The sequence below is a fragment of the Panthera leo genome, chromosome E2, assembly GCF_018350215.1.
Source record: "Panthera leo isolate Ple1 chromosome E2, P.leo_Ple1_pat1.1, whole genome shotgun sequence".
Classification (NCBI taxonomy): Eukaryota; Metazoa; Chordata; class Mammalia; order Carnivora; family Felidae; genus Panthera; species Panthera leo.
Window position 1 is genome coordinate 6,533,239 of NC_056693.1, and position 121,896 is coordinate 6,655,134.

General features: G+C 43.0%; 4 protein-coding genes, 2 long non-coding RNA genes and 3 pseudogenes across 10 annotated transcripts; 2 read left to right on the top strand and 7 right to left on the bottom strand.

Moving 5' to 3' along the window:
- Positions 1-5,856: 5,856 nt before the first annotated feature.
- LOC122209075 (vomeronasal type-1 receptor 4-like) lies at positions 5,857-6,882 on the bottom strand. Its single transcript, XM_042920700.1, has one exon. The coding sequence runs from the start codon at positions 6,880-6,882 to the stop codon at positions 5,857-5,859; it is 1,026 nt and encodes a 341-aa protein (XP_042776634.1).
- Positions 6,883-17,192: 10,310 nt separating this feature from the next.
- LOC122208862 (vomeronasal type-1 receptor 4-like) lies at positions 17,193-27,897 on the top strand. The gene is made up of 3 exons (XM_042920316.1): positions 17,193-17,201; positions 19,123-20,191; positions 27,719-27,897. Exons 1-3 carry the CDS (start codon positions 17,193-17,195, stop codon positions 27,895-27,897), a joined length of 1,257 nt encoding a protein of 418 aa, XP_042776250.1.
- A 1,220-nt stretch (positions 27,898-29,117) lies between these two features.
- Positions 29,118-30,210, bottom strand: LOC122209073 (annotated as a pseudogene).
- Positions 30,211-37,263: 7,053 nt separating this feature from the next.
- On the top strand, positions 37,264-41,959 carry LOC122208863 (annotated as a pseudogene).
- Positions 41,960-48,301: 6,342 nt separating this feature from the next.
- LOC122209092 lies at positions 48,302-49,321 on the bottom strand. Its single transcript, XR_006197439.1, has 2 exons — positions 48,715-49,321; positions 48,302-48,478 (listed from the first exon to the last, which is right to left on the bottom strand). It is a non-coding gene; the product is annotated as an uncharacterized LOC122209092 (long non-coding RNA).
- Positions 49,322-53,239: 3,918 nt separating this feature from the next.
- On the bottom strand, positions 53,240-56,020 carry LOC122209096. Its single transcript, XR_006197448.1, has 3 exons — positions 55,936-56,020; positions 53,969-54,204; positions 53,240-53,323 (listed from the first exon to the last, which is right to left on the bottom strand). It is a non-coding gene; the product is annotated as an uncharacterized LOC122209096 (long non-coding RNA).
- Positions 56,021-64,057: 8,037 nt separating this feature from the next.
- On the bottom strand, positions 64,058-78,529 carry LOC122208865 (annotated as a pseudogene).
- Positions 78,530-86,869: 8,340 nt separating this feature from the next.
- Positions 86,870-101,354, bottom strand: ZNF350 (zinc finger protein 350). Of its 3 annotated transcripts, none has more exons than XM_042920686.1 (5): positions 101,227-101,354; positions 94,962-95,119; positions 94,455-94,581; positions 93,062-93,157; positions 86,870-89,251 (listed from the first exon to the last, which is right to left on the bottom strand). In XM_042920686.1, exons 2-5 carry the CDS (start codon positions 94,974-94,976, stop codon positions 87,891-87,893), a joined length of 1,599 nt encoding a protein of 532 aa, XP_042776620.1. In that variant the 5' UTR covers positions 94,977-95,119; positions 101,227-101,354; the 3' UTR covers positions 86,870-87,890. The 3 variants fall into 3 exon arrangements, with proteins under 3 accessions (XP_042776620.1, XP_042776619.1, XP_042776621.1); XM_042920685.1 differs by having other exon boundaries at positions 101,092-101,354; XM_042920687.1 differs by lacking the exon at positions 94,455-94,581 and having other exon boundaries at positions 101,092-101,352.
- Positions 101,355-107,200: 5,846 nt separating this feature from the next.
- ZNF615 (zinc finger protein 615) lies at positions 107,201-121,514 on the bottom strand. 3 transcript variants are annotated; one of them, XM_042920672.1, is made up of 5 exons: positions 121,389-121,514; positions 115,884-116,091; positions 113,825-113,951; positions 113,238-113,330; positions 107,201-109,810 (listed from the first exon to the last, which is right to left on the bottom strand). In XM_042920672.1, the coding sequence occupies exons 2-5, from the start codon at positions 115,896-115,898 to the stop codon at positions 107,850-107,852; spliced, it is 2,196 nt and encodes a 731-aa protein (XP_042776606.1). In that variant the 5' UTR covers positions 115,899-116,091; positions 121,389-121,514; the 3' UTR covers positions 107,201-107,849. The 3 variants fall into 3 exon arrangements, with proteins under 3 accessions (XP_042776606.1, XP_042776605.1, XP_042776607.1); XM_042920671.1 differs by having other exon boundaries at positions 121,342-121,514; XM_042920673.1 differs by lacking the exon at positions 121,389-121,514 and having other exon boundaries at positions 115,884-116,178.
- Between the last annotated feature and the right edge of the window lie 382 nt (positions 121,515-121,896).

The window sequence follows — 121,896 nt, forward strand, 5'->3', positions numbered from 1 at the left end:
TCTGACAGAGTCGGGAAATGTTGGGTCTAATCTCTGTTCCAAGTTTCACTCAAAACAACCTCCACCAACATCTTAGGAAGACTGTTACAGTGAGTTTGCCGATAGGGAAGGGAAGGCCTGGGATGCTCTCTCCCCCTTCATCGTGTCAACAGAAGGGCAAGACTCCCAATAAAAAGAGATGTTGAGGCATTGCATTTTTCATTGCTTGCTCTCCGTGTTCTGGGATCTCTCTCCACCCCAACAGCTCTGGGTCTTGTTAGCTGAGGCTGCACATTAAATATCATACAATTTTATTCGTCCCATATACCTCAATAAAACCGTGCAAGGGAGTCACAAGTGCGCTATGCACAGATACCTCTGATCGGAAACAGGCTCAATCAGCAGCTTCATTCTGATCAGTCTCTGTGAGAACAGGCCTCACCAAGGGCACTGAATGAGGGACCCACACAATTATTATAGCAGTGAAATGTGCTTCCGCTGTTCACAGCCCGTTAAGGTTTGCGGTGGGTGGGGGGAAGTGAGGGAAGTCATTCATCTGCCATCCACTGTTTTCCAAGTCGCACACTCAACAGCTAGACCCCTGGCAGCAGCCCAGGAATCTGACATACGACCAGTGAAGGAAGGACTGCCTCTGATTTCGGATTTGCAGAGCCAGCACCGAGACTAACCAGACCCAGTGGCCCAGGGGACACCACGAGAGTTCAGCCTACCTAAACCATCAGCAAAGGGGGCCATGCATTTAGGGGACCCTCAGGATATTGAGGGTTCCTAGTGCCAGTGGCTTTGGCTACACCGTGGAGCTAAAAATTTCTTCGGAAGGGATGGGTATGACTTTTTCTTGTCAACATGGCATGTTGCTGGAAAGAGCGTGCCTTCATTCGTGAATAGGCACTTCCATTTCACACGAGAAACGTGAGGCCCTTCCTTACTCTCTTACCAGTGAGTCCATGTTGACTCATTCCAAAAGTGGAATATGAAGCCACACAGTGAAAGCACTACTAAGGGTCAGTTTTGAGGAGGGCACACTAGCAAGTTAATCAGTGTATTGTTAAAAATTTATTTATTTAGTTTTAAAACTGCTGTTTCAAAACAGTGCACCAGTTAACTGTGTTGCACGAGCCCCCAAATCACATACCATGGGGTGCTTCTGGGTCGAGGCTTCCTCCCTTTGCCAGAGGCTCCAAATGACAGACACGGCACTCACAGAGACCTGTGCTGTCTCCCACACCCGAGGGGTTCAGTAAGACTTGACTTCCTTCTAGGTGACAGGAAGGAAACAAGAGGATTTTTCCTTCCCTGCTGGAGGGACTGAGCACTTTACTAGTGAATTTTATTGGGTTCTGAATTGCTTGGGTTATATCAGCCACCCCTACTGGCAGAGGTGATGGCACATTAGACAGAGCGATTAAGACTGAGGCCTCTAACAGGCCAACAGACAGAATATCACATACGTTATGAAAACTTGGTACATCAGAGGTGGACGGAAACCCCCCAATGATGGCAAACGAAAGGCTGTGTGTCCCAGTAACACTTCTCTACCTGCACCTCACCCTGATTGGGACAATCCTGTCTGGAACTTCTGGAATGGGGAAGCAAAGCCTATAACACAACAATTCCTATTACATTGTGACATAGAAACAAACTGGTTGTTGAACTTGTTCCAAATGGTCCTGCAATGGTCTGTTTGTGTTTCCTAAAAACACATATATTGAAACCTAACCCACAAGGTGATGGCATTTGGAGGTGGGGCCTTTGGGAAGTGACCTGAAGGCTCTGCCCTCATGAAAGTGATGGGTGCCCTTTACAAAGAGACCTGAGAACTCCCTCTTCTATTCTGTCTTATGATGATAGCAGAAGGCTGCAACCCAGAGAAAGGCCCTCAACAACCACACTGGCACCCTGATCTCAGATTTTCAAACTCCATACCTGGGAGATGTGAACTCGTTTCTACACTATACACTTGTGAATTTTCTTGTAGCAGTCCACACAGACTCAGAAAGCACTCAATTACCACATCAACTCAACTTCCCACTGTTACTATGGCAACACACAAAGGTTAGTCCTTGTACTGCTCAATTGCTATCCCATCCACATTGCCAAGACTTCAAGAAATGTAAAGGGTATAAGATTTTACCCCATTTGCAAACCAGTAAGTGAGCCTGCCAGCTGCATGGATGCTGCAAGAAGACATGAGACTCCAGGGACCGAGACAAAAGGCAGTATTATTCACACACAATAGGCAGCAAGAGATTCGTGGTCACATCTGTTCCCCTTGTTTCCACATATAACATCGTGTATTCTGAAAGAATTGAAATTTGTTAGCTTATCAGAAAAAAATAGAATTCACTATCCACACATACAGCAATTCAGTTCTGGAAGGACTGCCAATCTAAAGATTAACGTGATATAAAGATTTTGGGGGCACCTGGGTTGATCAGTCATTTGAGCTGCTGACTCTCGATTTCTGCTAAGTAGGGGGAGATCAAGCCCCATCTTGGGTTCCACCTGAGAGTGGAGCCTGCTAAAGATTCTCTCCCTCTCTCTTTCTCTCGCTCTTTCCATCTGCCCCTCTCCCCCTTCATGCTCTCTCTCTCTCTACAATAAAATTAAAAATAAGTTAAAAAAGGGAAGTATTCTTTTTTTAAAAAAAAATTTTTAACGTTTATTTATTTTTGAGACAGAGAGAGACAGAGCATGAACGGGGGAGGGTCAGAGAGAGAGGGAGACACAGAATCTGAAGCAGGCTCCAGGCTCTGAGCAGTCAGCACAGAGCCCAACGCGGGGCTCGAACCCACATTCCGCGAGATCGTGACCTGAGCCGAAGTCGGCCGCTCAACCGACTGAGCCACCCAGGCGCCCCAAAAAGGGAAGTATTCTTGAACAGAAATAAGCATTATGTATAAAAGAGGAAAGAGTTATATTAACATTAAAACGTTCTTCTTTCTTCTCAGGGCACCTGGGTGGCTCAGTTGGTTAAGTATCTGACTTTGGCTCAGGTCGTGGTCTCACCGTTTGTGAGTTTGTGTCAGCTGTGCTGACAGCTCAGAGCCTAGAGCCTGCTTCATATTCTCTCTCTCTCTCTCTCTCTCTCTGCCCCTCCCCCACTCATACTCTGTGTCTCTCTCTCACAAATAAACATTAGAAAATAAAAAGAATTTAAGGACTTTCTTCTCATCAGCACACACAACGACAGGCAGCATGTGGGTAACTCAGTCAGTTCAGCATCCCACTCTTGAGTTCAGGTCAGGTCAAGATCTCACAGTTCGAGGGTTTGAGCCCATCATCAGGTTCTGCGCTGACAGCATCAAGCCTGCTTGGGATTCTCTCTCCCTCTCTCTCTCTGAGTGTCCCCCAACTCGTGCACATGCTGTCTCTCACTTTCTCTCGCTCAAAATAAATAAATTTCAAGAAAAAAAAATGAACATACAAAGACACAGAGAGAGCATGAGAAAAAAGAGACCAAGAAAGGAAACACGTCTAACAAATATACAGACCTACTACAAAACATTGAGAAAAGGACAACACGAGGGGCGCCTGGGTGGCTCAGTCAGGTGGGCATCCGACTTTGGCTCGCGTCATGATCTCGTGGTTTGTGAGTTCGGCCCCACGTTGGGCTCTGTGCTGACAGCTCAGAGCCTGGAGCCTGCTTTGGATTCTGTGTCTCCCTCTCTCTCTGCCCCTCTCCTGCTCATGCTCTCTCTCTCTCTCTCTGTCTCTCAAAAATAAATGTAAAAAAAAAAATTTTTTTTAAGAAAAGGACAACATGATAGAAAAAAGTGGACAAAATAAAACTAAGGTATACTTGAAAAAGATATTTCCCAATGTCTAAGGAATATGTGAAACAATGCACAACTTCCATAGTAATCAAGGAGAGTATAAGAAAATCACTACTTGATGAGGTGCCTGAGTGGCTCAGTCCGTTAAGCATCTGACTTTGGCTCAGGTCATGATCTCCTGGTTTGTGAGTTCGAGCCCTGTGTCGGGCTCTGTGCTGACAGCTTGGAGCCTGGAGCCTGCTTCTGATTCTGTCTCCCTATCTCTCTGCTCCTCCCCTGTTCACACTCTGTCTCTCTCAAAAATAAACATTTTTTAAGACAAATTAAAAAAAAAAAGAAGTTCACTACTTCATACCAGTGCACACCAACCAGAAGTCAAAAAGAAAAAGGAAAAAAAAATCAACACTGTTGACAAGCACGTCCACAAACCAAAAATCTCCTACACTGCTGGTGGGTGTGAACGTTTGTACAATTTTTCAAACTCCTTGGGCACTGTTTCCTAAAGGTGCAGAGATGTAAACCTGTCACCATTCAACTCCATTGTTACTTCTATGGCCAGCAGAAAGTTTTATGCGTGCTAACAAAGCATGGTAGAAATTTACGTACAGGATTATTCCTAATAGACCCAAACTGAAAACCACCACTATCCTAATTAAAAGTGGAGTGACTGAGTTAATAGTTTCAAATGTATGCAGGAGAACCCTCTCTGCAGCAATGCCAATGAATGATCAATAACAACATGCAGCAGTAAGTTCACAAACAACAGAAAAAATGACAAAAGCCAAATACAAAGAGTTCGTGCTCTATTACTTCCTTTATATCAGTACTAAAGAGCCTAAAGTGACCTATGCTGTTCCATATCACGGCATGTATGACCGTGATGAGGACTGACTGGTAAGGAGCACAAGGGGCTTCTGAGTCTGACAATATTTTATCTATTGAACTAAATACCTGGTACAGAGTGTGATCACTTTGTGAACTTTCCTTGAGCGACACACTTATGACAGGAGAATGTGCCTTTATATATTTTTAAAGCATACTTTTATATATTTTTTTCTTTTAGAAAGAGAGACAGGGCACAAGGCTGGGAGAGGGGCAGAGGGAGAGAGAGAGAATCTCAAGCAGGCTCCACATTTATCATGCAGCTCGATTCTCTCTCTCCTTCTGACCCTCTCTATTCTCACACTCTCTCTCTAAAATAAATTTTTTTTAAATCAGCTAAAATTTTAATCTATGCTCTCCACTATCCGCTCCAGTCCAATCTGACCATTTCTATCTGAAAATGTTTACTCATGCTCACCTCCCATGTTTCCATAACATCATACTTCACCTAACTACCACCTTCCTAAGGATGAAATGTGCCACAATCATAACTGGGTGTCCAAGGCTTTATTCATTTACTGAATTTTTCCTCTGATACCATTCTCTTCAGTGTCAGTGTTGAGCAGCCACAGGCTGATCCATTTCCAGGCTCCTTTTGCTTTAATTCCATGCCTACATCACTTCAGGGATATTTGCTGTAACAAATTTACATGACACTCACAAAAAGTTCTGCATAATATCCAGATTGTTTCAGGATCTGATGATTGAAATTGCATAATTTATGAACTCCTCCACTAAAATCATTAGCAAAACTTTAGGGGCGCCTGGGTGGCGCAGTCGGTTAAGCGTCCGACTTCAGCCAGGTCACGATCTCGCGGTCCGTGAGTTCGAGCCCCGCGTCAGGCTCTGGGCTGATGGCTCGGAGCCTGGAGCCTGTTTCCGATTCTGTGTCTCCCTCTCTCTGCCCCTCCCCCGTTCATGCTCTGTCTCTCTCTGTCCCAAAAATAAATTAAAAAAAAAAAAACGTTGAAAAAAAAAATGAAAAAAAAAAAAAATCATTAGCAAAACTTCAATAAGGATTTACAAGATAATGATATAATATTGCATTATGATTACTATCGTAACTTATTTTTCACTTTAAAGGAGATGTTAAGCATGTTCTGCTTACCATTATTAAGTTAGCCTCTCACAATTATACAGGACTCAGAGGTGAAGAAGGAATAACTGACATGAGGAACATTATGGAAATTCCTACAATTTACACAATTCTCATAAAATGAGGGCATTTTATATTCCTTATACAGGGAAAGCAGACCATGGATACCCTGGGGTCTCGGCTCATGAGCAGAAAGGGACTGACAGCTGGGAAACACAGAGCGATCACTGAACTGGTGTTCACGAGGTACCAGGTGGGACAGTCAAAAACAGACAAAACAATTTGAAAGACAGATGAAAGGGTATTAAAGGAGACAAAGGTACACACCAGGAGGAAAATGGTTTTGGTGGCTGTGGACTCAGGGGATGATGTGGAGGAGACACTGATCCGATGAATGTGTTGGACCCTCTGCTTGTGCTGGTACAGAAGGAAAACCATAGAAACGCTGGCCCAGAGCATGAGCCCCACAAACAACACATCAGGTAATGTTAACAACATTGTATTCAATGAATTTGTGGTTTTCTCATAACGAACAGCTGAACAGTACCCAAAACTTTTTCTGTTTGTGATGTTATTCTTGTTCAAAGTGCTACCCATAACCACAGGATACATGATATTTATCAATATCTGCAAGACCCAGCATAGGACAAGTGAAGGGACAAGGCACTTGAGAGCTTTCTCTTTAAGCGCTGCCCATCTGGAGTTCTGGGGGCTGATCGTGATGGCCTGGAAGACACTCAAGAGGCAGGTCATGCCAATGGACACGCCCCTGCCCACGCCGCAGACATAGGGGAAGAATTTACATCCAAAATCACTGAACATGTTATACCACCCAAAAGTTGACAGTGTATGGTGTATTCCAAAAGAGACCAGGACCAAAATATTGGCTACAATCAGGTTCTTGACAATCAAATCTGTGGGCCTTGGCCTACACCCAGTGAAAGAAAAAAGGACATAATGGTAAAGAAGAGACAAGTTCCCCAGGATTCCAACCACAGTCTGGATTAAGAAGATCACACTTATTGCCAGATCCCTGGTGGCCGTCCTGTCTGTCCTCAGTGACTGATACTTGTCTTCTGGGCTAGAGGATCCTGCGTGGGAATAGGAGGCAGAGGCCAGACAAATCATGTCAACTGAAATCTGATATTCTCCACTCACCAACACTTCTTACTTTCAAATAATTACTTAAAGTTCTTCAGTCATTTGAGGCCTTCCAAGAGTTTCATGAACAACCATTACACAACACTTGCTATGTGTGAAACAACAGTATAACTACCACCCATGAAATAACTTATTTCTCATTAAATACATGAGGCAGGCACTGCTGCCTTCCTTAGAAACATAAGGACCACAGAAGAACAGAGAGGTTAAGTGCTTGTCTACATTCACTCATTAATTAGGGGCAGACAGGTGATGAGAACTTGGCTGCACTGTGCAGAAAGTTAGTGCATTCAATTAATGATATACAAAAACACTGCTTAGCTGTGTTCTATAAATAAACCAGATCTATATATAGCTTTATGTTTACACTTTGCCATTTCAAGATGGATGGCGGTGTTTACATGCAATTTTTGCTAATGAAAATGTTCCATTATCTATGAACACCCTTTCTATAAGCAACTATAAACCGCGAATACCACCCTAGAGATCTCAGAAAACTGTAGATGCACTGATTGCTGTCCAACAAAGCTGAAGGTTCCTGCCTCATGGAAACCTGGTTTTAATGAATGCAAGAAGGGCTCCATATTAGGAAGGCAACAGAAGGAATCATTGTTTTTTTCCAGAAACAAAAGTACTATTCCTAAGACCTTGGAACTCAAGACAGAAAACATTAGTTCCTGCTTAAACGATGTATACTGGAAACAAAATTACTATTTTCACAATCTATAGGTATCAATTTGTTAAAACCTCAGTTAAATAAAATTAGTAAAAGGTAAGCATGATTTGTGAAAGATACTGAAATACAAGGGGCGCCTGGGTCAGTAAGTTAAGGGTCCAAAACTTGATCTCAACTCAGGTCTTGATCTCTGGTCCTGAGTTCAAGCTTGTGCTGAGGTCTGTGCTGGGCATGAAGCCTATTTAAGGAAAAAGAAAAAGAAAAGAGAGACAGGACACATGCATAATGGAATGTCAGGCAAATACCTTGTGTGAGTTGTAAGTGAAATAATCTTGGATTGGTTTTATAATATTTAATAGAGCAGAAATATCATAAGATACATTGGAGGCTAAGAAGCTTGCAAGAAACTTACTAAGTTCTATTTTTCTTATGTGCTGCTTCCCTGTTAACTGGGAAAAGCCTCTCCATGTTTAATTCACAGACACTTCTTATATCTATTAAACACTTCAAATACCTGGAGTTAGAGAAAACCTTTTTTTTTTTTCAATATATGAAATTTATTGTCAAATTGGTTTCCATACAACACCCAGTGCTCATCCCAAAAGGTGCCCTCCTCAATACCCATCCCCCACCCTCCCCTCCCTCCCACCCCCCATCAACCCTCAGTTTGTTCTCAGTTTTTAAGAGTCTCTTATGCTTTGGCTCTCTCCCACTCTAACCTCTTTTTTTTTTTTTTTTTTCCTTCCCCTCTTCCATGGGTTTCTGTTAAGTTTCTCAGGATCCACATAAGAGTGAAAACATATGGTATCTGTCTGTCTCTGTATGGCTTATTTCACTTAGCATCACACTCTCCAGTTCCATCCACGTTGCTACAAAGGGCCATATTTCATTCTTTAGAGAAAACAATTCTAAACCAGCACCTGTGATCAGACAGAATGTTTATAGATTTTTTTTAAGTTTTACTTATTTGAACAATTTCTACATCCCACATGGGGCTTAAACTCATGACCCCAAGATCAAGAGTCCCATGAGCTTCCAACTAAGCCACCCAAGTACCCCTTAGACACACTGTTCCTACACACGATGATATGATACTAGAGATCCATCAAACTCTTTATTTCGAATCAAGGTTCTGAGGGCACCTTAGAAACCTCACAGTAATGTCTGTGGTCCCTGTAACACAGGATCAAGAGCAGACTGTCTCCAGAACTACAGTACTTAAGTACATTAAAAATCACATTCCTTTGGAGCAATTGAATTACTACATTGTACACCTAAACTAATATAACTATATTAACTCTACATTAACCAACTAGAATTAAAATAAAAACTTAAAAAACACAGATTTCATGACCACTTGGGTGAAACCACATAATCACTGTCAGTGAGGATTACACTACACGCCTTAGGAGCCATCAGGGTTGGGTGTAGGTCTAGGACCCCATCTCTCTATACCAGCTCAGCTCCTGGCTCAGGAGGTAATCCAGCTTCCCGTGTGGCTTTGGCACTGAGCCAGATTCAAACGCAGAAAACCCCCTCTGTTCAATCTGGTCACTTACCTGGACTCCTGACACAGTTCCTTCCCTTACAGAGTCCACCTCTCGGATGAACACAGAGAAAACCCATGAACTTCTTCCTACTGCCTGCATGATGGGCTCCGTGTTGACGGTCAGAGAAGTGAGTGCATGTGCAAGATGGGCAACCGGGCCCTGAGATGTGTTTATTACTGTGTGACCGCACCACCCCGCCCCCGCCACCTCACAACAGCAATCGGCATTTCACCTGAAGCAGCACTGGCAGTGACAGGTGTGGGACCTGAGAATATTTTTGCCAACTTTCTCCCCACTGGCCAACTACCAAGAACAACTACAAGTTTCTAGCTAGCACCTCTAGAAACCACTGGTGTGTGGGAAAGGACGCAAAGCCTGAGGGAAAGAAGCCTGGGCAGGAGGGCACCGTGGGCCCTGGACGGAAAACGCTGGAGGGGAGAATGGGTATTCGTGAGACACGGAGCCCAGGTCAAGGGCTGGGGTGACAGGGTTGAGAGAGAGAAGTAAAGGTTTTCAAGTTATAAACAAATGGCCTCTCAGGGGGAAGAAAGGACGCAGCATTTGACCTGGATATCAGTATGAGTCTGAGAAAGACGTTTTCCCCTTTGTTCTTCAATTTGCCACCCCTGTTCTCACTCTCTGGAAAAACATATTTTGTAAATACGCATTTTTTATGGCATCAACATACCCCTTCTTTCATGGTTTGTACTGTGTCCCATCAAACCGAATACGCTGAAGTCTTAAGCTCCAGGACCTCAGAATGTCTCTTTATTTGGAAACAGGGTCATTGCACATGGAATTACTTAAGATGAAGTCATATTAGAGTAGGGAGTCTCTTAATCTAACACGACTGGTGCCCTTACAAAAAAGGGGGGCGTAAATTTGGGGAAAAAATGCACACGGGGTGAACACCACATGAACTTTGCTGCCACAGTTCAAGGACGCAGAAGTTGGATAGTGGCCTGAAAGGATTCCCCGAGGGCCTTCAAAGGAAGCACACCCCCTGAGGACAACTTGATCTTCAACTTTTAGCTTCCAGAACCACCAGACATAAATGTCTGTTGTTTCAGCCAATCCTTGTAGGGTCCTTGTTATGGCAACCCCTGCAACTGTCACACCTTCCTTTTCACCTGCCTCCCTACGGGCAGAAGCACCTTCGAATGCAGAAAAGTCCCCCCTTCTATGTCCTTTTCCACAAGAGGGATTCACGACCAACACAAACAGCTCTGATCTGAAGGTTATCATACTATGAGTTTCCCCTCCCCTGTCTTAGAGACATTGCCCCCCTAGAAACATCTCAAATCCTGCTACAGCACTGGGGACAGGACTGCACCAAGATCCTCCTACAAAACCAGGCACAGCAGACCCCTGTCACCTCCCCATGGGCCAGAGCTTGGGCTCCACTCTCAGAAATGAGTCCTGGAGACACAACAACTCACAGAATGCAGGTGGGGGAGGTGTGAAGCACAAGTAATGGTGTTTCTAAAACCCCCTGCTGATCCTAAGTGTGACACTGACGAAACAGTAATGGTTGGTGCGTTTAGATAAAGAGTCTGCTCTAGGGGCACCTGGGTGACTCAGTCAGTTAAGCATCCGACTTCTGCTCAGGTCATGATCTCGCAGTTTGTGAGTTCAAGCCCCACGTCGGGCTCAGACAGTTCAGAGCCTGGAACCTGCTTCAGATCCTGTGTCTCCCTCACTCTCTGCCCCTCCCCCACTTGCACTCTCTCATGCACACTCTCTCTCAAAAATAAATGTTAAAAAATTTAAAAAAAAAAGAGTCTGCTCTAGGTTTACATTTGCTCTCAGATTACATTTTCTCCTTTACATTTTCTGTTAAATTGTTCAACATGATAAGTAAACATTAAATGAAAAGTTATGGCACGAGGGTACACAGATCCTGGGATATTGCATTTTACAGTCATTGCGAGGGCAATTTCGCAAGTATGCATGCACTGTGAGAACATGCAAAAATGGTGGAGGGATCATCCCGTCTCAAGAACCACTGAGACTATCCTCATGTGCACAAAGCAACTGGACCAACTACTGATGCCCCATGATGTGTGGGATAGCCAACATTTAACCCTTTTTTAAAAATTACAAAATATCATTTTTCTTCCTAATACTATAGGAATGTTGGATATTATTTAAAAAAAAATAGAGAAAGTTGTTTTTTGGTTTTTCTTCTAATTCCAATTAGTCAACATATACTGTTATATTAATTTCAGGTAGACAATATAGTGATTAAACACTTCCATCAAATACACGGTGCACGTAACAACAAGTGCACTCCTTACTCCCCACTGGGTCTTTAAAACATACCCTGCATCCAGCTTCCCTCTTGTAACCACCAGCGTGTTCTCTATACTTAAAGAGTCAGTGAGAAGCACCTCAGTGGTTCTGTCGGTTAAGCATTCAACTTTGGCTCAGGACATGATCTAACAGTTCGTGGGTTCAAGCCCACTGTCAACCTCTGTGCTGACAGCTCAGAGCCTGGAGCCTGCTTCAGATTCTATGTCTCCCTCTCAACATGCCCCTTCCGGGCTTGTGTCCTATTTCTCAAAAATAAACAAACATTAAAATTTTTTTAATTAACAAAAAGAGTCAGAGAAAATTAAAGGTCTTTTCATCTTACCCAGATATTCACTATCAAGAATTTTTTTCAGGGCGCCTGGGTGGCTCGGTCGGTTGAGCGGCCGACTTCGGCTCAGGTCATGATCTTGCGGTCCCTGAGTTCAAGCCCTGCGTTGGGCTCTGTGCTGACAGCTCAGAGCCTGGAGCCTGTTTCGGATTCTGTGTCTCCCTCTCTCTGACCCTCCCCCATTCATGCTCTGTCTCTCTCTGTCTCAAAAATAAATAAACATTAAAAAAAATTTAAAAAAAAAAAGAATTTTTTTCATTTAACTCTTATACGCATAAAAACTTTTGCCTGTGTTTAGATAAAATGACTCATTAATAATCATCAGGGAATAAACTGAAGTTTTTCGGGGAATATTGGAGAGCTATTTCTATTGCATAAAGATATCTCCTTTACAGACTAATGACCAATAAAAACTATTTGATTGTAAAGTATGGCCAGTATAACAATATTTATGTACACACTGAATCAAAACAGAGTATCTTCAAAAGTGTGTATTTATTTTTATGTCATTTCTGAGATAACATCAGATATACTCCAATGCTACGTTGAGAAACAAAATAAATCTAAATATGAAGAAAATCATTACATTTGGAGATGGAAATTGCATCAGTTTTGAGTATCAACACCTCATGTTATTGTTTATCATTACGTATGTTTCCATATTTAAAGGCACACCTTGGAGGTCTGCACATTTGGTTCCAGAGCACATCGAAAAAGCATATATCTCAAAAAGAATTCCAAGGAATTTTTCACCTCCCCATGCACATAAGTCAAGTCCTCCCTGTACTGCAGTCTATCGAGTGTGCACTAGCATTATGTTTAAAAAGCAACATGCATCATGTTTCAACCATACTTAGTTTCAGGAAAATGCTGACCATCATCTGAGCTTTTAGGGAGTCAGAAACTTTTTCCTGGTGGAGGGTCTTGTCGCCATGTTGAAGGCTGCTGACTGGTCAGGGTGGGCATTACTGAGGTTGGGGTGGAGGTGGCAATATCTTTCAAAAAGACAACAATAACGTTTGCTGCCTTGATTGAGGCTTCCTTTCACACCAATTTCTCTGTATCGTGTGATGCTGTCTCGTTGCATTTTAGCCACAGAACTGCTTTCAGAACTGGAGTCAATCCTTTCCAACCCTGCTGCTGCTTTACCAACTAGGACTATGTACCCTTCCACATCCTTTGGTGTCATTTCTACAATCCTCACAGCATCTCCACCAGCAGTCGATTCCATCTCAGTCCTCCAGAAGAAGCAACTCCTCATGCGCTCAAGTTTGATCATGAGATTGCAGCAACTCAGCCCCACTGACAGACTCAACATCTAATTCAGATCTCTTACTTCTTCCACCACATCTGCAGCCCACATTCATTCATTACATTTGCTGTCTTATATGGGCATGGTTCATGGCACCCCAAAACAATTCCAATAGTGACATCAAAGATCACTAAACATAGATAACTAGGAGAAAAAAATGACAGAGGGAAAGTCTGAACTATTGTGACTATTACCAAAATGTGACACAGAGACACAAAGGGAGCAATGGTGTGAAAAACTGGTGCTGATAGACTTGCTCGAGGTAGGGTACCACAAACCTTCCGTTTGCAAAAACCACAGATTCTGCAGCCATAAAGCAAAGTGCAACAAAATGAGGTGTGACCGTGGTAGCTTTCTGTTGTTGCTGGAACAAATTCCCATGAAATCAGCAGCTTCAAGCACCGCTCATTGATTTTCTCACAGGTCAGTAGGTGAGGAAGCCCAAATGTAGATGCCGGCTCTCCTGGGCTCTTACCTGGAGCCTGTGAAGAAGATTCACCTCCACACTGATTCACATTCTTGCCAGAGGTCCTTTCTGTGGACGATCACCTTGAGGCTCCCGCCACCCTGACAGCCAGTAACAGGCATATGAATCCCCTTCCTGTTTCAAATCTCTTCCTCTTGTTCCATCTACAAGACTTCTTCTGATTTCAGGGGCATATGATAATTTGGTCCGCCCAGACAATCCAGGATAATCTCCCTATTTTAAGTCAGATGATGAGTCTCTTAATTACATCTGCAAAATCCCTTTTACCATGTAAGGCAATTAAACGAAGGGATAACACCAGAAATGTGCTACTTCCTTAGGAGAAAAATAAAAATATTCTTAATTATAATTACATCCATAAGCCAGGGATTACTTTCAGATGGTTTCACACAAGAAAGAAACATTACTTATACTTTTTCAATTCTGTTTTATGTTTTATTTCTTCTATATAGCATGCATTACATTTCAGATATATTGCACTAAAGAACAACTTCATCGAATCAGTTTTGGACAATGAATGTTCTTGAAGAGCGCAGTATCGGGAAGGGTCAGGCCTGCCACCTGCTGCCAACAATGAGTGGCTGGTACCAGTGAAGAGGCTCTCCTGCTGGATGCGCCCCGGACACACCCCACCTGAAATTCCCACAAAGGAGTGAAATAGGGATGAGTGCTGATTTCTCAACAGCCTACCTGTGGCCTTACAGTGTGTTAAAAATTGTGTAGGGGCATCTCATACAAGCACAAGTTTTGCTTCATGGGATCAAAGGAAAAACCATCAATGAGTAATGTGTGACTCCATGGAAACGAGAGTATTAACCAGTGGGGAAATGAATCCGTGACCCCCAAGGTGCCACAAACCATCCCCTGAATCTCCATACCGATCCCCTCTGTATCTCTATTGCCCTTGAGAACTTCATCCGATAATTCCTTTCGTCTTGTCCATAGTTCATACCCTATCACCCTCTACTTCCTTAATTTGCATTTTCCCTCCACCTCCACCAGACCCTTCTACCTCCATACCCCACCTCCAACACCCTCACCCACTTAGAATAGCTTCCTTCTGCCCCATGCCACTGCTGTGACTTCAGCCAAACACTCCTGACTTCCACTGCCTCTGCCTTCCTCTGGACCTATATTTCCTCTCCTCCAGTGACCTCAGCCCAACTCCCTATCGTTCTTACCCTTCCCTCAAAATCCCAGCATTCAAATACTGAGTGTCATAACCTCCCTGTATTCCCCGATTCACAACCCTACATATGCTATTCTCCTTTGGGCCCCTTAGTGTACCCAAACACACTACTCCCCCCATTGATTTCATGACCCACAATGATCTTGTCTGCAGGAGCCCATTATCCCCGCTTTAAGGTTCCTGCTCCCCTTCAACACTAACTATCTCGACACTAACTATCCCTAGGAAATTCATATCCCCAAATACATTGTAATAGAGTTTTCAGTTTCCTGTTTTTTGCTACCTTGGCCCAGTTGGGAGTCCCAGCCTGGGGGACAGTAGTCTCTCTTTCCCGAGCAACTGGTCAAGTCCACATAACCACCACCACTTTCATGGAGCTCTACTTCTGGCCACCATGAATCACCTCCAATCAGTCTGGGACCAACTACCAGAAAATGAGGAACCATCCTTATGCCCCAGAACTTAAGGAATTCAATGTGCCAATGATCAGAGAGTCCAGAAACCCAACTAGCCCCACTCTCTTTACCATACATAAGCTGCCCCTCGACCTCCAGGGGAACACATGTGTGGCCTCCCTGTCTTCTGGAGTCAAGCTGCCTTTCATCTGAGTGTCACTGTGTTGTGTCCAAATATCAAAAGAATATTTCAGATTTGAGGGCAATGGGGCTGCTACATCTGCACCCCAGTGATCGCCAGAGTTGATTCTACTCATCTGGCTGGCTACGCGGGTGACCCGTTCCTCCCTTGCCACTGCATGTGCATCCCTCCCAAAGCTGTGTAATGGGTGGAGGAGGATGACCTTCCCTGATAAAGGAGGCCCTCTCTTTGGTCAAGAGGATGCAAGTAGCTGCACTCTTTGCTGGACCCTCAACACAAACCCTCAAGGTCCATTAGTAACAGAATGTACAGAGCGTCAAGGTTCATAGATTCCAGATACATCCAAATGAGGTGCGGCATGGGCAGTCTTCATTTCTTATGAAATAAAATGAAATAAACCATTAATAAAGTAAATAAAATCAGTTAAATAAAACAGAATAAAAGAAAAGAATCTTTCATTCTTATAAATATATTCCCCTTCCTTTGCTATACTCCTTCACCTACTGTGGACAGGAACTCTGTGCCTCTTACCCAGTGATACTCCTCACTCACTTGTGTGCACTTTTCCTCCCAGTTATCTTTTGTTTTCATGAGATCTGTACACCCTTTCCTCACAGACTCCAATAGGTGCTACAAGCTAATCGTTTTGCACACCTTGTCCCATTGTACCATATGGCCCAGCGATGTCCTTAAAACATGCCATATATTTTATCCCTGTGCATATTTATCCCCTGATCTCCCATAACCACATTCCATGCTCTCTGCACCCCATTCTCCTGTACCCCCTTTCCCAGTGCTCTAACACAGCTCACAGACCCCACACAGTGAAAGTTTCTCACCACACTCCACACCTCAAGTGGCAAAGCTCTGAGCACTGTTTAAATGTTGAAGACATTAAATGTTGCCATTGTGGGCTTGGTGACAGGGAGTCTCAAAGGCAATTAGGATCCTCTTGTTTTGGCTCACAGGTCTGGAGATATGCATGAAACTTTTCTCTACAAACATGTTACTGGAATACATATCCACCTGGTGACTTAGTAACTGTGGGCAAGTGAGGGGGACAGTGACATCTGTGTGGGTAGGTGCACTGTGTGTCAGAATGTAGACACGTGCATGAAGTCAGTGCGTGTGTATGAGAAGGACTTATTTCAGTACACGTTTCAGCATGTTTCAGTCAGTGAGTGTGCATACGTGCATTTGTACATATGTCTGAGTCTCCACAGTGTGTGCATTTCTGTGGTTGATGAATGGGTTGTGAGCCATATGGCTGTTTTCCCTGATGTGGCAAGTAGGGTGTGAGTAAAGAAAAATTCGTCTCTTACCAAGGGAGGTCAATGGATCAAAAGGAAAATAAGCAATTTAGTACAAAATTATAAAAATATATGTATTGACTTTTGAGGACAGATTAGCTGTTTCTTTGAAACCATCCCATCTCACCCTGCTTCTTCCAGCGGTGGGCTTCTTCCCAGTTATACTGTTGCAAATGATCATGTACTTTCCATTAGGTAGATGCCCAGACAAGCATGTGTGTTTTGTTGTGAGAGAGTCCTGGGCAGAATCCAGGAAGTGATTTGTGTAGAGAAGAATTAGCCTAACCTAAGGGAGGTCTGGCGTTTGCCCTCTGCTACTGGAGTTGATCTCTAATTGTTTGAATCTCATGCCTGATAGGGGTGTCTTTGTTTGCTTGAAGGTTTGACCACCAGGCTATCTAACAATGAGGTTTAGGATGACCCTTTGGGCCCAAAGTACCATGTCAGTCTCTGGAAGGGCTAGAGGCTAAAGGTATCAGTTCATCTTGGGGACAGAATGGACAGTGAGGTCAGCCATGCAGAAGGTAAATGGTAGAGTTGTAGTAATACCGCTGGGCATCAAGGCTTGTGAGAGCCACCCTTGCTGGCAATACCCTATGAGTGTTATCCCATATGGACCCCAGAAGGTAACACTCCATGACTCCAGACATTGGACAACAAGGGGATCCACACTGGGTACATTTCCTGGACTCTGCCCCATGTATCTCTTCCTTGTCTAATGTTCACCCGTTCACTTTCCCTGTAATAAACCCCAACAGTCAGTAGAACTGCTCTCAGTGAGTTCTATGAGTCCTTCTAGAGAAGTATGGAAACTGAGCATGGTTTTCAGAAGATCCAAACTTACTCTTGGTGTCAGCACTGAGTGTGGTCTTGTGTGCACAGCAGTCCCTTTAACTCCTCTGTTGAGATAAAACTCTCAGGGGGAAAGCAGGGTAGACGTACACAAAATCGTAGATTTCTCTGTTGTGAAATCTGAAGAATCATTTTGACTCTTATACTTTATGTTTCTTCTTTAATTAGAAATTAATTACATGATCAGTGAGTGCCCTTAGGAAATTTCAGCATAAGGAAGTCTAGAGAACTCTGCTAAGCATTCACTATAGTTGAATGAAGAAAGTAGCTTTGGCTTCAATGACACTTCAGAGATGGATACAATCTGCCTGTGAAACCATCTGATCCTGGTGCTTTTACTTGTGGTGGACATTTCTTCAACATTTATTTCTATGGATTTTGTTTGTTTGTTTAGACTTACTAGCACAGCTAGAATTGATATTGTTAAAGTATATTTTCCCAGAAATTTCTAGATCATCATTTCCAAATCCATTAGCATTTAGCTCTATTAATGTGCCCAATAATTTCTGAAGTAAATGAATGATATCAAGTTTTTGCTTTTACTCTTTTCTCATTAGAAAGCTTTTCAATTAGCTTCTCTGATATCACTTATCCTGAATACTTCAATAATGGTTCAACTTAGGGATTGAAAATTAAGAATGGCATATATTTGGTGTAGCACTTCTCAAGGAAGCAGTGAATCCAGTGAGATATACCTGCTTGGCTGCCAGTCCCCCATGAGTCAAACTTCAGTAATTCCTGCTCCTTTCCTAGGAGACCCTGCCTGCCATAGGGATCATCAAAAATGAAGAGGCTCTCTCAAACACTCCAGTGGCCTATTTGAAGATACTCAGAAGGAACTTTTAATTGGTCTTTATAATTGGCAACTGGGAAACAACTTATTCATGAGTGTCCTCAGCTGCATACGGCTGAACTGTCATTGTGTGTACAGGAGAAATGATAATTACACTTCCAGGGGAGGTGAGGTCACAGATTCACAGACCTTTATCTGAGTCTGGCTGCCTCCTGTCCACATGTCCTGGCTGTTGTGATTCACACAGAGCCAACAGTCCTGACAACAGGGAAGAGTCCAGTGAGTACTTCTACTTCAGTCTGAGAGGCACAGTTTACAAGGAAATGTAGTCTGAGTAAGTACCTGTGTGTCCAGAAGGATTCTCTTGTGGTAGAAATAGATCCAATGGCAAAGCTAGAGAAAGGGGAGGAAAACTTCCTCAGTTGTGAGCTGAGCAAGTGAAGACAGATTCCCGATGACTCCTAAAATAATGTAATGATATCCTCACTGAGGATGACTGTTGGTGAGGAATACCAGTGATAATAAAATGGGTTTTCTTAGCCACCGAAAGACTTTAGTTAAGAAACTGATGTTTTGCCCACATGTCCTTACACGAACCGCAGCCGACATTCACTGTATTATGAGTGATGTGCTCATGCCTTTATGCATATAATGAAGAGTCGGATGGAACTTTAAGAATAACTTCACATTGTGCAGAAACCATCTAAGTGACTTTATTTCTAGAATAAACCAAGTGTGTGTAAAAAGTCCAGCTCTGGGTTTGTGATGCTGGTACTTCTAACTGCTCCTGCTTCTTCAAGTCTCTGGCACTCCCACAGAAGCAAACCAACAAACTGGCTGTTGATGTCAAAACCTTCAACGAACCTTTTGTTCACAGGAATGATTGTTGCTGTAATTTAAGGGAAAATGTACTGAATGACACAAGAGCTTCCATGGGTTTGGCAATAGCAATCATCTTCTCATCACAGACGATAGTTGGAATCCTGGGAAACTGCTCTCTTCTTTTCCATTATCTCTTCCTTTACCACACTGAAGGGAGGTTGAGACCTACAGATTTGATTCTCAAGCAACTGATTATAGCCAACTCCCTATCGATGCTCTCAAAAGGAGTCCCCCATACACTGACTGCTTTTGGGCTGGAATATTTCTTCCATAATTTGGGATGCAGACTTCTTTTGTATGTTCAGAGAGTGGGCAGGGGGGTGTCCATTAGCAGCATCTGCCTCTTGAGTGTCTTCCAGACCATCATGATCAGCCCCATGAACTCCTGGTGGAAGGATCTTAAAGTCAAAGCTCCAAAGTATGTTGGTTTCTCCATTACCCTCTGCTGGATCACACACATCATGGTAAATTTTATCATTCCTGTTTATGGGTTGTATGTGTCTGAGAAACACAGCAGCAAAAACATAACAAAGAAAAGGGATTATGGATACTGTTCTACTTCTGATCCTGAGGCAATCACAGGGTTACTTTTTGTAGTACTGATAATATTCCCTGAAGTTTCACTTTCTGGGCTGATGATCTGGGCCAGCGGCTCCATGGTCTTCATCCTGAACAGACACAAGCAGCGCATCCAACACATTCACAGCACTAACGTTTCCCCCAGATCCTCTGCTGAGTCCAGAGCCATCCAGAGCACCCTTGTCCTGGTGAGCACCTTTGTGTCTTTTTACTTCCTCTCCTCCATCTTTCATGTTGGCATTGCTCTGATTTATAATCCCACTCGGTGGTTAGTAAACACCTCTGCCCTAACTTCTATGTGTTTTCCAACTTTCAGTCCCTTTCTGATCATGACACGAGACTCCACAGTACCCAGGCTCTGCTTTCCTCGCAGAAGAAACACAAAATCTCCTAATCTTACCAAAAAATGTAAAGTGTGTGTTTTTGCACAAAACTCAGTTTTTTATTTTCATAAGACCTGAAAAGTCAATATAGTATTGTTTTAAAAATCATTTTCTAGTTTCTCCATTTGCTTTTGAGAGAGAGAGAGAGAGAGAGAGAGAGAGAGCCAGTACAAGTGAGGGAGGGGCAAGGAGAGAGGGAGAGAGAGAATCCCAAGCCAGAAGCAGGCTCTGCACTGTCAGCATAGAGCCTGATCCAGGGCTCAAACTCACAAACCATGAGATCATGACTTGAGGTGAAATCAAGATGCTCAACAGACTGAGTCACCCAGGCACCCCAAAAAGTCAATACAGCATCTTAAAGCATAGCTGCATGTCTTTCTATGGTGGACCCTATGTAGGAACACGTGAATATTATTTGTTCTTCCAATCAATGAGTGTAGAATGTCTTTCCTTTTCTTTGTGCCATCTTCTATTTCTTTCATCAATGTTTTACAGTTTTCAGAGTGAAAGACTTTTGCATCTGGTTAGGTTTATTTGTAGGTGTCTTATTAGTTTGGGTACAATTGTAAATGGGAATGTTTTCATTTTTAAAGTTTGTATTTAATGGGACACATGGGTGGCTCAATCAGTTAAGCCTCCGACTCTTGATTTTGGCTCGGGTCATGATCTCGTGGTTCATTTGATCGAACCCCACATCAGGCTTTGTGCTGTCACCAGGGAAACTGCTTGGGATTCTCTCTCTCATGCTCTCCCTCTCTGCCCCTTCCCCACTTGTGTTTGGTCACATGTGTACACTTGCTCTCTCTCTCTCTCAAAATAAATAAATGAAACTTTAAAGTCTGTATTTAACTTCCAGTTAGTTAACATACAGTGCAATATTAGTTTCAGGTGTACAATATACAATACACTTCCATACAACACCTGGTACTGATCACAAAATTGCACACCTTGCTCCCCATCACCTATTTAACCCATCCCCCTCCCACTTCCCCCTGGTAACCATCAGTTTTTCTCAATAATTAAGAGTCTGTTTCTTGGTGGACTCCTCTCTCTCTTTTTCCCCCTTTTGCTCACTTATTTTGTTTCTTCAATTCCACATACAAGGGGCAGTTGGGTGGCTCAGTCGACTGAGCCTCAGGCTCTTGATATTGACTCAGGACATGATCTCTCAGTTTGTGAATTCAAGGCCCATGTTGGGTTCTGTGCTGATAGAGGGGAGCCTGCTAGAATACTCTCTCTCTCTGACCCTTCCCTACTTACACACTCTGTCCCTCTCTCAAAATAAATTAATAAACTTAAAAAAAAACTATTAAAATTCCACATCAAAGTGAAATAATATGGTATTTGTCTTTCTCTAAATACCTTATTTCATTTAGAACAATACTCTCTAGAGGCATCCATGTTGCGGCAAATGGCAAGATTTCATTCTTTTTTATGGCTAAATAATATACATATCTTTTTTATCCAGGCATCCGATGATGGACATTTTGGCTGTTTCCATAATTTGGTAATTGTTGACAATGCTGTTATAAACATTGAGGTGCATGGAATCCTTTGAATTAATATTTTTATATTCTTTTTTTTTTTTTTTTTTATTCTTTGAGTAAACACCTAGTGGTGCAATTGCGGGGTCGTAGCTAGAGACGAGGGAAATTGTTTGCTTAAGTTCTCTTTCCACTGTTTCGTTATTCATCTATATAAAAAGGCAACAGATTTCTACACATTGATTTTGTAACCTGCAACATTACCAAATTCATTTATCACTTCTAGTAATTTTTTGGTGGAGTCTACCATACGATACACACATATACACACAGAGAATGGAATATGAATAGCCTTCTATAACAACGATATTCTGGTAGAGGCTACAACCTGGATGAGCCTGAAAGACATGCTATATCCAGCAAGTCAGACACAAAAGGATAAATAAGGTATGATTCCACTTAAACAAAGTACCTAGAGATACCAAATTGATAGACACACAGTAAAATCATGCTTGTTGGCAACTGGGGGAGGGAAAATGGGAAATTATTGCTTAAAGGGCATGGAGTTTTAGATGGAGATGATTTAAAAATGCTGGAAATGGATACTGATGATGATGGCACAATACGGGAATACCACTGAAGTATACAATTAAATATGGTGAAAGTGGTACATATATTTTATGTTATGTATATTTTACCATAATAAAAAAGGCACAAAACCACAATGAGATACCCCATTATACCTACTACAATGCGTATTATTTAAAAAAACAACTTGGGGCATCTGGGTGGCTCAGTTGGTTAAGCGTCTGACTTCGGCTCAGGTCATGATCTCGCAGTCCATGAGTTCGAGCCCCGCGTCGGGCTCTGTGCTGACCGCTCAGAGCCTGGAGCCTGTTTCGGATTCTGTGTCTCCCTCTCTCTCTGACCCTCCCCCATTCATGCTCTGTCACTCTCTGTCTCAAAAATAAATAAACGTTAAAAAAAATTCTTTAAAAAAACAACTTAAAGATAACACATGTTGGTGAGGATGTAGAGAAAATGGAACCCTCATATGTTACCAGAAGGATGGAAAATGGTGCAGACACTATGGAAAATGCAGTGGCAGTTACTCTGTAAGTTAAACAAGGACTTACCAGGTGACCCAGAAATTCCACTCCTATGTATGTAAGTCTAAAGAAATGAAGGGGTCAAGGGGGTCAAAGATACAAACTTCCAGGTATAAAATAAATAAGACATTGAAATGTAATGTATCACATGGTGACTATGGTTAACAACACCATATGGCTTATTTTAAAGTGGTTAAGGAGCACCTGGGTGGCTCACTCTGTTGAGCACCCCACTTTGGCTCAGGTCATGATCTTGCAGTTCTTGGGTTCAAGCCCAGCATCAGGCTCTCTGCTATCACCAAGGAGCCCAGTTCGGATCCTCTGTCCCCTCTCTCTCCTCCCTCCCCCACTAACCCTCTCTCTCTCTCTAAAATAAATAAAACATTAAGAAAAATATTAAAGTGGCTAAGAGACTAGATCTTAGAAGTTCTCATCACACACACACACTCACACACACACACACACACACACAAAATCTGAAACTATTATAATGGTATATGTCAATTATTCTTCAGTACAAAAGAGAATTGAAATAAAAGTTCCAAAAGAGATATACAAACATGTTCACAGCTGCACTATTCAGAAAAGCCAAAGGAGGAAACAAAATGTGTAAACATACAATGAGAATATTGTTCAGCCATTAGAAGGACTGAAATACTGACATACAGTACAACATGCATCAACCCTGAAAACACTATGCTAAGGGAAAGACACCAGAAGCTAAAGGCCACATATTATGTGATTCCATTTATAGGAAATATGCAAAAGAGTCAAATTCAAACAGATGGACAACACATCAGTAGTTCCCACAATGTGGGAGGTCGGAATGTGCGTGAATGGCTAATGGGTGGGGGATGTCCTCTTGCAGAGATCAAAATGTCAGGGACGGAGGAGCTTGGGAACTCATGACAGCGTAGGAGGAGATCACCACATCCCACATTTACAACTAGACAACACGCACACCCAGGTCAATATATCAGAGAGCGATCCGAAGACTGGCGGAGCAATCTCCACAAGTAAATATAAAGAAGGTACATTTGAAAGACTAGGAAGCTCACAAAGGCAGAAGGAGGCTGCCGACAGAACAGAGTGAGCTCCGCTCATAGAGAGGACAGAGAAACACTGGCGTGTTCACATCGTTCAGACTAATCCCCATAACGTTTGGCTTTAAAAACCAGAGGGGCTGAATGCTGTGAGTTTGTAAAACCCAGCGGGACTTGAAGGCCGCAGCTTACACAGTCAGCTCACTCAGCCCTGGGTGAGCTGGGGGGTGAGTAATGGCTGAGTCCCAGCCATTAAACAGATAGCAGCCTGCACAGAGAGGCACACGAACATGGCAGTTTACCCATTGCCAGGGGAAAAGGGAGGCAGATCTGTTCATAGTGATTTCAGAGCAGGTCGGGGGACTTCTTTAAACATGAGGTAGCTGGCAGCTGTCACTTCCCTCTCCCGCCCACCAGTTAAACACAGAGCCACCCGCAGGAAGCAGGGCTGCACAGACACTTGTAACCTCAGCCAAGGGCTCAGGGCAAATTTTGTTAAAGTTGCCCACAGACCCACACAGAGACAGCACCCGGTCACACACCCTCAGTCACTGTCCCACACTGGAACCACCCCCCTGTGCCCGACAGTGCTGGTACACAGCCTCCAGCTGTCACGGTGCTCGGTGGGACCTGACATAGGACTGGAGGCCCAGGGCAAATTTGCCAGCACCGGTGCCTGGCTCCCAAATTCCCTGGCAGGCACTTCCCCTCACAACTGGCCTCCAGGGCCCCACTAACAGCACACAGAGCAAGTACAGTCCACGACAGGCAGAGAGTCAGTGCCCACAACCACACGGAAAGGAAAAGTGAACCAGACACAACAGCAGGGGGTCAGCAATGCACATAAGACACTCTCCCAAAGTGCCAGGTTCTGGTTAGGAGAGGACACTGCACCATGGGCAAACTCCAGAATCTCCTCTTCATACGTCACTACTTTCAAGAGCAGAAGACACAGTTGACTTTCCTAACACGCAGAAACAGACACAGAGAGGCAGTAAAATGATGAGACAGAGATAACTATCGCAAACAATATAACAGGACAGGCCACCGCCAGAGATCTAAGCAAAACAGATACAAGTAACATACCTGATAGAGAATTGAAATCAATGGTCATAAGAATACTCACCGGACTTGAGAAAGACCGGAAGACACGAGTGAGACCCTTAATACGTATTGAAAGAACAACACAGCAGGGACAAAGGGCTCAATAAACACATGAGAAGGGCACCTAGGGGCGCCTGGGTGGCGCAGTCGGTTAAGCATCCGACTTCAGCCAGGTCACGATCTCGCGGTCTGTGAGTTCGAGCCCCGCGTCAGGCTCTGGGCTGATGGCTCGGAGCCTGGAGCCTGTTTCCAATTCTGTGTCTCCCTCTCTCTCTGCCCCTCCCCCGTTCATGCTCTGTCTCTCTCTGTCCCAAAAATAAATTAAAAAAAAAAAAAAAAAAAAAAAAACGTTGAAAAAAAAGAAGGGCACCTGGGTGGCTCAGTCGGTTGAGCATCTGACTTCGGCTCAGGGTATGATCTCATCAGTTGATGAGTTCGAGCCCCGCATCAGGCTCTGTGCTGACAGCTTAGAGCCTGGAGCCTGCTTCAGATTCTATGTTTCCCTCTCTCTCTGACCCTCCCCTGTTCATGTTCTGTCTCTCTCTGTCTCAAAAATAAATAAACATTAAAAAAATTTTTTTAATAAAAATAAACACATGAGAAACACATCTGGTGGAAGGAATAGCAGGATTGAAGAAGCAGTGACCTAGTGACCTACAATTAGTGACCTAGAAGACAGAGTAATGAAAAGTAAAGCTGAACAAAAGAGACAAAAAGATTTATACAAAACAAGAGCAGACTTAGGAACTCAGTGACTCCTTCAAACATAATAATATTTGTATTACAGGACTCCCAGAAGAAGACAAAAAAGGGAGCAGAAAATTTATTTGAAGAAATAATTACTGAACATTTCCCTAATCTGAGGAAGGAGAGAGACATCCAGGTCCAGGAGGCACAGGGAACTCTCATCAAAATGAATAAAATCAGGGGGGAGTGGGTGGCTCAGTTGGTTAAGCGTCTGACTCTTGATCTTGGTGCAGTTCATGATATCACAGTTCATGGGGTTGAGCCCCACATCGAGCTCCTTGCTGAGGGCATGGAGCCTTCTTGGGATTCTGTTTCTCCCTTTCTCTGCACCTCACTTGCTCTCTCTTGGTCTCTCTCTCAATATAAATGAAGAAACTTTTCAAAAAGTCAATAAAAGCAGATCCACCCCAAGACCTATTGTAATTAAATTTGTAAAATATACTGATAAAGAAAGAAATCTTATCTAAAGGGCCACAAGACAAAAGAAGTCATTAACTTATGAGAGGTAACCCATAAGGCAGCAGGAGATTTTTCAACAGAAACTTGGCAAGCCAGAAGGGAGTGGCCTGATGCATTTAAAGTGCTGATTTGCAAAGTCCACAGCCAAAAATATTCTATTAAAAAGGCTATCATTCAGAATAAAAGGAGAGACAGAGTTTCCCAGACAAACACAAACTAAAGGAATTTGTGATCATTAAACCAGTATCCTGCAAAAAATATAAAAGGGGAACACTGAGAGCAATGGAGAGATCCTAAGTGACAGTATAAACGTAGGGAGCACACAAGCAGTAAAAATGAATATTTCTGTAAAAAGTCAATCAAAGAACTCACAAACAAATTGATATAAATATAATAACATATGCCTAAAATCTGGGGAGGACATAAGAAAAGGAGCAGGGGCATCTGGGGCTTGACAATAGTCTATTTATTGAACAAAATGCCGAGTACACAACTGTGATCACTTTGTGAACTTTCCTCGAGCTACATACTTATTACTAGTGATTGTGCCTTTATATTTTTTTAAAGATTTTTTTGTAATTTTTTAGAGAAACAGAGAAAGAGATAGACAGACAGACAGATGGAACTCACAAGCCAGGGAGAAGGCCAGAGGCAGAGAGAGAGAGAGAGAGAGAGAGAGAGAGAGAGAGAGAATCCCAAGGAGGATCCCCATTCAGTGTGGAGCTCAATGGGGGACTTGATCCCATAACCCTGGGATCAGGACCTGAGCCAAAATCAAGAGTCTGACACTCTACCGACTGAGCCACCCAGACACCCCAGGCCTTTGTATTTTTCAAATGAATCTCACCATTCAAAAAAGATGGGATATGCTAAATAGAACAGTGTTGTTCTTCTATTGGAAAGGCAGTGTTGCACACTACATAATGCAATGACATTGTGCTTAGCTTTTCAATGTATGCTAAAATTTCTAGGTAAAACCAAGGAGCAATGTTACAACAATGATACAACTTCCCAAAGAGTACTCAATTATTGTATAGAATTATAATTTCAAATTAAATTTAAAAATTCATACAAAAACACAGATGAAAAGAGAAAATAAACCCCACTAAAACCAAATGTCAAACTGTTATATTAACCTTAAATAGACTAATTTATCCCTTTATTTTCTTTCACAGAAAATACACATTTATTGGAAAATAATGTTTGTTTCATGATGAGAGTCAAAAAATAACACCATAAGCAACGTAAAACCTCTGGCGCTGCTTCTGTAAGGAAACAGCTGAGAGGCTTCTGTGTCACTTTGGGAGCAGACCATCCTCAGGATCTCTGCGCTCCTGTGACAGCTGTGACACAGCATATATGGGCGGTATGTGGCTCCAGTCCTGCTGGAGGCCCAAGAAGCCTACATGGTCCACACAAGATCCTCTGGCCAACAGCATCACAGAGAATTTGAGGGCAGCAGGGAACCACTTCTGAGAAGGGACAGCAGGGGACAGCCTTGTCCCGCCTAACACTGGAGTGTAGACCAGTCTCTTAGACTCATGGTCCTGCTGGAGGAGTGGACGCCCACTGGCCTCGTGCTCAGTTTGTTGCCCAAATGTCTCAGCCAACAAAAACCTGAGACTCTTCCCAGGACAACCTGACCCACCAATTCTCACTGGTGTGGCCAAAGACAAGAAGGAAGTATCTGTGGTCTCAGCCCCTAAAGGCTGCTGGCTGAATCTTTGCACTTCAAATCCTGTCCATACTGGAGAAAGCAGCCAGGGTGAGCACCTCAAGCAGTAGTTCAGAACCACAGAAGAAGAGCAAGATGCTGTTCATGATGCCTTCCAGGAGGAGCATAGAGGTCTCTAGTCCACATAAATAGAATGGATCCATGTCCCTCCCTTTCAAATGGCTCTCCCTTCAGGGCTCCCAATGGAGTGGAAGTCTCCACCATAAACTATTCTCTTCACTTTGGAGACTCAAGTGTGCACCTCCAAAAACTCTTTCTTGCCATTATGGTCAAATCACCTTCACAAAGGAGAGAAATTTTTCTTCTCCAGATGCCAATTCCATGGAACTCCTGGCTTTGAAGATTGTCACAATCACCTGACGATGGAAAAGAATCAGCTAGGGGCGCCTGGGTGGCTCAGTCGGTTAAGCATCCGACTTCAACTCAGGGCACGATCTCACAGTCCGTGAGTTCGAGCCCCACGTCGGGCTCTGGGCTGATGGCTCAGAGCCTGGAGCCTGCTTCCGATTCTGTGTCTCCCTCTCTCTCTGCCCCTCCCCCGTTCATGCTCTGTTTCTCTCTGTCTCAAAAATAAATAAACGTTAAAAAAAAAAAAAGAATCAAGAACCAGCTAAAATGTAATTCTATGCTGTCCACTACCCTCTCCAGTCCAACCTGTCCATTTCTCCCTGAAAATGTTTCCACAAGCTCATCTCCCATGCTCCCAAACATCGTACTTCACATGACTGACTCCCGCCCCTCTGGTATGACATGTACACAATTATACCTGGCTCCCCAAAGCTTTACTTGCTGACTTTATTTTCCCTCCAGCACTATTCTCTGCAGTGTCACTGATGACCTGGTCCATTTTCATGCTCTTTCTGGTTTTATTTTTAAGATTAAAATTTTTTTTAAGTAACTCTACAAACAACATGGGGCTCAAACTTACAACCCTGAGATCAAGAGTCACATACTCCACTGACTGAGCCAGCCAGGCACCCATTCATGCTCCTGTCCTTATAATTCCATGCCTACTTCACTTCTGGGAAATTTACTGTGACAAATTTAATGGACACGCTCAAAGCCTTCTCAATGATATCCGGATTGTTTCAGGACCCGGATATTACACTGCATGATTTCTGAATTCTTTCACTGCAAGCGTTTAGCACAACTTCAATCACATGAATACTTAAAGATAACTATGTTTCATTACGAATACTATTGCAACTTATTGCTTAATTGAAGAAGATGCTCAATATGTAATGTTTACCATTCTTGGGTTAGCCTCTCATCATTGTACCAGGGACTCTGAGAGTGAGGAATGACCTACCAAATGAGTATCACCGAAACACTTACAATTTATATCTTACTCATAGAATGAGGGGACTTTATATTCTTTGTCCAGGAGAAGCAAACTGTGGATACCCTGGGGTCACGACTCATGAGCAGAAAGGGGCTGAAAGATGGGAAACAGAGAGTGAATCCTGAAGCAGTGATCCAGAGAACCCAACTGGGATTTTCAAAAAGACCCAAAATACTATTAAAGATAGAAGAAAGGTGTTTAAGCAGACAAAGGGGCTCATCAGGAGAAAAATGGTTTTGGTGGCTGTGGACACAGGGGATGATGTGGCAAAGACATTGGTCTGATGAATCTGTTGGACCTCCTGCTTGTGCCATGATGAAAACCACGCAGCCGCTGGCCCAGAGCACAAGCCCCAAATATAACACATCAGGGAATGATAACAACGCTGCATACAATGAGTCCCCAGCTTTGTCACAACAAACAGCTGAACAGTATCCAAACATTTTCCTGTTTGTGATGTTTTTGTTGCTCAAAGTATGGGATACTACTCAAAAATATGGGATACAGCGTGTTTATCAGTATTTGTAAGACTCAGCACAGGACAAGTGAAGGGACAAGGCACTTGAGAGCTTTCCCTTAAGCGCTGCCCATCTGGAGTTCCAGACGCTGATCGTGATGGCCTGAAAGACACTTGAGAGGCAGGTCGCACCAGTGGACACACCCCTGGCTACGCCCTGAACATAAGGGAAAAATTTACATCCAAAATCACTGAACATGTTATACCACCCAAAAGATGACACTGTATGGTGTATTCCAAGAGAGAACAGGACCAAAATGTTGGCTACAATCAGCTTCTTGAAAACCAAATCTGTGGGCCTTGGCCTACACCCAGTGAAAGAAAGGAGGTCACAGTGGTAAAGAAGAGAGAAGTTCCCCAGGATTCCAAGCACAGTCTGCACTAAGAAGATCACTCCTACTGCCAGATCCCTGGTCGCCATGCTGTGTGTCCTCAGTGACTGATACTGTCTTCTGGGCTAGAGGATCCTGCGTGGGAATAAGAGGCAGGGGCCACATGAATCATGTCAGCTGAAATCCAATATTCTCCACTCACCAACACTTCCTACTTTCAAATAATTACTTAAAGTTCTTCAGTCATTTGAGGTCTTCCAAGAGATGCATGAACAACCATTACAGAACACATAGTATGTGTGAATCACTGTTATAACGACCACCCAGATGGTCACTTCTGATTTCTCACAAATACATGAGGCAGGCATCATTGCAATCCTTAGAAAGATGAGGACCACAAGAGCAGAGACGTTAAGTGCTCTCTCTGAATTTATTCACAATTGAGGGGCAGAGTAGGAATTGGAACCTGGGGGGCTGGTAACAGTGTATTTAATCCATAATATAAAAAATACTACTTAGCTGGATTCTTCAAATAAACCAGATCTAAATTAGTTTTCTGTCTGCACATGGTCATTTCAATTTATAATGGTGTTATTTTATTTTAAATTTTTGACAAGTTTCTACTTATTTATGAAGTATTTTTCAATAGGTAAACATTAACTGTAAATCCCACCCTAGAGATCTCAGTAAACCGTAGATGCAGAGACTGTAGAACTACAATGCTGCAGGTTCCTGCCCCGTGACAACCTGGAATTAATGAATGTGAGAGGGCTCAATATTGGAAACGCAACAGAAAGAATCATTTGCTTTCATTCCAAAACCAAAAGTGCAATACCACAAGACATAGGAGCTCTGTAAGTACTGTCTGATTAAATTGTGTGCATTAGAAACAAAATTAGTACTGTCTTCAATGTATGCACACACACACACGCACAATTAATGCCTGAGTTAAATAAAATTAGTAGCAATATAGCAAGCTTTGTCAAAGATACTGAAATACAAGACACATAGAAAAAGATGTTAAGGCAAGAACTTTGTATATTGTATAAGTGAAATAATCTGGAATCTGGATTGGTATTATATTATGTTGGTATTATAATAATATTTAAAATTCATTTTTTATTTTAGAGAGAGAAAGAGAGCATATGTGTGGGAAAGAGGGCAAAGGGTGAGAGACACAGAGAGAACCTTAAACACGTCCCGTGCTCAGCACCAAACTCAATGCGTGGCACCATCCATGACCCTAGGATCATGACCTGAACTGAAACCAGGAGTCGGACAATCAACCGAGCTACCCAGCTGCCCCAGGATTATAATATTTTGAGGCAGCAGAAGTATCACAAGATGCATTTGAGCCTAAAAATCTTGCCCTGAAACCTAAGTTATATTTTACTTAAAAGTTGTTTCCCTGACATCACTGGGAAAAGGCTGTCCATAATCAATTGAGATACAATTCTTTAATCTTTTAAGGCATCACAGATGTAGAGTTAGAGAAAACATTTCAACTCTAGCAACTGTGATCAGATACACTTTTTCTGCACACAACCAGATGATTATTATACATGCATCCAACTACTTAGTACAAATATGGATGTGTTGTAAGTGCACCTTAGAACCTGACAATTATGCCTACAGTTCATTAAAATAGACTGAACAACATACTGATTCCACAAATACAGCCCTTAAGCACATTAAAAATCAGATTTCATGACCATTTGGGTGAAACCACATACTCACTGTCGGTGAGGATTACACTACACGCCTTAGGAGCCATCAGGGTTGGGTGTAGGTCTAGGACCCCATCTCTCTATACCAGCTCAGCTCCTGGCTCAGGAGGTAATCCAGCTTCCCATGTGGCTTTGGCACTGACCCAGATTCAAATGCAGAAAACCCCCTTTGTTCAATCTGGTCACTTACCTGGACTCCTGACACAGTTCCTTCCCTTACAGAGTCTACCTCTCAGATGAACACAGAGAAAACCCACCTACTTCTTCCTGCTGCCTGCATGACGGGCTCTGTGTGATGGTCAGAGAAGTGAGTACGTGTGCAAGATGGGCAGCTGGGCCCTGAGATGTGTTTATTACTGTGTGACCGCCCCCTCCACTCACAATGGCAATTAGCATTTCACCTGAAGCGGCACTGACAGTGACAGCTTGGGACCTGAGAATATTTTTGCCAACTTTCTCCCCGCTGGCCAGTTACCAAGAACAACTACAAGTTTCTAGCTAGCACCTCTAGAAACCACTGGTGTGTGGGAAAGCACGCAAAGCCTGAAAGAAAGAAGAAGCCTGGGCAGGAGAGCACCATGGGCCCAGAACAGAGAGCGCCGGACAGGAGAGCGGGCATGAGTGACACACGGAGTCCAGGTCAAGGGCTGGGGTGAAAGGGTTAAGAGAGAGAAGTAAAGGTTTTCAAGTTATAAACACATGGCCTCTCAGGGGAAGAAAGGACACGGCATCTGACCTGGTAATCAGTATTAGTCTGAGAAAGACTTTTTTTTTTTAAGTTTATTTTTTTTTATTTTTTAACGGTTTTTTTTTATTTATTTTTGAGACAGAGAGAGACAGAGCATGAACAGGGTAGGGTCAGAGAGAGAGGGAGACACAGAATCGGAAACAGGCTCCAGGCTCTGAGCCGTCAGCACAGAGCCCGACGCGGGGCTCGAACTCACGGACCGCGAGATTGTGACCTGAGCTGAAGTCGGACGCTTAACCGACTGAGCCACCCAGGTGCCCCATTAAGTTTATTTATTTTTAGAGAGGGAGAGAGCGAGCAAGTGGGGGAGGACCAGAGAGAGACAGAGAGAGAGAGAGAGAGAGAGAGAGAGAATCCCAAGCAGGCACTAGGCTGACAGCTCAGAGCCTGAAGCGGGGCTCAGTCTCTCAAACCCCAAGATCGTGACCTGAGCCAAAATCAAGAGTTGGATGCTTAGCCCACTAAACCACCCAGGTGCCCCAGACTTTTTCCCTTTGATCTTCAAATCTCTAGGCCTCTTTGTTATTATCTGGAAAAACCATACTTTGCAAAGAGGCCTATTTTATGCCATTAAAATACCCATACCTTTATGGATTGCATTGTGTCCCATCAAAATGAAATGTGCTAGGGGCTAGCCTGGGTGGCTCAGTAGGTTGAGTGTCCAACTTCAGTTCAGGTCATGATCTCACAGTTCGTGGGTTCGAGCCCCGTGTCAGGCTCTGTGCTGACAGCTCAGAACCTGGGGTTGGCTTCACGGATTCTGTGTGTGTGTCTCTCTCTTTGCCCCTCACCCACTCACACCCTGGCTCTCAAAATAAATAAATGTTTAAAAACAAAAGCAAAACCAAAACAAACAAAAAATTAAAATGAACGTACCGAAGTCTTATCCCCTGGTAGCTCAGAATATCTAAAGAATACAACCTTCTTTAGAAATGGAATCACTGCAGATGATATGAGTTAAGATGAGATCACACTGGAGAAGGGTACACCTAATCCAACATGACTGGCATCCACAAAAAAGGGAAAATTTAGGGGCTCCAGGGTGACTCATCAGTTAAGTGACCAACTCTTGATTTCGGCTCGGGTTGTGACCTCATGGTTCATGAGATGGAGCCCCAAGACAGGTTCTGTGCTGACAGTGTGGACCCTGCTTGGGATGCTCTCTCTCCCTCTCTCTGCTCCTTCCCTGTGTGCTTGCTCGCTCTCTCGCTCTCTCTCTCTCCTTCTCCCTCTCCCTCTCTCAAAATAAATAAACATTTTAAAAAAACAAAAAGGGGAAATTTAGAGGCAGACATGCACACAGGGTGAACACCACATGAAGTTATGATTCCACAAGTCAAGGAAGCAGAAGCTGGGAAAGTGGCCTGGAGCAGACCCCCCAGGACCTTCACAGGGTGCACGGGCCTGAGGACACTTTGATCTTGGACGTTTAGCCTCTAGAATGACCAGACAATACACTTCTGTTGTTTCAGCCACTCCGTATAAGGTCCTTGTTATGACAACCAAAGCAACTGTCACACCTTCCCTTCTACCTGCCTCCCCACAGGCAGACGGACATGAACGCAGAAAAGGCCACCTTTCCATGTCCTTTGCCACAGCGGGGATTTAAACACAAACAGCTCTGATCTGAAGGTCATACCATGGGTTTCTCCTCTCCTGTCTTCAGAGACACTGCCCTCCTAGAAACATCTCAAATCCTGCTACAGCACTGGGGACCGGACTGTACCAAGATCCTCCAACAAAACTCAGGCACAGTAACCCCTTTTACCTCCCCATGGGTCAGAGTATGACGTAGATTTACATTTTCTACTTTACATTTTCGGTTCAACTGTTCAAAATGAACAGTGACCATTTAATAAAAGGTAGAGGGTATCCGGATGGTGGAATCTTGCATGTTACAGCCATTTGGAAGGTCAAGTTCGCAAGTATGCAAAGAATGTGAGGATGTGCGAAAATGGTGAAGTCATCCCATCTCAAGAACCACCGAGACCATCCTCATGTGCACAAAGCAACGTGACCAATTATCCACTTCCCACCATGTGTGGAAGAGCCAACATTTAACTCTTTTTTTTTTTTATTAGGAAATATCACTATGTTTTCCCAATAATATAGGAATATTGTACATTATTCCCCCCAAATACAGAGAAACTTAAAGCTCTTAGAACCCTACCCAGATAATCACTATCAATATTTTTTTTCATTCAACGCTTTAAATGTGAAACAAGGAGGGTTCTGATAACATGAGTCATTAATCATTTCCATTGAATAAGCAGCAATGTTTCGGGAATTCAGGATCTATTTCTATTGGCATAATGATACCGCTTTCATACACCTCCAGACAAACTCTCAACCAATTTGTAGGAGAAAGTAGGGGGTGAAGGTTCTGAGACTGCAGATACATCCAAATGTTTGGCCTTTTCTTATTGAATGAATGAATGAATGAATGAATAGGAAAAAAGGAATGTTTCAATCTTATAAATCCATACCCCTTTTCCTGCTGTGCTCCTGAACATACTATGGACATGAACTCTCCTGTGCTTCTAACCCAGGCCTGCTCCCCACTCACTTGTGAGCATTCTTCCCCCCCCCCCATTATTTCCCCTCATCCCCACAGAGACAAGCGGGTGCTATACTCTCAATTTCGAGGCACAGCTTGTCCCCTTGTTCCATCAGGGACCCTCAGTGCCCTGGGACCACACCAAACACTTCACCTCCTCCCGAACATTTCTAACCCCTGACTCTCACTCCCACCCTCCCCTCCTGGCACCTGCTTCTCCTGAGCCCCCTTACCCAAAACAGCCACATCCCACACACTCAAAGTTCCCCACCACACTCCCCACTTCCAGTGGCAAAGCTCAGAGTACTTTTTCAATGTCGAACACATTAAATGTTGCCATTGTGGCCTGTGGTGAGGAGTCCAAAGGGCAATTAGGATCCTCTTGTCTTGCCTCACAGGACTGGAGATATGCATGAAACTTTCGTCTCCGAAAATGTTACTGGGCCATGTGAGTGACTGTGGGTGAGTGAGACATGTCATCTTGGTGGGTGTGTGCATCGTGAATGCATCAGAAACATGGACATCTGCATGGGGTGAGTGTGCATGTGAGGGAGTGAGAAAAGGACTTATTTCAGTACATATTTCAGTGTTTCAATCTGTAAGTGTGCATGTATACGTTTGCACACAATCTGAGTAAACACTGTGTGTGCATTTGTGTGTTTGGAGATGGGTTGTCAAACTGCTCTCTTCCCTGATGTGTCAACTAGGGTGTGAGTACAGAAGAATTAACCACACCCAAAGGGAGGTGTGGCCTTTGCCTCTGCTGCAGGGAGAGACCTCTTGAGTGTTTAATGTCCTGCCCCACGGAAGTGTCTTGGCTTAGAGGCTTCTCCACCAGACTGCCTAACAATGGGATTTACAATGGGCCTTTAGGCCAAAAGTATCATGTCAGCTCTGGAAGGGGTGGAGATGAAAGGTATCAGCTCACCTTGGGGACATAATGGGGACTAAGGTCAGCCATACAGAAGGTAAATGGAACAGCTGTACTAAAAACTCTGGGCACCAAGCCTTGGGTGAGCCTCCATTGTTGGCAATACTCCATGTTTGGCAATAGTCCATGTTAACTCAACTCAACCCCAGAAAGTAACACTCCATGACTCCACAGACAGAGGACAATGAGGGGATCCACACTGGGTACATTTCCTGGACTCTGCCCCATGCATCTCTTCCCCATCCTATGTTCATCTGTTCACTTTCCCTGTAATAAACCACAACAGTGAGGAGAATGTTCTCGATGAGTTCTGTGAGTCCCTCTAGAGACCTACGGAAACTGAGTGAGGTTTGGGGAACCTCCAAACCTGCTGCTGGTGCCAGCTGTGAGTGTGGTCTTGTGTGGACCGTGGTCCCTCTAACTTCTCAGCTGGAATAAAATGCTCAGGGGGAAGGGATGGTAGACATAGGGCAAACGGTGACTTCTCTATTGGAAAGCCTCAAGAATCTATTTTGGCTCTTAACTTTAGGTTTCTTCACTCATTACATACTCAGTGAATGCTCCCTAACGAAATTTCAGCGTAAGTCTAGAGAACTCTGCTAACCATTCACTGCAGCTGAACTAAGGAAGTAGCACTGGCTTCTCTGATCGTTCAAAGAATGGTACAATCTGCCTGTTAAACTGGTTCTTTCACTTGTGACAGACATTTCATGGACATCTGTCTTGATGGATTGTTGGTTTGTTTGGACTTCCTCACACAGTTGGGATTGAGACACTATTTTTCCATAAAATTTCTCTATCATCATTTCCAAGGCAACTTGTATTTAGCTCTACTAATGAGTCCAATAATTTCTAAGATAAATGACTCATGTCAAGTTTTCGCTTTTACTCTTCTGTCACTGGACACTGTTTTTAGTTACTTTCTCTGAAATCATTTATCTTGAATACTTCAAAAATGATGCAGCTCAGGGGTTGAAGACTACCACTCAATTTGATTTGGGGTAGAGAACTTCCGAAGGAAGCAGTGAATCCAGTGAGATACACCTGTTCTGCTGTCTCCCGTGAGTCAGACCTCAGGATTTCCTCTCTCTTTCCTAGGAGAACCTGTCAGCCTTTAGAGATCATGAAAAAATAAAAGGGTCGATTTGAAGATATTCAGAAGGAACTTTTAATTGGTCCTGGTAAGTACCAACTGGGAAAATGTTTTTTCATGAAGATTCTCAGCTCCACAAGTCTGAACTGTAACTGTGTCTATAGGAGAAATGGTCATTGCACTTCCAGGGGAGGTGAGGTCACAAATTCACAAACCTTTGTCTGAGTCTGGCTGCCTCTTGCAGACATGAACTGGCTGTCGTGACCTCCACACAGAACCAACTGTCCTGACAACAGGAAATATTCCAGTGAATATTTGTATTTCAGTCTAAGAGGCAGAGTTCTTAGGAAATGAAATCTGAATAAGTACTTGTGTAACCAAAAGGATTCTTCTGGGGTAGAAACAGATCCAATGGCTGATCTAGAGGAGGGGGAGGAATAATTTCCTCAGTAAGGAACTGAGAAAGTAAAGACATGGGTGTCCTAGTCCCTACACCCATTCCTGATCCCTCCTAATATAATGAAATTCTTACCAAGAATGATCGTTGGTGAATGATACTAGTGATAATAAAATGGGTTTTCATAGCTGCTCAAACACTGTAGTTAAGAAATTGATGTGCTGTTCACATTCCCTTACAAAAACCATGGGCTACATTCACTGTATTATGAGAGATGTACCTATAATGCCTTCATGCTTATAATAAAAAGTACAACAGAACTATCAGAATAACCTCACTTTGTGCAGAAACCATGTATCTGAATTTATTTCTGGAATAAAGAAAGTGTGTTGTAAAACTCTAGTTCTGGGTTTGTGAGACACTTGAAACAGTTATTGTGTCTCTACTGAAAACATGTGCACTTTCGGTGCTCTAAAGGTTACCATGAGACTGCTTTCCTGCTTCAAGTTAGGGAAGCAGCATTTGGGGAAAAGTGAACTCACTCATTATGGTTTCAGAAAACACTTGGGAGGACCTAATGCATGTATATTATTCTCTCTGATTTAACTATATTCTAACCTCAATCCCAAGCTCACTACTCACTTCACTATGATCAACTTCTACTGTGCATAAAATGTCACATTCCATGTTATGTATGTCTCTTGTAGTTTACCGCACTGCACAAATTCTGCCCCATAGCTAATAGTTACACTAACTTGTGCATTAAAAAACTACGGAGTATGTGATCTGAAATAAGTAATTATTTGGCGTCTGGCCTGCCATGTTTTATCACATATTAGTGTTTCATGCATCGTGATTTAGGAACAAAGCGACATTGTTCCCTAATGTCCATTGTATCTGTGCTCCAGCAGGACAGCAAACAAGGCTTTCTGCTGCCAAAGTTAAGAGTGACACAATCTTGTGTTGATAAAATCCAACTTGTGCAAGGGCAGGTTACTTTAGGATGATGCTGTGATTAATGGATCTGTGTTTTAGTGGAATCCTCAAAACTTCATTCATATGTCACACTGAATTATACAAGTAATTAAATAGAAATGGAAACCTGTTACAAACAAAACTCCCAACGATGTAAACTACAATATCAAGGTCTAAACCTAAAGAGAGAGGTGAATTATGTCAAGGCACAGCTGACATAGTTGGTTAGTGGACCACAGTGGTCAGAGCACAGTCTATGAAAACTTCACTGTCAACTTCTGGTCCCCACTCTGGGGTGAATTTAGACAGATTGCTCGATTGCTCAACCTCTGTGTACCAAAATTCTCATTTTCTGTACAATGAAAATTATGCAATGCCAATGCGTACCTCATTCAGATATTAAGACCTACCAAAATACCAGAGGTACAGCATGATAGGACGATTCATGCAAAGTAATGCTGTATAAATATTTTAATTTGAACTCTTGGAATCTCCTTAACAATAACCACAAAAACTTAATTATTTCTCAATGAAAATCTTGGACTTTATTTGATATGATTAATATTGTCCACACGACGAGTGCTCAGGCAGGCTCTTCAAGCTCTCAAGATGATGATCAGTCACTGGGAACTGACTGATTGGCATCAAAGCATTTGCCAATAGGAATGGTCCACTTAGTACAGACCATACAGGGATTCCAGGCACTTTCTCTCTTCCTTACTGCCATCTTTTCCTTTTCTACCTTCATTACAGATTCAGGTCCATGGTTCTGATCTGCAAGTACCTGTTGGCACCCACTTTCTGACCATTCTCCTTAAAGGTGTTCGAAGACAAAAACAGCGAAACACTTCCTCAATGCTTCGGAATGTAACTTTGTTTTCTATCCACGCAATGTTGACAGAGCGTTTCCAATGGCACCACTGGCCTCCTAAGCATCTCCAGCCATTCTGATCAGCTCAAATAATGACAGGCTTCACATTTTCTCTTTAATATTTAAATCCGTAATAGATTCAGAATTGATTTATCCCATGATGTATCTAATGATTCACATTGTGCTTTTTCCAATGTAGATAGCAAATTTCAGTTTTCTGAAAATGTTGTATCAAGCATATACTAAGCTGACTTTTCCATGGAATAACCTGGTACTTCTCTCCATCTCCTCCTGCCTCTTTAAGTCTCTGGCAATCCCACAGGAGCAAACCACCAAAGTTGCTCTTGTTGTCAACATTTTCAATGAGTCTTTTTGTTCACAAGAATGACTGTTGCTCTAATATAAAGGAAAATGTGTTGAATGGCAAAATAGCTTCTAGGGATTTGGCAATAGTAATACTATTCTTATCACAGACAATAGTTGGAATCCTGGGCAATGTCTCTCTTCTTCACCATTATCTATTACTACACTGAAGGCAGGTTGAGACCCACAGAATTGGTTCTGAAGCACCTGATTGTATCCAACTCCTTGGGCATTCTCTCTAAAGCAGCTGCCCATGCATTGGCAGCTCTGGGATTGAAATATTTCTTCGATTATTTGGGATGTAAACTTCTTTCATAAGTTCAGAAAGTGGGCAGGAGGGTGTTCATTAGCAGCACCTGCCTCTTGAGTGTCTTCGAGACCATCATGATCAGCCCCATGAACTCCTGTTTGAAGGAGCTTAAAGTCAAAGCCCCAAAGTACATTGGCTTCTCCATTTCCCTCTGTTGGATCATGTGCCTGATAGCAAACTTTATCATTCTTCTGTATGCGTTGTATGTGTCTGCGAAACGGAGGAGCAGAACATCACAAAGAAAAGGGATTTTGGATACTGTTCTACATTCAATCATGAGACAATCACAGTTTCCGTATATGCAGTGTTGATAGTATTTCCTGAAGCTTCCTTGTGTGGGCTCACAATCTGGGCCAGTGACTCCATGATTTTCTTCCTGCACAGACATAAGCAGCGGGTCCAGCACATTCGAAGCACTAATGTCTCCCCCAGATCCTCTGCTAAGTCCAGAGCCACCCAGAGCACCCACATCCTGGTGAGCACCTTTGTGTCTTTTTACATCATATCCTCTATCTCTCATGTTTATATTGCTTTTATTTATAATCCCACATGGTGGTTAATAAACACCTCTGCCCTAACTTCTATATGTTTTCCAACTGTCAGCCCCTTTCTGCTTATGAGACGAGTTCCTACTATAACCGGCATCTGCTTTGTGAGGGTAAGAAACACAAAATCCCCTACTCTTACCAGAAAAATGTAAATGCTATGTTTTTGGATAAAACTCAATTGTTTATTCTCATCAGACACAAAAAGTCAATACAGAATCCTAAAGAGAAGACACATATCTTTCTAAGGTGGAGCCTATAAGTATTTGGGATCCTCAGATGCCTGAATGTGGACACTACATAAGCATAGTCAAGGTGAATGAATCAGGGTAGCCTCATGTGGCGAATAAGTTTAAGAATTCTCTGAGCTTGCAACAATGGGTTAACAAGGCTTAGGATGGAAAGCCACCAGAGGGCAAAAGTGCCCCCAGCATAGAACAAAGCAGAGAGAGGAAGCCACTGTCACAGGACAAAAGCATCTGAGACCAGGAATAGGCAGAAAGCCACTGCAGCAGAGCTAATTAGCGAGAAAAATGCCTTGTTCACCCTGAGGTAGCATGCCCTATCTTAGCCCCTAGAAAAAATAAGATAAACAGACAAGGTGCCTGGTGCCTGCAATAAACGGCCTGTCTACTCAATGCCAGGACTTTGATTTGTCTTGACCCTAACTCCTAACACCAAATACCTTCAAAACCCCCTTTCTCTCACACACACGAGTTAATGATCACTGTTTTATTGTCTCTTTCTGCATGTCCGTCACGTTTGTAAGTCCTTTGATCCCAATAAATATGGAGCAAAGACCCTTACTCAGGGCTGTTGTCTCTTCCCTGACATTAGCCTCTCTCATATTCAATTCTGCATCCACTCTCTTGCTGGACAACAGAGAACTCCAGCCTCAATGTTGGCAACAGCCTTGTCCTGATTAATCAGAGCACTTGAACGAGTGATAAATTCATGGGAAATTCTGCCAGGAGCTAATACAGTCCAGAAATGACTGCTGGATATTGTGGGAAGACAGGTCTACCATGGGTTTCTCATTATGTTCATGTCTTATGAACAGAAGCATGGACAGCTTTTCTTCTAGACCATTTCCTTATGTGTGTTTAGAAAAGGTCCTTGGAAGACAGGGACCGTGTCACTCTCTGGAACATTAGGCTGACTTATTTGCTGTACAGGGAACAAAGATAATGTCTTCCTCATGGAAAAGAGTACAACAGGTGTGTTAGCAGTTCTCTTTAAAAGATCTCATTTTGCTGTACTCAGGCCTCCACGGTTGTGATGCAAACACTGCATGTGTAGCACTCATCTGGGCCCCTCAGCATCACCATGATTGGAATAAGGTCAGGACAAGGGAGCCAAGAGAAACTTGCTATCAGGATGTTCATGCTGCCTGCTGTGCCTTGAGCAATAAAATGTTTTGTTTTCATCTGTAAATCTCACATTTTTTGCCAGTAGCTATAAGAGTTACAGGCCAGGGGTGCCTGGGTGGCTCAGTCAGTTGAGTGTCCAACACTTGATTTTGGCTCGGGTGATGATCCCAGCGTCATAGGATCGAGGCTCATGTCAGGCTCTGTGCTGAGCTTGGAACCTATTTAAGATTCTCTTTCCCTCTCTCTGTACCCTCTCCCCTGCTCACAGTGCCTCTATATGTACAAAATGGAATGGAATAAAAATGAGTTGCAGGCTAATCTCAAACACTCACTATTCCTGAAATAACCATAGCTGTCACCCAAAACAAACAAAAGACAGATCCAGAGAGAAACACATAGATGATAGAAGATAAATACATAGAACTGTTTAAAAGTTGGATTATACTAAAGCAAAAGCTCACCTACTCTCTAAATCACAATAAATTTAGGTGTTCAGGTCAGGACAGAGACTTGAAAGAGCCAACTGATCCCTATCCAAATGTAGAAGAATGTAGGTTGTTTGGGCAGGCTGATGACATGGCAGAGAGAAGAGCAGGACCAGCACTCCATAGGAAGAGGGCAAAGACCAAGACACCTCCTGGGCAGAGCAGCCCGGAAGGACCATGGAAGAAAAACAACTACTAAAAGATGATACTGAGCGCCTGGGTGGCTCAGCTGGTCAAGCGCCCAACTTCACCTCAGGTCATGATCTTGCAGTTCATGGGTTCGAGCCCTGTGTCAGGCTCTATGCTGACGGCCTCTGATTCTGTGTCTCCCTCTCTCACTGCCCCTCTCCCACTCACGCTGTGTCTCTGTCTCTCAAAAATGAATAAACATTAACATTTTTTTCAGTTACAAGGTATCAATTCTTTGCCATAGTGTACCATAGTACCTTTCTCTCATTTTTACAATGTCTTTTTAAAATCCACACAGGTCACAGATGTTTTTCTGTGTAAGTGGATTCTTTTGGGAATGTTCACTGGAGCCTTCACTTTGATGCCTGTCCTTATACACAGCACTGTCTACATTTATGGGGAAGGTTGAGGTGAGAACACAGAAGATCCTGATAATGTAAACTCCTGGAAATAAGCACAAATTCCTGGGAAACCTTTAGCCTTTCAAGGTTATAGAACTGGTCAGGTAAAACTCGAGATCTCCAAAGGATGAAGTTAGACCCCCGCTGATATCTGGGTCATGTGTAGAATAGACAGAGTTACCCCAAGCACAATGTTTTCACGATGGGAGAAAAGAAGTGAAATAAATGGATGTCCAGAGATGAGCAGAGAGATCAAGTTGGCTCCCCAAGGTTCAAATCAGCTATGCTGAACCGTGGGGATACTGATATAATTTTTTGTGTGCTGTCTTGAGCCTCCCAATTGGGAGGCCCTGGTTAGAAGCTAATCATCTCCCCCTTGCTGACCAGCTGATTAAATCCACCATCAAACCACACTGAGGTTTCTGGCACGGTAACTTGTCCAAACCCTAACCTCATCTCTTCAGCTCCACGGTAGTCTTGAAAAACAACCACCTAGCAACTAGAGTAACACTGAAAATCAGCAAACCAGCAGCCACTGGAGGGGGCAAGAATGTCTCTGGAACCCCTCAAAAGCCCAACCCCAGAAAATTTTCACTGTTTAACTTATCTGTTAGCTTGCTGGAAATATACATCTCATGGTTTGTCTCTCTTTGATCTGACGCGGATCTCTGATCTCAGATCTTTGATCTGATCTCTGCGAACACTCCTACCTGTGGGCATTCATTGGAAACAATCAGTGGCTAATGTTTACAACTGTAGAGTTTGGAAAGTGACAGCATGTGGGTATGTGATATGGTAGGATAAGAAGGAGGCACACAGGAAGTGGGAGAACAGGATAGCAGAGTGATGTGAGGACCTGGAGGTGTGGGGTACAGACAACACGCAGGAAGAGGATAAAAGGCAAAAGGGTGTTCAATGCTGCTCAGGAGTTAAAGTGCAAGGCCAGGTTTAAGATGATGAGGGGATTAAGTGTGCAGGGAAGTTAAGAGTAAGAGAGTTAGTTATTAGGATCTGGGTGGAAAAGGTATACAGGGTGTAATGGTAACAAAGGGAATAATGGCAATGGAGAGGTGATGGGCAAACATTGTAAAATATAAGAGCTAAATCTAGGGGCGCCTGGGTGGCGCAGTCGGTTAAGCGTCCGACTTCAGCCAGGTCACGATCTCGCGGTCCGTGAGTTCGAGCCCCGCGTCGGGCTCTGGGCTGATGGCTCGGGGCCTGGAGCCTGTTTCCGATTCTGTGTCTCCCTCTCTCTCTGCCCCTCCCCCGTTCATGCTCTGTCTCTCTCTGTCCCAAAAATAAATAAAAAACGTTGAAAAATAAATAAATAAATAAATAAATAAAATAAGAGCTAAATCTATGAACGTCAAAAGAAAATATAAAGGTCCATCGTGATGATTTCAGATTTGATCGTGGTTTCATAGACATGACCGCAAAAGCACAAGACACAGAAGAAAACCTATATAAACTGCACTTCATCATGATTAAAAACCTTTGTACATCAAAAATACTATCAAGAGAGTGAAAAGACACCCAACAGGAAGAAAGAAAACACTTGCCAATCATATATCTGATCAGAGGGTAGTATCCAAAATATAAAGAACTCTTATAACTGAACAACAAAACAGAAACACAATTTATAAATGGCTAGGGGTGCCTGGGTGGCTCAGTCGGTTAAGTGTCTGACTTTGGTTCAAGTCATGATCTCGTGGTCCATGGATTTGAGCCCTGGGTCGGGCTCTGTGCTGACAGCTCAGAGCCTGGAGCCTGCCTCAGATTCTGTGTCTCCCTCTCTCTCTGCCCCTCTGATGCTCGCTCTTTCTCTCTCTTTCAAAAATAAATAAACATTAGAAGATTTTTTTCAATGGCTACAGGATTAAACAGGTATTTCTCTAAAACAGTACACAGATGGCCAACAAGCACATGAAATGACACTCAATGCCATTAGTCACCAAGGAAATGCAAATCAAAACAACAATGAGCTATACCCATTAGAATTGCTACTTACAAAAGCAAAAAAAAAAAAAGTTCTGGTGAGAACATAGGGAAATTTGAACACATGAGCACTGTTTGTGGAAATGTAAAATGGTGCAGCTGCTATAGAAAATAGCACAGCAGCTCCTCACAAAATTAAGCATAAAATTACCACGTGATCCAGCAATTTCATTTCTGGGTATATACCCAAAAGAATGGAAAGCAGGAATTCAAGCATATTTTACACCAATGCTCAAAGCAGCATTATTCACAATAGCCAAAACATGGAAATAAACCAAATGTCTATCGACGAATGAACAAAATATGGTGTGTACACACACACACACACACACACACACTCGAGTATTATTCAGCTTTATAAAAGAATAAAATTCTGATATAGGCCACAACCTGGATGAACTCAGAGGACATTATGCTACATCTAAGAAGTCAGACGCAAAGCACAAATACTGGATGATTCCACTTAAATGAAGTACCTGGAGAGGTCAAGTTCATACAAAGTAAAATCATGGTTGTCAGGAACTAGGGGGAGGGAAAATGGGAAGTTATTGTTTGATGGGTATAGAGTTTTAGGGCTGAGATGTGGGAAAAGGTCCATAAATGGATAGTGATGACAGCTGCACATTAAATAATGGGAATGTACTTATTGTCACTGTATACTTGTAAATGATAAAAATGGTGAGGGTCTGGCTGGCTCAGTAGGTAGAGTGTGCAACTCTTGATCTGAGGTTTAGGACTTACAGTCATATGTTGGGCATAGAGCTTACTTTATAAAAAGTATCAAAGTGGTAAATTTTAAGTTATGTATATTTTACCATAATTTAAAAAAAAGGCACTAACAATCCACAGCGAATACCACTTAAACCCACCACAATGGGTATTCTATAAAACAAAACCTTAAGGGTCCCTGGCTGGCTCAGTCAGAGGAATATGTGACTCCTGATCTTAGGGTCATAAGTTCGAGCCCCATGTTTGGTATAGAAATTCCTTAAATAAATGAAAAACTTTAAAAAATGAAAAAAAAGAAACCTTAAAAATAAGACATTTTGGTGAGGATGTGAAGAAATTGGAACCCTCATACATTAGTGGTGGGGATGGAAAATGCGGCAGCCACTGGGGTTATTCTGTAAGTTAAATGTGACCAAACAATTCCACCCTTAGAAATGTACTCTAAAGAAATAAAGGGGTGAGGGTTGCCTGGGTGGCTCAATCCTTTGAGCATCCGACTCTTGATTTCGGCTCAGGTCATGATCCCAGGGTCATGGGATTAAGCCCCACATCGGGTCCCACTCCACTGAGCATGGAACCTACTTAAGATTCTCCCTCTCTCTCTCTCTCTCTCCCTCTGCCCCTCTTCCCTGCTTGCTCTCTCTCTCTAAAATAGAAAGAAAGAAAGAAAGAAAGAAAGAAAGAAAGAAAGAAAGAGGTGAAGGACATCAAAGATACAAACGTCCAGGTATAAAATAATTAAGACATAGAGATGTAATGTACAGCATGGTAATTATGGTTAATAATAATGTACTGCACATTTGGGGCGCCTGGGTGGCGCAGTCGGTTAAGCCTCCGACTTCAGCCAGGTCACGATCTCGCGGTCCGTGAGTTCGAGCCCCGCGTCAGGCTCTGGGCCGATGGCTCGGAGCCTGGAGCCTGTTTCCGATTCTGTGTCTCCCTCTCTCTCTGCCCCTCCCCCGTTCATGCTCTGTCTCTCTCTGTCCCAAAAATAAATTTAAAAAAAAAAAAAAAAAAAGTTGAAAAAAAAAATAATATACTGCACATTTAAAAGTGCCTAAGAGTAGATCTTAGAAGTTCTCATCACACACAACAAAATTTGTAAACAATATGATGACAGATGTTAACTAGACTTACTGTGGCGATCATTTTGCAATATATACAAATATCAAATCATTATGTTATAAACTTGAAACTAATATAACAGTATATGTCAATTATACCTCCATGAAAAAAAGAGCTGAAAAAGATATTGAAACAAAAAGTTTACAAGAAAGTTCACAGCAGCATTATTTATAATAGCCAAAGGTGGAAAGAAAACATCGCATAAACATACAATGAGAAACTTTTTCAGCTATAAAAAGGAATAAAAGACTTATAAACAGTACAACGTGGATGAATCTGGAAAACCGTATGCGAAGGGAAAGAAGCCAGAAATAAAAGGCCACATTTTATGGGACTCCATTTATAAGAAATATACGTAACAGTCACAGTCATAGAGATAGAAAGCATATTAGTAGTTCCCATGGTTGGGGAAGGAGGGAATAGGAGTGAACTGATTAATGAGTATGGGAGGTCCTTTCGCAGTGATGGAAATGTCATGGACCAAGATAATGGTGATGGTGGCACAGTGTTATGAATAGACTACATGCCACAGCATTGCACCCTTAAAGTGGTTCAAAGGGTCAATGTTATGATACATGTATTTTACCCCCAATTTGGGAAAGACACAGACCATAGCAATCCCACATCTGGGCTCTAGTGCATTATACCCAAAGCACCTCTCCACATAAGGGCAGGTGCATAAGGCTGTTTATTGCTTATTGTAGGGGAAAACTGAGATTCCCCTGAAAACAGTTCTGATTCCCCTTCTGTTAGGTCGAATAGAGCTCGGTTGGTTTCTGCTAGTGTTGAGATGAATGATATTATGGCTAGAGGTCATGCAGGAATAGTCAGATGTACTCTTGGGTGGTAATTAGTGTGACTAGTGTAAAGGATCCATTTATTTTAGCAGTACTGATAGGAGAATAATGACGAGTGTGACTTCGTATGAGATTGGGCTACAGTTAGGGCTCCAATTAGGGCGTATTTGGAATTTGAAGCTCATCCTGATCATAGGATAGAGTAGATGGCGAGGCTTGATATAGTTAGCATAAATAGTACTCCTAGATTTATGTTAATAAGTGGATATGGTATGGGTAAGGGGATTCACATGGTGAGGTCTAGCGTGAGGGCTAGGATGGGTGCTATGATGAATATGAATATATATGGAAGATGTAAGGGGTCGGAGAGGTTCTTTAGTGAAGAGTTTTACGGCGTCTGCAATAGGTTGGAGCGGGCTGTATGGTCCTACAATGTTTGGTCCTTTGCGGAGTTGTATATATCTTAGTACTTTGCGTTCAACTAGGGTTAGGAAGGCTACGGCAAGGAGAATGGGGATAATTAGTGAGAGGATGTTGATTATGAACATATTGTCAGGAAGAGGAATTGAACCTCTGATAGTAAAAGTTTAAGTTTTATGCAATTACCGGGCTCTGCCACCCTAACAAACCCGAGCTCTATGGGTGATGTTGTTGAATAAACTGTCTAGATTAAGATTATATCATCTATTTGGTTAAAGGCGCTTTGGTAAAGTGGGCCTTATTTCTCTTGTCCTTTTGTACTGGGAGAAATTATTTAATAGATAGAAACTGACCTGGATTACTCTGATCTGAACTCAGATCACGTAGGACTTTAATCGTTGAACAAACGAACCTTTTTTTTTTTTTTAATTTTTTTTAACGTTTATTTATTTTTGAGACAGAGACAGAGCATGAACGGGGGAGGGGCAGAGAGAGAGGGAGACACAGAATCGGAAGCAGGCTCCAGGCTCTGAGCCATCAGCCCAGAGCCCGACGCGGGGCTCGAACTCACGGACCGCGAGATCGTGACCTGAGCTGAAGTCGGACGCCCAACCGACTGAGCCACCCAGGTGCCCCGAACAAATGAACCTTTGATAGCTGCTGCACCATCAGGATGTCCTGATCCAACATCGAGGTCGTAAACCCTACTGTTGATATGGACTCTGAAATAGGATTGCGCTGTTATCCCTAGGGTAACTTGTTCCGTTGATCAAGTTTTTGGATCAATAAGTGATGCGATGCTTTCGACTGGTTAGTCTAGATGTAAATCACTCGGAGGTTGTTTTCTTCTCCGAGGTCACCCCAACCTAAATTGTTGACTCATGTAGAGGTCTGTTGTCCCTGTCGGTTGATTGATAAGGTCTCTTTGAGTCAGTTAATTAAAGCTCCATAGGGTCTTCTCGTCTTGTAATATTCCCGCCTCTTCACAGGAAGGTCAATTTCACGGATTGGAAGTAAGAGACAGTAAAGCCCTCGTGTGGCCATTCGTACAAGTCCCTATTTAGGGAACAAGTGATTATGCTACCTTTGCACGGTCAGGATACCACAGCCGTTTAACTAATGTCACCAGGCAGACAGTGCCTCTAATACTAGAAATGCTAGAGGTGATGTTTTTGGTAAACAGGCAGGGCTTGTGTTTGCTGAGTTCCTTTTACTTCTTTTAATCTTTCCTTATTTGCATGCCTGTGTTGGGTTAACAATTGGTTTGATATTCAGTTTATGGTTAGGCTATATTTATCTTGTTAACTATCAGTGGTTATCCGCTCTGATATAAGCTTATGCAAGGAGAAGTATTTCTTGTTACTCATATTAGCATTATTGCTTCTATCGTTGAATAGATTAACCCAGTATTAAATTAGGAGTTAGCTGCGTTTTTTGACATTAGGTGTTTTGACTGTTGAGCTTGAATGCTTTCTTAATTGATAGCTGCTTTTAAGCCAACTATGGTTTATGTTTGTGCTTACTCTCTAAAAAAGGCTGTATCCTAGTTCTAAAAAGCTGTACCTTTTTAGATTATATTTTAAACTTACATTAGAATTTTAGGAAGTTTTTGGGGTAAGTTTAAAGTTGAACTAAAATTCTCTTCTGGGTAACCAGCTATCACCAGGCTCAGTAGGCTTTTCATCTCTACCCACAACTCTTCTCACTATTTTGCAACATAGACGAGTTCATCCTGTAAAGATTATTCATGGGTAACTCGTCTGGTTTCAGGGGGCCTAGCTAAAGTTCTCTTTGTTAGGTTGTTCTAGCTAATTCATTGTGCAAAAGGTACAAGGGGTAATCTTTGCTGTGTAGTGCTTTTAATTTTTCTTTCATCTTTCCCTTGCGGTATTTTCTCTATAGCGCCAAGTTAAATTTCTATCTCCTATACTTTTAAGGGTAACTAAATGTTTTATTTTACTGTCTAGTGTTAATTGAATTTATGGGTGTTTGGGCTAGCTTTGGCTCAAGATGGTGAGTTTAATATGAAATCTTCTGGGTGTAAGCCAGATGCTTTGTTTAAGCTACATCTTGTTTATCCAAGCACACTTTCCAGTATGCTTACCTTGTTACGACTTATCTCCTCTTGTGGGTTTAGTGGTTTGAATAGGTTTCTTTAAGGGTTTTGTCACTTGAGGAGGGTGACGGGCGGTGTGTGCGTACTTCATGGCCTGATTCAATTGAGCTCTCTATTCTCAAATTTACTACTAAATCCTCCTTTAGTCCTTAGTTTCATAAGGATTTTCGTGGGTATTCTAGTTATAGAAAATGTAGCCCATTGCTTCCCATCTCATGGGCTACACCTTGACCTAACTTTTTTGTGTTAAGATACTTGTGCTTACTTTTCTTCCTTTCTAGGGTTTGCTGAAGATGGTGGTATATAGGCTGAATTAGCAAGAGATGGTGAGGTGTATCGGGGTTTATCGATTATAGAACAGGCTCCTCTAGAGGGATATAAAGCACTGCCAAGTCCTTTGAGTTTTAAGCTGTTGCTAGTAGTTCTCTGGCAGATAGTTTTGTTCAGTTAGACTATCTATGTTTAGGGCTAAGCATAGTGGGGTATCTAATCCCAGTTTGGGTCTTAGCGATCGTGTGGCCGGAAATGTTAAAGTTACTTTCATGCTGTATTTTTACGCTAACTGTAGCTTCTTACAGACTAGTTAAGGTTTAACTTTAGTATGAGTTTTTCTCTGTAACACTCTCTAACCTGGAGCCTACCAGAGGAGAGTGACTGACTAAGCATTACAGCCATTAACCATTTGGTATGAAAACATCACGTGATAGATTCTGAAGTGAAATGAGCAAGTTGCGAAATAATACACAAAGTGTTATCTTATGATTGTAAAACAAAAATAAAAATAACAACTAGAAAACACTTTTTTAAAAAGCCCATGGAGAGCAGGGCCCCCCTTACCTCCCATAGACTACAGTATGGACTCACTACTCAGAAACCTATCTCCTTGGGAGCTTCACAGTAGGATTACCTGGGCTACTTTATTGAACCCTGCACCTGGACTACTTTATTAAACCAGTGCTGATTCTGGGCCCTGCCAAGACCAAATGACAGAATCGCTAGAGGAGGCACACAGGCGATGGTAGTTCCCAACACTACCCAGGGATCGCAACAGGACGTCAGCGCTGAGAACCACTTTGCCAAGCATAGCTTCTCCAACTTTAATGTACAGACCAATCACCTATGGATCTACTAACACAGACGCTGGGGCCCCACATGCAGAATTTATGATCTTCCACTTCCTTTCAATCGGACTCTCTGGTCACATTTCTGCAGGGTGTCCACGTGAAGTCAGGTGGGGGTTGGGCTGGCTTCTGCTCTTGCAGCAACCTTTGAGATCTCAGAACCGGCCTCAGTCTACAGAGGTCAGGGAAGGGTCACTTGGCATGTGTGGGTGGTCCCACCAGGGACTCTGAGGCCTCAGATCATGTTCGCCTGGTCTGGGAGAACATCCTGGCTGACCCAGGGCATGTAGATGCCACTGCATGACCAGGTGGGGAGAGGAATAATGAGATTCAAACCAATTCTAGCAAACGCTAACCAAATTTAAAGAGGAAGGGATATATCCCAACTTACTCTATGAATCTAGCACTCCTCTGACACCAAAACCATTACAAGAAATCTATAGATTAGCATCTCTCATTAACCAAACATTAGCAAATAAAATGCCACAATGTATTTTAAAAGACAAGACAGTCCAACAACTGATGAATGGATAAAGAAATTGTGGTTTATATACACAATGGAATACTATGTGGCAATGAGAAAAAATGAAATATGGCCTTTTGTAGCAACGTGGATGGAACTGGAGAGTGTGATGCTAAGTGAAATAAGCCATACAGAGAAAGACAGATACCATATGGTTTCACTCTTATGTGGATCCTGAGAAACGTAACAGAAACCCATGGGGGAGGGGAAGGAAAAAAAAAAAAGAGGTTAGAGTGGGAGAGAGCCAAAGCATAAGAGACTGTTAAAAACTGAGAACAAACTGAGGGTTGATGGGGGGTGGGAGGGAGGGGAGGGTGGGTGATGGGTATTGAGGAGGGCACCTTTTGGGATGAGCACTGGGTGTTGTATGGAAACCAATTTGACAGTAAATTTCATATATTAAAAAATAAAAATTAAAAAAATAAATAAATAAATAAATAAAAGACATCTTTGATGCAGGGTACAGTAAAACCTTGGTTTGCGAGCATAATTCGTTCCAGAAACATGCTTGTAATCCAAAGCACTTGGATATCAAAGTGAATTTCCCCTTAAAAAATAATAAAATTCAGATGATTCGTTCCACAACCCAAAAATATCCATATAAACGTGATTACAATACTGTAATATAATACAAAACAGTAAAGAAAATATAGAATACAAAGAAATATAAACAAATTAGCATGCACTTACCTTTGAAAACTTTCATGGCCGGTGTGAGGGAGACGAGAGAACGGTTATTGTGTAGAACGACTCTCACCATCACTAACAGAATCACTGCCATCTATTCGCTCAATGGAATCTTTTTCTTTTCGTTCAACTTTAACAAGGAACCTATCCAATGACACTTGCTTTTACCTCCTCTTGAGGATTTCACGGAAATGTGACACTGCATTGACAATCACCCACAATCCCGCAGGGAGAGAGAGAGAGAGAGAGAGAGAGAAGAACGAATTGTGATCACGTGACACTTGGCATCAAGTACTAGTAGTATTGCAAGACATTGCTCGTTTATCAAGTTAAAGTTTATTAGAAATATTTGCTCATCTTGTAGAACACTCACAGAACAAGTTACTCGCAATCCAAGGTTTTACTGTACTTGATCGTAGGAATTCAAGATTAGAAGAACATTCAAAACTCAAGCCATGTCGGGGCGCCTGGGTGGCGCAGTCGGTTAAGCGTCCGACTTCAGCCAGGTCACGATCTCGCGGTCCGTGAGTTCGAGCCCCGCGTCAGGCTCTGGGCTGATGGCTCGGAGCCTGGAGCCTGTTTCCGATTCTGTGTCTCCCTCTCTCTCTGCCCCTCCCCCGTTCATGCTCTGTCTCTCTCTGTCCCAAAAATAAATAAAATACGTTGAAAAAAAAAAAATTAAAAAAAAAAAAAAAAACAAAAAACTCAAGCCATGTATGTAATTGACCACATTAAGAAACTAAAATGAAGAGTCCCATGATCATCTCAATAGACATACAAAAAGCTTTAGACAAATGCCAGCATCCATTTCTGAAAAAGAAAAAAAAAAAAACCTCCCAGCAAACTGGTAACAGAAGGGAACTTCCTCACCCTCAACCTCACAAAGAAAATCAATGAAAACATACAGCTAACATTGTATATTTAAGTTTATTTATTTATTTTGAGAGACACAGAGACAGTGTGAGTGGGGGAGGGGCAGAGAGAGAGGAAGAGAGAATTCCAAGGAGGCTCCTCGTTGCCAGCATAGAACCTGATGCAGGGCTCAAACTCACAAAACTATGAGATCACGACCTGAGCCAAAATCAAGAGTCGGACGTTTAATCGACTGAGCCACCCAGGCACTCCTACAGCTAAGGTTATATTTAACAATGAAATACTGAGTGCTCTGCTCTCATATCAGGATTAAAATTAGGATTTCTCTCCACTTCTAGTCTACCTTGTTCTGGTTGCGCTAGTCAGGGAAGAAAAAGAAATAAAAGGTCTCTCCTCTGGAAAAGAAGTAAAGTTCACTTCCCTCACAAATGACAAGGTCATTTACATAGAAAACTAGATGGAATTTAAAAATAAATTTTTTTGGTTTTATTATATAAAATTTGTATTTATGTAAAAATAAATAAGTAATATTATTATTAAAAAAATAATTTTTTTTACTTTTAAATAGTTTTAACTACTGACCAAGGAAGAATTTCAGGGTGAATGGACTGCTCTGGCTCCTGAGTTCATGGCTGCTCCACCTGTGGTCCCAGACCTGCTCTGCAGGCAGGCATGTGCCTCTGTGCCTTTTCAGCAATTCCCCACCAAAGACTGGAGTGCTCAGCACCCCACTGAAGACTGGGGTGCGGCTCCCCCTGTTCAGGCCACCGAATGGGTAGTAATGACCACTGAGTGGTCTTAAGCTGTTCCTGTACAATCTGTGGAACAAAATTGAAATACAATTGATGGAAAATAGATGGTTTCTTTGAAAAATAAATAAATAATAAGAGCTCCTAAAATTAATAAAGTTGTTTCGCAAAGTTACACAAGATCCATAGAAGCATTTCAAGCTTTGTTTGCCTGTAAACACTGCTTTAGCTGCATCCCACAAAGTTGGACATGTACCACTTATTAAATCAGTTCAAGATGGTACCTGATTAAAGACTTCCACTTTGACTCATGTTTATTCAGAAGTGTTTTCTGAGTTCAGATTATTTAGGAGAATTTCCTAATATCTTTTTGCTACTGACTTCTAGCTTCATCCCATTACAGTCAAAGACTGTGTAATTTCTTTCCTTGGTTTAGATTTGTTTTATGTCCCAGAATTTTGTAAGATTTTTCTTTTCTTTTTTTAAGTAGGCTCCATACCCAATGTGAAGCCCAAGGCGGGACTTGAACTTATGACCCTGAGGTCAAGGTCTGAGCTGAGATCAAGAGTCAAATGCTTAACCAACTGAGCCACCCAGGAGCCACTACTTTGTAAGATTTTAATTTTTTTAATGTTTATTTATTTTTGAGAGACAGAGGGCAAGCGGGGAAAGAGCAGAGAGAGAGGAAGACACAGAATCCGAAGCAGGCTCCAGGCTCTGAGCTGTGAGCACAGAGCCCAACATGGGGCTCAAACTCACAAACTGCGAGATCATGACCTGAGCCGAAGTTGGATGCTTAACCAACTGAGCCACCCAGACACCCCACTCTGCACCCCACAGTGCACACTGGTTTCAGTGGTTTTTTTATCATATAGCTGTGCACGTATTAACACAACCATTTTTTTAAATATTTCAATCACCACAAAAAAAACAAAAACAAAAAACCTTGTAGCCCTCAGCCATCACCCTAAGTAGCCTTATCCCTCCCATCTCTGGGCAACATGAACTTACTCTGTTTCCATACATTTGCTCACTCGGGACATTTTCTATAAAAGAAATCTATCATCTGTAGGAAATGATCTTTACTTAGCACAATGTTTTCGAGGTGCATCTGGCCTGTGCCTTGTATCAGAACTTTATTCCTTTTTTTTTTTTTTAAGTTTATTTATTTTGAGAGTGTGAGCCATCACGCGCGCAAGCGTGCACAGGGCCCCAAATGGGCTCTCTTCACCAACCAGTGAGATCATGACCTGATCTGAAATCAAGAATCCGATACTTAAGTGACTGAGCCACCCAAGCGCCCCCTACTTTATTCCTTTTGAAAAACTTTTTAGGATGTAGTTTAATATACATAAAGCAAATTTTACCGTGCAATGTACAGGTCGAGCATCTGTCAAACAGCTCTTCCATCCCCCTGCCAGAAATTCTCCCTTTATGGGGCGGTTTGTGAGTTCGAACCCTAAATCGGGCTCCGTGCTAACACGGCAGAGCCAGCTTGGGATTCTTTCTCTCGCTCTCTCTTCTCTCTCTCTGCCCCTTCCCGACTGGCGTTCTCTCTCTCTCTCTCAAAATAAACGAATTAATTAGAAAAAGGTATTCTGCCTTTATCATCACATGTCTTGTCCCCCAGGCTCAATGAGACACCCCGCCCCCACAAAAACTTCCAACAAACCACGCTCCCATCCGGGGCACTATCTCTCACCCACCTCAGACGCTGAATCAAACCACCCAGGGACCTTCCAGCCCAGGGTCACTGTGCCCACCCAGCCTCCTCCTCAGCACCCAGTCCTGAGCTCAGACCTCGGGCCTCACCACAGGGCTTCCGGGGGTTCTGCTGGGCCACCAGACCAAAGCCAAGGACTGAAGCTCCTCGTGCACCTTCGGCTACCCGCCCGCCGCACTTCCGCTCGGCTCCCCGTACTTCCGCTCGGCTCCCCGTACCCCTGACGCGCAGGCGCAGCAGCGGGTGGAAGAGCCCGTGGGGACGTCTGGGTGCCGGATTTCCCACCTCCACCTGTGAGGCAACATGGCCGCGCCCTCACCCCTATTTGCCCTTGGAGGCAGCCGCTTTAGGAAGCGCGCCAGCTTTGGTAAAACCACTTTTTCCTTGCCCGGAGTCCAAAGCTGTCCCGCTTGGGCGGAAGCGATTGTAACTAGCCACCCGTCACTAGGTCTTGCTTGCTATCAGCGGAGCACCACCACTTACCCAGCCGAGCGGCACGCTCCGCCTGGCACACGGAGGTGGTTCGTATTTGTGGCATGTGTGAGGAAAACAAGGCATCCCTTCACAGACCTCTCCATGAATGTCCTCTCACATAAAGCCCCATCATCAATGATCTCCCCCCAGATATTCCACAAGCACTGATTCCCCAAACCTCCAGTTATTACGGAACTAGCGCATTTGCTCCTTGGTGAGTTACAGATAACAAACTACACAAGGGGAGCTTGGGTGGATCGGTGGGTTATGCCTCTGACTTCCGCTCAGGTTTTGATCTCGTGATTTGTGAGTTGGAGTCCCTCACAGGGCTTTGCACTGATGATGGCGCAGAGCCTGCTTGGGATTCTCTCTTTCGGTCTCTCTGCCCCTCCCCTATCAGGCTCAAAATAAATACACTTTAAAAAAAAAAAAAAAAAAGGCAATTCCAAGTGGAATTGTCAGAAAGGAAGTTTTATTTTCAGCAAATACGGAGATTACAGGGCTTAACTCCCAAAGCCCTGAATTCCCAAGGAGTGAGTTTCTTTTATTTAGGGTTAGGATGAATATTCAGAAAGGGGAGTTTTGTCATCCTGTGTAGAGGTGGAAATAAGGTCATGCCTGCATCTTAAGGCAATTGGCCTATACATACATTGTATGTTATGTCAATGAGGTTTGTGCTCTTCCTTAGGCAGAGATTTTTTTTAATACATATTTTTGTATTTTAGAGCTCAAACAAGGGAGTGGGACAGAGGGAGAGACAGAGAGAGAGAGAGAGAGAGAGAGAGAGAGAGAGAGAGAGAGAGAAAGGAGAGAGAATCTTAAGCAGGCTCCAACTCAGGGCAGAGCCTGTTGCAGGGCTGGATCCCATGGCCCTTGGGATCATGACCTGACCCAAAATCAAGTCAGTTGCTTATCCAACTGAGTCACCCAGGCGCCTTGAGATTTTAACATTATAATGAAGCAGAAATAAATGTCAGACATGGAGAAGGGGCTATGTGCATGCTCCAAGAGCCAGCATAAACTGGATTCTTGGCCTTATCATCTTGGGCAAAGGGTTCAGGGCCTAGCTTACTTTTGAAACAGCACTTAAGAGTTTTGTTTTTGTTTTTACCACTGACTTTCTCTTAAATGGTTAGGCTACAGACTTAGTTTTTACACTACCTTTGTTCCCTAAAAAGCCTTAACTACTAAGGTTCTTGCATTTCTTTGTAATCTAGACACCTCCTAGGAAGTTCTGCAAGAATTGTGCTAAGGCAAGTAGGGCACAGATTACAGAAAATAGCTGGGGGCCTAAAATGACTTGTCATTTTAGAAAATGAAATTTAAAAAACACCAGTAACTGGTCTTTTTCTGTGGACCCCTCTTTCTACTCACAAAATGGTTGCATGTGGGGGGGGGGGGTGTATGAAAATATTTGACCATTAAATATTGGGATAGTACTCAGTCTATGCATCCTCTTTTAATATCTGTACAACAATTTTGGAGAGGAAATGAATGGACACTTTTCTAAGCCACCAAATTGATTTTGCTAATTGTCATGAACTACCTGTGGTCTCCAAAGAACAGAGTCCAAAACAGTTGCTTTGGACCACCATAAACCATCTTAGGACAAAAGATGATAATGGTAATTCAATCTACCACTTGCACAATGCTCCAGGCACAGTTCTAAATGCTCTGCAAACATCAAGTTATTTAAATTTCGTAAGAGGGGCACCTGGGTGGCTCAGATGGTTGAGCATCCGACTTTGGCTCGGGTCATGATCTCTTGGTTCCTGAGTTTGAGCCCCACACCAGGCTTGCTGCTGTCAGTGCAAAGCCCGCTTTGGATCCTCTGTCCCCCCCTCTTTGCTCCTCCCCACTCCCACACTCTCTCTCTCAAAATAAATAAAATTTAAAGAATTAAAAAGCTAAGGCAGAGGAATAATGGCCCCCAAAGATGCCCATGCCCTACCCTCCAGAACCTGTGAACATGTTACCTTATATGACAAAAGGGACTTTGCAGATGTGATTAAGTTGAGGATCTGAAGATGGTGAAATAATCCTGGACTATGTGATGGGCCCAATATAATCACAAGGACTCTATAAGAGGAAGGCAGGAAGGTCAGAGTCAGAGTAGGAGATGTGAAAATGGAAGCAGAAATCAGAGTCAAAAAGATTTGAAGATGCTATGTGTCTGGCTTTGAAGAGGGAGCGTTTCTTATTTACAGAAAATTCAAAATAACTGCATGGCACCTGGGACCCAGATCTTGGTTTCTAATACCATTCTCCAATAAAATGAACCAGGGTTCCTTGGAGAAATGACTGACTGGAGGACTGAGGATATATATAAGTGGAGTCTGGAGCACCTTGTAGTTCAAAAATAAATAAATAGGTAGATAGATAAATAGAGAGTGTTCAGTGACAACAACAACAAATCCACAGTGATGGGGGTATTTTAAAGGGGCACAGGAATCAACTGAAAACAATCTCAATGGCCAAAATTGGAAAAATTCTGAGGAACAAAATAAACTAGTACTGGATTATAACCCAAGGTATAAAATAAATGTCCAGGAATCCATACTGATATAAATGATTAAACAAATAAGGTAGAACAGATAAATCTCCTATGCAGAATTCCAAATAATTTATATAGATACCTCACCTTCAAGGACATAAAGCATTAACTCTCTACTCTGGAATTGCGGGCTATCATGCACAGTGATTGCTTTCCAAAAAGCATAGTACACAAAGGGTCAGGGACGGGGGGAAGTAGGGAAGAATGACCTTATAATGGAGAAACCTGACAAATACATCTCTTAGGTTCAAGGATGTTGACAGTATGTCCCCTTGGCATGATATGATATTTTACTTCTGTGGTCTTCCCCCAAAACATAGAACACCTGTCTAATAATAAAAAATATTAAGCCAATCCCAATAGAGGGACATTTTACAAAATACCTGCCCAGCACTTCTGTCATGGTCATTAAAAGCAAGGAACATCTGAGAGACTGTCATAGCCAAGGAGGGACTAAGAGGTATTACAACAAAATGTAATATGGTATCCCAGATGGAATCCTAGAACAGAAAGGGACATTAGGTAAAAAACATAGTATGGACTTTAGTTAACAATGATGTAACAGTATTGATTCATTCATTGTAACAAATGTACCACATTAATGTTAGATGTTAGTAACAGAGAAACTGGATGTGGGATATATGGGAACTCTATCTATGCAATTTTTTTTTCCTGTAAATCTAAAATTGGTCTAAAAAACATAGTTTAGGGGAGAAAAAAGTTAACATAGCCAGGCTACCGGATAAATAGTACAAGAGTGGGGCAGCTGGTTAAGTTCAGTTGGTTAAGCATCCGACTTCGGCTCAGTCATGACCTCACAGTTCATGGGTTGGAGCCCCACTTCAGGCTCTGTGCTGACAGCTCAGAGCCTGTAGCCTGCTTCAGATTCTGTCTCTCTATATATCCTTCCCATTTGTGCTGTCTCTCTCTCTCTCTCTCTCAAAAATAAATAAACGGGGGCGCCTGGGTGGCGCAGTCGGTTAAGCGTCCGACTTCAGCCAGGTCACGATCTCGCGGTCCGTGAGTTCGAGCCCCGCGTCAGGCTCTGGGCTGATGGCTCGGAGCCTGGAGCCTGTTTCCGATTCTGTGTCTCCCTCTCTCTCTGCCCCTCCCCCGTTCATGCTCTGTCTCTCTCTGTCCCAAAAATAAATTAAAAACGTTGAAAAAAAAATTAAAAAAAAATAAATAAACGTTAAATATATGTATATATATGTATGTATAACAGTACAAGAGTAGCTAGTGTAAGAGAGGAAGGAGGAGCGCCTGGGCGGCTCAGTAGGTTAAGCGTCTGACTCTTGATCTCACTCAGGTCATGATCTCATGATTCGTGAGTTCAATCCCCGCATTGAGCTCTGTGCTGACAGTGTGGAGCCTGTTTGGGACTCCCTCTCTCTCTGCCCCTCCCCCACATGTGCACTCACGCCCTCTGTCTCAAAATGAATAAATTTTTTAAAAGACATAAGGAATTTTGGGGGAGAGGAGATAACTTCTATTTCTGATCTTTATGATGAAGGAAGAACATCACAGGGGAGGGGAGGTGTTCTGGAGGCAAGCAAATATGGGAGTAGAGGCCAAATGTGGCAATACTTGTCAATTTGGGAAACGCTAGCATAGAACCAATACCATCCGCTTTCAGAGGGATATTATTGAGAAAGGCGAGTAGGCAAGCCGCAGGTACTGTCCAAGCACTGTTGAAGCAGGAAACCACGGCAGCTCTTGGCAAAGAATCTTCTTTTTTTTTTTTTTTTTCTTACCTGAAAATCATTTTTTCTGGCAGGCTGACTCCAAGAAAGCCCTCAATGATTCCCAACTTTTGGTATTCATACTCTTCTGTAAAACTCTCCCCGCCCTCAGCATGTGCTGGCCTAGCAACTTGCTTCTGAGACAAGATGATAGCAGAGACAGTGGACTTAGATGTCATATGCACAATGTGATACTGTCCATAAACCATCTTCAAATGAGTTATGAGTCATTCACATAGCGATGAGGAAGAGCTCAAGGCATTCTATCTCAAAATACACATTAAGGAGATTTATCTGATGAAAAATGAGGGTGGACTTATGACAAGCCTCCAAATATCCATTGCAACCATAGGTTTATCTCCTTTGTGAGATCTCTGCCATTTGGCTAAAGATTCCACACACTTATCGTATCCGCAGACATTTCTCATTTCTGACACGAGGCCACAGAATATAACTGAAAACCTTATCCTATTCACCCCTGTAACTTGGCAGGTTTGGGGTGTTCAAACCCAGCACATTCCAAAGGACTGAGCTTTTTTCCAAGTTTATTATTTAGGAGAGAGAGTGCATGAGCACATGAGCAGGGGAGGGGCAGAGACAGAGAGAGAGAATCCCAAGCAGACTCTATGCTGTCAGCACAGAGCCCAACGTGGGGCTCAATCCCACAACTGTGAGATCATGATCTGAGTCGAAATCAAGAGTCGGACTCTTAACCGACTGAGTCACCCAGGCACCCCCAAATGGACTGACCTTTGACTAGCACCTTGGAGAGAACCTCTCAGCCCCTGGAGTATACCGCCTGAGAAGAGCGTCTTTGTATATCTGGGGTTTGGGCCACACGGTGTAGTTTATGCTAGCAATGTTTTTGGTAAACACCTGTTTTTGTTCACCTGTTGACCTTGAGGAGTGTGGAGTGTGAGTTCAGGTCAGACATATGGTTACTCCATTCCTACATAAGCACAAGTAAACACCCTGGGCACTGAGACAAAGGTGAGTTTCCCTGGTTGGCAATATTCCATATGAGGTGTCACATTGTGGCAGAAGAATTAAGCACTGTCCATACAATTCCACTGAGAAAAGGCAACTGGAAATATATACCTGGTTTCTCGTGGATTCTGCCCTATGCATTTTACATTTGCTAATTCAATCTGTAACTTTTCACTATAATACCTATAATAGTTATATTATGCTATATATAATGCTATATATATAGGCTATATATATAATGCTATATATATATATGCTAATATATTATATTATGCTATAATAACTATAGCATAATAACTATAACCGTAAGAGCTTTATCAGTCTTTTGAGAATAATCCAATGGGAAAGTGACCTTAAGGACCTGATATAACTGTCTTCCTATAATTTTTTTCCTATGAGAACTTATTGATGATTTGGAAGTCAAGCTCACTACAATTCAACCTTCTAAGAGCCACTGATATTTAATGACGTTTATCTTTCCATTATCAGTGCTTCATTAGGGTACTCTCAGTGAAAGTTTCCAACTGCATAAAAAGCTAAAACTTTTATTAAAAGGCTTTTCCAATACTCTGGTTTCTCTTCAGATCATATAAATCTTTCACCTTTTAAAAGGCTTTTCCATAATGAGTGTATCAAATTTTCCTTATGAGTTTACTGTGACCTAAAGTAAAACACAATTGTTAACTGAAGGCACTACCACGTTGACAGTATCCATAAGGTTTCTCTCCTGTGCAGGTTCTCTGTCGTCTCCTAAAAGTGCACATCTAACAACAGGTTGTCCTACAAGAACTATATTCCTATCCCCACTCGTGTTTAATGTCTGGAATACCACAGAAGGCCTTCCAGTCACTGTTTAACAGAGTTTTCCTCTTGTATGGGGTCTGTGATACACAATGAGCTGGGATTTCCACAGAAACAATTTTTCACCTTGACTGAATCCACATGTGTCGCTCTCCTGTGACTTGCCTTGTGTTTGATGAGGCATGACTTGTGAGAGGCTTTCCTACAATCGCTGCATCCATATTGTGTCTCTCTGTATGGATTCCCTGATGTCTACTGAGTACTGACTTTGTGAAATAGCCTTTCCCACATTCACTACATTTATAAGGTTTCTCTCCTGTATGAGTTCTTTGACGTCTCATGAGACTTGACTTCTGAAAGCAGGATTTTCCAGCGCCACTGCCTACATAGGGAGAATTTCCGGTGTCAAATCCCTGATGTGTACCGAGCGAGACTTCCTGGAGACAGCTTTCCCACACTCACTGCAACCATGGGGCTTCATTCTTCTTTCAGTTCGCTAATGTATCCTACAGAATACTTCACCACATTTAAGGTGTTTACACCGTTTCTCCTGCATGAGTTCTCTGATGCGCAGTGAGCTAAAACTTCTGGAGAAATTTTTCCCACATACACTGCATCCATGGAGCTTTTGTTCTGTATGAGTTCTCTGATGTCCAGTGAGCAGAGACCTTCTCATAAAGGTTTTACCACATTCAATACATTCATAATGTTTCTTTCTTTTCCTTTTCCAGTTTGATGTGTAATGAATTGTCAATTGGTGCTGATGGTGTTTCTGTATTGACTGCATTTAATTCCAGTGTAACATTTTTCATGCTTAATACGAGGAAATAATTTATCTATTAAACTTATTGGTATTCTTCACTGCACAGCTTTTACTCTGGTTAACTAATTTTGAATTAGAGTTCAGTATGTCAAAACTACCATGACTTTGCCTTAAAGTAACAAGATTTCTTTACAGATTAAACATATTTCCAGATGAACTGTGTTCATGACTTCTTTCCATGTTTTTTTTAATATGAAATTTATTGTCAAATTGGTTTCCATACAATACCCAGTGCTCCTCCCAACAGGTGACCTCCTCAATACCCCTCACCCACCCTCCCCGCCCTCCCACTCCCCATCAACCCTCAGTTTATTCTCAGTTTTTAAGAGTCTCTTATGCTGGGGCGCCTGGGTGGCGCAGTCGGTTAAGCGTCCGACTTCAGCCAGGTCACGATCTCGCGGTCCGTGAGTTCGAGCCCCGCGTCAGGCTCTGGGCTGATGGCTCGGAGCCTGGAGCCTGTTTCCAATTCTGTGTCTCCCTCTCTCTCTGCCCCTCCCCCGTTCATGCTCTGTCTCTGTCCCAAAAAAAATAAATAAAAGACGTTGAAAAAAAAAAAAGAGTCTCTTATGCTTTGGCTACCTCCCTCTCTAACTTTTTTTTTCCTTCCCCTCCCCCATGGTCTTCTGTTAAGTTTCTCAGGATCCACATAGGAGTGAAAACATATGGAATCTGTCCTTCTCTGTATGACTTATTTCACTTAGCATTAACACTCTCCAGTTCCATCCACATTGCTCAAAAGGCCATATTTCATTCTTTCTCATTGCCAAGTAGTATTCCATTGTGTATATAAACCACAAATTCTTTATCCATTCATCAGTTGGTGGACGTTTAGGCTCTTTCCATAATTTGGCTATTGTTGAAAGTGCTTCTATAAACATTGGGGTACATCTTTCCATGTTCTTTAGCTTGTTTTGGATTTCCAAAGGCCACTGCATATGATCACCAACTTCTCAAACTTCTAGGGAAAAAAATGAATTCTTTCACAATAATGTTACAGAACATAACTGCTTCTAAAATACCATGGTTTGGGCTAGCTCTCTGACAATTCTACTGTCACATGAAAGAAATCATTAAGCGTAAATTTCTTTCTTGGACAAGAGGAGAAACACAATGAAGTAAAATCATAGCGTACAAAAAAAAAAAAAAAAAAAACCCAAACCAAACCAAACCAAAAACAGTTGATACAGAATCAATGGTAGAAAATTTCCAATTAGTCGGGGCGCCTGGGTGGCGCAGTCGGTTAAGCGTCCGACTTCAGCCAGGTCACGATCTCGCGGTCCGTGAGTTCGAGCCCCGCGTCAGGCTCTGGGCTGATGGCTCGGAGCCTGGAGCCTGTTTCCGATTCTGTGTCTCCCTCTCTCTCTGCCCCTCCCCCGTTCATGCTCTGTCTCTCTCTGTCCCAAAAATAAATAAAAAACGTTGAAAAAAAAATTAAAAAAAAAAAAAAAAGAAAATTTCCAATTAGTAAAACTTTTTGGTGCTCTTCGAATAGATCCTTGCAAAATGGGCAAAGAGGATGAAGCAGAAATGTATCTCATTAACACAAGATCAGGTAAGCTGGAGAGACATCTGATCTAACATGATGAGGGGATGTAGTCATTCATTCTACCAATATTTATTGAATGTATACTATGTATCATGTATTGTAAACAGCACTGGGGTACAGACTAAAGAGAAACGTTCTCTGCATTCCAGTGGGCAAAAAGAGAACAAAATGGAAGGAAAGAAGACAACTAGAGACCAAAAAGTGGTTCAAAGGATATGAAAAAGAATGGAAGTTGATCAACTTTACATAGATAATCAGCAATGAGAAAATAAAAGTTGAGCCAAGAAACCAGGAATAAGGAATGTAAAGAATTATAGAAGGTTTTGTTCAAGTACAATGGCAGTGCAAAGGCCTGGAGACAGAGGTTTGGGCCAGATCAAGACACAGAAAGGTAGCCAGTAGGTCCTGAGTACAATCCCAATACAGGGAGAAAGAAGAGTTAATGTTCAAAAGGTAGATGGGAGTTAGATCATGTAGATCTGACAGGAGGAATCAGAATCTGACGCTATTACCACTGACAAGCCACTGGGAGTTTTGAGCAGGTGGCATCATGTTCCGATTTACATTTCCAAAGGATTCCTGACTGTTACACAGATACTGATGGGAGAAGGCGGAGTGTGGGAGAAAGAGGAAACAGGAAGTTAATGTAGTAAGGCAGCCAAGAGATAATGGTGGCTGGGTCAAGAGCAACAACAGTGGAGATGTCAAGTGGATGAACTCAGGATACATTTAGGAGAAAGAAAAGACAACATTCAATGTTGAATTCAATGTGGGCTGTGAGTAAAAGGGAGGAATCGCAGGGTTTTCCTAGGCATTTGGCTTAAATGCCTAAGTACTGGCTGTACTGTTGAGGAGCATCAGGAAGATAGGTTTTGAATGTGGGGAAAACCAGGTCTATATTTTGAGGCACAAACATTTTGAGATGGTCATTGGATATCTAAGTGCAGACTCAATTGGAGATAGGAATGTGGAGGAAGATTTTGGCTGGAAGACCAATTTGGGTGTTATCTATATAGAAATATTACCTAAAGAGAAATGACTAGGTGAGGTCCCTCTGGGAGAGTTAAAAACCAGGAAAATGATGACTCAGGCCTTTACGCATTCTGACTTTTAGGGTTTTGTAAAGAGGAAATGCCCAGAGAATGAGGGAGGCCCTTCCAGGAGCAAAAGAGAAGTGACTCATGACCAGGGAAATAAGCAGGTATAGGTATTTACTTAGAACAAATTCTGGAAGAGGCAGGTCAGAAAGCAAAATTTCTTTCAGTGGACATCCTGCTCCCAAATCTTGTCTCTCTTATTAATTCAGTAATACTGCTACCAAGTTAATTTCCCTAAAGTGCCCTTCTCTTACAATGTGGGGAAGATTCCTGTAGTCAATGCTCTAACTTTCTGTCTGAGGTTATTCTCATATAAGGACGAGAAAGAGGATCATCCATGTGTCTTTTAAAATTTTTAAATCCTGTGAATTTTAAAACCAAAAAGTTGGTGGGGCGTCCGACTCTTCAGACTCTTGATTTCTCAAGTCGTGATCTCACCGTCATGGGTTTGAGACCCACTTTGGCCTCTGCACTGGCAGTGCGGAGCCTGCTTGGGATTCTGTCTCCCTCTCTCTCTCCCCCTTCCCACTTGTGCTCTCTCTCTCCAAATAAATATTAAATACATACATACATAACTAAAAAATAAAATTAGGCCAGAGAACCATCTAAACCATCTAAGCATCCATTAGCACAACACTGCTGAACTGTCACTTTTTCCTTCCAAGTCCCTTAAATAATGGAACTACAGACTATAATAGCTGGCTTTCTCCTGTTACATTCCCCAAGCCCTCTTCTTGCCAATGACACTCCTGATTCTTCCTGAATTCTGTATTTATACCTTAGTTGTTACAGATCTGGAATTCATCAATTAAGGGGTCCTCATTCTAGATCAAGAAACTGGGGCACTTAATCTTCGACTTGTAGAGACTGGTTTAAAGGAAGCTAACTTGGAATTCAAGGAATAGAGAGAAAACTGATTTTTTTTTAAATGTTTATTTATTTTTGAGAGACAGAGAGAGACATGGCACGAGTCGGGGAGGGGCATAGAGAGAGGGAGACACAGAATCTGAAGCAGGCTCCAGGCTCTGAGCTGTCAGCACACAGCCCAATGCGGGGCTCGAACTCAAGACCTGTGAGATCACAACCTGACCGGAAGTCGGACGCTCAGCTGACTGAGCCACCCAGGCACCCTGAGAAAACTAAATATAAGCAAAATATTGTATCTTGGAGTCTCTGGATCACAGAGGGATTTAAATATCATATAGTTGGTAACAGGGTTATAACTAGGATTTTTTAGACTAGGGAAACTAAACCAAGAGTAACAACGAAGTTGAATCAAGAGAAAGACCTGATCCAGTAAATATATGTGGAAATCAGCAAAGTATCCATGAGTTTTATGGTTTGATTTCAGGTGAAACCTAAGATTGTGAATTTTTTTGTTTTGTTTTTTTTTTGTTTTAATGAATTCCATTATTTCAGTACATTTGGGAGCTATAATTCATCCTGAAAATTACAATATTTATAGCTCCTCCCTTACCATTTCATTATAAAAATTTTCAAACATACACACAAGTTGAAGGAATTATACTCTGAACAGCCATATGCCCACCTCCCTGATTCTATAGTTAACATTTTCTACACTTGCTCTATCTCATATTCGCCCATCCAGAATGAGGAACTAAATACATAAACATCAAAAGACCAGGTTGTTATGGAAACACAGCACTCAAAGTGGGTTGAAGGTCAGGAAGGGAAATCAGTATTATCCAATGAAGCAGGAAAGTTCACTAGTCGAAGACAGCGATGAATCTGAAGTATTCTCTTTGCAGAGAGGCATGGAAGACTGGATTTCCAACGCAAGAGAAGAGGAAGGAACATACAATGGCCCTATGGCTGGTAACGAAAAAGGGAAAGATTTGAGAATCCTCAGTACGAAAAAAAATCTAAGCAAAACAAATCAAGACCCTAGATGAAGTAAATCAGGACCAAATCCAGAGGTGGGAACACAGAAGTATTTTCCTCTAAATGCATAAGCGATGAATAACATAGGAAAGCAATAACCAGAGACTCCATTTAGATATCCTTAGAGACCATCAAAAGTTTAGAAACTAGAAGATGAATCACCTCCACAGTATTTCAAAGGTGTGAGGCCTTCACGAACCAAGGAATTTCCTTCTATTTCTCTTCTACCTGGATGCTTCTCATTCACTTACCTGGAAAGCTCCAAGCATGGTTTTCCTTTTCCATTTATGGTTTATCTCCTAGCTTCAATTTGAAGATTTCCATGGTCTGGTATTTTGGTACCCTATTAGGAAAAATTACAGAATACTTGGAAAAATATATTTGGGCAAAATATGCAGACATTGTTACATAATACCTTTTACAGACTGTGCAAGTACACTTTGGACTAGGGCTTATCCTGAAGAGTGGGGAGCACACTCCCCCATCCATCTAGGAGACTGAGAATCTACCGCTTACAAAGTTCAAGTCTTATGCAGGGGTCAGCAGACTAAGGCCCATGACTGTAACTAAGAAGAGTTTCTACATTTTAAATGTTATAAAGGAAAAAGGAGAATATGATACAGAGGACAGTTAGTAGCCCATAGGGCCTACAGTATTTACTACCTGGCCCTCCAGAAAAACTTCCGCAACCTCTCTTACATTATTCAGCACTTCAGATACCCCCCAAAATCAGTCCACAATTGAGAAAGACGAGGTGTCAATTGGACACCTTGAGTGACACAGGGAACCAGTCCTTTCTGCCACATTGCTAGGAGCTGCCCACTCCTCCCGGGTGAATTGCACAGCTACATCTTCAAATAACAATGATCCTGCAGCAGTAAATTCTTTTTTTTTTTAGATGGTATGTTTTGTTATGTTATTTGAGAAAGAGCACACATGAGCAGGGGAGAGGGGCAGAGGAGAGAATCTTAAGCTGCCTCAACACTCACGATGGAGCCCAATGCAGGGCTCGATCCTACGACCCTGGGATCATGACCTGAGCTGAAATCAAGACTCAGACGCTCAACTGACTGAGTCACCCAGGTGCTTTGCAGTAAGTTCTTCTTTCATCTGAGGTGATTATTTGACAGTTTGGGAGAGATCTGTGGAAATCTAATCATTTCTAATGTATAGGCTGTATCTATACATGTGCATTTACATTATATATTGTGGAAGAGAGGGAAGTCTTATATAGACATCCTGCTACTATAATTCAGTCATCCATTTACTCAATAATTCAGAAGGTTTTCTAAATTAAAGGGGCACCTAGGTGGCTCAGTCGGTTAAGTGTCCAAGTCTTGGTTTCGGCCCAGGTCGTGATCTCACAGTTCATGGGTTTGAGCCCCACATTGGGCTCTGTGCTGACAGTGTGGAGCCTGCTTGGGATTCTCTCTCTGTCCCTCTCTCTATACCTCCCCTCCACACTTGCTCACTCTCTCTAAATAAATAAATACGCTTTTTTTTTTTTAACGTTTATTTATTTTTGAGACAGAGAGAGACAGAGCATGAACAGGGGAGGGTCAGAGAGAGGGAGACACAGAATCCGAAACAGGCTCCAGGCTCTGAGCTGTCAGCACAGAGCCCGACGCGGGGCTCGAACTCATGGACTGTGAGATCATGACCTGAGCCGAAGTCGGACGCTTAACCGACCAAGCCACCCAGGCGCCCCAATACACTTGTAAAAAAGAAAGAAAAGGGGTGCCTGGGTGGCTCAGTCGCTTAAGCGTCCGACTTCGGCTCAGGTCATGATCTCACGGTCTGTGGTTTCAAGTGCCGTGTCGGGCTCTGTGCTGACAGCTCAGAGCCTGGAGCCTGCTTTGGATTCTGTGTCTCCCTCTCTCTCTGCCCCTCCCCTGCCCATGCTCTGTCTCTCTCTGTCTCAAAAATAAATAAAAACATTTTTTAAAAATTAAAAAAAAAAGAAATAAAAAAACAAACTCTACTGGTAGTTCTATACTCAAAATCCAATTCAGCAAAATGGTTTGAGAGGCCATTTAAACCTTAATTCATCTCGATAAATCTAGGTTTTATACCTTGAAAAGGATGGGATAACAGAAGGTATTAAAGGAACTCTAGAAGGAACAACCACCGGTTCAATAAATGCTTTATGCTGGCCAGGTGTACAAATGTATAAAAATTCACTTTATTATGTGTATGCTATACCCCAATAAGAAAGCACAAACGTGCATATGTGTGTGTGTGTATGCACGTGCATGGACACACACACACACACACAGGAAACAGAAAAACAACCACAGAAAGCCTCTTCATGCCTACACCAGAAAGCTGCTATTGAAGCCACTACCCACTGTAGGGCCATCGAGAAATTTACTGAAATTTCAATGCCAGGAAATATTTCTGTCTCTGAGTAAAGGATCTACTTTCTCTGTACAAAACTGCAAATCACATAACATTTAGTGCTTCTCTTGCTGGAAATGGCTGCCAAAAATATTGGAGATAATCTGGGTAGCTTAACATAAATAATTCAGAGTCTTAGTTGGTTTTTTTAATTAATATTCTGACTTTTAAAATTCTAAGCAGATTCTATGACCTACACTTCCACCATTCCAAGTTTGCCTTGATTTTGACATTATAGTCAATATTTAGTTTTCTACAAATTCAGGCCTTTATCAATGTGTATTTTTCCCACTAATCAAATCAACCTGTATAAGCCTCCACAAATGCAACAGGAAAGAAAGAACAGATAAAGAAATCTGTAAAACTCACTTGGACCTTGGTCCTTTCCTTCTGCTCTTAGAAAATGGCCAGAACTGAGATCTTTGTCCTTTTATTCTTCTAGATTGTCACTCGAATTCTGGTCACAGATTTCACAGGTCATGTTAATGACGTCCCCAGAAATAATGCTCCCTGCTCCTGACTTCACTTGATTCTAAGGACTCAAAAGCAAATTCACTTTAAGCAGTATATCCCCCTGAGCCACACACCTTGTCAGTGGTACCACAGGTGCTGTGGTAGGCAGAATCGTGCCCACCGGAAGATATTCACTTTCTAATCTCTGGAACCTGTGAACATGCTACTTCACACGGCAAAAGGGGATTCAGGATGCTGATGAAATTACAGTTGCTAATCAGATAACCCAAAAATAGGGAGATTTCCTGGATTATTCGGGTGGGCCAAATGTCATCACAAGGGTCCCCATAAGTGAAAAGCAGAAGAATCCAGAGAGATGTGATGTGACAAGAAATCCACACACCATTGCTGGCTGTGAAGATGAGAGGAAAGGGAGACAGGAGGCAAGGAGCGGGGACAGCATCTGGAAGCTGGAAAAGGCAACGAAACAGATTCTCCCTTAGAGCCTACAGAGAAGAAAGTACTCCTACTGACAGGAAAATCCTTAACTTTAGCAGAGGAAAGTCCATGTTGAACTTATAATCCATAGAACTGTAGGGTAATAAACTTGCATCGTTTAAGCCACTAAGGTTATGTTAATTTATTACAGAACCAATAGAAAACTCATATAGGTGTCCCCTAACATAAAATCTCGATACTTTAGGGGCGCCTGGCTGGCACAGTGGGTAGAGCATCAAATGTTTGATCTCAGGATTGTAAGTGCAACCCCACGTTGGGTGCAGAGATTACTTAAAAATAAAATCTTTTTCTTTTTTGAGAGAAAGTGAGATCAAGCACCAGCAGGGGAGGGGCAGAGAGAGAGGGAGATACAGAATCCGAAGCAGGCTCCAGGCTCTGAGCTGTCAGCATTTCTGGCTTGCACTCTGTCTCTCTGTCTCTCAAAAATAAAAATAAACATTAAAAAAAAATTTAGAAACCCTGAGAAAATGTGCATTGTTTTAAACCACTAAGTTTGTGGTACACAGCAATGGAACACTAATACACTGAATGACATAGAAATTTTAAATATCAAAGCTAGTCAGAAGCAGCTAAGGCAATACATGGAGAAATTTATATCCTGGTATATGCTATCTACTTTTATGTACATTAGTTCACTTAATTTCACATCCCTTGGAAAGATTTATTCAAGGCACATGGATAAGGGGAAAAGCACTATTAAAAAAAAAAACAGGTTTGTTCACACCCTTTATTCTTGAGCCAAAATTATTTGCAGATAATAAGACTGCTCAACTTAAAAAAATGTAAATGTGGGGAGCCTGGGTAGCTTAGTCAGTTGAGTGTCCAACTCTTGATTTCAGCTCAGGTCATGATCCAAGGGTAGTGGGATCAAGCCCCACGTCAGGCTCCATGCCCGTGGAGTCTGCTTAAGATTCTCATTCTCTCTCTCTCTCTCTCTGTCTCTCTCTGCAACTCTCCCTGGCTTGCCCTCTTTCACTCTCAAATAAAAAATAAATAAATAATGTAAAGGAATTCACTGAAACTTTCACTTTCAATAATACCAAGAGCAAGTCAATTGCTCTTTTACAGTGCAACATTGAGAAGCAGGGACTATTTTTTTTTAATTTTTAATGTTTATTTGCTTTGAGGGAGAGAGTATGAACAGGAGAGGGGCAGAGAGACAGAGAGGGAGACACAAACTCCGAAGCAGGCTCCAGGCTCTGAGCTGTCAGTACAGAGCCCAACGCGGGGCTCAAACTCACGAACTGTGAGATCATGACCTGAGCTGAAGTCAGATGCTTAACCGACTAAGCCACCCAGGCGCCCCAAGAAGCAGGGAATTTTTTTAAGGTACTACTTAACAACTGCAACGAGGCATAAACTACCTAGGTGCGGGGGGCCGGGCCCCGGTGCCAGGCTGAGACCGGGTCGAGCAACGATCCCTGTTGACTCAGCCAACCCGGTGGTTCCCCCTCCCATTCCCCCACTTTCAAGGGCATACGAAAGCCTTGTCAAGGCTGAGGAAGTTAATTCCTGAAGCCTGTGGTCTGCAGGTGTTGGCAGTAATGCTACCTCCCTTTTTCTACCCCGAGTCAGATAGGAACAAACATGGGAACTGTGTTTTGCTAGCAATCTATCAACAAGGTCTTGTGACCCGTTCAGAAATTTCACAAGGTACACAGAACTAAATGTTTTGGCTGGCAGTGATCATGTGAAACCTGTTCATTCTTAGAATGACCTGATCCATAAGAGTCTTATATTATAAAAGATTGTGTACAGCAACAATAAAGCCGTCACTTGGGCCATCAGCCCTGTTCCCAAACTTTCTTCTCTTTTTTTCTTGCATTCCCCTATCCTCAGGACCCTGACACCTCGGTGTTTGTCGCGCCGGTCGTGACACCTAGGAAAAAGAATAACCCAAAATTTCTGAGACACACATGAAAAAAGACACAACACAATGTAGAGGTGATGGGTAGGAGAATCTGGATAAGCAGAGAATCATATTATAAAAAAAGTATAAATATATAAGTCAAGCCTATTTAAAGTAATGTATACATTTAATATGACTCTAGTAAACTTGCCATTGGTTCACCCACCTGATGTGACACTATTATATAACCATTTTAAACTATGGAAATATGTTTATAATTAGAAATTAAGTGGTATCTATGTTATACAGATCATTCCACATGTGAAGGTAGCACAGAGATTAAACATGCTGTGGTTTTCAGTGGACATCAGAGCTCAGGCTAATTAACAGAGATGTTTTTACGTGTATAGAACAAACCTGAAAGGAAACCTCCAAGAAAAAAATGTAGGGTAAACTCAGAGACAAGAAGGACAAAACACATCTCTTATAACACCTCACTAGATCTTACCTCATTACTGTTTGTTAGGAAGATAAGGACAAGATTGTTAATGCTGCAAGACGAAAGACTTTCATGAGTACCTTGAGCAATATATGGGCTTGAAGGAGTGAAATGGATTTGGATCAGCTGGAGGAATGTATCATCAAGTCTATTCCTAGTAGTCAACATTTAAGCCTCAACCTTAACCTACCTCCTCTCCAGGGATGCAGGGTCTCCAAGGCTCCAGCCTCTTGCCTCTTCTGTACATATGTCTCCAGACATAAAATGGCTTCCTCCCAAAACAAAAACAAAAACTGACTCCAAGTTAAGTCCGAAATCCAAACCAGAAACACCCGTTCACTAACCCTTCACCCCAGGCCTCCCTGTGTCTGAGCCCCACACTGGAGTGTGATCCTGGATAAGAAAGCACATTCACTGATACATACCTACCACTCCAGTTCTTGGTCGCTGAGCCCCACAAACAGAATCACTCACACTGACAACCAACACTAACAGACCCTCTGCCATTTTTTTTTTTAGTTTTATCTTTTTTTTTTTTTTATTTTAGTTATCATACAGTGCAATATTGGTTTCATGAGTAGAATTCAGCAACTCATCACTTACATACAACACCTAGAGCTCATCAAAAGTGCCCTCCTTAACACCCATCACCCATCTAGCCCATCTCCCACCCACCTCCTTCAATCAACCCTCAGTTTGTTCTCTATCATTAAGAGTCTTGTGGGGGCGCTTGGGTGGCTCCGTTGGTTGAGCGTTGCACTTCAGCTCAGGTCATGATCTCACAGTTTGGGAGTTCGAGCCCTGCACTGGGCTCTGTGCTGACAGCCTGGAGCCTGCTTCTGATTCTGTGTCTACCTCTCTCTCTCTGCCTCTCCACTGTTCACCCTCTGTCTCTTTCTCTCTCTCAAAAATAAATAAACATTAAAAAAAATTTTTTTAAGAGTCTTGTGGTTTGTTTTCCTCTCTTCTCTCCCCCCCTTCCCATACGATCATGTTTTATTTCTTACATTCCACATATGAGTGAAATCATATGGTATTTGTCTTTCTCTGATTCACTTATTTCACTTAGCATAATACATTCTGGGTCTACTACTAAAGGCCAGATTCTCCAGCGAAGCAAAAGAAATCCCCAGAAGGGCCCTTTACTGGCCTCACAGGCACTTCACTCCAGAGACACGTGCAGAGCCCTGCCCACTTGACGCTGAACTTCTCTACGCTCCACCGCATCTACCACAGGCTGGACCCCCTTCCGAAATGACCCCCATTCTCAAGCTCCCCCACCTCCATGGTGGTTAGGGACGCTTCAGGTGGAGCTGGAACCTTCACGACGTTCCTGGAAGTCGAGTGCCGCCCCCAGATGCTCAACACAGAAGTGGCCACCCCCACCTTGGCGATCTGGGTCCAAGCGGCCAGCAGGAGGGCCGCCAAAAGAAATTGAAATCGCTTTAGGGGTGTCACCTTGCCTTTTCCTGCCGTCTTGTTGGCTACCAGCGCTGTGATGAATGCCTCAGAGGCCGGCACTGGCCCTGCGGTTTTCTACCGAGCCTTTCGGGAAGATGGCGGTGTCCGTGAGGACTAGGCAGGAGCACTCCCACGGTCAGGAAGTGCAGCTGGCGGGGAAGACCCTGGCAGCTGCGGGCTGGAGGCCTTCGCATGGCCTTCGAGCTTTGCAGAAGCCAAGACGTAGGAAAGGCAGAGGCCAGGCAGCGGACCAAATAACAGAGGCTCAGGCTCCGAGTTCTGCCAAAACTTGACAACGGGGCCCAGCGCGGGTGAGAATCCGTAACGTGTGAGAATCAGTAACGCGGGCCTGGATTAGGCAGGTCAGAGACCTACTGGAGGGAGGGAGCTGCAAAAATGGATGCCCTCGGGGGCCTGTCTGGGGGGCTGGATTGGAGGCTACTTCTAGTAAGTAGGAGGGAGCCTCCCTCCCCATTTTCTGCCACTCTCCCCCACCCCTCTTAAAAAAAAAAAAAAAAAAAAAAAAAAAAAAGGAGGCATAACCTGACTGTACATCAGCAGGCAGTTTGGTGAATTAAACACATCCCTTCACCAGAAGTCAGGTCTATAGCCGTTACAAGAGCCAATTACAGGGATGTCTTGGTGGGTCAGTCGGTTAAGCGTCTGACTCTTGGCTTCAGCTCAGGTCATGATCTCATGTCTGTGAGTTCGAGCCCCACATCAGGCTCCGTGTTGACAGTGCAGAGCCTGCTTGACACTCTCCCTCCCTCTCTCTCTCTCTGCCCCTCCCCTGCTCACTCTGAGTCTCTCTTAAAAATAAATAAACTTAAAAAAAAAAAGGCAATTATAAAACTATCAGTATTTTTTTAGTGACTTCTTGAAAGCATGGCATAGTGATCTCCACACAGTATTTATATGATCTTCTTATGGCAAAAGTTCATAAACATAGGCATTTCAAAACTTTGAATGGATTAAGTAAAACATAATTCTGAGTATATTAAGGGTTTGGACTTGAGATCAAGAGACTCTTCACTGAGTATGTATCCACTAAATTCTAATCAAGAGATTAACAGTATCAAATAAACTGTCTCATGCATGGCCACAGCCCCTCAAACTAGGAAGCTCTAAAATGGAAGTCCTTTTCCCCTCCAGACTGACCTTCTCTTATTCTCTTTCTCATCCAGCATCACTATTACGCAATAAATCAAGAATGGAAGTGTGAGAGTTACCTGGATTGTAGATCACTGGAGGTTGATATGACAACATCAGGGACCAACCCAAAACATAACCTGTGTATTATCTTCACAGTCACCACCAAAAAATACATGAAACTGCAAGTCTCTAAAGGGCTTATACAGAGAGACTGGGGAACCTGGCCAACTGAGGGAAAGCCGCACTGAAGAAATGATAATTGAAGATGATGAAGGATGAAGAAACCAAAAAATGAGGGGAAGGAGGAGTCCTTCTTCAGAAGGAGTAAGAGTACTTTTACTATTACCACTTTTTCTGCTTTGTCCCTTTATAAACAGTTATTAAGTCTCTCATGTCACAATGAAAACACTCTGGGGTAACAAGTCTGTTCTTTAGAACCATATTTCCCTTCAGTGACAAAATATACTTTGGCCCATTAATATGTGCACTCACTTTCCAAATCTATATATAATTAGGGTTTTTTTCTTTGTGCTAGAAATATAAAATCATGGAAACCAACACTCCAGTATAATCTTCTGGTGTGATGGAAATGATGACAGATTCTCTCATTGTCTCATGTTTTTGCTCAGTGCCAGTACTGTCCAGTCCTCTAGCCACTATTCACATGCGACTGTTGAGCACTTCAAACGCGGTCAGTGTTACTGAGGCAATGATTTTTCATCTTCCTGGTTCAGAATTTTTTAAACATTAAAATTTACGTAAAGCCACTAAAATTAGGGAATTTGTAATCTCCTTAAGGAAATAAGAAATAAGCATTTTTTTCAAAAAAAGAAATACACATTTAAAAAATAAAATTATTATTAATTTTATTAATAAATTTATTTATGGGGGCACCTGGGCGGCTCAGTTGGTTAAGCGCCCAACTTTGGCTCAGGTCATGATCTCATGGTTTGTGCGTTCCAGCCCCGCATTGGGCTCTGTGCTGATAGCTCAGAGCCTGGAGCCTGCTTTGGATTCTGTGTCTCCCTCTGTCTCTGCCCCTCCCTCACTCACACACACTCTCTCTCTCAAAAATAAACATTAAAAAAAATATTTTTAAGTAACTTGTGCACTATAATCTTAATCATTAGTCTTTCCTCCATCTTCCAAAATATGCTCCTTGAACCAATTAGTCCATGTCTATTTCACTTACTATAGATATTTATGTCCTTTCACTAGATTAGCTGGTGTGTAAAGTACCACATAAAGATAATCCATGGGGCACCTGGCTGGCTCAGCCTGTAGAACATGTGATTTTTTTTAATTTTTTTTTAATGTTTTTATTTATTTTTGAGACAGAGAGAGGCAGAGCATGAGCAAGGGAGGGGCAGAGAGAGAGGGAGACACAGAATCTGAAGCAGGCTCCACAGAGCCTGCTGTCAGCACAGAGCCTGACGCGGGGCTCAAACTCACAGACCGTGAGATCATGACCTGAGCCAAAGTCGGATGCTTAACCAACTGAGCCACCCAGGTGCCCCAGAACATGTGATTCTTAATCTCTGGGATGTGAGTTCCCCAGCCCTATGGTGAACAGAGAAATTACTTGAAAAAAGTTAAGTTAAAGATGATCCAGGTTACCTCAGTGCTCTCTCCCGGAGACCAGGGGCTTTTTCTGTTTTGGCCACCACTGTATATTCAGCTCCTAGAACAGGACCCAGTACAAATGAAGTATTTAACAAATACCTGCCTGGCTGCAGGCTGTCCCACTATGACCACATTCCTATTTGCTAGAAGTCTACTGATGTTTAATGGCGTCTGACAAGCCACAGAAGGCACCTGCACAGTCACCACGTTAAAAAGGTTTTTCTCTTGCAGGACAACACTGGTCTGTGAGGACCTGTGACTGAGGGAGGATTTTCTACCTTGACTAAATCAATTTTCTGATGTTTAGTGAGGACTGACTTCCCTCAAAAAGATCTCCCACATTCAATGCAACTATATGGTTTCTCTCCTGTATGAGTTCTCTGATGTATAATGAACCGGGTAAGGCTTTCCCACATTCACTACATTTAAAGGGTTTCTCTCCTGTGTGAGTTCTTTGATGTTTAATGAGACCTGTCTTCTGGGAACAGGATTTTCCACATTCACTGTCCACAAAGGGAGTCTTTCCTGTGCGAAATCTCTGATGTGCTAGAATCCAAAGCAGGCTCCAGGCACGTCTTTTGGCTGAAGACTTTCCCACACTTATTGCATATATAAGGTTTCTCCTGCATGAATCCGCAGCTGTACCATGAGATTTCCCTTCTCGATGAAGGCCTTTTCCACATTCACTGCACATAAAAAGTCTCTCTCGTGTGTTTTCTGATGTACACTGAGCCATGATTTCTTGAGGAAGGCTTTGCCACAAACAGTGCATTCATAAGGTTTTTCTCCTGTTTATGCGTTCTCTGGTGTTCAGTGAGCATGAACTTTCTGGAGAATGTTTTCCTGCAAAGACTGCATTTGTGGGGTTACCCTCCTGCATGAAGATTCTGGTGACCAGTGAACCAGGACTTCTGAATGAAGCATTTCCCATATTTACTTCATACGTGAGGTTTCTTTGTTTTTTTAATTTTCTGATGCTTGATGATTTGGCACTTAGTGCTGATAAGTGTTTTGCTTTCAGGGGATTTAATTTCATTCTGAAATTGTTCATGATTAACGTGAAGAAAGGATTTCCCATCTACAGTATGCTCTGCAGTGGTTCTGCTCTGGTTAAGGAGTAAAATTTGATTTCATACTTTTTCCATGTAAGTCAAACATATCATGTTTTTGCCTTAACACCAAATGAGTTTTGCTCCGAAGAAGAGAATTTTCAAATGTGTTATGTTTGTGTCATTGTTCTAGGCTATTTTCCATGAATTCATTTTGTAAGTGCTCTGGCAGATGACCATCAAGTTTCCAGATTTCTAGAAAATAAAAAAAATTAATTCTTCCACCATATTGACTAAAATAAAAGTATTTTTTAAATGTTTATTTTTATTTTTGAGAGAGAGAAAGAGTGTGAGCAGGGAAAGGACAGAGAGTGAGGGAGACACAGAATCTAAAGCAGGCCCCAGGCTCTGAACTTTCAGCACAGAGCCTGACGTGGGGCTCAAACCCACAAACCGTAATATCATGGCCTGAGCTGAAGTCAGATGCTTAACTGACGAAGCCACTCAGGCACCCCTAGAATAAAAGTATTTTTTAAATAGCTTCATTTGAGGTGACTTCATGATGAACTTATTATATGAGTATAAATAAAACTCTGTGTTTAATGTTCCTTATATATTAGAAAATAACAGTAATAATGAATTAACACAAATTTGGCAACTTTCCAAATATTGCAGAACATGCAGTCTGTGCAATACACACAATTTACCGTGAGCAGCAGACTACAGGTTGGAGGGTTGCCTCATCCAAACTGGCAAGAGACTCCTTCACTTCACAAATCCTTACTGATGACTACTGTGAACTGGGCATGGTGCTCATGGTGGGGACACACATGAGTCCTCATGTTCAGGAAGCCTACACTACAGTTTGGTAAAACCACTTAAAGGGCAAAGAAAGACACAAGGAGGACAGCTGCAGGTTGTGAGAATGAGTGGGAAGGATCACTGGAGATGGAGAGAAGTGCAGGAAATCAGGTTACACTTGGAAGACGGGCCTCCCTGGAGGATTCATTGTCATGTCGTGGTTGCCCTTGGGGAGCAACAATATGACGCAGCAGAGAGCTCCAAGCACATGTAACCGACACCTCAGAGAGATGTCCCCTTTCCTAAAAGAGAAGCCCCAGTCCCAGCACCTCCTCTTCCGTTACTACCATCATCACATTCCAAATACCATTTCATTGCAGCACTTTTCACCCTCTAGACATACAATATATCTTCTTATTGGATCAGGTTTATATTTTGTCATCTTAGAATGAAAGCTCTTTTTCTGTTTTTATGCTTTTTCTCACTGCTGTTACACTAGGCTATCAAGAAAAAATTCATTTAAAAAAATGAATCAAGTAAGCAATCGTGTGTGGAAAACACTGGGGAGTTTAGGGAAAAAAATAGAAATCTCTGCGTGAGCAAGAAATAACTATTATCACAGGGACACAGAGAAGAATTTCATGTCTGACAAGTAGTATGGTTAACTGGGACTTAATGTCATCAGGATATAATGGGAAGAAAATGGAAGCTTTCAGGAAGCGAATGCAATGGTAACATCGACAATAACCAAAAGGAAGATCAGAATTAGTAAATACACAAAGGAATTAAGATAAAGTAGGCATGAGGCATGATCTGGCTTAGGCTTGAATAGAGAATGCAGGATATTAAAATATCTTTTTAGTTAAACTTTGTGAACAGCTGAGGAGTGCCTGGGTGGCTCAGTCAGTTGAGTGTCCAACTTTCGGTTTTGACTCAGGTCATGATTGCAGGGTCATTGGATCGAGCTCCGTGAGGACTCCATGCTGAGCCTGGTGCCTGCTTGGAATTCTCTCCCTCTGCCCCTCTCCCCTACATGCACTTGACTTCAGCTCAGGTCATGATCTCATGGTTCGTGGGTTCAAGCCCGCATGGGGCTCTGTGCTGACAGCTGGGAGCCTGGAGCCTGCTTCCAATTTTGTGTCTCCCTCTCTCTCTCTGCCCCTTCCCTGCTTGCACTCTCTCTCCTCTCTCCCTCCCTCTCTCTCTCTCTCTCTCAAAAATAAATAAAACATTAAAAAAAATAATTAAGAAAATGCATGATGTAGGTGGCTCAGTGGATTAAGTGACCAGCTCTTGATTTTGGCTCAGGTCATGATCTCACAGTTATGAGATGGAGCCCTGCGTTGGGGTCTGCACTGACAGTGCAGGGCCTACTTGGGATTCTCTCTCTCTGCTCCTAACCCACTCACACTCCCTCTCTTAAATAAACTTTTCAAAAATGCATGATGTATAATTATGTTCATACGCAGTGGTAATGATTAGGAATGGTTAATTATATCATAAAATTATAAAGAAAAGCATGAAAGTGTTTGCTACACTAGCAAGATGGTAATTACCTTTGGGTGTGAGGACGGGATATAATTGGGAAGAGGTTCACAAACAGCACTGGGGTGCTGACAATGTTGTTTCTTAACCTGGGTAGTGACTTTATATATGTATATTTCTTTTATACTGATTAACTTATAGATCTTTTAAATTAACAAAGAAAGGGAAGAGCTGAAATATACTAAAAGACTGTTATGTTAAAAGGCCAATAATACGTATTTGCCTCACTACAAATACCTATCCAGTCAAAGGAGAAAGTGTAAACAAAGAATATAAGGAATTAGTGACAGGTATGACTCAAATAAGATAAAGGGCTTTTTTTTTTGTCTGAAAGAATACTATGAATATTTTTATGCCGCTAAATTTAAAGTCTTGGATTAATGTTCTTAAAACATGTTAACTCCAGACAATATAGCAGGTGAATTTTAATGATAGGCAATAAGACAAAGATGTCCACTACCACCCCACTTTTGAGCTCTATATTGCAGAGGAGAACCAGAGCATTAAGAATAAATTATAAACATTAGAAACTGGAATGAAAAATTAAGGTTATACTCAGACAATCTGGGCGCCTGGGTGGCTCAGTGAGTGAAGCATAGATTTCATGGACTTCAGCTCAGGTCATGATCTCACAGTGGGTGAGTTCAAGCCCCGCATGGGGCTCTCTGCTGTCAGCACAGAGCCCCCTTTGGATCCTTTGACCCCTCTCTCTCTGCCCTTCCCCTGCTCGCATTTTCTCTCTCAAAAATACGTAAACATTAAAAAAAAAAAAGTTATACTCAGACAACATCATCATGGACATAGAAAAAGAGATTCAAAGAATTACTAACATAAAAGAGAAAATGCTCCCCCAGAAACCAGTAAACAGATTTTCACAGATAGCTGGCTGCAACCGCACCACATACGAAGCTCATTTCACAGAAATTCAGTCATTAGCAATCGGAACTGGGACCACCACGGCTGAGTAACACCAACCGGTACTTAGTAATAAACCGACATGCGGATCACCCTGCAAGAGGGGTGGATCCTAAGCAAAACGGGCATTCTGTTGGCAAAGAACAAAGTGTGGACGTAGGGCAGGCAAGTAAGCAACAGTGTTGCCCGCTGCTATGTATTAAGAGGTGAGTGCGGGCGCTGGCAAACATTTTCCTGCAAACGGATAGATATTACACATTTTCAACTTAAGATCTCTGTCGCAAGGACTCCATTCTTCCTCTGCCCCGGGAAAACAGCCATAGACGACGACTAACAGACGGCGGTGGCGATTTAGCCCCTCGGTCTGCAAGAAGTCAACCCCTGGACAAAAGGCTTTACAACAAAACAAAACAAACCAAACCACAGAGGGTTTGGAACTACCCTCCTGCGCTCTGCCGTCTTCTGTCCCAGCAGCCCGGCTAAGAACTTCAACCCAAACTCCAGCCCCGGGTCCTTGGCGTCCCAAGCTGCAGCCCTGACAAATGTCTCTGTACCAGACACCGATCTCACACGCCCTTATTAATCCGAAAACCGGGCGAGACACCCCGATGTCATGAGCACCCACCGGAGCCCCAACATCACTGAGCCCCAAATTAAATCCCCCCACCCCACCCCCCACCCCGGAACCAGACACTTCGATCATCGTAAATGATCGGCCCCGCCTGCTGCAGGACTCCATACGCTCTACAGAGCGGACACGGTCGCGATCTCTACAGACCCTTAACGGTCTTAATGGCCCCAAAAGTACCCCAACCACAGACACACTGCCTGGTTCCCCTCAAATACCTCAAATCAGAGGCCCACCTGGTTCTCCTTAAATACCTCCACCTCGGCGCTTTCTACCCTCCCCGACCGACCCCGGGCAGTGATTTCACGGATCCATGCTACAGCAGGTCCACACGTCACCCTGTGAGAAGCAAAACGCCCACCGTGAATAATAATAACAACAGCAACAGCAGCAGCAACAACAACAACAATAATAAAACAACCTTCCAAGGACAAAACCACACACTGACCTAGTTGCCGTCAGATCCGTGGGGAGAACCTGAACGCGGATCGCCCGGCAACCCCTCGGAGTACGGCGGCCGACGAACACTGGAGGCCCTCAGAGATCCGCGAACGACGAATTTCCGGTATTTCCCATGAGGCATTGTGTCCGCGTCCGCTCTCCGTGGCCGTGCGGGCGGCCATATTGGGGCGTCCGACGTACTCAAAGCAAAAGGGTGGATTTGCGGCCAGAAGCGGGAGTGGCCGAGATGAGAAGTTTCTGAAGTTCTCTCTTATCCTCAACGTCGACTTTCGCGGAAGATTGATAAATTTTCAAAGTCTGGAGCTTCGCGAGGCAGACGTGGTGCGGGCTACATTGTGTTGGACGGGCTTGTCAGGAACTTACATGACGGGGTGTATATTATCCACTTTGTGTTAAAAAAAAAAAAAAAAAAAAAAAAGTTTCCAAACGAACTAGTAGGAGTTTAGGTGTCGATAGCGCAGCAGAGAATGAACTAACATCTGGGAAGAAAAAGTAATACGTCCGGTAAACGGACACCCACGCAAAAGTTATGGCGGAAGATTGCTTGCAGAAAGTGGTTTTTGTTTTTTTTTTTTTTTTTCCCCAACATTTATTTATTTTTGGGACAGAGAGAGACAGAGCATGAACGGGGGAGGGGCAGAGAGAGAGGGAGACACAGAATCGGAAACAGGCTCCAGGCTCTGAGCCATCAGCCCAGAGCCTGACGCCGGGCTCGAACTCACGGACCGCGAGATCGTGACCTGGCTGAAGTCGGACGCCCAACCGACTGCGCCACCCAGGCGCCCCAGAAAGTGGTTTTTAAGAACACAAGATTTCCAGAAACTGGTACAGCGTGAGGCTGGTCATCACCCACCAGAGGGAAAGAGCGGATGGACGAACCTAAATTGGGACTGCGATTGGGGCCTGGGAGAAAGGCCACCAAAAGCGGGCCAACAAAGGTCCGATGCCAATGAGAAAGGCACAGCCTGAATCCATCCAATCATGTGAGGGTGGGGGTGGTTAGTAACCCAGGATTTAGGACAAAGAGCGCCAAAATTAAGGGTATGTCAGGCCGGTGTTAAAAATGCGGAGTCCTGGACTCCAGCCCCCAGAGGCTCTGGGTTTGGGAGGTGTTGGGATGGGACTCAAGAGTTTGCGTTGTTTCTCAGCTATCAGACGCGGGAGGCTTGTCAGAGACAATCCATAGAAACCACTATTAAATGTTATGTGGTTACAAATACTGATGGGTGACTCCCCTCCGTAGATTTGTCTTAGCTCAAATTATATCCAGAAAAGCCCATGGAGGGGTAAGGAGGAGGGAATAGAGCCTTGCCTGTAACTATCTATTCATTAATATAAATCAGTATTACTAGGCCTAGTAATTAAATCAGTATTACTAGGCCTAGTATTACTAGGACTTAACGCTTTCTTACATTACATAATCCACTTACTCTGCCTCCATAAAGGCAGTTCCTTTGCCTATTTTATTCACTAATGTATCCTCATTGTGCAGAACAGTGCCCTGCGTTGTGTTGGTGCTTTAAAATATACCTGAAGGAATGAATACCAATATCCCAGTATTTCATATTGAATTCTGAGACAGACACGGGATGGGAAATCTCTCCTTCCGGAGAGAACTCACTGTTTATAACTTGGATAGGTGAATGACTATATGATGGTTACTTGATAAGGAGAGGCCAATCCCAGAAGAGGGAGAGTAAATAGTGAAGAGAAAGCACATGTCTCAGTTCAGCAGTGAACAGTGGAGCTGGAATCTTTGATATGGTGGCAACTCTCAAGGGTGATAGTTCTGTAGGTAAATAACAAAGGTTCTTCTCCGTGACATCCCCGAGGGATCTCACCTCCCATCTCCTATATTCTCTATTCTTAACAGACTGAGGTTCTTGTCCTCCTGTTTATGATATGTCTTCTGAGGATCCATTTTCTTTTCTGCTCTGCCTGGTTTATATTCAGTTATTGAGTTGCCAATCACACTCAGTTTGGAGGGAGACATCTGTATTATTTAGAATTGCCTCTGAAGGACTCATTCCTTCTTTTGATGACAAGACATTCCGACTAGTCCATTGGCTAATTCACTCACTTTTCCAAATCAACATATTTGTCTTAAGTTTTCTGTGCTTGGAATATAAAACCATGTAAACCAATACTCCCCAAGATAACTTTCTGGGAATTATAATAGATTTCTCTCAGTCTGTGCTTTTTAGCCATATAGTTAGCTATATATAGTTAGCCATATAGGTAGCTGTCCAGTGAGGTAGCCACTAGTTACATACTGCTGCTGAGTACTTGAAATTTGGTTTAGTGCAATTGAGGAACTGATTTTTTTGTTTTTAAAACTTTACAATTTAAACAGCAAAAAAAATTACCAAGGAATTTTTAACCTATTTGGGAGATAAGACATGGACATGAAAAAAATAACTTACTTACATCCTAAACTGCTTTAAAGTCCATTAAGAGTCCTTGCCCTCCCTTGAAGTAATATACCCTTTGGACAAGAAATTCTCATAACCCCTTGGGCCAATTATAGTGATCATCCCTTATCCATGGTTTGGCTTTCAAGGCGTTCAATCACCCGAGGTCAAATGTGGTCTAGAAGCAGATGATCCTCCTCCTAACATCCACAGTAGCCTAACGCTAAAACCATCACAACTCCTACACGTCACTTTATATCTCGTAGGCATTTTATCATCTCACATCATCACAGGAAGAAGGGTGGGGACAAGACAAAATGTTTTGAGAGAACACATTCACATAACTTTTATACAGTATGTTGTTATAAGTGTCCTATTATTACTGATGTTAATTTCTGTGTGTAATTCATAAATTAGACTATCACAGGTGTCTGCATATAAGAAAAAACATACTATGGGGGCACCCGGGTGGCCCAGTTGGTTGAGCACCTGACTTTGGCTCAGGTCATGATCTTGTGGTTCATAAATTCAAGCCCCACATTGGACTCCCTGCAGTCAGTGCAGAGCCTGCTTCAGATCCTCTATCCTCATTTCTCTACCCCTCCCCAGCTTGCACTCGCTCTCTCAAAAATAAACATTTTTTAAAAAAATAAAAAATAAATTGGGGCTCCTGGGTGGCTCAGTCAGTTAATTGTCCGACTTGAGGTCAGGTCATGATCTCGCAGTTTGTGAGTTCGAGCCCTGCGTCAGAATCTGTGCTGACAGTCCAGAGCCTGGAGCCTGCTTCTGATTCTGTCTCCCTCTCTCTCTCTGCCCCTCTCCACTCACGCTCTGTGTCTCTCTCTCTCCCAAAAATAAACATTTAAAAAAATTAAAAAAAAAAAAAAAAAGAACATACTATGTATAGGGTTGAGTACTATTCTAGCTTCAGGCATCCACTGGGGGTCTTAGAATGTATCCTCAGCATATAAGAGGGGACCACCATACTCTCTATCTTCTATGGACTACTTGTGTCCCGCCCCCCCCCCCCCCCGCCAAAATTCATACATTGAAGCCTAATCCCAACTATGATGGTATTAAGAAGTGGCCACTTGATGGGATGCCTGGGTGGCTCAGTTGGTTAAGTGTTCGACTTCAACTCAGGTCATGATCTCACGGTTCGTGAGTTTGGGCCCCGCGTCAGGCTCTGTGCTGACAGTTTAGAGCCTGGAGCCTGCTTCGAGTTCTGTGACACCCTCTCTCTCTGCCCCTCCCCTGCTCATAACTCTGTCTTTCTCTCTCAAAAATGAATAAACATTAAAAAAAATAAAGAAGTGGGCCCTTGAGGTGATTAGGTCATAAGGATGTAACACTCATGAATCAGATCAGTGCCCCTGTAAGACCTCCCACGAACGCCCTTCCCCTTCCCTTATGTGAGGACAGTGGGATGACTGCCTCCTGTGAGCCAGGAAGCAGACCTTTAAGCAGCAATCTGTCAGTGCCTTCATCTTCGACTTTGCAGCTTCCACAACAGAAATAATGTTTTCTTCATTTTTTATTCAAGACTTCTCAGAAAGTTTTGAAACATTCGTTATGTAGAAACTTTGCATTTTAATAATTTTTTTTTTTATAAGCCATCCAGGCTACAGTATCCTCTTACAGCAAACAACCAAGACTATTTCACCTAGTGTGGATATTTACATCCTCTTATTAGATTAGCTGGTGTGTAAACATACCACTTAAGGATAATCTAGCAACCTCAGTGCTCTCTCCAGGAAACTAGGGGCTTTTTCTACTTTTGGTCACTACTGTATCCTCAGCTTCTGGAACAGGACCCAGTACAAAAGGAGTATTTGACAAATACTCCATAAACTAATGAACTGACTCAGTCTAAGGCTGCTGTTTCATGAGTGCCTCTGCATAAAATAAACTTTAAGAGCTAACGGCAGACATCCCAGTTTCCAATGAATCATCTTGGCCTGGGGAAACTGAATTGATATGCACATGTCCCATATCCCACCCACCCAATATTAGCCCTTTCCTGATTTTTCATTCATAGCAGCATCCCAGATACAAATTATCTTGTATGTTTTTAAAATTCACCTACTTATTTCCTCCACTTAGTTGAACTCAGACTTCCTCCATTCCTTTAACAGATACAATAGAGCAACTGATGTGTATGTGTTTGGGTTAACATCAGATTATGCCTCCGTACCAATGCATATTTTTAATAGGATGAGGAAATCAGGCTTTCCCAGCCTCAGCCTTTATACAATTCCTCTCAGTATATACTTTTCAGCCATAATACAATCTAGAAATTTTTGCTCAATCCTTCTCCACGTAGAATGTCTCCAAGCTTCCTCCTACTGGTTTTCTGTGACATAAAATAAGACATAATTGACCACAGAAGGCACGAACACATTCACTGTATTCATAAGGTTTCTGTCCTGTGCAAACCCTCTGTTATCTCCTAAGGGTGCACATCTGGCTGCAGGCTGTCCCACTATGACCACATTGCTATTTGCTAAGAGTCCACTGATGTTTAATGGCGTGTGACAAGCCACAGAAGGCACTTGCATAGTCGCTGTGTTAACAAGGCCTTTCTCCTGCACAGCACCACTAGTCTGTGATAAGCTGTGACTCTCTGAGGGAGGATTTTCCACTTTGACTGAATCTCCACAGATCTCTCTTGTGTGAATTCTCTTATGTTTAACAAGGCAAGACATGTAGGCAAAAGCCTTTCCACACTCATTGCAGACGTAGGGTCTCTCACCTGTGTGAGTTCTCTGATGGACAATGAGCTTTTCCTTTGTGGTAAAGGCTTTCCCACACTCACTGCATTCAAAAGGTTTCTCTCCCGTGTGAATTTTTTGGTGTTTAATGAGACCTGACTTCTGGGAACAGGATTTTCCACATTCACTGCACACAAAGGGACTCTTTCCGGTGTGATATCTTTGATGTGCTATGAGACAGGTCTTCTGGATGAAGCCTTTCCCACATTCATTGCATATATAAGGTTTCTCTCCTGTATGGATACGCTGATGTACAATGAGATTTCCCTTCTGGATAAAGCCTTTTCCACATTCACTGCAAATGTATGGTTTCTCTCCAGTATGTGTTCTCTGATGTATTTTGAGCCGTGATTTCTTGAGGAAGGCTTTGCCACATTCATTGCATTCATAAGGTTTTTCTCCTGTATGCATTTTCTGGTGTTCAGTGAGCATGAACTTTCTGTTGAACGCTTTCCCACAGAGACAACATCTGTGGGGTTTCTCTCCTGTATGAATGATCTGATGATCAGTGAGGCAGGACTTCCTCTTGAAGGCTTTCCCACATTCACTGCATACATGAGGCTTCTCTGTTTTTTGTGTTTTCTGAGGCTTGCTGAATTGGGACTTAGTAATGATGAGTTTCTTGCTTTCAGGGGATTTAATTTTAGTATGAAAGTGTTCATTATTAGTGTGGAGAAAAGATTTTCCATCTCCACTAGGATCTGCAGGGTTCTTTATTTCATTGCTTCTGTTCTGGTTACATAAAGTTAACTTTGGTTTCATAGTTTTTCCATGTAAGTCACATATATCATGATTTTGTCTTAACACGGAATGAGCTGTGCTCTGATGAACAGTATTTTCAAATGCGTTATGTTTATGCCATTGTTCTAGGCTATTCTCCATTATTTCATTTTTTAAGTGCTCCGGTAAATAGTCATCAAGTTTCCAGATTTCTAGGAAAGAAAAGAACAATGAATTCATTCACCATCTTGATTTGGAAGAAAGATCACCGAAAAACTATCTTGATGTAAGGTGTCTATTTAGTGATGACCCTATGAAATTAGGATCAATAAAAATACATTTTAATGTTCCTCGCACATCGGATAAAACGATAATATAAATAACCCAGAGGATAAAAGTAGTTAGCGTAAAAACAAGGTTAGATCATTTGCAATGAATAAATACAGATTTGCCTCCTTTCTAAAGGAGGCCTCACAAAACATGCAGAGACTGTGAAATACACACAATTTACTGTGAGCAGCAGACCACAGGTTGGAGGGTCGCCTCATCCAAACTGGTAAGAGACTCCTTCACTTCACAAATCCTTACTGATGACTACAGTGCACGGGGCATGTGCTCATGGTGGGGACACACACACACAGAGTCATCATGTTCAGGGAGCCTACACTGCCATTTGGTAAAACCACTTAAAGGGCAAAGAAGGACACAAGGAAAACAGCTGCAGGTTGTGAAACGGGTGGGAAGGAACATTGGAGATGGAGAGAGGTGCAGGAAATCAGGTTACACTTGGAAAACGGGCCTGCCTATAGAATTCATTGTCGTGGTTGGCCTTGGGGAGCAATAATAACGATACACACTGGGTTCCAAGCACATGTAACCTACAAATTCCAAAAGGGAACTCCCGATTTCCCATCCCAAATCTCCTCCTCCACACAGCACCTCCATCACAGTGAATGACAACTCCAGTCTTCCCTTTAACCAGGACAGAACTCCTCAGCGCCTCCTGCCATCTGTCTGTCTCGCTCACACAAGTACCTACCTCATTGATCAATCCCACCTGCCCTCTTTAGAATCATAACCAGAACTGAACCAACACCAATGCCCTCCACCCTCGTGGAGGCCAATTTCTTTCTCATTTTACAGCAGCAGCCTCCTACTTGGCTTTCCTATTCCTCCCCTGCCGAGTCCTGTCTCCTGTACAATAGCCAAAGTGATCCTTTCAAACATAAATTACATCATGTCAAGCCTCCTCTACTTGAAACTCCCTAACGTTTTCTCATCTCATGAGGAATAAAATCAAGGTCTTAACGTGTCCTTAAAAGGCCTTATGTGACCTGCTACCCCAACCCCCTGTCACTACCCCAGTGACCTTCTCTCCAGTCTTGCTCTGTCCACTCTTCCTAAATTCTTCAGATCACACTCCTGCCTCGGGCCTGTGAACTGTCCAGGTTTACTTTGGAACATTCCTTACCCAGGGAGCTGCTCACATCCCTCATCTACTTGCTCAAATGTACCTTAAGGATTTCCTATTCCTCAAATCACAGCCAATACCAAGCACTCATTCTTCAATTATGCTGTTTTAACGTTCCTTATAGCCATTTCCACCCCCAGAGTCTTACCTTCAACCTCCATTCATTCCTTCCTCTTATAGCCCATATTTACTTAAATGTCAGATCTCATCTGCCCTCTGTAATGACCGTATCCAGATCATGACCAACACGTCCCTTCCACCCATTCTGAGGACAACCAACCTGTCATGTTGTACGGCAGCCTCCTATATGGCTTTCCTGCTTACACCCTTGCCTGCTACTGTCTACTATATACACAGCAGAGGGATTCTTTGAAAACATAATTATTACATGTCACTTGCTATGCTCTCGGGCGCCTGGGTGGCTCAGCCAGTTAAGCATTTGACTCTTGATTTTGGCTCACGTCATGACCTCACCATTTGTGAGCTCTGTGCTGACAGCGTGGAGCCTACTTGGGATTCTCTTTCCCTCTCCCTCTCTGCCCCTCCCCAGCTTGACCTCTCTCTCTCTCTCTCTCTCTCTCTCTCAAAATAAATAAATAAACTTTAAAAAAAAATGAACTTGCTGTGGTCTCTACTTGGAACACTCCCAACCCAGCAACCTGTTAACTTCCCTCACCTCTCGGCTCTAAGGCACCTTATCAGAGGGGCGCTCCATTCCTAAAAAGGAGACCAAGACCCTACTGTCCCATTATGGTGACTAAGTTTTTCTATTTAAATGTTTACATATTTTTAAATGTTTACTTACTTATATTTGAGGTGGGGGGCAAAGAGGGAGGGGAACAGAGGATCTGAAGCAGGCTCTGCCCTGACAGGAGTGGAGCCTGATGTGGGGCTCAAATTCACAAACCATGACATCATGACCTGAGCCAAAATCAGATGCTTAACCAACTGAGCCACCCAGGTGCCCTGATAACTAAATTTTTATCACAGTACTTTTCGCCCCGATGACTAAATTTTTATCACAGTACTTTTCACTTCCCTAGACATATTTATTTATTTTGATTATTTTCTTTATTCCTTCTCTTAGAACGAAAGCTCTTGTGTTTTTCTTACTGCTCTTACCCTCAAGTATACACTGCTAAGCTACCAGAAACTAATTTTTAAAGGAATGAATGAAGGAAGCAGTCACATGTATGGAACACAGTGGGGAGAGTGTAGGAGAGATGATGAAACTCTGCCTTTGTGTAAGTGAGATGATACATCATAGATATCACAGAAAGAGGAATTTCAGGTCACATGACAGGTAACGTAGTTAACTGGGATTCAATGTCATCAAATCCAATGGAAAAAATACAAGTTTTAGGGAAATGAACACAGCAGTGTCACATCTATAATGAACAAGAAGAAAGTTCAAAATTAGTAAATACACAAAGGAATTAAAGTAGGCATGAGGTAAGATCTGCAGAGAGTGAAGGATGTTAAAATATCTTTTTAGGGGCGCCTGGGTAGCTCAGTCGGCTGAGCGTCCGACTTCCGCTCAGGTCATGACCTCGCGGTCCCTGAGTTCGAGCCCCGCGTCGGGCTCTGTGCTGACAGCTCAGAGCCTGGAGCCTGTTTCGGATTCTGTGTCTCCCTCTCTCTCTGACCCTCCACCATTCATGCTGTCTCTCCCTGTCTCAAAAATAAATAAACATTTAAAAAATTAAAAAAAAAAATCTTTTTAGTTAAAATTCACGAACAACTGACTCCTTTAAAGAAGAGCACTCTGCAGGTAGGGAATATCTGAGGTCATGCCCGGACGGCCAGGATGTGAGATGCACGGGAGTAAAGAAGAACCTAAACTTACAGGGGCTTTCTGGGAGGAGAGAGGAGGTGAGTTCCTTGCAGTAATTGGGAACTCAGGAGAGTTGCCACGGGGATGAGTGAATTATACAGACCTAAAGTCTGGTGGATCACATTGAGGAGATGTCAGTTTGGGAATTTTCTTAAGTGAACAGAAGAAACTTAGCTTATTAGAATGCAGCAAAGTGTGAAGGGCTAGGAGACCAGATGAGAAGATGGAAAACAGAACCTTGGGAGAACTTCAGAGTGAGGACAAGGGCACAGTGAAGACTTTGGGGACCCAGCATCCTGGCTGGGGTGGAGGTTAGGAAGGCAAATCAACATGACCAATGGGACAGAGGGGTGCAGTAGTCAGAAGACAGGAATTCAAAGTGTTCTCTTTGGAGAGAGGCCTTGGGACAATGGAATTTTATAGCAAGGGAGGTCAAAGGGAATGAAGAGGAAGGGAAAGATCAGAGAATCTTAGGAAGAAGAAAACTATGCAAATAAGCAAAATATTAACATGTAGATAAAAATGAATAGATCCCAGAATAGGCAAAGAGTATATTTTTCTCTAAACTCCTACAAAAAAAAAGAGGTCGCACGTTGGGAGAGAGATGCATGGAGGCACTGCTTACCTATCCTCAAACCCTCTCGCAGCTGTGACTCTTATCTGGCCAACTAGAATGTGATTTCCACAGCCTAGCCCCCTCCTGGTTCTCTGACTCACCTGAACAGGTTCGAAAGGGGATGTCATCTTCCACTGTCCCTGTTGGTTTTCCTTGAGCCAACTTGGTGAGCACATCTGGTTTCCTGGGGTAAAAACCTGTTCAGGGGAAATGACAGAAGACTAAGCATTGGGCTTGGGGTCTCTGAAGACCACAGAAATGTGACAGTTGACAACAAAACAATTTTCACATTACAAAGGAAAAACATACTGCCCTACATGTCTCCTCTCCCGTTGATTCTCTACTAAGTACTTGACTTCTGACACCTGATCCATGGGGTTTTGACACATCAAGGAATTCTGTGACACCAAAGGACACCGACTGGGTGTCCGACAACTTAGATCAGTTCTGACAATCTCCACCTGGTGACGGCTTCCGATCCCACAGGTTAGGGGTTCACTACCACAAAACTGCACACCTCCTCCACTTCAGATGCCAATCACAAGTCCAAGTTGTTTCTTGAGCTTCTGATAGACTAAATATGGACTGGAGGTTCCCATGACCCCCTTTTTCAGGTTCAATTAATTTGCTGGGGCAACCCACGGAACTTAGTAGAACAATTTACTTATTACGTTACTGGTTTATTATAAACAGATATAACTCAGACATAGCCCAGTGAAAGAGATACACAGTACAAGGTATGTGGGAAGGGGTGTGGAGCTTCCAGGCTGTGTCTCGGCATCCCACATTCCCTGCACCTCCGTGTGTTCACCATTTCAAGAGGTCTCTAAACCTGGGTTTTTATGGAGGCTTCATTAAGTAGGCATGATTAAGTAAATTAAATCATTAGCCTTTGGTGACTGGTTCAAACTCCAGCTGTTCTCTCCTCTCCAGAGGTGAGGTGGAACTGAAAGTTGCAACCCTCTAATCGTGGTTGGTTCCCCTGGCAACCAGACTCCATCCTTAGGTCATATAGTGGCTTTCCGAAATCACCTCATCAACATAAATCCAAATATGGTTGAAAGGGTCTTGTTACATAAATAACAAAAGACACCCATTTTACATTTATCTTCTTATAACCTAGGAAATCACAACTGTTGCAGGAGCTCTGTGCCAAAATTGGAGATGAAGGCCAAAAAGATATACATGTATGTACATATACATATATATGCATATGTATGTATATATGTTAAAATATACATGTACATATGTATATATGTATACAAAAGCATACATGTATATACATAAATATATATATATCACAATATCATACATTTGTACAAAGTAAAGGTTGTGCACTTAGGTGAAGGGAGAACATACCCATGTCTCTGGAGCCAGGGAGGGGACTGAGAATCTAATTTCAGAGCAGCATACATACTCCAGAGCTTTAAGAAGCCGAGAAAGGAAAGGCCACTGATGGGGACCCTCTGAGTGACACAGGGGAGCTGTCCTCACCCAATGACACCAGGTTCCTATAGTTCTCCAACATCACATCCCGGTACAGGTTCTTCTGAGCAGGGGCCAGGAGCTGCCACTCCTCCCATGTGAAGTTCACAGCCACATCATCAAACGTCAGGGATTCCTGTAATAACAGTGCTCTCTAATGAAGTGATGTCCGTTTGATGGTATGGAAGAAATGTTAAAATTTTTCTGCCTATTTCCACTCTATAGGTTTTATCTAGACATGTAGTGGTGCTTTTATTTTGGTACAATGTGGACGAAGCAAATACCTAATTAAATATTCTGTAATTGTGCACTCAGTCATCCATCCATTCTTCCAACGAGAAGTTTCTATAACATGTAGAAGTTCAATCTTGTTAACCTAGAAACACCATCCATATGGAGATGACAGACAAAAGATATATGTATGTATACTTTTCAGATTAATGGAACTGATTTTTTTATAGGTCTCTACAACACCATTAGGGAACAAAGGAAAGAATAAAATAAACCAAAAGTCACCTGTGCCTGGATCATTTTTTCTGCTCTCTGAAAATGGCTGGCAATGGGGAAGCTCTGCTTTGTGTCTTCTGGATCTACTCTTAACTTCTCTTCAGAAATCTCAGTCCTGGATGAGCACTGGGTGTTATATGTAAATGATGAATCACTAAATTTTATTCCTGAAAAAAATAAATAAATACATTTTGATTTAAAAAAAAAAGCAGAATGAAAACATGAACATGTTGTTAAAATGGGGCTTGTCCTACTACTAGGTATTTACCCAAAGGACACAAAAACACTGGCTCGAGGGGGCACATGCACCCCAGTGTTCATAGTAGTGCTATCAACAATAGCCAAAGTATGGAAAGAGCCCAAATGTCCCACTAACGAATGGATAAAGAAGATGTGGTATATATATATATACAATGGAACATTACTTGGCAATCAAAAAGAATGAAATCTTGCCATTTGCAACAACATGGATGGAACTAGAGGGTATTATGCTAAGTGAAATGTGTCATCAGAGGAAAACAGGTATCACATGATTTCACTCATATGTGGAATCTGAGAAACTCAACAGATGAACATGGGGGAAGGGAAGGAAAATCACGATAAAAACAGAAGAGAAGGGGCAAACCATAAGAGACTCTTAAACAGAACATGACAGGGATGTCCACTCTCACCATGTTCAACGTAGTATTGGAAGTCCTAACCTCAGCAACCAGACAACACAAAGAAATAAAAGGCACCCAAATAGGCAAGGAGGAAGTCAAACTCTCACTCTTCGCAGACAGTATGATACTCTATATGGAAAACCCAAAAGATTCCACCAAAAAACTGCTAGAACTGATCCATGAATTCAGGAAAGTCGCAGGATATAGAATCAATGCACAGAAATCGGCTGCATTTCTATACACCAATAATGAAGCAACAGAAAGAGAAATCAAGGAATCGATCCCACTTACAATTGCACCAAAACTCATAAAATATCTAGGAATGAACCTAACCAAAGAGTTGAAAAATCTATACACTGAAAACCATAGAAAGTTTATGAAGGAAATTGAAAAGGACACACACACACACACACACACACACACACACACACACAAAACCATTCCATGCTCATGAATTGGAAGAACAAATATTGTTAAAATGTCAATACTACTCAAAGCAATCTACATATTCAATGCAATCCCTACCGAAATAACACCAGTATTCTTCACAGAGGTAGAACCAACAATCCTAAAATTTGTATGGAACCAGAAATGACCCCAAATAGCCAAAGCAATACTAAAAAAGAAAACCAAGGCTGGAGACATCACAATTAGGGATTTCAACCTGTATTACACAGCTGTAATCATCAAGCCAGTATGGTACTGGCACAAAACACACACTTAGATCAATGGAATAGAATAGAGAACCCAGAAATAGACCCACAAATGTATGGCTAACAAATCTTTGACTAAGCAGGAAAGAATATCCAATGGAATAGTCTCTTCAGCAAATGGTGTTGGGAAAAATGGACAGCAACATGCAGAAGAATGAACCTGGACCACTTTCTTACCATACACAAAAATAAACTCAAAATGGATAGAGGACTTAAATATAAGACGGGAAACCATCAAAATTCTAAAGGAGAAAGCAGGCAAAAACTCTTTGACTTCGGCCACAGCAACGTCTTACTCAACATGTTTCTGGAGGCAAGGGAAACAAAAGCAAAAATAAACCATTGGGATCTCACCAAGATGAAAAAGCTTCTGCATGGAAAAGGAAACAATCAGCAAAATTAAAAGGCAGCCAATGGAATGAGAGAAGATATTTGCAAATGACATATCAGATAAAGGGTATCCAAAATCTATAAAGAGCTTATCAAATTCAACACCCAAAAAAACAAATAATCCAGTGAAGAAATGGGCAAAAAACATGAATAGACACTTCTCCAAAAAAGACACATAAAAAAATGCTCATCACTCATCATCAGGGAAACACAAATCAAAACTACAATGAGATACCACCTCACACCAGTATGACTTGCTAAAATTAACAACTCAGGCAACCACAGATCTTGGTGAGGCTGTGGAAAAAGAGGAACCTTCTTGCAATGCTAGGTGGTAATGCAAACTTGTGCAGCCACTCTGGAAAACAGTATAGAAATTCCTCCAAAAATTGAAAATAGAACTACCCTACAACCCAGCAATTGCACTATTAGGTAATTATAAAAAGGATACAGGATTACTGATTCATAGGGTCACATGCACCCCAATGTTTATAGCCGTGCTATCGACAATAGCCCAATATGGAAAGACCCCAAATGTCCCATCAACTGATGAATGGATTAAGATATGATATATATATATATATATATATATATATATATATATATATACACATACACAATGGAGTATTAATCGACAATCAAAAAGAATGAAATCTTGCCATTTGCAACAATGTGGATGGAACTAGAGTGTATTATGCTAAGCAATGTAAGTCAGTCAGAGAAAGACATATCATATGACTTCACTCATATGTGGACTTTAAGGTATAAAACAGATGAACATAAGGGAAGGGAAGCAAAAATAATATAAAAACAGGGAGGGGGTGAAAAAAATTAAAGCTAAAAAAAACAGGGAAAGGGACAAAACATATGAGACTCCTAAATATAGAGGACAAACTGAGGATTGCCGGAGGGGTTGTGGTGGGGGATGGGCTAAATGGGCAAAGGGGCATTAAAGAGGACACTTGTTGGGATGAGCACTGGGTGTTATATGTAGGGGATGAATCACAGGATTCTACTCCTGAAATCATTAATGCACTATATGCTAATTAACTTGGGTGGAAAGAAGGGAAGGGGAGGGGAGGAGATGGGAAGGGATGGGAAGGAAGGGGAGGGGAGGGGATGGGACGGAAGGGAAGAGAAAAGAAAGAAAAGAAGCCAAAATTCTACTTTGAAGCATTATTAAAGAGAAGTGTGATTTAGAAAAAAAAAGAGAGAGAGAGACTCTAAATACAGAGAACAAAATGAGGATTGCTGGAGAGGAGGTAGGTGAGGGGATGGGGTAAATGGGTGATGGGCATTAAGAGGGCACTTTTCAGGATGAGCACTGGGTGTTATATGTAAGAGATGAATCACTAAATTCTACTCCTGAATCCAAGACTACACTGTATGTTAACTATCTTGAAAATAAATTAAAAAAAAAAAAAAAATCTCAATCTTCAGTCAGGTGTAGCCCATAAAAACTGACACCATATCCGTAACTTCTTTCTCCTTCACATGATCCTTTTACTCCTGGGGCATCAGGACTTGTGGGTTGAGGAGATGACGTAGTCTGAGTGGTGCACTTCCTCTGGGCCCAGATGCTGTCACTACTCCTGGGCACTCACCTTAACAAATACCTGTAGTATTGCTAAGTGTCCCTTTTTTTTTTTTTTTTTTTTTAAGTTTATTTACTTTGAGAAAGAAGGAAAGCACAAGCAGGGGAGAGGCAGAGAGAGGGAGAGATAGAATCCCAAGCATGCTCCACACGGCACAGAAGCCCAATGCAGGGCTAGAACTCACAAACCATGAGATCGTGACCTGAACCGAGATCAAGAGTTGGACGCTTAATCAACTGAGCCACCCAGGCACCTCTACTCAGTGTCCCTTTATTTAATACCCCAGAAGATTTATTCTTCAGTAAAGCCTGAGGTTCTGAACGTGGCGAAGGTTTTCCTTCATCGTGTGATGTGTAAGGGGGGGGGGAGTCTGACATGAGACGAGGAAAATGAGATCCACCCAACACATGCCTCAGGAGAAGGGGAATCAGGCAGATCACTTGCACACAACAGACCACACAGAAGAGGATCAGGGCACTGTTTTCCTTTAAACCACATGTGCTCAAGTATATCTTCAGAGCTTTTTGTACAGCCTGTGAGTACAGGCACTTCAGTTTAAAAACCAAAGTACTGGGAAAATCAGAAGCATGGTTTTATAAGCAATAATGGTAATATCTTAGGAGGTTTTAAATACATAAGAAACAAAAGTACAGAACACTGTAAATAAATTGGAAAGTGGTGGGGCACTTGTGTGGCTCAGACTTGGGGTCTGGGCTGGGTGTGGAGCCTGCTTGGGATTCTCTCGTTCCCTCTTCCTCTGGCCCTTCCCAGTTCATTCTCTCTAAAAAAATTAAAAATTAAAAATAAAAATAAATTGAAAAGTGGTAAATGAAGTCGAAGTGTTCTAAGATTCCTGCATCGCTGGAGAAGAGTGTAAAAGAACTAATTAACATGAGAATTTGACAAAGGAAGGTTCCATGCCGTACAGATAATGTCCAGTGTCCTGACAAAAACCAGTAATTGTCTTGATGTTCATAATTTTCATGCTGACAGAGTGGGAAAATATAATGGCATGAAACTCATCCAAAACAAGGCAAAAAAGAGTAAGAAACTGAGAATAAGTGGGGGTAACTACAATGCACTTGGATGACTGTTTTTAAACCAAACATACTAAGAATTACATTAAGGATAACCAGGATTCCAGTTAATTACGTTAAACACAAATGCCCCAAAATTGTCCCACTGCATTAAAATTTAAAACCTAATAACATGCTAGTATAGGTTACATGTCTGAAACAATGACATGGAAAGCTCCAGAATAAAAGATTAGGAAAAAAGGATACCACGAAAAGAGTAAGCATAATCTGGTTTAACTATATTCTCAGACAAAATGGACCAGAAAGCCCAAAAATTACTAAAGAAAAAGAGAAACAACACTCACTGGTTAAGAGGTCCAATCCACCACATTATAAAAATTTGAATTTCTATGCACGTAACAACATAGCCTTGAAACGTATACAACAAAAATGGACCTGGGGTGCCTGGGTGGCTCAGTCAATTAAGCGACCGACCTCGGATCACCTCATGATCTCCCGGCTGGTGAGTTCAAACTGGGGAGTCCTGCGGAGGGCTCTGTGCTGACAGCTCAGAACCCAGAGGCTGCTTTGGATCCTGTGTCTCCCTCTCTCTCTGTCCCTTCCCTGCTCTCTGTCTCTGTCTCTCTCAAAAATAAACATTTTTAAACATTTTTAAATAAATAAATTGTATTTTCATTTATATTTCCTTTATTTTTGAGGCCTTGCTCAAAATAATATAAATTATAATAAATTATAAACATTGGAAACCGGAATGAAAATTAAGATTATACTCAGACAACATCATCATGGACATAGAAAAACAGATTCAAAGAATTACTAACATAAAAGAGAAAATGCTCCCCCAGAAACCAGTAAGCAGATTTTCACAGATAGCTGGCTGCAACCGCACCACATACTAAGCTCATTTCACAGAAATTCAGTCATTAGCAATCGGAACTGGGACCACCACGGCTGAGTAACACCAACCGGTACTTAGTAACAAACCGACATGCGGATCACCCTGCAAGAGGGGTGGATCCTAAGCAAAACGGGCATTCTGTTGGCAAAGAACAAAGTGTGGACGTAGGGCAGGCAAGTAAGCAACAGTGTTGCCCGCTGCTATGTATTAAGAGGTGAGTGCGGGCGCTGGCAAACATTTTTCTGCAAACGGATAGATATTACACATTTTCAACTTAAGATCTCTGTCGCAAGGACTCCATTCTTCCTCTGCCCCGGGAAAACAGCCATAGACGACGACTAACAGACGGCGGTGGCGATTTAGCCCCTCGGTCTGCAAGAAGTCAACCCCTGGACAAAAGGCAAAACAAAACAAAACAAACCACAGAGGGTTTGGAACTACCCTCCTGCGCTCTGCAGTCTTCTGTCCCAGCAGCCCGGCTAAGAACTTCAACCCAAACTCCAGCCCCCGGTCCTTGGCGTCCCAAGCTGCAGCCCTGACAAATGTCTCTGTACCAGACACCGATCACACACGCTCTTATTAATCCGAAAACCGGGCGAGACACCCCGATGTCATGAGCACCCACCGGAGCCCCAACATCACTGAGCCCCAAATTAAATACCACCCCGGAACCAGACACTTCGATCATCGTAAATGATCGGCCCCGCCTGCTGCAGGACTCCATACGCTCTACAGCGCGGACACGGTCGTGATCTCTACAGACCCTTAACGTCTTAATGGCCCCAAAAGTACCCCAACCACAGACACAGGCGTCACAGACTCCCACGTGGTTCCCCTCAAATACCTCCACTTTTGAGCCAGTAATTCCACAGGTCCACCCTACTCCACTTCCACGATGTGGACACCACGTCATCCCATGAGAAACAAACCTCCTATGGGACAAACCGAAAACCTTCAAGGGACAAAAGCACACACCGACCTGGTTTTCTCCAGGAAACAAGGAGACCTAAAGGTAACACTTCCGCGAACTGCTGCTATTCCTGGAGCCGTCGCTCCAAGTTTTCGACAGCCTATGGCGGCCGAGGAGGACCCTAAGACTTCGAAGGAAGGCGAACAGTTGGCCGGTATTTCCGGGAGCAGTATGTCCGCGCCCACTGGCTGTGGCTTTGGGGGCGGCCATGCTGGAACGACTGTGGGACAAGTGACGTACACGAGGCAAGGCGGCCGGTTTGCGGCTGCGAGCCGGTGATAGCCCGGAAGTCAGAAGCCGCCGAAATTATCTCATTTACTTAAAGTCGGGTCTTGCGGGAGACGGGTAGATTTTCAGACTCAATTTCTTGGAGGCAAACTTGGTGTAAGTTAAATTGCATTCTCGAGCTATGCAGGAAGGGACAAGGCCCGAGTGTATAGTATACATTCTGTATTTTATTTTATTTATTTTTGAGATACAGAGCACAAGCGAGGGAGGGGCAGAGAGGGAGACACAGAATCCGTAGCAGGCTCCAGACTCTGAGCTGTCAGTGCAGAGCCTGACCTGGGGCTGGAACTCAGGAAGGATAGATCATGACCTGAGCCAAAGTCCAATGCTTAACTGACTGAGCCACCCAGGCGCCCCTCCACGCCTTATTTTTTAAAAAAGGTTTCTGGGTACCTGGGTGGCTCAGTCCTTCAGCATCGGACTTGGGCTCAGGTCATGATCTCACCGTTCGTTTGCTCCAGCCCCCATTAGATGAGCTGGAGCCCCGCTTCTCTCTCACTTTCTCTCTCCCTGTCTCTGTGCCTCCGGGATTCTCTCTCTGGAAGAAAAAAAAAAAGTTTCCGAACAGTAAAAGTTCAAGTGTGGATGGTGCAGCAGAGAACAAACTTCTGGAAAGAGGAAAATACATCTGGTAACAGGCACCCACGGAAAGCTTCTGGTGAAAAATTGCTTGCAGGAGGAGGTTTTTAAGAACAGAAAAAGATTTTGAGCAACTGGTACAATATTGTGAGATTGTTGAGCTAAATGGTGAAGAAAGAATTCTTGAGACTTTTGTGGTGCAACTTACTAAGTTAATTTAAGCAGCACCGGGACAGGACCTGTGGGCAGAAAAAGCTGCACTTTTGCTGTATGAATCTGGTGGTTATATGCTTATGCTTACTACTCAACGGCAAGGGGACACGCAGGGAGTATTGGATCATCAATGTTCTCTTAGAATTTCGACTCATAAAACTACTTACCCAAGATATCTCTGGTGCTTATCATTCAGTTTGATAGTAACTATCTGTGAGATTTACAGGCAGTCATCAGACCCTTTAAGAATGTAGCAACCTAGGGGTGCCTGGGTGGCTCAGTTTGGGTAAGTGTCAGACTCCTGGTTTCAGCTCAGGTCATGATCTCAAGGTTTCAAGAGATCGAGCCCGGTGTCAGGCTCTGTGCTGACAATGAGGAACCTGCTTGGGATTCTCTCTCTCTGCCCCTCTCCTACTGGCACTGTTTCTGTCTCTTGAAAGATAAATAAACTTTGAAAAAGAAGAAGTAGGGGCGCCTGGGTGGCTCAGTCGGTTGAGCATCCGACTTCAGCTCAGGTCATGATCTCACAGCTTGTGAGTTCAAGCCCTGCCTTGGGCTCTGTGCTGACGGCTCAGGGCCTGGAGCCTGCTTCAGATTCTGTGTCTCCCTCTCTCTCTGCTCCTCCCCTGCTCACACTCTGTCTCTCTCTCAAAAATAAATAAAGATTTTTAAAAAATAAAATAAAAAAGAAGAAGAATGTAGGAACCAGTACATATTTGATCCTTATTAGAACTATGCTGGCTATTGGTCAGCCTTCCAGACTAAAGTGAACATTCTTCTGCTTCTGTCCCTCATCAGCATGGGGCTGGCCAACACCAACTAGAGGAAAGAGCAGCTAGGAGGAACCTAAACTGGGACTGAGATCGGGGCCTCAGGAAAAGGCCACTAAAGTGAGGCCAACAAGGGTCTGGAGTCAATGAGAAAGTTACAACCAGAATTGAGAGTCCAAAAATATTAAGGTCAATAGCTTTTTTCCCAAGGTACCAAGATGATTGAATGGGATTAGTCTTTTCAACAAAGGATGCTGGGATAATTGTATTTCTGTTTGCAGAAAAATAAATTAAGACCTTTAACTCTAAATATATACAAAAATTCACTCAAGATAGATCCCAGACCTAAATATAAGGGAGAGAGGTAAATGGGAGGTAATGTTCATAAACCAAATAAATTAGCCAGAGAGTTCGTGAGACAAGACAGTAATGGATGAGCCATAAAAGGTGATAAATTGGACTTGGTTAAAATTAAAAACATTTGTACTTTTTTTTTCTTTTAAACATTTGTACTTTCTAAGCACAACATTTAAGAAGAGTGGAGCCAGGGATTGGGAGAAAATATCTCCACACTGTACATCTGATAAAGGACTTATATTCAGAATATATTAAGAATTGCCAAAACTCAACAATACCAAAACAACCATCCAGTTACTTTGGGGGGTCATGAAAATTCAAAAAAATTGGATAGTGGTGATAAGTGACATAAGAGCCTGGAGCCTGCTTCAAATTCTGTGTCTCCCTCTCTCTCTGCCCATCCCCCACTCATGCTCTGTCTCTGTCTCTCTCTGTGTCAAAAATAAACATTAAAAAAAATTTTTTTTAATTTAATGAAATGGCTCTCATGGAGAAGGAGAATTTACGAAAATGGTTGCTTGTGTCAAACCTGGAAGGAAATACCTGAGGAGACTTTTGCCATAAAATAAAAATCCTGGGGCACCTGGGTAGCTCAGTGGGTTAAGCATCTCAGGTCAGGTCTTGATCTCAGGGTCATGAGTTCAAGTCTGCTTTTAAGTGTGAAGCCTACTTAAAAAAAAAAAAAAAAAAAAAAAAGATAAAAAGCCTATCTTTATTCAGGGACACAGCACTTGATCATGGCGAACTACTCTGATTTTTGCAGGGACAGTGAGGAGAGGGGATGCAGGAGACAAATTTTGATTCGAATTTTTGTTAGGAATCTTGAGAAGGGACTCAAAAGACTGAAAGGAAATACTTCCCCCATCCAGAAGGTTGAGCCTCATGGGGCACCTGGGTGGCTCAGTCCGTTGAGCATCGCTCAGGTCATGACCTCACGGTTCCTGTGTTCGAGCCTAGCATCAGCTCGCTGCTATCAGCACAGAGCCCGCTTGGGATCCTCTGTCTCCCCCTTTCTCTGCCTCTCTCCCACTTGTACTCTCTCTCTCTCTCAAAAATGAACATTAAATCACACACACACACACACACACACACACACACACACACACACACACAGGCCAGGGGTTATGAGTCTCAAAACTTCTAGACTCCTAGGCTCTCAAATCCTGCACTCCCCCAAACAACATTGACCTCAGATTCGATGTCAAGGTTACCGCAGGAGCTCTCCTCGCGCTGGACGCACCTGCCCCTTCGGAGCCCCAGGTGAAATCGCTGAGGTCGCCGAGGCGCGGTGTTCGTGGGTCCGCAGCTCGCCCCGCGAAGTTAACACACGAGCCCCCGCTCCCGACCCGCCGCCCTCGGCCGTCGGGCCCCAAAGACCTCGCCTGAGCGCGCGCCCGCCTTCCTCGGGGACTGAGGACGTCCCCGGGCGCATTCCCGCCTCCCGGGCCGGGCCCCTCGCTCGGGACCCACACCCGGTCAGGCGCCCCGAACCCCGAGCCTCTGAGGACTCCCCGGACCTCGTGCGACTGCGGTGCTCTCGGCGCCCTGCTGGCCAGCGGCTGGGGTCTGGGCGGCGAGGGGCGTGTGCGGCGGGCTCGGGGCTTCCGGAAGTGCGTCTCGGCTCGCTCGCTCCGGGCCCGAGCGCACTCGGGTGGGAGGTGACCTCGCTTCCTCCCTGAGCTCTCCGAGCGCTTCTGACCGGAGCAGTCGTTTTGCTGCCGGCCCTCTGTCCGGCGGGAAGAATCGGAACCGTCATGAGGGCACCCGGGGCCTTCCCCTCCTCGAAAGGGACGGTCACAGGCCTCTTCAGAGGCGGGAACCCACCCGAAGCCCATGTGACGCGGGGGCGCATTCTGATCATCAGTTTGGGGAAAAGGGCAAGCTGAGCACTTAGGCAGGAGCACCTGGGGCGCAGCCAGTTTGCGTGAAGTCCGGCGTCCAAGTGCAGGGAAGACCCCACAGAGCTTCTGGCTGGATCTCGGGTTGACTTTTCCTGAGGTCCGTATTGGACAAACCTACAGTGTCGGCCTCCTGCCGTGCTTCTCCTTTACTCACACTGGCTGCCACACGACCCTTGGGGCACTTCCGGTCACCAAATGCGTGTGGGGATTTCCGCACACCCCCGCAATTCTCCAGGACACCAGCTGGGCCCTGCAGTGTAACTCCATCCCGACACGAGCTACCCGGAGTGTCAGGTCCCACAGGTGAAGGGCTCGGCCCCACGAATGAACCCCCCTCCTCATTTCATACCCAGGGACCAGTAGTAGGTCCCCAGGTTACCTACAACTTCGGACTTGCTTCCAAGTGGGAGTTCCCCACAACTCCTTCCTCCAGTTCCATTGATTTGCTAGAGCAGCTCACAGAACTCGGAGAAACACGGACACCAATTAAAAGCTGGGTTAAAGCATATAGGTGAACGGCCAGATGAAGAGACACATGGAATGAGACCTGGAAGGGTCCCAAGCACGAGCTTCTGTCCTGGTGGAGTTGTGTTATGTTGCCCTCCCCCAACCTGGCTGTGTTCACCTACCTGGAAGCTCACCCATCCTTGGGGATCTTATGGAGGCTTCTTCAGGACCGACCAATTACTGACTCAATTTCCCTCTCCCCTCCCTGGAGGATGGGTGTTGGGCAGAATGTTGCAAACTTTTTGATTATGGCTTGGTCCTCATCCAGTCCTCATCCGGAAGCCTTGCAGGAGCCCACCCAGAGTCACCTCATTAGAATAAAAATTGCTCCGAATGCACTCATCACTTAGGAATTTACAAGGGCTTCAGGAGCGTGTGGCGGCAACCAGGGGCAGCTGGCCACAAGGGGCAGAGACCTATATATTTCCTATTATCTCATAAGGTCAAATAGCCAACTTCAAAGAGTAAGTGCTAAATGACTCTACCTTTCTAATTAATGTTCTATACATGACAAATTCATAGAATCTCTGATGCCAGGGAAAAGTGTCACTATGAAGGGGCAGCATGGGGAGTTTGTGTCGACAACACATTCTGAATTTTTACTGTGGTGTTGGTTACAGAAACCTACATATGTGATAAAGTTTCTTAAAACTACATATAAAAAACAAAAATGAGTGCATGTGAAAACTGGTGAGATCCAAGTAAATCCTGTGGTTAAAAGTAGTATAATAATTTCACTTTCCTCTATTTGATACTGGACTATGGTTATGTAAGGTTTTACCTTTGGAAACAGCTGGCTGAAGGGCATTTAGGAAATCTCAGAAATACTCGTTTTTGTGATTCTAAACTTATTTCAAAATTAAAAGTCACATACGACGCGGAGGTAGCTCAGTCGGTTAAGCATCTGATGGTCATGACCTCACGGTTCGTGAGCTCAAACCCCGTACTGGGCTCTGCACTGATGGTACAGAGCCTACTTGGGATTCTCTCTCTCTCTCTCTCTCTCTCTCTGGGCTCTGCACTGATGGTACAGAGCCTACTTGGGATTCTCTCTCTCTCTCTCTCTCTCTCTCTCCCTCCCTCCCTCCCTCCCTCCCTCTCTCATCTCGGTCTCTATTTCAAAATAAATAAACTTAAAAAAAATTAGAAGTTATATAAACGTTGCATTTACATTAATTTTATAAACCACTTGATGCTGCTTATAAACTTGGTTAAACACATCCAAATATATTGAGTTACACATATGAATATATCGTTTCATTCTGAAGTACTTCAAGTATTTGGTAATAACAATTAAATTTGGAACAAAGAAACTCAAGGGTTAATTATATAATGAAACAGGCAGAGAACACGCATAGAACACTCCTGCGTTGTACATATTAAAATTTAATACATGATAAGAGTAACTGCCACGATTTAAAATTGATAACATCAATGACAAGGCAGTCGGACATATGGCTGAAGGTATCCTGTTCTCAATGTCTGAGAGGTGTATTATGTTAGACATATGACAGAACGCTCTCATGCATCATTTCCCCAAGGCCTCTTTCCTTAAGTTGTCTGGTATTTGGCTAAAGTCCACCACATTGAACGTGTTCCTAAGTTATTTCTGTGTGGATTTCCTGGCAAATACGTTACTTCAAGACCGGACTATATTTATTACCATAGGAAAGTACTTCTCTAGTGTGAATTAACATCTACTGAGGTCTTAACTTCTGGGCAAAGGCTTTCCTAGTCGTTCATGATCTGTGATGATCACGTGATAGGTCTTCTTCCCACCGAAGTCTTTCCTAGTCTGTCACATTCATAGAATCTATCTTAGTCAACACTTTTTAGATGTATAACGTCCTAAGATATTTTCATCAAGGCTGACTGCGCGAGCAGTTTTGTAAGTTTTTTGTCAACATAAAATGTGACACAACTGATCACTAAAGATAATACCATTCTTTGCATTCATTCTTCATTGCAAAATATTATCTTGAGGGCCTACAACTGGCAACAGGTTTTCCCAAAGTGACTATCTGTGAATTCTCTTGTGTTTAACAAGGATTGACAAGTGGGCAAAAGTTTTCCCACAATCACTGCATCCATAGGGCCTCTCTCCGGTATGTTTTCTTTGATGAACATTGAGCCCTGACTTGGTCGTGAAGGCTTTCCCACATTCCCTGCATTCAAATGGTTTCTCTCCTGTGTGAATTCTCTGATGGGTGATGAGATCATTTTTGCGCAAAGAAAATTTTCCACATTCGGCACATGCAAAGGAGGTTTTTCCCGTGTGAAATCTCTGATGTTGTACGAGGCAGGTCTTCTTCCGGAAGGCTTTATCACATTCGTTGCATTTGTATGGCTTCTCTCCGGTATGAGTCTGCTGATGTATACCTAGAGTACTCTTCATGGTGAAGCCCTTTCCACACTCACTGCATATATACGGTTTTTCTCCGGTATGAGTTCGCAAATGTGCAACGAGCATGCTTTTCCCAGTTAAGCCTTTGCCACACTCATTGCATATATAGGGTTTCTCTCCTGTATGAGTGCGCCTGTGCACGTTGAGATGACTCTTCTCTGTGAAGCCTTTTCCACATTCACTGCATATATAGGGCTTCTCTCCCGTGTGAGTTCGTTGATGTCCGACCAGCCGTATCTTTGCTGGAAAGCCTTTCCCACATTCACTGCATACGTAGGGTTTCTCGCCCGTATGAGTTCGCCGGTGTACAATCAGGCGGCTCTTCACGGTGAAGCCTTTCCCGCAATCACTGCATATGTATGGTTTCTCTGCAGTATGAGTTCGCTGATGTACAATGAGATCACTCTTCATGGTGAAGCCTTTTCCACATACACTACACACATAGGGTTTCTCTCCCGTATGTGTTCGCTGATGTCTGATGAGCGGACTCTTCAAGGTGAAGCCTTTTCCACACTCACTGCATGTGTAGGGTTTCTCTCCTGTATGAGTTCGCTGATGTACGATGAGACAGTGCTTCATTGAGAAGCCTTTTCCACATTCACTGCATGTATACAATTTCTCTTCTGTATGAGTTTGCTGATGTGTGAGAAGACTGTTCTTCAGGGTGAAACCTCTCCCACATTCATCGCATATAAAAGGTTTCTCGCCAGTATGAGTTCGATGATGTGCAACAAGACGTCTCTTCTCAATGAAGCCTTTTCCACATTCGTTGCATATATATGGTTTCTCGCCTGTATGAGTTTTCTGATGTGTAGTGAGACTAAACTTTGTAGAGAAGGCTTTCTCACACAGACTGCATTCATGGGGCTTCTCTCCTGTATGAGTTCGCTGATGATAAACGAGCCGACATTTCTTGATGAACGCCTTCCCGCATTCATTACATGTATAAGGCTTCTGTCCCATATGAGTTTTCTGGTGTATGTTGAATTGTGATTTCTTAGGAAATGTTTTGTCACATTCAGTGCATTCATAATGTTTCAGTCCTGTATGAATTCTCTGATGTTCAATTAGCCTGGATTTTCTGGAGAATGCTTTCCTACACATACCGCATCCATGAGGTTTCTCTCTAGTATGAACTCTCTGATGATCAGTGAGCTGAGACACCTTGACAAAGGCTTTCCCACATTCACTGCATACATGGGCTTTCTGCGTATTTTGAGTTCTCTGTTGTTTCATGACCTGGGAATTATTATTAATGGGTTTTACACCTACAGGAAATTTATTTACACTATAAAATTGTTCGTGGTTACCGTAAAGAAGGGATTTCCCATCTTCATGAAACTCAGCAGAGTTCTCCAAATTACAGCTTATACTCTGGCTTTCCAAACTTGAATTTGATTTTAAAGGTTTTTCACGTAAATCAAACATATCATAATTTTGTTTCAACAGAAAATCACTTTCACTCTGGTTAAAAATGCTTGCAAATGTATTATGTTCACAGCATTGTTCCACACTCTTCTGAATGCTTCGATTTTGTAACTGACACTGCAGGGGATCATCAACTTTCCTGATTTCTAGGAGAGAAGAGAACAATGAATCACTCTGTCATCTCTCATAATCTTAGTTTGGAATAAAACTGTTTTAAAAAGGCCTTCATGTGAAGTAGTTATTTTAAGTGACAATCCTACAGGTGGTATAATAAGAAATACATTTGGTCTCTATCCACAGTTCCTGGTACAGAGCTTCTAAATGTCCTAACGGGAGTTTCTTTTGTTATTCATAACAAGCCCTTTCAATCACAACTGAGTTTATGCTAATGAGGCGATTTAGCATAGGGTTCCTACACAACCACGAAATGGGGCTGGTACCCAGAAAGACCAAGCGATTATAAGGTTGGAACTTTCAGCCCCACCCACCAAGAAAGGGAAAGGCAGGAGGAACTAGAGATTACAGCTGTACAGAAACTCTCGGGGCACCTGGGTGGCTCAGTCAGTTAAGCTCTTGACTCGACTTTGGCTCAAATCATGATCTCACGGTTTGTGATATTGAGCCCCATGTCAGGCTCTGTGCTGACAGCACGGAGCCTGCTTGGGATTCTCTCTTTCTCTCTCCCCCTCCCCTGCTCATTCTTTTTCTTTCAAAATAAGTAAACATTTTTTTAAAAAAAGCTCTATAGAAACTCTTAAATAAGATCTGATCAGCTTCTGGGTTGGTAAACACATCCGTGTGCCAGGAGGGTGGTGCACCCCAGTTCCATGGAGACAGAAGCTCCTGCATTCAGAAATCCTTCATACTTTGCCCTATGTACCTCTTCATTTGGCTGTTCATCTGTATCCTTTATAAATCCTTTATTAAGCTGGCAAACACAAGTGTTTCTCTGAGTTCTGTGAGCTACTCTAGCAAATTAATTGAACCCAAAGAGGGGGACATGGGAATCTACAATTTATAGCCAGATGGACAGAAGCATAGGTAACAATCTGGACTTGCAACTGACATCTGAAGTAGGGACAGACTTGTGGACTGAACCTTTAGCTTATAGGATCTGACATTCTTTCCAGGTAGATAGTATCAGCATTGAGTTAAATCTGTAAAACATCCTGATTTTATTCTAGGTACAGACAACTGAAGCAAAGGATTAAGAAGGCATTGCAGTTTGTGAAGCACAGTTAAAGAAGCAGTGGAGACGTAAGAGGTAGAGGAAATCAAGATCTATTTAAAGAAAAGATAAGGTTCACTGATGGGCTCAACGGGAGAAGTGGGAAGAGGTTAATGAAAGCGAGGACTCGAGGATCACTTCAGGAATTGTGTGGCTTGGGCTGCTGGACAAAATGTCTCTCACTAAAATAAGGAATATTACTGAAGTCCAGAATGAGGGGAAAATCTAGCATGCATTGTGAAACATGCATGCTAAATGTGAAGATGTTATCTTAAAATGTGAAATCACATCTTAAAATGTGAGATTTTTTTAAAAGTTGATTTATTTTGAGAGAGAGTGAGCACATGAGGGAAGGGAAGGGATAGAGAGAGGGAGAGACAGAATCCCAAGCAGGCTTTGTGTTACTGGAGGGCTCAAACTCGTGAACCGTGAGATCATGACCTGAGCCAAGATCAAGAGCCGGATGCTTAACCGAGTGAACCACACAGGCACCCCTAGATTGTTGAATTGTACACCTGAAACTAATATAACACTGTATGTTAATTATACTTGAATAAAAAAAAATCAGATTCAAGTTCTTGAAAAATTAGTAGAAATTCCATTTGCTATCACTTTAAATTTATTTTTATTATTTATTTATTTATTTTAACATTTATTCATTTTTGAGAGAGAGACAGAGAGACAGAGAGACAGAGAGAGTGGGTGGCGGAGGGGCAGAGAGAGAGGGAGGCACAGAATCCAAAGCAGGCTCCAGGCTCCGAACTGTCAGCACAGAGCCCGACGTGGGGCTCCAACTCATGAACTGTTGGAGAACCACCCAGGTGCCCCATTTTGCCATCACTTTACAAATTGAAAAGTAATAATACATGGGTACATCCAGTATCAGGGTGTGACTGAATTACAATAACAACAACAACAACAACAACAACAACAACAACAATGTCAGGGAGTGCTTCAGAGCCTGGAGCCTACTTCGGATTCTGCATCTTTCTCTCTAACCCTCCCCTGCTCGTGCTCTGTCTCTCTCTCTCTCAAAAATAAATAATAAAAATTAAAAAAAAATCATGTGAAAACAAAAGCTTTAGGAAAATAAATGCAGTGATAACATCTAATAATTAAAGGAAAATCTGAATTAACAAAACCATGAAGGAAATCATTTGAAGCAGACATAACTTATGACATAGTTTGGTCTGGCAATCATGTGGCATGTTAAAAAAGATATTTTCTTGTTAATTAAATAACCTCTGAGAGCTCAGCAAGCAGAGAACATTCAAGGTAATGCCAGGATGGGGACAATTTAAAATGTGTAGTTGTGTTGAACTCAAAGAGAACCTAAATTTTATTTTTTTTTAAGTTTATTTATTTATTTTTTGAGAAAGACAGAGACAGCACAAGCAAGGGAGAGGCAGAGACAAAGGGAGACAGAGAATCCCAAGCAGGCTCCGTGCTGCTAGCACAGAACCCGATGCTCTGTGGTTTGAGCCCACGAAGCCGTGAGATCATGACCTGAGCCGAAACCAAGAGTCGGATGCTCAACCGACTGAGCCACCCAGGCACCTCAAGAACCTGCATTTTAAAAAAAGGATGAAAAAAAAAAAAATAATAAATAAATAATAAAAATTAAAAAAGGATGAAGAGAAGATGATTCCTGTGCTCACACACAGAATGGGAAGTTACGGCTGGCTGCCATGAAGAAGGGTAAAATATATAGGATGAAAGCATGCATTAGACAACATTGAGAGAGAAGTCAATTGGACATCTAAAGAAAAGAGAAAGAGGTTGACTCACGGGAATGGAGGAAACTTAAGAGTGAGGAGAACTGAGAAGAAAACGAAAATGAAAGTATGGAGAACTTCAGGGGTTCCCGGGGTGGGGGTGGGGGCAAAGAACGACATAAATGCACAGCAAAAGCCAGGTTACCATGGAGACCAAGTATCGAAGGTATAGTCAGAAGTTATGGAAGGAAATCATTATTTCCTGGTAAGCAGGCATAGTAGTGAGAAAAAAGTGGGGAAGTCAAAGTTGTTTTTTTCCAGAAAGGCCTGGAAAGTGGAATTTCACAGCAGGAGAGACACTGTCACAGTGGATGAAGATTAGAAAGTCCGAGGAAGAAGATGACTATGCAAAACAAACAAAAACAAGAAGTATATAAAGCAAACAGGGAACAGGGATCAGATCTCAAAAGAAAAAAAGGGATATATTTTCCTCGAAATTTCAACGAAGAAGAAGAGTTCCCATAGAGGAAAACAGATGTGGGGAGGGGCTGTCACAGCTGTGACGCCTTCTCTGTCTGACCAGGGTACTGCTTCTGCAGCCACCCCCCACCCTGCCAACTTCTCACTCACCTGGGCAGATTCGACTGTCGATCTCATCTTCTGTTGTCCAAAGTTCTCCTCCTTCCAACTTGGAGAGTGCATCTGGTTTGCTGGCGAGATACCCTGTTCGTGAGAAATGATAGAGGACTCAGTGGTTGGGGCACCGGGGTGGCTCAGTTGGTTCAGCGTCCGACTGTGGCTCGGGTCACGATCTCGTGGTTCGCGGGGTCAAGCACCATGTTGGGCTCTGCGCCAGCAGTGCGGAGCCTGCTTGGGACTCTCTCTCTCTCTCCCTTCTCTCTGCCCCTCCCTGACTCACACTTTCTCTCTCTCTCAAAATAAATAAATAACCTTAAAAAAAAGAAGAAGAAGAAGATGACTCTGTGGCCTGGGGTATATCAGGAGGGCATAATGTTACATTTTAGGGAATAAACAATGTTTCACATCTGTAAACATCAAGGCTTTTCTCTCAAGAGAGGGGACATTATATCCTCTTGTCTGAGAGAAGAAAAGGATGCGAGAATCTATCATGTCAGAGTACTAAAGAGTTAAGTAGCTGAGAAAGAAAAAACCACTGGCAGAGCACCCTGTGAGAGACACAGAGGAGTCGTCCTCACCCACGGACACCAAGTTCCTGTAGTTCTCCAGCATCACGTCCCGGTACAGGTCCTTCTGGGCGGGGGCCAGGAGCCGCCACTCCTCCCGGGAGAAGCCCACGGCCACGTCCTCAAATGTCAGGGATTCCTGTTATAACACAGTTACATTTAATGAAATGATGTTCTTTCAGTGATACGTAAAAAATGGATAAGGGAAACTATTCTGTTCATTTCACCATAAAGGAAGTTGGTGGTTTTTGTTCTTTAATACATGGTGATAGAATAAGAAATCTTGTAAAATATTATGTCACTGTGCAGTCTTCTCCTCATCAAACAAAGTTGAAAATCAGAGAAAGTTTCTGTAATATGTACCATTAAATCCTCTTGCTGGTGTAAGAACATCTGTATAAATTTGAGCATCTATTTGCCAATATGGAAGTACGTAGATGAATAACACAGATTTCTAAGTTCACCACGAGCATGTGAACCAATACCAAAATCAGTGATGAAGACTGCAGATATGCTAGAATCACCAGAAAACCCATACTAATTTCAGTGGTTAATATACTAAACAAAATAAAGGAACCGTATCATACATGTATAAAGCAAAGAGATTAATGACCAAGCAAATTTATAAAAAAAACTACAAATATACTTATAGACACATAGATGTACATAGACGAATATATATATGTATGTGTGCATATCATTAGGCAGAGTTAACACTACAATAGAAACAATGAAGAAACAGCTGCAGGAACCACGTTTTTACATTTATGAGAAGTAAGGGCAGTTAAGGCCTTTACTCACCACAACAGATCTATGAAGAACGATCAAAGACCTATGTGAACTTCAAACCTATGTGTCATGAAACATTAACATTCCCTCAAGCAACTAGTCTGTTTTCTCCTCACAGTCGATGCCTGTGATACTGTGATATAATAAGAAGTATATATTTGGTATTCATCTCCAGTTCCTAGCACAAAGCTCCTAAAGCCTTTAGAAGGGCTTGCGGTGGGAGGGACACCTTGTGTTATTTGTAACAAGCCCCTTTCAACCATACCCGAATTTATATTAACGAGGTAACTCTGGTGGGCCCCTAGATACCCTAAGGATGTGGCTGGTTGCTATGAGAACCAAGCTATTGATTAGAGGGCTGGAAGTGTCAGCCCTACCCCAGGGTAGGGAGGGGAGAGGAACTGGAGATTGAGATAATCACTAGATGGCCAGTGATTTCATCAATCGCCTCTACATAATGAAACTTCCATAAAAAACACTAAACTACAGGGCTGGGGTGCTTCCATGTTGGTTAACACATCAAGGTGCTGGGAGGGTGGCTTGCTTGGAGATGGCATGGAAGGTCCTCGCCCCTTCTCCCATACCTTGCCCTATGCTTCTCTTCCATTTGGTTGTTCCCATCTTGTAGCCTTTATAATAAACTGGTAAATGTGAAGTAAAGTGTTTTCCTGAGTTACGTGAGCCACTGGGGTGAATTCTCGAACCCAAGGAAGGGATTGTGGGAACTGCCCATTTGTAGCCAAGTCAGAAGTATGGGTACCCTGGGCACCTAATGCTTGGCATCTGTAATGAGGTCAGTCTTGTGGGACTGAGCCCTATAAACTTGTGGAGTACGACAGTAACTCCAGGTAGTTAGCGTCAAGATTGAATCAGATTGTACACGGTGGTGTCTAGAGAGTTGAGGAACTGGTCGTTGGTATGAAAAAATTCACATGTGTGGTATCAGAAGTGTTGGCAGTAGAAACAGATCACAGTAACTAATGCCTGCCATGTAACTTACCAAGATTCTCTCATGATGGCTGTCAGAGATATGTGCAACATTGACAGGTATCGTGACCTACAGGGTCTTGCACAATCACATATATTCCAACAAGAGCCACAAAGTATGAATCCTATGAAAAATATGTTCCTGATCCTACTTGGCCCAGATTTCTCCAGATCCTGCTATTCTCAATTCAAACTTTTTTGTTTAATTGCACTGATTTTTTTTTTTTTTTTTCTACAGGCCTCTACAAATCCATTGGGGGAGGGGGAGGAAAGAATAAAAGAAACCAAAAGTCACCTGGGCCTGGATCATCTTCTTCTGATTTTGGGAAATGGCTGCTAACCGGGATGCTCTGTCTTTAGCTCTTCTGGATCAGCTCTAAATTTCTGTTCAAAAATCTCAGTCTCCAGTCAAAGGTTTCCCCAGAAATGCTGATGCCTGAGTCTTGGAATCTTCTCCTTTTTCCCTGGATTCCTCTTGTCCCTGGGGAGCCAGCACCTACAGGCTGAAAAGCAAATTACTCTGAGCGGCACAATCTCTTTAGGCCCAAATATTGTCACTGTCGCTATGCATTCACCTTAAACCAAGGCCCCCAAAGATCTGTCTTTTTGAAAAGAGAGGGAAAAAAACCACAAGATGAAGGGGCGGGCCTATGCCGGACGACCGCGCCTCCTCCCCTTGAGTAACAGGACTCCCACCCTTCCCTAGCCAATCGGCCAAGGTCACGACCCTTCCCCAGCCAATCGGCTGAGGCCACAGCCATTACCTCACCAACTGCCCCTAGACCCCAATAAAACCTTTGTGCTTTTGAAACTCGCTCTCTCTCCCCGGTATCTCACCGCTGTGTTGGTGCAGGTAGGGGATTGAGCTCGAGCTAGCTCGAATAAAGGCTCTTTTGCTTTTGCATCGGACTCAGCTCCCAGGCGGTATTTGGGGATCACGAATTCTGGGCATAACAAAGAGACTCTTCATGATAGAGAAGAAACTGAGGAGTGATGGAGGGAGGTGGGTGGGGGATGGGCTAGATGGGTGCTGGGTGCTAAGGGGGGCACTTGGGATGAGCACTGGGTGTTGTATGTTTAACCAACTGAGCCACACAGGCGCCCCCCACTGGCTGTGGTATGCAAGTGATGAATCACTGAATTCTACTCCTTGAAACCAATATTGCACAGTGTGTTAACTAAAATTTAAAAATTAAAAAAAAATCGGTCTTTTTATTAAGTGCTCTGGGCCAAGTGGCAGGGGCCTCCTCAGGCACATCATTTTTAGGAAAGAGGACACACAGACAGTAAGAGATACACATTTTTCTCTTAAATCATGCATGTCCATCTACCTCTGCAAAAGTCTTTTTACATCCTAGGGGACATACACTTTGGTTTTGAGAACATCATGCTAATAAGCAAATAATAACACATTGTCTTCATAATTTCTCATTGCCATTCAGTTCTTCATACTCTGTAGAGTATTAGAAGTATAAACCTGTATAGGATAGTTGGCAAAAACATTCTTTGGAAATAGAACTGAATTTTCAGGCGAAAGCACACAGTATTCTTCATCAGAAGACCTGTGTTACAGCAAATAAGAAGGTTCTTCAAGCAAAAGGAAAGGATCTTCCAATGCAAGCAGAGGAGCAAGGAGTCAAGAGAAATAACACTGGTAAATAAGAGTTGAAGTCAGTCAGTACCAACTGGAAACATAATAATGATCATCTCTCAGAAGGTTTTAAAAACATGAAGAGTTAAGATATTCCATGACAGGGGCACCTGGGTGGCTCAGTCAGTTAAGTGTCAGACTTTGGCTAAGGGCATGATCTCGAGTTTCAGGGGTTCGGGCCCCACGTCGGGTTCTGTGCTGACAGCTCAGAGCCTGGAGTGCTTAGGATTCTGTGTCTCTCTCTCTGTATGCCCCTCCCCCGTTCACACTCTGTATCTCTCTCTCTCTCTTTCAAAAATAAACATTAAAAAATATTAATGATAAAATAAAATAAATAAAGTAAAAAATAAAGTATTCCATGGCAGCATATAACATAGAAGTGGTGAATGAAAAACTGTTCTAAAATCTCTGTATAGGGGCGCCTGGGTGGCGCAGTCGGTTAAGCGTCCGACTTCAGCCAGGTCACGATCTCACGGTCCGTGAGTTCGAGCCCCGCGTCAGGCTCTGGGCTGATGGCTCAGGGCCTGGAGCCTGTTTCCGATTCTGTGTCTCCCTCTCTCTCTGTCCCTCCCCCGTTCATGCTCTGTCTCTCTCTGTCCCAAGAATAAATAAACGTTGAAAGAAAAAAAAATTAAAAAAAAAAGTAAAATCTCTGTATAGACAGAGAAGAATATAAAAGTACTAATTACCATAATACTTCGACAAATACAAACTGTATGTTATTTTGCAATCTCTAGTGTGAATAAAACTAATATATATATTTTTAAACATACATAACTACATTTTAAAAGGGAAACAAATATAATGCACATGGCTTCTGTAGCAACTACTCAACTATACTACTATAGCTCAAAAGCAGTCATATTAAAAAAAAAAAAAACAAACAGGTGTGGCTGAGTTCCCATAAGACTTTATTAACAAAAACAGGCACAGGCCCAGATTCAGTTCATGGGCTCTACTTGCCCAACTCCAAATGAGAACGCAAAAGCCACATAATCATCTAAATCAAGGGTCAGTAACACAGGGCCTAGACCACCTGCTTTTGTAAATAGTTTCGTGGGAATACGGCCAGATCCACTTGTTGACCATTCTCTCGGGCTTTCACACTCTATCTACAAAGGTGGAGTTGAGAATTTACATCTGAAAACATTACCCAGTACCACACACTTTGAAAAAATGATCAGAGATGACTTTTGAACATAGAAAGAGGCAAATCATCAGTATTCACCTAACACGTCTGTGTACATCTTTAGTCAGGTGGCTGGCTACAACATTTAAATAGAAAAATTCTAGGGGCGCCTAGGTGGCTCAGTTGGTTAAGCGACTGACCCTCGATCTCAGCTCAAGTCATGATCTTGAGGTTGGTGAGTTCAAGCCCGGAGTAGGGCTCTGTGCTGACAGTGCAGAGCCTGCTTGGAATTCTCTTGCCTACTCTTTCTGCCCCTACCCCACTTGCTTGCTCTCCTCTCTCAAAATAAATAAGTAAACTTAAAAAAAAAATTTTTTTAATGGCTCAGTTGGTTGGGCGTCTTGACTCTTGATTTCAGCCCACGTCATGATCCCAGCGTCTTAGGAACACGCCCTGTGTCAGGCTCTGTGCTGAGCATGGAGCCTGCTTAGGATTCTCTCTCTCAATGTCTGTCTCTCTCTCTCTCTCTCTCTCTCTCTCTCTCCCTCTCTTTCCCCCTCTGCCCTGTTCCCCCACTCACACTCTCTCTAAAAATTAAAAAAAAAAAAAAAAATCTAGACCATTTTAAAGCATACACAGGTCAAGGTCAGTATTAAAGAGCAGGACATTTCATGGGGATAATTTAACATTTTTAAAGTTTATTTAGTTACCTATTTATTTATTTATTCTTAGAGAGAAAGCCCGAGCAGAGAAGAGGGGAAAAGGGAGAGAGAGAATCTTAAGCAGGCTCCACACGAAGCACAAGCCTGACTCGGGCTTAACACAGAGTCAGATGCGGCTGCTCAATCGACTTAGCCACCCAACCACACCTAACATTCACTTAGGCAATAAAAGTATCACCAGTAACCAAAAAATCCACTTCTAAGAACTTCTGAAAAGAAATACTGACAACAGTGTAATATTTGAGAGGTCACTTTTAGTTCCTCATTATATTTTTTCATAAGAGCACTTATGTTTTAAGTCAGAAAGTTATTGGCATTCTACATTTAAATTGCTGTTGCTAGATCATTAATGTAAGTTCACAACTTTACTTTAAAAAAGAGAGAGAAGTAAGGAAGGAGGTAGGGAGAGAGAAAATGAGTTACACACACAAATTTTACACAGCACAAAACCATAAATATGGGGAAATTATCAGCCTTTTTACTCAAATACACTAGGCTCCTGCCATCACAGACCACAATTTTAGGTATTTTACTACACTTATCTTCAAAACAACCCTGAGGGAGAGAGTTTAACTTCTCTTTTTGCCAAGTGGTTAAGAGACACAGGTCACACCCATCACACAATGGAATTGAAAAATCAGATTAAGGGGCGCCTGGGTGGCTCAGTCGGTTAAGCGGCCGACTTCCGCTCAGGTCATGATCTCACGGTCGGTGAGTTCAAGCCCCTCGTCGGGCTCTGTGCTGACAGCTCAGAGCCTGGAGCCTGCTTCCGATGCTGTGTCTCCCTCTCTCTCTGACCCTCCCCCACTAGTGCTCTGTCTCTCTCTCAAAAATAGATAAACATTAAAAAAAATAAAATAAAATGCACCAAAACCAACAAGAAGACTGATTCATGAAAAGAAGATGGATAGAGGCTCAGGTAACTAACTGGTAGAGCTAGTCTAGTCCGAAGTTAATGGTAAAATCTAGGTGGTAGGTATATGAATGGTTACTTTAAAATTCTTTCAGTATGTATGTGTGAAAATGTTCCACACTAAAATGTTGGGTGGAGAGAAAGATACTGTAATTAGAATTTAGTAGGGTGGCCAAGTACCAAATAAATATTTACAGTTAATTGATCTTTTACATTACAGAAAATAAGGAAAAGGGAGTCAGAAAGTAATAACACGCTTACAACTGCAGTAAAAATAAACAGTTTATATTGGAAACGAAAGGCTGGGGAACAAATCCAAGGGTATAAATGCATAATCATAAACTGTCCCCCAAATGATACCTAAACATCTCAAACATTTCATCTCTATATAGATTATACATAGGCAAATGCTTAATACGAATCCACTCACAATATCACCGGTTCACACGTTAAAAACAATCTGTGTTTATTATATGAAATGAGGCCAAGGAGAAAATCATAGTACCATTTACACAACTTATCTGAATTATAAATATTAAGCACATAATCTAAAAGCCTCAAATTGAAATCTACTAAAATGTTGACAAGGATTATCCCTTGTGAACGGAACGTACAGTGTGATAAGAACGTACAGTCTGGTAAGAGATTTTACTTGGGTCAGAATCTGAAAAGAAACATCCAAGAGGAATGTGCAAGGAATCTCGGAGGACAAAAGAGAAAAGGCGGCAACTTCAACATAAAACTGCTATTAGATAGGCTGGCTCGTTCATCTCGGCAAAAACTTTCATTCCTGGGAGTCCGAGGGTACGAAGTGGCGCCGGCTGCCAAAAAACCAGAGCTGAAAAAGGACCCGGGGCGAAAGGGCAGAAGCGGGGACGCACACCCGCTGTCGTTGGCGGCAGCCCAGGCCCGAGCTCCGCACGCCGCGGCCGAGCCCCCCGCCTCCAGGCGCAGCCCACGCTCCCACCCGCACCCCCGACGCACCCGGCGGCCCCCGCGTGAGCTCCACGGACCCCGACCCGTGAGCCCCGAACCAGCTCGTCTCTGAGCCCCGAACAAAACCCGCTCCACTTGCAGCTGACCGCCACCACCCTCCCGCTCGCAATCTCTGAGCCCCAGCGAGTAAACGGCCCCCAAATGTGCCCTCTGCACCCGGTCGCTGTTCCCGAGAAATCTTTACCCACGAGCTACGAGAGCACCTCCTGACCGAGACCACGGGCACCGCAAGCGCACACCCTAACACGGAAGAACACCCACCCACGGTCTCCTCCCGCAAGAATTCCACCCACCCCAGGCAGACGCTGACGAACCCTCCCCGGCCACAGTCCGCGAACGCACCTGATTCTCGCCACACGCCACTGCGACCGACCGGCACCTGAACTTACTTCGCTGAACTTCGTCCGCGTCCCTCAGCACCGCGGGGCTGCGGCCAACAAGGGTCTGAAGCATTTCTGGAGAAAAGACAACCGGACCCCGGCTCTGCCGCTGCGGCAACATGGCCGCACCCTGGCCATGCCCCGTGGGGGCAGCCATCTTGGATCTCGGCCCTACGGGGCGCCAAGAGCCCGATTCCGCGCCCGCCGGCAGGGGCGGCTGGGAAAGTGAAAGGGCCCGTCAGTCCGGGCAGAAACGCACAGGTGGGAGGCGCAAAGCTGGAGCTTACGCCAGGCAAAAAACGGTGCGGGGAAAATCCCTTTCAGCGAGCGGACTGGAAAATTAAAATTAGGACACGGCTCGGTTGGCGTGGTCCTGTTAACAGGAAGTGGAGGTATTTGTACAGCACAGAACTCACAGAAGCCTCCTCGGGGGAGTTTCCAGCAGAAATGGGTTTGAAGCGACTTTTGGACGGAGAACAACGTTCGAGAAGCTCTGAGGGCACAGGGATGACGGTCA

What these genes read in the sequence shown, in the direction of transcription:
- ZNF350 (XM_042920686.1), bottom strand. An exon ending in TAGGAACCTGGTGTCATTGG is followed by an intron (nt 93,158 to 94,454) that starts GTGAGGACAGCT and finishes TCCCCTGAACAG; the next exon opens with GTTTTTACCCCAGGAAACCA. An exon ending in CCCCTTTCGAACCTGTTCAG is followed by an intron (nt 89,252 to 93,061) that starts GTGAGTCAGAGA and finishes TTTCTTTCCTAG; the next exon opens with AAATCTGGAAACTTGATGAC.
- ZNF615 (XM_042920672.1), bottom strand. An exon ending in CAGGAACTTGGTGTCCGTGG is followed by an intron (nt 113,331 to 113,824) that starts GTGAGGACGACT and finishes TCTCACGAACAG; the next exon opens with GGTATCTCGCCAGCAAACCA. An exon ending in CGACAGTCGAATCTGCCCAG is followed by an intron (nt 109,811 to 113,237) that starts GTGAGTGAGAAG and finishes CTTCTCTCCTAG; the next exon opens with AAATCAGGAAAGTTGATGAT.
- LOC122209075 (XM_042920700.1), bottom strand. Translation starts at nt 6,882, where the DNA reads ATGATTTGTCTGGCCTCTGCCTCCTATTCCCACGCAGGATCCTCTAGC.
- LOC122208862 (XM_042920316.1), top strand. An exon ending in TCCTAATCTTACCAAAAAAT is followed by an intron (nt 20,192 to 27,718) that starts GTAAAGTGTGTG and finishes CAAATGTCTCAG; the next exon opens with CCAACAAAAACCTGAGACTC.